The sequence below is a fragment of the Vanessa cardui genome, chromosome Z (genome assembly GCF_905220365.1).
Source record: "Vanessa cardui chromosome Z, ilVanCard2.1, whole genome shotgun sequence".
Taxonomy (NCBI): Eukaryota; Metazoa; Arthropoda; class Insecta; order Lepidoptera; family Nymphalidae; genus Vanessa; species Vanessa cardui.
The window spans coordinates 1,533,555-1,655,378 of record NC_061154.1 but is presented as its reverse complement, the minus strand read 5'-3'; the positions used below and the strand labels follow the sequence as shown (position 1 = coordinate 1,655,378).

At 32.1% G+C, this 121,824-nt stretch overlaps 1 protein-coding gene across 3 annotated transcripts; it reads left to right on the top strand.

Annotated features, from left to right (window-relative positions):
* Window positions 1-6,734: 6,734 nt before the first annotated feature.
* LOC124543246 (forkhead box protein L2-like) lies at window positions 6,735-119,584 on the top strand. Of its 3 annotated transcripts, none has more exons than XM_047121389.1 (11): window positions 6,735-7,150; window positions 17,914-18,056; window positions 53,507-53,615; window positions 88,572-88,722; window positions 88,913-89,241; window positions 89,867-90,083; window positions 104,515-104,662; window positions 113,479-113,551; window positions 114,501-114,617; window positions 116,380-116,493; window positions 117,338-119,584. In XM_047121389.1, coding segments are annotated over exons 1-11 (1,473 nt in total). In that variant the 5' UTR covers window positions 6,735-7,149; the 3' UTR covers window positions 117,409-119,584. The 3 variants fall into 3 exon arrangements, with proteins under 3 accessions (XP_046977345.1, XP_046977344.1, XP_046977346.1); XM_047121388.1 differs by having other exon boundaries at window positions 88,910-89,241; XM_047121390.1 differs by having other exon boundaries at window positions 6,736-7,154; window positions 88,910-89,241.
* Window positions 119,585-121,824: the final 2,240 nt, after the last annotated feature.

Genomic DNA, 121,824 nt, shown 5'->3' with positions numbered 1-121,824 from the left:
TTGTGAACTACTAAGAGTTAATGATTTATTATATTACTTATATCAACTTTAATGTCACTTCAAAAATTTCGATAAAAAAATTGTGGCCTTTTCGCAAATCCATAGTGAATATCATAGATTAACCAAACTCTCGACCAATGGTATGGTGTCAAATTGCTGTCAAATATTATTTTGTTTTTCTCCTCTTATAGTCAGATTACAGATATACTTATTTCTTTGAGATTAATAGACTACGATACCATTAGAGCGGGCACAGTCCAAACTCTTACGTTATATATTTTATTCTTATTATGAGTGTTTTTTAAATAACAAGGATATAGCTTTAATTAATTATTAAACTAAGCACAATATAAATTACGAAAAACATGCCACTCGTACTCACTTGCAGCTGAAACATGTCTAGAATTTCCTCATGGCCGGTAGGGATAGCTACTTAGCTTAATTGGTAAGATCACCTTAGGCAGGATACACGAGGGGTGCGGGGTGTTGAAATATAGGATTAAGTTTCCTTATAATTAACCCTTCAGTCAGAAAAGTCAGTAAGTCGACCCCTTCGTTTTAAAAATGCAAATATATTTTGAATTGAATTGAAAACGTGAAATAGCTTTAGGCGCTTCTAATTATGTGATTATTATTTGACAATATCTTAGACAACACTAAGTCTGTTTATGAATATTTAATTGATGTTTGTATGCAACAACAATATTTAGTAGCGACTAGCGACCTGCCCCGACTTCACACGGGTACAATGCTGATACTAAATATACTACAGAATGTATTCATATACCTACAACGTTCCCAGTTTTGTTTCTGGCAATTCAGAGCCTTGATATCTATGTTAAACGGACAATAGATTTAAATAAAACTAGTTATTACGGATTTTAATCGCGTATATTAATTATTTTGGACATCCCGACGTTTCGAGCACTTTACAGCGTTCGTGGTCACGGGTCCAAAATAATTAAAATCCGTAATAACTAGTTTTATTTAAATGTGTAATAATCGTGAAAATTTAAGACAACATTACGGACAATACACTTAAGGAACTTATATGGGTAAGGATTGATGCTATATTGCTTAATATCGTTTCGTAAATAAGCTATCATACTTCGTCAAAAATAAACGATAACAATTGGTGATTACGGGTTATCCCTAAGGGATAGACACACACGATCACAAACTTATTTGTATACCTTTTTGAGGTGAACAATAATGTGGTACATTATTTCGATATATCTCGTAGGGTTCAGCTAGCGTTTGCAACGAAATCACAAAAAAGTATTGATGACGTCACATTAGAAACCTCTAAAACTATCAGCGTTTCTTAACTACATTATGCATTTATTGTACATAAATATATTCTTTTAAATGCTTAAATATATACAAATATGAAATAATACTAGTTACTGTATAAATCTTGACCGCGTTGAATGGTGGCAAGAATGCTAGCAGCATTTCCCCGTTGAATTGCAATTCCGATCCCCTGGGCAAAAAACGAACCAGCCCTCCTGTCAACAGTGGAGGCAATGAGGCGAGGTGTAATACTTTTGAATCAATCTATTAAAAAAACCCGCATCAAAATCCGTTGCGTAGTTTTAAAGATCTAAGCATATATAGGAAAGATCGCTACTTTGGTTATACTATGTATATAGTTATATCCTTTAGAAGAAATATAAAGTGCTCCGTTGCTTGCTGTATGGCAATTACTAGTAAAATATTTTCTTTTATGGAATATGTTGGCGGACGAGTATATGGGCCACCTGATGGTAAGTGGTCACCATCACCCATAGACAATGACGCTGTGAGAAATGTTAACTATTCCTTACATCGTCAAAGCGCCACCAACCTTGGGAACTAAGATGCTATGTCCCTTGTGCCTGTAGTTACACTGACTCACTTACCCTTCAAACCGGAACACAACAATACTGCGTACTGTTGTTTAGCGGTAGAATATCTGATGAGTGGGTGGTACCTACCCAGGCGGGCTTGCACAAAGCCTTACCATCAAGTGAACGTCGATTCTGCTTACGCAAAGGTAAAACGGCAAAGGCAAAGGATATCAGAGATGGATGAAATAATAATAGTTTTTATCTTTTCACAATGTAAGACATAAGCCTAATCAGTTATTACGATAACACTATAGCGCGTCAAGTGTAAGTTGGCGTGTGGCAAAAACATGTACTAATTTTTTTTTGTTCATTTAATATCTTATTTGCTTATTTACCCTTATTAACAAAACTTACCCAAAATCTATTAAAAATGAGACGTAGAGAATTATTTTCTAGGGAGATATTGGTAAAATAAACAAAAAAGTGACAAAACAAAGGTGTAGCAGGTGCTGCCACAGGAACGCCAACTTATACTTGACAGTCTATAAAAACCTTTTTGTAACGAAATTCATTGACAGTAAACGTCATAAAAGGTAACGACATTACGTTTCAAGACAACCTTTTTATCTCTATCTCTTTCTGTCCGTTCCTCTTACTTATTTTTTGTTATAGTTTTATTTACACGATATTTTCATATAATTTCTTTTATTTTTTTTTTATTTATTTAATTGTGCGTGTTATTAATAACAATAAATTCGTTTTAAGCATGACCTCTTACTTTTTTCAGAATATAAATATATATTGTAAATGGGAAAGTATGTCTGTTCGACTGACGCTTTTTCACGATCAAGCCGCTGAACCGAATTTGATGAAATTTGGTATGAAGCTAACTTGAACTCTAAGAAAGAACATCTATTGGCTCTCCTTTATTATGCGTGTGTGTAGATCAAATAAAAATATATTTTATTCAAGTAGGTTTTTACAAGCACTTTTGAATCGTCATTTTACAACAATTTTATGTGAAGCTACCACCGGTTTTTTTATGACATAGGTGGCATAGGCAGGAGGCTCACCTGATAGAAAGTGACTATCATCGCCCATGGACAGCTGCACCAGGGGGATTGCAGATGCGTTGTTGGCCTTTAAAGAAGGAGTACGCTCTTTTCTTGAAGATTCCCAAGTCGTATCGGTTCGGAAAAACCGTCGGCGAAAGTTGCTCCCACAAAGTGGTTTACGAGGCAGAAGTAAAAAAGGGGAAAATAGGTTCTACAGAGAAGAATCGGCAAGAAATTCAGTAGTTACTCTTTTTTACCATTTAAAAATACATTCACACACAATTCATGCTAGCTGTGTGGCTCGAATACATCGTTGCTTTTCCAAATAAGTATATATAAACTACAACATCAGCTAAGGTGTTATTTATTTTAGTGAGTTATAGTTATGTTTTCATTTATTTCATTTATATTATATAATTTTTATTGAACATCAGTTCCGTTTTTTGTTTTCATTTAGTGTCTCGTGGTTACTACACTTTTGGAGCATAGTTTTTAAACGACTTACATATAGTTAAGTTAAAATGCAGAAAAGTTAGGCTCTTTTTATAATTCTTTTGTCTACGGTTTAAATAATTATATGGTTTAATAAATCTTTTTTGGTTACTGCTTTAATTCAATATTCTTAATCAATATATAGTAATTGTCATTTAATCATTTTCCAACTTTTTAATTTATTTTATTTTATATCACATTTTATTCATAATTTGCGAAAGCAGCTTTGTTTCAACCAAAGACCCCTCATTTTTTAAATAGTATTAGTTATTCTAACAGAGGTTTAACAATAGACCTGAATATATTGCTTACCTTTTCAATAGTAGTGAAACATCAGTATTAACGATGCAAAGGTCAATGACATTACATTAACAATCCGTTTGATAATGCTATGTACTATTGATTATAATACACAGGATAATAATCCTTATTAACTTCCCTTATGCTAATAGACCTAATTTTAGAACTTTATTTTATGATTTTAGTATTTGAAAAGCATGTTCAAAAGAAGAAATTTTTAAATTAATTTTTACCCAAAAAAAATTGATTCATCTGAGATTCAGGTAAGTGCGGTATCGCTTTTTTTTTTGTTTTATAGTTTATTATGCTTTAGGTTGCAAATCGGCAGGTTTACTTTATGAAAGGAGGTTATATGTGCGTTGCCGACTGAAACATTAGATATAAGGTCACATATACCGATGTTCTAAGTTAAAACCGCACATCGGGCTGATAAAAAGTTATTGAGCTAGCTGTCGACAAATTTTCCGTAACTGACCGGAGTCTGGAATCGGAAATATGAACTCCTTTTCAGTGTCGTCATCTCATCGGTTTATTATTTATAAGTTGAAAATAGAGGGCGTGTTTGCTCTTATACATATACTTCTTGATATCATCATCATTACTTAATTTTGCTTCAGCTTTTTACGCAGCAGAAGAAAGATCTAAATATTCGTATCTTATGTCAATTTACATTGTAGTGGTGCAAAAAACTTCATCAAAAGTATAACACCTCGCCTCATTGCCTCCACTGGTGACAGGAGAGCTGGTTCGTTTTTTTCCCAGAGGATCGGAATTGCGATTCAACGGGGAAATGCTGCTAGCATTCTTGCCACCATTCCACGCGGTCAAGATTTGTACAGTAACTTGTTTCAGTTCATATTTGTATATGTTTAAGCATTTAATGTTAATAATTCTTATGTTAAGAAAATTGAAAACTTTACGTCAATGTAAATTGAATAGGCTATTTGTCTGGTTGTTAAAAACCATTTTTTTTATTTAGTAGAGGTTAAGGAACCCAGTAAAAATTGTTTTTTTTTTTAATTTCTTGTACATATTTGGTAAAAAAGTATTGAAAATTCCATATTTAAATAGTGCGCGAAAACACTACTTGGACAATATGGCGCTGCAATGGAGTCGGTGACGTCACTTGCCTGTATTTTAATATGTGGTATATATAGTAGGCAAACAAGGTTAGCAAGTAAATGACTTCTTCATTAGCCAGGCCAATCAGGAGTTTTGTGTCACGTGATAAATCCCTTTTCAAACTCATAACATTTACTGATTACAATAATTGACTCTTTATTTTTTGCATTCTCAAATAGCCTTTTACTTAATACTCGAACATTATAGGGCAATAATAATTTTGCCTAACAGTGCAGACAGACTTAGTCCAATAAGACATATATCGTAACGGGAGCGCTAATTCCAGTCCGTTACTATTTTTATCGGACAAACAAATGAAATTACAGAAACGATATTAATATCATAATAATTGTTAGTTTATTTACAACAATGATGATGTCTGGTCTGAACATAAAGCATTAAAGTAAATTATTCAATAGAATATTTTACTTTAGATTGTTTAAGATTTAAGTCCACCAAAGTATGAGCTTGCTTTCGTCTGTAAGGCTTAGATTTGCCTTTTAATTATAATAGTTTCAAGATGAGAGAGATGCCAGTCAGAGTGGAGATGGCCCAGTGGTTAGAACGCGTGCATCTTGACCAATTACAATTTATTAAAGTTCAGCGTTGCTGACCTGGGTTTGAACCCGCAATCTTCGGATAAGATTCGTCATCGTTCTTACCACTGGGCCATCTCGACTCTTATAATAGTTTAATAGGTACAAATACTGCTATAAAAGGTGCAATAAAAGGTGATGGTACAAATACTTAGTTGGCAATACTTTTTCCAATACTTAATATATATATATATTTTTTTTTTGTGAGGATCGAGGTAAGGTGCTAAACAGCTATCAATCTAGCATTTTATTATTTCCAGCGGTGTTATTCTGTAAAACTTTACAAAATGAGATTCGAAATCTCTTTATTTAAATTTAAATATTCGAAATGGGTTACAGTGATGCACGTGTTCTTAAAATATGTCACATGTTACAATCATATAAGCACAAACAATTACGAAAACTCAATAGATATTCGTATGACAAGAATTACAATATTTTGACTTATTTTCTTTGAGAAAATACAATTTAAAAAAAGGGATAGGTCATCGTATTAATTATGAAATCACATATTTCACACACGCTAACACTTTCACTTACAAACACACTTGTATATACCTATACTCTTTGTTTTTTTTTAGCTGATATAATTATTCTATTCACATTCCATTCCTTTTTCAAACCAAATAATACTATATATATAAGTAATAGTAACGCTGTTGATTAAAAATAAAATCATTTGGCGAAAGTCTATTCTCGTAGAACTTGAACCACCGAGAAATTTAACTATGAGTGCTTTTTAACTATTCTGTGGTGTTTAACAAAATAATTGTAAATTTATTTTAATACTTGAAAATTTTATAATAAAAAAAAATGCCGATGTAAATTATACTCTTAATTATTTCATTTTTTTATTAGATTTTTTTTGCAATTTTCAAAGGTTGATACTATCAATTGCTTAAAGTTGTAGGTTTATATTATAATACGAATATATACAAAGAATACGTCATTTTTGCTATTTCACAGATAAATTTAAAACTCTAAACTGTACCATAACTTAACCACTTTCAAAATTCACATCAATCACTACAAATTTCAATATAAACAGCTACATACAATGTATATAAGATTCGCGTTACCCCATCGTGTGCAAAGACCGACTCCGTTTTTGAGACAAGATTTGAAAGATTAGAATAAGGGAGGCGATTTGTCTTAACGAATTTCGTAGCGATCCACTGCGACTCCACCTTCAAACGCCATTGGCTTCGGCCGCTTCTATCCAACCAATGAGACCACGGCCTTCCCCACTCGACGAAACTTACTAAGATTACATTTTCCTTAAACATGAAAACGCACCATTTCCTACTCATGACTACTAGTCAAGACGTTCAAATAATGTTATGTAGTAACGTAATAGGTTTTATTTTTTTTTTAAGTTTTTGCGATCAGGCAAACGGTTCGGTATTTTGCCGCCTACGCGCCAAACTTACGTTGTTTGCAGAACAGTAGCGCGGGCTACGGCTCAGTCAGTGCACGTTGACAGCGAGGTACGTCAGCGGCACCGTGAACGTCTGGCGTTGCTTTAACGTACTAGCGCCCGTCGCGTTTGCACGTCCGCCCGCCTAAGCGCTCTCACTCCGAACGCGCGTTATAGTTTCAAAGTGTCAAAACTTCTGAACTGGACTATTTCGAATAAATCAAAAGTGAATTATTGTGATTAACAATGAACGTTATAAGTTATTTGAAAATCGTTTCGCCTGGAGTTACTTTTTAAAGTTGAAAGGAGCTGTCTGAACTTCGGAAAATATAATAAAAAGTGGGTAGGTGGTACTGATTTTGTAGCTAGTATTAATTTATATATTATGTAATATATGTTGATTTTGAATATATTTTTATTTAGTTCATAAGTGGATAAATATGGATGAACCGTTTAAAACATTAGAAAACATTACTCTTTCTAAGTCGGTATGTTATTTTATTTAAATGAATCGATTAATTTATTAGATTATAATTATGTTTTTTTTACATACAAATTGTAAGAGGTCTTATACGCCAATCTGAAAGGTTATGAACTCTTAATAAGTTATCTCGAATAATAAAATTAACGAATGATTTTGGTATAATGTTATTTGTACTTTGAGCTATTATAAAAAAAGTATATACATAAATTTTAATAAAATAATAATGCTGTTTATGAATTAGATTTTTTGTTGTTTATTTTTATTACAAATATTTGTTTGGACATAAATATATTTAACAATTGCTATAATATTTGGTGGGTGACATAAAATTATACGTATAGAAAATATATTTAGCTCAATTCCTGGTAGCAAATTACATATATAGCTGAATTTATATATGCTTTTTTTTTGGAAAAGGTTGATAGTTTTATTTCTATTTCTATAATAATGTGGCATACATTTTTTAAAATATATTACTCCTTTTTATATTACATTAAATGCACTCTGTTTAATTTTAATTCCATTAAATAAAACAGTCTCAAGACTTAAACAATCATGTTCTAAAAAACAACAGTTATCAAACTTTTCTAGAAGTCTTTTAACTACTGTCGCTGAAAACCCGTGATTGATTTAAGGGTTTAAAAAATTTAAGATTTTTTTCTTAAATACCAAACTAAGGGTTACGCTTCAAACCTGGACAATTACCATAAATTCTTATGGCTTTAATTATGTTTATAATTCAACTCGTGATCTGCGATAGAAAACAAAATGAGATGATTTGCATTTGTTGGATGATAATCTTCCACATTTATCCTAATCCTCACAGACGTGTGTAGAAGCAGCTTTAATCTGCTTGGCACATTGGTACAATTTCTTGCTTCTTCAAAAAAAAAATCGTACTAATTAAATTTACTTGGTGGTAGGGCTTTGCGCAAGCCCGTCTGGGTAGGTACTATCCACTCATCAGTTATTCTACCGCCAAACAACAGTACTCAGTATTGTTGTATTCCGGTTTGAAGGGTGAGCGAGCCAGTGTAACTACTGGCACAAGGGACATGATATCTTAGTTCCCAAGGTTAGTGGCACTTTGACGATTTAAGGAATAGTTAATATTTCTTACAGCGTCATTGTCTATGGGTAATGGTACTTACCATCAGGTGGCCTATATGCTCGTTCGCCAACCAATACCATAAAAAATAGGTAATATTTTTTGTAACAAACTGCAACCTCTTGGTTAGTTAAGAGTCATGTTGAGATAAGACGATCTATAATACGATGTCGTAAGTTGTACGACAACGTAATGTGATACGATACAAGAAAAGCCGACTTCTCGAAAGCCTGTTATAAAGATGGTGAGATCAATTGCACTCAATAAGCAGAAATCAACCCACTGAAAATTCTCCTAATAGAACTTGCAGAATCATAATATTTCGAAAACTTTTTTTTTTTTTCGTTTGTGAGAAATTAATCTGTTTATAGCGAATCTATTGTATAATACGATTTTCTTGGAATTCGTACCGCGTAATAATCTCATAACTTCAATTTCATATTCGAGTTTAATATTTAAATCTTCTGAGCATTCCTGTTTTAACTGCCTCTATCGTCTTTGTTGTTTATAGTTACGAATTCTAAGGTTCTTGATGCGAATTCCACTTAAAACAATAGGAAGATATTCGTATTCTTCAGTCGATATATTCTCAGTAGCATTCCGGGTTTTGAAGTTTGGAATGCATGTGAGTCTGATAGCACATAATGTCATCGGTGCTGACTAATGTTCTCGAACTCTGGCCGTGTCGGATTGATGCTTCATCAGATTATGCGAGTGTGTTCCTCAGTCGTAGTACTAATAATCGGACACTAATAGCAGGTACCGATGTATTAACACACACACACACACACACACACACACATATTTGAAACAAATAAAAGAAATTAAATAAAAATAAGCACAAATATACAAATCACAAAAGTTGCATGGTATACTTCCACGACACTTGAAGACCATAAACTGATACAAACTTTACAACTATTAATAATATAATATTATAAAATATTTAGCAACTTATTTATATAAGTTTCTGGTTCATTGATACCCCCGGACCTACGACAATATATACTGCATAATATGTATTATTATTATACACTAGCTGCGACCGCAATCTTGTACGCCTTTGAATTTACCAAAAAAATAAAAAATATGTAGCCTAAGTTACTCCTTATTATATCAGTTATCTGCCAGTGAAAGTCCCGTCAAAATCCGTCCAGCCGTTCCAGGGATTTGTTGGAACAAACATACAGACAGACAAAAATTGTAAAAAATGTTCTTTTGGTATATGTACCGTGTATACGTACATATGAATTGAGTAAAAAAGGGCTATTTTAATATTACAAGCAGACACTCCAATTTTATTATATGATATGTATCTATAGATATATAGATTAACATCACATTGAAGTTTAGTTTGCTAAATAATTCGGTCACATCCACCCGAAGATAATCCACTTATTATTAAATCAACTGGAACAGCATCTTTGTCATGTTTAATTATCAGGGCGAGTAAGATAATGTTACTAAGATATAAGGGACATTACTTCTTAATTCTTAAGGTTACTGGCGTATGGATAAATATATACTACAGCTGAGCTGAGATGGCCTAGGGGTTGGAATGCGTGAATCTTAATCGATAATTTCTGGTTCAAACCCAGGCACCACTATATATATCTGCTTAATTTGTGTTTATAATTAATCTCGAGCTCGACTGTGAAGCAAAATATCGTGAGGAAAACTGTCTAATTTCATAGGATTCTGCCACATGTGCATTCCACTAACCCGCATTGGAACAGCGTTGTGGAATATGCTGTTACTTTACTTTACTTACAGCACCAATTTTTATAAAACATTGGGTACCTCTAGGTTGGACACTTGCCAAAACAAATGTTATTGTATTTACTATAATTTTTTGTAAGTAACTTTTTTGAGCGTTCTTGTATTGTGAAGTATTTAATAAAGTAAAAAGTATAATGTATCGCTTAGTGCACTAGCATAACTTCAATTGTTATATCAAAATAATACACATGTATTTATGATAATCTTGGATACGGAAATCTGGAAATACTTTACGTTCCGTTTCAATCATAGCATTCATTTATAAGCGACTAGCGGCGTCCCGTCCCAGCTTCGCACGGGACATAAGTTTTTTTACCACCTTGAGTTACGTTACGTAACTACTGAGTTTCTTGCCGGTTCTTCACAGTAGAATATACTTTCCGAACTGGTAGTAGCTTGCTTCACTTAATTGTAAAATTACGATTCAAAAGTGCTTGTAAAAACCTACTTGAATAAAGTTTATTTTGATTTGATTTGATTTGAACGGTGAAAATATTTTTAAAATTCGTCCAGTAGTTTTTGAGCCCATTGATAACAAACACAATTTCCTCCTTATAATATTAATATAAACATTATTTAATTTTAAGAAATATTAGTTGTAATGGCAATCAAAAAGGTGAACTGTTAATTAAAATCTATTTGGTTACAAATCAATCATCAAGATATAATACGGCAACAATTTTACGCTTAATTAAAAACTGTTTAATCATTTTTGATAATTTTATTAACTTGGTCAATTATTTTATGGAAAACATATTACAAATTAATCACATCGGAATAGATACAATTAATAAGTTTATTATTTAATTATTGAATAATTATCTCCTTTAGTGAGTTACGGGTGTAAAAATATTTGATTTAAAATTTTTGTCACTTGTATTAACATTTTGCTAGACTAAGCTCCACAAAGCGACCGTCTTGACCAATTTCAGCTACAGTGGCCTTTTGTAATTTAAGCTACCCAACTGCGTTGTACACAGAAATTATATTATTTAGTGAATATATGTTTGTGGGAATACAGTTTCTCTGACTGTATCTAGAGTATATCACTTGGTTTCTTGGTATAAAAGGCAGCAATTTGATTCTACTGACAATTAACCAGACACTCTTCACTCCGTTCAGTGACAGATTCTAGAATTTGTTTTTATAGAACCCTGATTTATTACGGCACACCTTTATAAATCAACGGATTATTTCGTTGATTATTAACACCAACAAACACAGACCTGCGCAACTTTTGGTGACAAATTTAACGCTATAAATAAGTATATTTAATTTAAAACATACATCGTTTAATATTTAGGTTTCAAAATAAAATAAAAAGAATTAATTTAGAATTACAAGTAAAAAAATAATTGATGGTACTACTACCTCATAAGATATTGTACCGCTAAGAGCAATACTTGCTTGTATTATGTTCCTGTCCGAAGGGTGAGGGACCCAATGGAAATTTGTGTACTGTATATTAGTTAGTATATTAGGTCGCTGGCGATATAAGGATCAATTAATATTTGTGAATGCGTTAGTGTCTAAGGGTGGGAATCAACAGGTAGCCCAATTGCCAACCTGCCTGCCGAAACAAATATAATGTAGCCGGCTAGTACTGTGAAATATGATATGTATTTCGAGTAGGTAGTATATGTTGTATGGTCGTATATAAGCGATTAAAATTACTATTGAGATGTTTATTTATTTATATCATGAAAAATAAAGGCATGTAATTAATTATAAACATGTATATGTCAATTTGTTTAATTGGCTTTTTAATTAAGGCTGGTTCAGTCGTAGCCCAGTGGTAGTGGCATCTTAACCGATGATTGCGGGTTCAAGCCCAGGCAAGCACCGCTGAATATTCGTGTGCTTGATTTGTATTTATAATTCATATCGTGCTTTACAACAACAACAACAGCCTGCAAATTTCCCACAGCTGGGCTAAGGCCTCCTCTCCCTTTGAGCAGAAGGTTCGGTACATATTCCACCACGCTGTTCCAATGCGGGTTGGTGGCCACCGCCGGGCACGAGATGAATTATAAATACAAATTAAGCACATATATATATATATGCCTGTTTGGGTTTTAACCCGAAATCGTCGGTTAAGATGCACGCGTTCTAACCACTGGGCTATCTCAGCTCCGCTGAGAAAACATGCCTAGATGAAATTTTCAGTCATACAAGTCCACCAAATGAATTATCATGGTGAAATATGTTCTACGCTTTATCTTACCTTTAAGAGAGAGGGGGGGGGGTGTCATTTGATGATGCAGCAGACTTTTCCTCAGAAGTGAGACATTGTTACAATATTTTCAGGAATATCTTATTAACCTTATCGGAAGAATTTAATTATTTCACATTGTAATGTACAAAGAGTTAACTGCAGTTTGCATCAATTTTCAATAAAGAGTTAATTAATTTTTTTGTTATACATACTGAGCCTCGCTATGAAAGGTCGCCTCACGCCGTTTGCTCTTGTAATTTCGTTCAAAGGAACAGATTCGAGCCTTTGCGGCTTTTCGAAAATTAATTAACCTACACTCTTTGAGTCCTGTCGTATTACAGTATTCATTATTTAAAACAATACTAAGTAATAGTTATGCGGCATCCGTGTTGAAAGATGTCATAATTCGAATCCCCTCAGATTATATAACAAAAGGCAGGCGGAACGCGAGAAATGCGCGCCTTATACAGTACATGAAGTAATTAACAATTTGTTTAATACGTCACTAATTAAAGTTTGTATTAACAAAAATCATCGTGTAAACTACCGGGGACTTACAAGATGTAATGTATATACAAGAATTTCTACATTTTAAGAAAGTTAATCAAATTAAATTATTAATAAAATAAAAAAAAAAATTATTTGTCGATTAGACGACGGTTCGATTCACTAAGATATATTTTAATTAAATAAAAATCAATCTTAATCATTCATCAAGTTGGGACGGGCAGCTATCGTCTGTATAATCTTAAATTATTTTTAACATGAAATTAAATTATGATTATATGAAACAATATATAATATTTTGTGATCTCAAAAAAAAAAATCAAAATAAACTTTATTCAAGTAGGTTTTTACAAGCACTTTTGAATCGTCATTTTACAAGTAAGTGAAGCTACCACCGGTTCGTAAAGTAGATTCTACCGAGCAGAACCGGCTAGAAACTCAGTAGTTACTCTTTTTCAAAATTTCAAAACTGCGTTCAACGCTGTAGAGATTCAGCAACGATAAGAATATCTTGAACATTGCCTATGATTAATACTTATTTGAAACGTAACGGTTAGTTTCTTCAGCAGTTTTTGGTACAGATAAAATCACACCATATACAAAATCGTAGCGACATTTATAAGTGAAATTAAACATTGAAAAGTTCGTACATGATTTCCAGTGTACAGTAAGAAATAAATTTCTGATACATTGTAATACAACGGCTAAACGTTTTTTTTTAATATATTTCTTTTTAACGTATGATAATTTCGTATTATGGACCTTTTGAAGGAAAATGTGACAATCATTCTGTGTACACGAGGAGGAAAGGTAAACTAATAATACCTGGTTTCCGACTTCGTAAAGTTAATACATCCTTCCTGGGACACGGTGTTCGTTTCTATAATAAGATTTCACGGCTATTTGTAGCTTGACCCATTAAAAAAAGTTTAATCTCATGTCAAAAATATTGTTAATAGGAAATTTTACAAAATTATGTTAATGAACAAAAACCGTTGACTTCGTATTAACTAATTTTCAGGCAGGATATATGTGTGAAAATTTAATGTATTTTTTTATAGAAGATCGATAGCCCAGTGGTTAGAACGTGTGCAACTTGACCGATGATTGCGGGTTCAAACCCTGCCTGGGCTGTAGCACCACTAATCATTATATGTGTTTAATTTGTGTTTATAATTCATCTCATGGTCGGCGGTGATCGAAATTCTGCCACACGTGTATTCCATCAATCCGCATTTGAATAGCGTTGTGGAATATGTTCCACATCTTCTCCTCAAAGGTAGAGGAGGCCACAGTCTAGAAATTTACAAGATGATAATGTAAAATGTATTTATTATATACTATGTAATTGAAATGGTTACTACTCGCCGGTGCCATGCGGTAGAATCAACTTTCCGTACCGAAGGTAGTTTTACATTTATTCAACAATGTAATATGACGAATCAAAAGTGATTTTATGAGCCCACTTCAATATAAATACATTGATACTATAACAACACACGGATTTACCATTTTAAAAACGTTCCAATGATTTTTTCAATATGGATAATGTCAGCGATGTTGTATTTTATTTTTTAAAATTGAATGAATATTATCGTGATAGTTGTTCGATATTCATCTGGATTTACAATGTAGCACCTATTAAACGTGTTATTAGGTATCATGAAATCTGTGACTGCCATGAAAGTATTAAATATTTCAATACAAATTATCCTTTCCATACGTTATACTTGATTCTAAAATATGATAGCCGATGAATTCGATATCCTACTAATATAATTACATAGTATGAAAGGAAGTCGCGTTTCGTTGTCTGTCCCTATGTATGCTTAGGTCATTAAAATAACGCAACGGATTTTGATGCGGTTTTTTTAATAGATAGTGTGATTCGATAGGAAGCTATTTGTTATAATACATGAAAAAAATAATGATGTCATACCCATGAGAAGTCGGGCGGGTCGCTTGTGGATAGATTTATGTATGTTTGTTACTCTTTTACGAAAAAACCACTGAACAGATTTTGATGAAATTTTACAGTTATATAGCTTATACATCAGAATAACACATAGATCACAGTTTATAATGATTTAATGTAATTAGGTCATATTATAACGTCACATATCAAGTACCCGTGTAAAGGCGGTTAGTAGTAATTATATACATAAATGATATTTATTTTGGTAGAAAGTCTGTATATCAATGTTATTAACGAGCTTGGAATGAAGTTAGGGACAATTATTGATGTGCTGTCTCTTTCTTAGTCATGTGTCATCGCATTTGCGAGACAGTAACAAAACGTGCAGATGGAGTCTCAACGCCTTTAATAACATGATCAATTATATCCGTTAAACTAAAGAAACACACACGAATGCAACTTTTCGTAAAGTCATCAACATCAACACCTTTGCTGAGTTTTCAGTGAACAAAGAGAGAACAGTTTTACTCCCTTTGAATAACATTTTCGTATGAAAATCATAGCGATAGCATTTGATACAGTTTACAACGTAGGTGTGTCAGATGCTTTATAGCTCTCGTTTGTGTGGAGTACATTTGAGTTATTGAAGTTCGTACTTATGTAACAATTGTTTGTTTTATTCCAATATATTTGAATATTGTATTTGTGATTTTATAAATTATGGAAAACTTTTGTTTGTACTTGTATGATACAAATACAGGTGATGATATTAATTTATAAATTTCGATACTTTTCAATTTGTAATGTTTTATATGAAATTGCTAGAGACTTAAATTTAAGTGGACTTTTGGATAGATTACAGTTACAAACATATACGTAGTTCTGTAGTGAACTAACATTGCTCGAAAAAGCAAATTCTGGAGTATTGTGTATTGGCAGTAATATAGGTAAGGAATACATCATACTACCTGCCTTCCAAATACCAAACTCGTTTTACCCCTTTAGGGTTTCGTAAAATTCTTTCTTAGCGGATGTTCAGAAGGAGTCTCAAGTTTATTGGGGTTTATTTTCTGATATTTCGTTAACCAGGGATTATTTCATATATGTGCATAGGAGATTAGTAAAAAATATTAGAAAATATATGTATCATAGGAAATATTATGTATCGAATAACAGACACAATGAAATAAATTAATAAATATTGAGAATATATAAATATCATGTCATAAAATTGCTATTAATAATGCCGATTCAGTTTTTTTATTTTATGTAAAATCGTTTATAACAGAAAGAGACAGATAGAAAGAGAAAGAGAGGGGATGGCCGCCTCTAAAAAAGAAGGACATAACGCCTTTTCCTCATGCAAAGATTCCTGTTTGTTCATTTGCTGTAAGCAGCGTAAATGAACTTCATTTATGATATTTTAAGTGAAATAGTATTGATCTCTGAAACTAAACCTCTGTTCTAAATTCATCATGCGTTAGAAATCCTAATCTTTATAGAGAATGCTGTAGCGTCATCTCGGGTTTACCTTTAATAACATGATATTACAATATTTTTATTCATATAATTTATATAGATGATGCTAAATTTTGTATCCGTTTGTCATATTTAGAGGTCCTCCTAATTCTCCTTCTATATTATTTAAACTTTGCCTTTGTTATATTTTAATTTTAAAGGAATATTTTATAACAATAATTTTTAACACTTTGATGATTTATTTCACTGTCGGTGCACTGTTGTTACTTCGTTCATTTGATCACTGATAAAGAATTTTCAATAATCAAAGATTACTATATAATTCTAATGAATTTACTCTCGTATATATTTTTCGGGTTTTAAAGCCTATTTTCGGTCTATAACCTAACTCGTATCTAAAAAATCAAGGATCGGTCGCTTCGTAGCAGGGCCACTAGTGTTTGTGTGTTTGTCTATGTTATAGAATGTGGAGACCAAGGGATTATTATCGGATATGTTCGATATGGCGTTTCGGTTTGACGAAGTTCATTTGATCTTTATAATAATTTGTTATTCATAAATAATGATTTACTATTTTTTTTTGTATTGGTTGGCGGACGAGCATATGGGCCATCAGATGGTAAGTGGTCCCTATTATCCATAGACAATGACGCTGTAAGAAATATTAACTATTTCTTAAATCGTCAATGCGCTACTAACCTTGGGAACTAAGATATTATGTCCCTTGTGCCTGTAGTTACACTGGCTCGTTCACCCTTCAAACCGGAACGCAATAATACTGAGTACTGTTGTTTGGCGGTAGAATAACTGATGAGTGGGCGGTACATACCCAGACAAAGCCCTACCACCAAGTAAGATCAATCCATACTCATTTATTCATGCGAAAGTAGGTCTCTTTTTCTGGAATTTAGTATGCGAGTTTGTATCCCAAGGAAGATCCCAGGTTACTAAGCAAGACTATGGGATATAACATCTTAAACACCTAAATAACTCGTGTGGTTTTAGCAGTGTAGCATTAGTTATCCCGTGTCAATAAACCTGTGTCAATAAATCTATGTTAATTTTATAAATGTGAAAGTAATTTTGTCTGCCTGTCTGTATATCTGTCGCTCTTTCACGACCAAACCGCTGATGAAATTTGGTGTAATGCAAACATTAACTCCAAGAAATGACATAGCCTACTGTTATTGTCTAATACATGACAATCACTCTGAAATATGAGCGAAGTCGCGGGTAACTACTAGTAACCAATAAGGCGAGGTTTTATCCCGATGAGTCGAGATGGCCCAGTAGTAAGAACGCGTGCATCTCAACCGATGATTACGGGTTTAAACCCAGGCACGCACCGCTGATTCATGTGCTTAATTTGTCTTTGTAATTGATCTCGTGCTCAGCGGTGAAAGAAAACATCGTGAGGAAACCTGCATGTGTCTAATTTCATGGAAATTCTGCCACATGTGCATTCCACCAATCGGTATTAGAGCAGCGTGGTGGAATATGTTCCAAACCTTCTCCTCAAAGGGAGAGGAGGTCTTTAGCCCAGCAGTGGGTATTTACAGTCTGTTGTTGTTGTTGTTATCCCGATATAAGAGTACAACGAGGTTGATTTTCCCAGTGGCCCGCGCCGATGGCGCACGGCAGGGCGGCGACGCACAGCGCTTAACTCCTGAAGCGCTGCCATTCGACATGAACGATATCCCCGCGAACGTGTACGACGCGCGTAGGATGATCTACAACTTGCCACAAGTTCATCACACTGTAAGTACTCCATCTACTTTTACTAAACATTTCACAACGTCCATACAAAGTTATGCCATCCGTTTGTCACCTTTAAAGATCATATTTCCCAAAAATATAAAACATAAGTTCGAAATTTAATTTATCTAGGCTCTTTAGTTTCAGCGTTGCGTTAATCAGAAGTAAAGCTAAATTATTTTATAACTATGAATCGAAGGTGGTCGCACTTCTTAATATAACTGTAAAAATGAAATGACACAATAATATAACGGACTGATATATTGGGTTCATAATTAACTCAATTCATCTTAGAAGATGAGTTCAGTGTAGTGTTGAAAGCCCTTCTGAACTGTCACGAGAATATCTAAATGTAAAGCTGATACAGAATTCGGATAACTGCTAAGATGAAGACATAACCTCACAAACTCATAAGTAACTTAATAATTATTTAATATTCAAAAGTTAATAGAACATATTGTTATGTATTAAAATAGAACCTTGTCGCTTTATATCAATGATATGGCATAACACGCCTTTCTTAATTTGGTTAACCAATATGTACATTAAGTTTTTGTTTTCTTACCCCTTAAATAAATAAGAATGACATTTTATTCTGGAACAAACGAGAACTAAAGCGCTTTAAAGATTCGTTACTGTCCTGTCATTAAAAACAAGATTTCAAATGCCATTGAATATTTAAATACAAAATATCCTTTACTAAACGTTCGTGAGTTGAGTTGATTAATTTGTCAACATTAAATATATAATAAATTAATTATTTGACTTTTTGATCGGTACTTGGCACACTGTCTCCGTTCAAACCTGAACGGTCGTAAATAATACTGACACTCACACGGAAACATCGCAGCCATGTGAATTTATAAATACAAATGACATATATAATTTCTATATCAAAAAAAAAAAAAAACTTTCCAATAAACTTAAATTAACTATTTGAAACTGAGAACGTGCTAATGTGTCAAGGCTATAAAATATTGGAAACAAATGTGCATTAAACAATAAATCTTTTTTGTCACATAACAATAAACACCGAAAAAAAAACTTATGTGAGAAAGAAAATAAATGATTTAATGTTGGCGTTGGGTTACCAATGCAAGTGCCATTCGACTCGGTTGGGTTTGCGAGGGAATTGAATCATTCTGATATTATTTATTACACAGCCAGTAACAGAACCCTCGACTCCGGTCGTAATGTTATTTGAAAGCAGTCTCTTCCAAATTAGATATGAATAAGTAAAAAGTAACAGGCTCTAATTTTCCCACTGCTAGGCTAAGACCTCCTGTACTATTAATGATAGATATTATAAATTATAATTATAAATATTATAATTACGCATGATATATGTCAAAATTTCGCACCATCTCAGGATATTTTTTCTTAACATAGGACATGGGGTGGACGCTGAGATTGTTACAATATGGCGCTGTAAGAAATATTAACTATTCCTTACATCGTCACTGCGCCACCAGCCTTGGGAACTAAGATGTTATGTCCCTTGTGCCTGTAGTTACACTGGCACACTCACCCTCCAAACCGGAACACAACAATACTGAGTACTGTTATTTGGCGGTAGAATAACTGATGAGTGGGTGGTACCTACCCAGACGGGCTTGCACAAAGCCCTACCACCAATAAAGTCATTTCTTACACCACAAATACGCCAGCTTTATAGTATTGAAATAAGTTTCACGCTTCCATTACAGAATGTAAGTTCTACCGAGTTACAAATTTCCACCAATGTTCAATGTACATGCACACATGATATCTTCTCTTGAATAAGTAGATTTAGACCGAATATTTATTTCACCAAAAAGGTCCAATAGGTTCTGAGGAATAATATCTTCTCCAAAAATACAGCAACGGTTATATACGAGTATATGTCGAAAACTGGGATGAATGCGAGCGCTCTCACTGACTCCTGTTCATGCAATAATGAGTGAAGTGCATAATGGACATTCTAAAATAAAGTTACAAACGTAAAAGATGAAAAGTTTTTATTGAAATTAAAATAATTTTAACAAAGTTGCTTGTTTTAATAATAATTAACTATAAAATAAATGTTATTGACAAATAATCTTCACAGTTTTGATTAGTAAAACAAATAAAGGTTGTTGCCGGCTAAGCTGCGGGGCACTGTATTTGTAAATATTACAATGTTTTCCGGTAATTAATTTATCAATACTAATTATAAAGCCGTTAACATACTCGTGATTACATTAGTGTTTCCTAACTTATCTTTGAATAAAAAAAAGTGTATTGAAAGATATTTATTGTTTTTTGACACTATGGTAAAGCTAGCGCCTGTAAGTTGACATGGCGGTTTGACACGGCGCCATGTTTATTTTTAGTGACGTCATTCACTACACGGGACTCTTCGTGACGCTTTTGATTTTCTATTCGCTGCAGTGTGAAAATTGCGGGTATAAGATGTTTTAAATTGAATATAATTATTCAATAATAAGACGGTGACGTTCACTAAGCTAGCGGCTATCAATGTGAACCGTGTTATCTGTTCTCCCGTCATCACCAGTTACATCACCGACCTTGTTTGTTTGACATTTATTCTTGCAAAATACGAAAATGTATTTGTAATCTCAAAGACGTTTCGTTAAATGTTGAGATTATATTATTTATTTATTAAAACTTAGCCGTTGTTTTATTATTTTCAAGTTTTTGTTTTAAGTTCAAGCTGTCTACGTTTCCTGTAAATGAGTATCTTTAACCGTTATACACAAAAAGGATTTTAATTCAATTAATTGAATGATCTTCGTAAATTCGTTCGATATTTAAACTAGTGTAAGTTTAACTATATGTGTTCTTATTTTAAATTTTAATTTAAGAGTTAGTATTCTATTTTTTTTACATTGAAAAATAGAATATGCTCAAGTGTAAATCTTTGCATGCGGTTTTTATATAATATTTGTTTTTATCATTTTTATATGCTATAGAGACGTTTTGTTATCTTAACTCTTTGGTGAAACCTATTAAAATAAAACTACATTACATTATCAACATCGAATATGTTGTGAAAATAATAATACATTTTATTTATGTACATAATGGAACAATAAAATCTGAACCAAATTTTGTTTTCATTAATGATAAAAAGCAATGTTGACATTTATTTTTAGAGTTGATATGCCCCTGTGGTCAGAGCACGTGAATCTCAAACGTTGATTATGAGATCAAAACCGAACAAGCAACTAGATTTTGTACTTAATAGTCAGATTTTACTGGCTTGTGGAATGATAGCTGGCGTACGCTTTCAACTTTTTATTATTATCATCACCATCATCATAGATATAACACTTGAAGAATGTCTTAATCTGGTCAAGCCAATTCTACATAAATCGCTCGTTCTTTCTTTGGCTTTATCGCTTCTAATCTTCATACTGCTTTCTTTCATACTTCGTTCATGCCATCTAAACATTTGAGCTTTTGTATACGAGTATCAAGTTAGCTGATTTCTACTGAAAATAATAAATCATTCATTTACCGTCAATACGCTCTCAATTATGTGAACTAAGATCAATCACCACAAATGCTTGTAATTGGACCTCCAATTTTCATAAAGGAACTTAATATCACAGAGTACCAGAGTATATCCCAGAAGACCAATGAATATATGCAGGCTACTACGCAATTATGGTTTTCTAACCAAGCTACATTGGCTACGGTGGCAAAATTTCGATGGCAACTAATTTCAGCATTAATTGGTTTTCTTCGATAACTTTCACTGGCTTTTATTAAATACATACTTTATTATATTTTATTTGATACTTTTGTAATAAATCCCTGTATCGCATGCCTTTACTTTAGAGCCGAGATGGCCCAGTGGTTAGAACACGTGCATCATCACCGATGATTGCGGGTTCAAAATCAGACAAGCACCGCTAAAAAATCGTGAGCGAATTCTGCCACATGTGTATTCTACCAATCCGCATTGGATCAGTGTGGTGGCAGCCCAGCAGTTGGAAATTTACAGGCTGACTTTGTTGTTGTAAGTCTTTTATTAACGATATACTTCAACGTTTAGTCAGAGATGTTATGTCCGTTCCTCTATTACAATATCAAAATGATATTGTTTTAGTTTCGTCGTGTCTCAAACGATTCGGATGAGTGTATGATTTGGGAACTTGTGTATGGAATTTATAAATAGATCATATTGGACAAATTGAGTCTTGTCGCCTCTGATTCGGATATCTTTTTCGTTTCATAACTTTAATAATATTGTATATTTTAAATTGTAATCAGCGAATGAAGAAAAAATTAACCTTCGTTTGATTTGTAATCAGTCGAAATCCACGCCCTTTTAGATAAATCTCTAGGCATGTAATCTTGGTGATCGATGTAAACATCTCGTGCGTAATAAATGTAAAGTCAGGGTAATAATATTATTGTGTAGGCATTAACCTAGGAACAGGAGATGTCAATCGAGAATATTCTTTAATAATCGTTTATTAATTTCGATTTGAATCTTGAAGCGGTAATGGATAAAATCTCAAGGTCAAATTTTACTGGAACATTTATTTAGTTACACTGTTAACATTTCTAGCAATATAGATTCCTTTTCGACTTATAGTACTTACGTCTATATTATATATTATATACCGTCTGGGTACCACCCACCCATCAGTTATTCTACCGCCAAATAACAGTACTCAGTATTGTTGTGTTCCGGTTTGAAGGGTGAGTGAGCCATTGTAACTACAGGCACAAGGGAAATAACATCTTAGTTCCCAAGGTTGGTGGCACATTGGCAATGTGAGGAAGAGTTAATATTTCTTACAGCTTCATTGTCTATGGGTGATGGTGACCACTTACCATCAGGTGGCCCATATGTTCGTCGGCCAACCTAAAGAAAAAAAAAGATACAAACGTTTTATTCATAGAATTATTTGCTTGACACATAATTAAACTAATTAAAACTATCATTTAATATAGGCGTAGTCTTAACTACCAAAAGTTATATAAAAAATAATTGTCAATAAGTTTGTATTTCAGTTGAACTTGCATTAGAGTAACAAAGTTAGTATGTAAACAAATCTAGGAAGTCGATTTCAAACTACTTCTAATTGTAGTACGATATTTGAAACTTTGCAAATGTATGTTATTCGGATGATACTGTAATAATTTGGTTACTGTGTGGATAGTTAAAAGAGAGAGCGAGAAAGCATCATGTTTTCGACTCATCTATTTTAATGTACCACTGTATGCGTTGGCCTAAGTTACAAGGGGGGTTCACGGTAGCATGCGTAAGCGATCCCGTGGCGCCCGCCGAAAGACGGTGAGGGTACCGCTGGTGTTTTTAGAGGGTAAACATGGTGGGCCGGGGCGCACTCGGCATTCAGGAACCAGGCGTCCCCCCCCCATCTTCCATCACGTGGGGGAAGCGCGTAAAGCGTTATTCCAGCGATAAAAAAATATAGTTACAAGGGGGGTTAAAGGAATAGGTTTGGTTGATAGCTCATACAGGCTCTTATCCGTTAAAGGCAGGTTTCCTTTCGGTTTCAAACCGTCGAACCATAATCGAATTATAAATACAAATTAAATGATAATTTAGTCCAGGGTTTGAACTCAGAATCGTCGGTTATAAATCACGTCTTTTTAATAAAATTATTAATTGTCCTATCAAGGGGTTTATTTACTATGTCTAACTGTATTGATCACTTCTGTTATATATCCGCTGTTACGCTATAAGTGCATGAAGAACCGTCTTGATGAAATATTAAGGAATTTGGTTAAAGTTCTTCGCAAGCAAAATACCTTTAAGCATAATAATACTTTTAACCTAAAAACAAAGAAAAATACATATAATTTCATTAATATAAAAATATGCGTAATGAACTTTTTGTAATCTATAAAAAATATCTACCCAACAGGATATATCTATAGGCCATTATATGTCTATAGGCCATTTTGACAGCAGATAGAAGTGAGAAGAGATCAGTCGGAGCCTCGAAGGCTTTACGTGATTTCCGACACAAGGTTATGTCATTGGAAAATGCCTAAATCCGGCCCTATTGAGAATTTCAGACTTATAAGCTGAACCACCTAAATGGTTACATAAATATTTGACAGTTTGCATTATTTTTCCGTCTTACAATTAACATCGTAATACGTTCACGAATGTACCAGTCTGACAGCGTTTTCTACCGAATTGTACAAGTTTTTTTTAAGCACAATTTAGAGAATATTGTTATTAATACAATTGTTGAAAACGGTATATATACCATGTATTTATACTTATTAGATGGATATTTATTTCGACATGTCTTGTTCACGAGACTGAAGTTTGAGGGTAGCTGTTGAGGCATTAGAAGTGTCCATATCGGACTACCTCCTTTCTCGTACGTTTGCTGCGTGAACACTGGTTACCACTACCATTGTCACTTTTACCCCTACTATTGTGTTTGTTATATTTGTTTTACGTGCACTCGATACTCGAAACAATCCGAAACATGGTAACCCCGTTTTTAATAACTGTAATAATAAAAATAATCTTATATCGATTTAAATTTAACTACAGGCACAAGCGACATAACATCTTAGTTCCCAAAGTTGGTGGCACATTGACGATGTAAGGAATAGTTAATATTTCTTACAGCGTCATTGTCTATAGGCAATGGTGACCACTTACCATCAGGTGGCCCATATGCTCGTCCGCCAAACTATACCATAAAAAAATTTAATAATAATACTATGAACAGTTTTAGATGTTAGTTATTTTTTTGTTACAAAAATATCAATAATAGGTGATGTTAATATGTTAATAATATTTCATCATATAATTTTTAAATCGCACGTATCACCGATCATCGTCACATGAACTCGTGTCAGGGACGATAGATAAACAAAACAAACGCTCTGCATTACTTGCTTTTTAAATAATACGTATTATATTAATTCGGTAAAGATATTAGATATTAAAACAATAAAGATATTTTCCTGAATAGATAATGTGTACTGAAGGACATTTAATATCCATATGTGATACAGCGTAATATTTTTTCGTAGATGTTGATTTTAAATGTAATTGTTTTTCTAACGGTGTTTTATAAGCACGTGATCGTGTCATATTTCCGTCTCATAGAACTATGCGTGAGATGGAAATATCTTCTATCTCACCTTTCTTTTGGGATGACTGTAGTTAAGAAAGGCAGGAATGAAACGTCAAATTTGTGACGGTAAATTATTTTAGTGGATTTTTAATTGAATACAACACAATTACACTGCCAGGCATTAATTTCACTTACCATGGTAAAGTAGCTACACCACAACAAGTAGTAAAATAAAAAAAAAACATTTTTTTTTAAATTTAGTATTAAATATCTTCATTATTATGCTTAGAAAAAAAACTTACATTTAATAAAAGTATATTGAAAAAAATTTAAATAATAGTGCACAGCTTCACAGTTCACTTGGTGGTAGGACTTTGTGCAAGTCCGTCTGGGTGTACTACCCAGACGGACACATCAGTTATTCTACCGCCAAATAACAGTACTCACCCGATGGTAAGTGGTCACCATCACCCATAGACAATGACTCTGTAAGAAATATTAACCATTCCTTACATCGTTAATGCGCCACCAACCTTGGGAACTAAGATGCTATGGCTATATACACTGGCTAACTCACCCTTCAAACCGGAACACAACAATACTACGTACTGTTGTTTAGCGGTAGAATATCTGATGAGTTGGTGTAACCTACCTAGGCGTGCTTGCACAAAGCTCTACCACCAAGTAAATCTATATTATAATCAATCTGTCAATTATAATCAATATTTCGTATATATGTACTAAGCGACAAGTAGATGGAAACTCGTATTTGCTTATTGCATTTATTATATATCTGCATATGAAGCAAATATAATTAAATAGGTCTACATATTGTCGTCTTCGGACAATACATGTTTAACGCTAAGCGGAGCGAAATTAAACTAAATATTATTATAAATAGGCGTTAAAACAGCCTACTAAAATTTAAATATAATTTTTACTATTCTATAAATTCAGACGATTATAACTTCAATTGAAAATAAAAGTTAACTGATCTGATTGTCTAGTTCTCACAAAAATAAATCTTAGATAAAACGTAACCAGGCTAATTCTATAGAAGCCAGGATGGCTCAGTGGTTAGAACGCGTTCATCTTAACCGATGACTACGGTCCAAACCCAGGAAATGATTGGGGGGGGGGGGGTATGTGGGACTCCCCGGTTCCCTGGTGTGTCCAGGTCCACTGGGTTTACCCACTAAAGGACCAGCGGTACCCTCTCCGTCTTTTGGCGGGCGTCACGGAATCGCTTACGCATGCTATCGTGACGCCCTGACGGTCGGCGCGCCTATGCGGGCCTCCAACACCTAGGGGAGATTCTCGGGGTACTGAGACCCCCTTTGGTCCCTGCGGCGCCTATTGAGGCAGGAGGAGAAGGTGCGCGTAGCGCCTAAGTGAGAGGAGGCCTTAGCCCAGCAGTGGGAAATTTACAGATTGCTGTTATGATATGATTATGACTTTAAACTGATTTAAATTCATTCGATTGCTTTGTTAGTAGAATTGACCTCTTCATAAATATAACTTTACTTATTTCATGCTAGTAATGAGTATGTTATATCGCTTGAGTAATCTTTTATCTTACTTACAACTTAAATAATAATTTTACATACTAAAAATATCACTCTGGAGCGGCCTGTATCTTAAGTTTAGACATAAAAATTCGTCTCATAAATTAGTAAAGATTGGCATGTTTCAATTTTTCGTTACGCGTAAAATGATACACGCCCGTTTAGTTTAACATAAAAATAAAATATTCACTCGTAAATGTGTTAGTTTACATTCAAAATATATTTCTACCCCGATAGAAAATAAAATCAAAATAGATTTTATTTCAGTACAAGCGCTTTTCATTCGTTATTTTTCAAGATTAAATAACAACAACAAAATTAATACATTCTGTATAAAAATCGGACAACACAAGCTTGAAGTTTTTAAACATCTCTTTAATACATTTTGTATTGAGAAATACTTTTTAAATCATTTAATTTATCATTCTATATCTAAACTAGCGACCCGCCCCGGCTTTGCACGGGTGAAATGATATGACATCACAATAGAAACTTCTACAATTATAAGTGTTTCTTTACGAATTTTTCCATGTATTATATATAAAAACTTTCTTCTCGAATGACTCTGTCTATTAAAAAAACCGCATCAAAATCAGTTGGCGTAGTTTTATAGATTTAAGCGTACAAAGGGATATAGGGACAGCAAAAGTGACTTTGTTTTATACTATTTAATGATTAACAGTCCAAACTGTCCACCAGTTGTTAATAAATAAATCATATGTTATTATACGACTCTTTCACAAATTCATTCGAAGTATAAATTATTTATAGTTTAAAAGACCTGTCAAATTATTACTGTAAACAATCAAGAGCTTTAGGATGTATGTATGTGTGTGTGTGTCAGTGAAGCTAATCAATAGAATTCCTTGTTCCGACAGCGAGCATCAACTCGGTGTCGATTTGATGAAATACTGCTCGCCAAAGAAACGGAATCTATTTATCGTGTTCTAAAAGTATCGAGGGCTCTGTATAATTTTTCAGTATTCTCTTAAATTTGAAATATGTATTTAATATTATAAATGTAAAAGTAAGTCTGTCTGCAGTCTGTTGCTCTTTCACGACCTCTGCGGTCGAGTGGTGTGTACACCGGTTTTCATGGGTACGCCACTCTGAGGTCCCGGGTTCGATTCCCGGCTGAGTCGATGTAGAAGGTATATTAGTTTTCTATGTCGTCTTGGGTCTGGGTGTTTGTGGTACCTTCATTACATCTGATTTTCCATAACACAAGCGCTTTAGCTACTTACATTGGGATCAGAGTAATGTATGTGATGTTGTCCAATATTTATTTATTTATTAAAAAAAAAAAACACTGAAACATACTTCATGAAATTTGGTGTGAAGCTAAGTTGGACTCAAAGAAAGGACTAAGGCTACTTTTTTGTCTAATTCATGACCACCAACACCCTAAAACATGAACGAAGCCGCGGGTAACTAATAGTTGTTTTATAAAATACAAAATATGATTGAATTAAACGAGGCCGAACCTACGTCGTTCTGTCATAAGTAACCACAACGCCATTCAGTCAAATAATTATGGGCAATGGTATTTCTATCAATTCTACTGTTCATCTACCATTCCACATTCCCCCCTAGGGTAATAGGCACGCATAATTTCAACTTCAGTTATAATATAATGTAAATTATTGTACAACGAATGCGCTGAGTTTAGTATATAAGTTTTGAAATATTTAAGTAATTATTTGCACAGACGACGTATTCTAAATTCTTGGATAACTGTTAATAATGTACAGGCGGGGTAAGAAAAAGTTCGACGACTTAAGATCTATTTTCGTGTGAGATCTGCTTTACCGATCGAGAATGACATATTGCGTTGCAGTGATTTGACGTTTAGATTCAAAGGGCACTAAGGGTTTAAGACTTGATAAAGGAATGAATTTGAAAACGGACAAAGGTTTTCTTACTCTGACTGTACATTGTATAATGTACTTCAGGTCATAGTAATAGAAAGCCGGGAACCGAATATTTCTCAGCACAATAAGCACCTAAGTGTCAGCAGTGGTCAGGCTATCTACGTCAAAGGATTTTTTACAAAAATCCTCATAAAATACTTACTACTCGAAGGTTTAAGATGTTAAGAAACTAATCCTATAATATGACACAACCTTTTTAGGATTAATGTATGTGGTGCTCGGTGCCTATTAATAAGAAAAAAAAAACTTTCATTTTGTGTTTTTTTTTGTGCCAGTAATAAATATATTTTTTTTCTTAATCTTGTATGACGTTACTGTTCAAAATTAAGGTATTTTTTTTTGTTAGTCATACCGCACTGAAATAGTTACTACCCGTTGACGGGATGTCAGGGCTACCGATGTTACCACCTATAAAATAATGATAGCAAATATTAAAAATTCAATTTGTATTTTTATTTCAATAATTAAATAGACTATTTATGTTTTTGTTCTATTAAAAATATTATTTATGAAAATTCAAAAATATTTATAATAAAGTTTAATTAAAATGTTTACATCTGATTTTATTCCTAGTAATACGAAAATAAACTATAAAAATGTCATTTTAAACATAGTCAACAAATGAAATATCATTAAATAAATCATTAGCGACGATCACATCAAATTCCATCAATGAATGCATTTGCCGTATTGCTAAAACATACAATTAGCTTTTCACTCAATAGCGTTCCGATAATCTAGACAGATGCCGTCAAAATAAAGTTTCGCTGAAAGCTCCCGTGTCAAAGCCCAGTGTTAGGCTTAAATTAATTGATTAAATATATATAGTTATATCGACGGCAATTCCACTAATATTATTGTCAAATAAATAAATTTAATCGTTTTGAGTAAAATACAATTTAATTAATTCTCTACACAAGCATATTAATGGAATCAAAAAAAAAAAAAATAATAATCCTGATATCTCCACTGGTAACATTGTAACAAGAATAGGAATTGCCATACCAAGGAGGAACAATATTTAAAAAAAATCAAATTTAGACCTCTAATTATTCGCATTTACGTAGGCATAGACAAAACAGTTCTGTACTTCTATGTCAAGTTTCTTGATTTTCTTAGTCTACATAAATAAAAAAAAAAATGTTCGAAATATGAAATTTCTTATAACATTTCAGCTTTTAAGAAGAACATGACATTTCGAATAGTTTTATACTCTATTTAAAAAAGAATTAGGTCAATTAGATATTCTTAATTTGAAATAAAGAAACCATATAGACAACGGGAGCAGAAGTCTAAACTAAATAAAATGTAGATAAAAAAGTAAATAACAATAATTCCACTGCACAATTTTGAAAGAAGTGTTCGTGTGTTACACACATTATTAAATATCTAGTAACGTTTAGTGAATCAAAAGAGTCAGTTCGGTCAGAAATCAGTTCACAGAATTTTGCTTAGATCACTAGTTCATAGTAAATTACATTCGTATGTTTTGTCCTTTGTTAAAACTAAATATATTATTGAATACAACTGTATTATTTATAACATCGACGCTTTAGAAAATAACATTATTTATTTTAAAAAAGAAAAGTGAAGTTTTGTTTTTTCTTATTTAATAAGAAATAATAATAACATTGCTTAATTTTGACATAGAAATGCCCAAAGTACTTATGTACATTATGTATGTCTTGCCATTTTGAAGAGGTATTTTATGTAAATTGATTATTAAATACATACATTTTTACAATACATTACACGTTAGCCCCAAAAACAGTGACCACGGTATTCGGCAGTAATATTATTAGTGAGTACAACACACATAGTTTAAAGTTTTTGTTTGTGATATAAGCAATTAAAATAATAAATAGTTACAGAAAGTGTTTAATTAGATATGTGTCAAAGTTTAAACAAATGTCAGTATATGGTTTTTAACAGTTTTTTACTATTTACTAAATCTAACAAAATTTTTAATGTAAATTTAGAGTAATATATTTATGAAAGATTATTTGATAAAAAAACATCTATCTCCAGTAAAAGACATGGCGATTTATTTCGTCATTATATATGTCATATATATGTTCTTATATTATTATATATTGTTAGCTGAATATATTTATTTCATTAAAATACTTTCACACTTATGTTACTCAATAATTATTGATTGATTTTCACCAATAATATAATATTTTCATTACCATCAATATTCACGCATTATAAATCATAAAAACTTAAGTATAATGTATAATTATTTTATACAATTGTATAATAAGATTCCACGATGGCAGCCCTCGTTATCGTGTTGGTCAGCTGGCTGGCACGCGGTCGAGTCGAATGACTCTGTAATTTGACCAGCCCTGTGACAAATGTATGAGGCATTGCGTTTTAAAGTATGCCATTTCACGACTCCCGATTGTATTCGGCTATCGTTCTCTCGTTACGAATACGAATACGAATCGCTATTGAAAGATTTCCAATATAATATATACTTATAAAATATTATATGTATATTTGTATGGAACTGTTTACAGATGAAATTCTTTCAAATTTTGTAATATTGATGGTTGTAGTAGACTCTACAATGTAGAGTTGGAATGAATATTCATAGATTATAAAGATACTCTAGTATTCTCTTATCTGCTATTATATAGTATCGCGTACAAGATGACGCTACCTGGAATTTGCAACTTCATGTATAAGACTAAGGTATCATTTTTGATACGTATATTTATTGCTTCTTTTAATTCAATTTTAAAATAGTTTTAATAATTAAAAATTATAATGTTTTCAAAAAGTTTTTATTGAATATTAAAAAAAAAAAACATTTTTAATTATCGAAATAAAAACTATTTTACTCTTATTAACTTTAATACATATTCAACATTAGTACTTATTTATTTGTAAAAGAAAAGTCTTAATTCAAACGTTGCTTTCAAATTCGATATAAAACATTATATATTTAATAGTTTTACAAAATAAAGACTTACAATTAAATTCATTTCAAATAAAACACAGCATAGAATCCCTGTAACGAAACTGACATGTTTCATATTAATGCGATGCTAGGATGCCGATAAATTATATACTAATTGATTGTGGTCGTTGTGGCAAATAATTCAAAATATACATACCTCAATACGCTTATCGTTGCCGTTAGAACAAAAGGTCGTATGTACATTTACGTGTGTATAACAGGGACAACACAAATACAATCTACTTATGCTTTTTTATGTTTTAGTATGTGGTTATAACCGCCTATAAAAATTGCTGCTGTAAAAATATCAACCATTCATTAAATCGCTAATACGTCACCAACATTGGAAGCCAACATGTTACAACGCTGTGCCTGTAGTTACTGGATTACTCACTTCGAATCAAGAAAACAACATTTATAAGTATCTCCGTAGAATATCTGATGAGTTGGTTGTTGGTATGACAATGCCCAACCATCAAGTAAGCGATATATAAGTAATTAATCCGAGTACTCAAAGTAGTTAGGTTAGGTTAGGTCAGTGAACCAGTAAACCAGTGAAAGAATACTGAATTTTCATATGAATAAAACGTAAAGAGATTATCATTCTTTTTTTGTATAGAAAAACGAATGCCACAACATTCGCTCAAAACCTTCTAAAAATAAAGATACTTAGCCAAGCAGTGGCACGTTGAAAATCTGTTGCTTTTATATTTATCATTATAACATTTAATTAATACGTCCTCAACTTCTCAGTTTCGTTTATATACTTAATATATGGCAAAGAAGTTGTATCGAGTACGCGCCGTGCCCAAAAGGCCGTAAAGTCCAGCGGAGTGAGACTAACCCACAAAATGCGCCAAAAGAAGTTGTATATTTAAAAAAAAGTGCGACATAATACTTTTTTAAACTACAGTATATTGTGAAACTTAATATTTATTATTATACAACGGCTACGTGAAACATTTGTGTACTTAGCAACCGATATTGCTGTTTTTTATTTATTTGTTCAATACGAAAGATACATATGAGAGTCAGTTTATTTGAAATGTCGGTTTAAAATTGTGAATTCATTTTATGAAGGAAGGAATAATCCAGAATTCGTAGAGGACGGTAGATTAAATGACCGGAGATATCGAACGGAGTAATATCAGATATATTCGTCTGTTCTCTTCAAAATTACTAAATAAATAAAATTCGAAACAAAAAAGGTTGGTTGCAAGTCTTTAGCGGTCGTTTAAAACGTTACATTTTAAAGTGGATTAAATTTAAGCTTAAAAAATACTGGCAACAACATTCATAATAATCCTAATATAATTTAAGTAGGATCTCATTCGTCATTTTACAAGATTAGATTACGATACTGCAGCCACAGTTTCAGAGAATGGATTGTACCGCGAACTGGCAAGAAATTCAGTAGTTAATCTTCTAAGAAAATCTGTATTTTATTTGTACATTACAGAATACTGAAGTTTTTATTTATTCCGCATGACAAAAGACCCCACAATTTTAGCATTTAAGTTTTCTCTGCATGTGATTCAAATTTGTGAACTGGCAAAGCTTCTTGTAGATACCGATGTATGAATTTATTGGCGACAGAAATCGAGAGTCAATTTCAATGTACGTTATTCAATTATTTTCGTTTCTAAATATGAAAATAAATTCTCAGCTTTATGTGTTAAAGTTAGATGGGTCCAGGTCAGAAGGCCTTAGTGGGATGATCGATAATCTTTTTTATGAAAGTATTATTTATGCCTAGTTATTGACAAGAGTAGAAGGAAGAGATCAAGAATTAATAAATATAATTTCAATGATATGTAAGATGAATGCCAGGCCAGGGAAGCAAGTCCGATAGCCTGTGTTTACCTAGTTATTTTTATTTATTAATTCTTACTTTGCCAAAACACGAGTAATCCCAGACCTAAGTAGAAAAACATATCCTGCCTGCCGTTTAATCCTAAAATTAAAACTTGCCGTTTAAACTTATTGACCGGAATACAACAGTGCACGCATTGCTTTATAAGCGGTGTTTAGTAAGATATATGAATTTATGGGGAATGATTCATATGTCTGATACAAGTGGTCCATTTCCCAGACCTTTTTTTTCTTCTAAAATGACAAGAAAGACTATTTTGGAGTAAGTTGTAGATATGGTTAACCCACATAGGTTAGATGCAAGAGGCAGATTGACATAATATGGCTTCTGCAGGTATCCTTACGATGGTTTTCTTAACCGCTGACCACGAGTTGAATCATTAACAAATTTAGCAAATGAAAATTGGACGCTGCTGGTAGATTTTAACCAGTTATCATCTATTAGAATTGACGTGTTCTCGGAAAAAATTCAGAAAATGACTTAAAAACATTATTAACCATTATTAATATATACAAGCGAAATACTATTCACGGATTATTCACGATTTATTAGAAATTATAACATCTAAAAAGTTGAATTTGGCAGATTCAGAGGGTGTAGATCAGTTAAGGATTTTACGAGACTCCATCCCTAAGGGGGTATAACGAGAATCGAAAGTGTTTTATAAATTCGCGCGAGTAAAGCCGCGAATAAATCTAGTTATTAATATAATTCGTAGCTTCAAATCCGTGCCCTTGAATACAGAACGAACAGTGACCCACAAACATAAATTCAAATTTTATTAAAACGCGTACATATAATTATGAGTGTCGCAATTCCTGACCCCGTTTGAAAGTGTAGTGTTGATTAAATTGTGCTAACGTAAAGTTTTATGTGACCGTAGTTTTCTAGCTACGTAAGCGACCAAGCGCTTGCGCAGCGAATTGCAAAAATGTATTAAAACGTCATCATGCGATATGTATGAATAAATTAAATAATAATATTTGATTTTAATTAATATTTATATTATGTGCTATTGTATATTGGTGGTGTGGAATTTAATTTTTATTATAGTTTTTATGCTATCAATACAGCTTTCAATAATTGAATTTGTATCACTATAAGCACTCTATAGGCTTTGGTGTAACTTATCATGGTAAGCATACCCTGTTCAGTTATAATGTTAAATTTATTTTAGAAAATTAAAATTTTTAATGTTGTTAAGCCAGAGTTCTTTCTACCAGAAAAAAGGTTTTGTTCTATTTTCTAACCGCGAACGAAGTTGGGAGTCTCGTTGGTACAAATAAATAAAAAAAAAATGTCACAATTAAACTGAATATCCCATGAAAGCGTTGTTAGCTGATCCATGCACGTGAAGGGGATATTGCATGTTTGTGCATTTGTTCATTACGTTCACTGTTCGTGGGTGGCCCTCTGGTACATTTTTACATACGTATAACTCCGGTACTCTCGGGTCCTCAGAGCGCGTTCACACGATATTCGACCTTATAGGGTTGAGTGTAAGGTCAATAGGGCGTGAAATCTCCTTATCGGTGGCATTGGTGCCAATGCTAATTCGGTCTCAAGTGCGTAACAATGGACCTATTTCACGAGCGGGTGACTTTGTTGCGTTTTTTTTTAATTGTTACTTACGAACATGGTACATAGATATTTTCTAGTACGTTACAAGAGAAACAACGTAATGTTATATTTTTTTTACTGTCGCTTTTAAAACTGATTCCTCTGAGATATTATTTCTAAACTCATATATTTTTATTAATGGTAATATTCTCTTATTTAGTAGTAAGTGTTATGCGTTCCATTTTTAATTATACATATATTTAAATTTAAGTTCTCTGAGGAACGGTTATTTTCAAGATATATTGATCATAGAATTATATACGAGGCGTAATAAAGAAACATTGATTACTAGAAAGCTACGAATAAGAGGGGTGAAATAAAATAAAATGTATGTAGACAGTTATGGCGTATTAATTAAAAAAAAAAACGTCAATTAGACAGTTTCTATATTCTTGCTCAAATCGAAAACTATATGTCGAATAGAATGATATAGTCGACATCTGAGATTGATTAGTCGCGTTTTATTTTGCTGAGGCAATAATTTCGGCCACGATCGTGTCGTTATATACTCGATGTGTTATCCAAAGTCTCCATAAGGGTACTGTTAGGTGGGCCGCGTTTCCTAGTATTTTAGTCAAGATATTTTATTCTTGAAAGGGATTTTTTTACACAATACTAATAATTTTATTTTTATCTCTATCGAGGATTCTACGTGGAATCGGAAAGTCGAAATATTCTTTTTTCTCGTGGGTTTTTATAAGCACTCGAATCATGTTACCAAATTGAATTGTAGGTGAAAATAAAATAATAATCAAAACGCTTGGTGTAAACTCATCTGGGTAGGTTTTGACTCGTCATTTATATTCTACCTAGCTATTCTACCGTCAAAGCAATGCTTAGTATTGTTTGAAGATATATTTAAATAATACGATATATTTTTAAGGCATATATTTTTCGTTCCCAGGGTTAGAGGCTCATTGACAAATATTTAATGTTTCTTACAGTTCCAACGTCTGTATGTAGGTAGTGATGACCACTTACCATTAGGCGTTGTAGTTGTCCATCCCCTACACAACTTTTATTTTTTTTAATAATATACCTGTGATAGTTATGAAAGGTGAATGAACTATTGGTAACGCAGCTGTATCATAGGCCCCAGGTTGTCAACAGGGGGTCAATTCCACCAATATGTAACGATTATGTTACCTCATATATTCTATTCTGATACAGCTTGAACTGTATTTCTCATAAAATAAAACTGAGCTTAATCGTAACACAGGACTAATTTTATATATTTATATCGATTATGATACGATTTCGATTGCTTTTCGATCCAACTTCGATTGAATGGCAAAAAATAATAATATAAATTTAAATGTATATGAAATTAGTTTTGTTATTATTATTGTTCAGATTTTCGTTTCATATTTTTCCTAGATAAACGATAAAATTATATGAATAATTACTATGTAAAAGAAACAAAACCAGCGCACAATAATCATGATATACTTACATACAAAAATATTTCTGATTAGATTTATAAAAGATCATAATCATACTTAGTATTTTATAATATCCCCATTGATAGGTTCGAAAGTTGTATAGCTTTATAAAAAATAAGGAGTATTACTGAGTTTTACAGCTGTGATACAGAATGATTTAACCTAGAAACGCGAAATAATTAAGAACTTAAGATTGTTCCTTCATTTCCGGTAAATAATTAAAGAGCTCTTTTGAAGCGTTAGTACCTTAATAGCCTGACGGTTACCTACATATATATATATATATATATATATATATATATATATATACTTAATTGGCGACAACATAAAAAATAACTGTTTCATTGAAAGGCACGTGTTAAGATCTTGAGATATTAACCAACTGAGAATTAAGATTTATAGCCTAACGAAACAAAAACGGTTATTATTCTATTTTGGACAATACAGCATCCTTTAACTTGGACACTTGAATTGTACTGTCCACAATCATGGTCTGTGATTTGAGAGGATTAATTAACAGGCCATATGATATAGCCCAATTGCTAATAACAGCTAAGTCACTATTAATCTACTCAACTGCGTCACTCAAATTAGAAAATGATGCAGCAATGTAAATCCATCAGCATATAGGTGACAAGGAGATATTATAACAGCAAGCCCTTTGATGGATTTATGGTTGATTCATTTCTAGCAAAATCGCTTAGAGAAACTCTTGGTCATATTTTACAACTTACTACATGTATTGGAACTAAATCGATCTGATGTATTCATATAAAATACGTTCGTATAAGAACTGTAATTAAAACATAAAAATTTACTGTTTAAATCTCATAAATAATAAGTTGTACACAATAACTTTGTATAATAAATTAATTTCGTAACACAGTAATATTGAAAAATTGTAAATGACATAATAATAATTTAACAAAAATAAATAACCTAAGTTACTCCTTATTATATCAGTTATCTGCCAGTGAAAGTCCCGTCAAAATCGGTCCAGCCGTTCCAGAGATTAGCCGGAACAAACAGACAGACAGACAGACAAAATTGTAAAATAAAGGTTATTTAATTTTAAAAAATATGTATAGATTCCAATGCTGAACTAAAGAAGCTCTTTATCAAGGTTTAGAGTATATTTCAAGCCGCTCCAATGCGGGTTGATGGATAAACACGTGACAAACTTTAATTTCAAGTTTGCAAGTTTTCTCAGACAGAAACTGATAGGCAAATTGTAAAAAAAACATCAGTGAAACTAGTCCGGGTTTGAACCCGCAATCTTCAGCTTAAAATTCGTATTCTGACCACTGGACCATGTCGTCTGTCATTTGACTGTTTATTTTATGATACGGTTATAAAAACAAAATATCCAATACGTGCCTAATTAAAGGACCCGTGTAAATAATACGATTATTTTGGTAGTTAGAGCTAATATCACATCAATAGCATAATTATTTCTTTTGAATATTATATTACATACAGAAAATTATATAATTCAACTAAACACAGTACAACTATATTTCATTTAATTTGGTATTGATTTACTTTCATTTGATCGCAATGATTCTTAACTAATTTTAATTAGGTAAGTCCTCAATAAATCCTATGGGAATTTCCTTGAAATAAAACTGATCAATAACCCTTAACAGTGGGTACCAAGGATTTTAAAAAACCGTGAAACAAAAAGTTTTCGTGAAAAGGAATTTGCAGATGATATGTAAAGTGTACTTTTAATTAATATTTAGGATTTTCATGTATTTGAAATATAATATATAGGTATCATTTAAAATCAAAATCAAAAAAATTTAATTCAAGTAGGCTTTTACAAATACTATTGAATCGTGAATAAGTGAAGCTACCACCGGTTCTCAAAGCAGATTCTACCGAGAAGAACCGGCAAGAAAGTCAGTAGTTACTCTTTTTCAATATTTAAAAAAATACAAGTCATGTTAGTTAAATACAATTATTTATATTAATATATCCTGCTTGGAAGTCAACAGGTATATGTACTTATATACAAAACTATGCGTAAATATTCCTCACAAAATTTCATGCTGCAATATCATATAAGGTTTACGAATAATTTGTTTCAATGAAATGAGTTTATTTTTCATTGCGTAGTGGATTTTGGATCTTTAAGATAGGTTTTTTAACGATAAAAAATAATTAACGTCACGATAACAAATTAACGTAACGTTCCTGTTGTATATAAACAAATAATGCAGTACAACCGGAATATCTTTACCCTTATTTCAGTTATATACTCTTGGGAGTTTACAGAATTAAGATACTATAGGTATTTCCCCATTCAAGTCAGCTTTACATACCTTTGTAAAGCTGACTTGAATGGGGATCAATTCTATACTTTCGCAAATGATTTATTGTAGTAGGAACCTAAGGCATCAAAACAGAAGAATAGTTAATTTCGTAGGACATCTTATTCTTTTAGTTTTTAATAATTGTAATAAAAACTAAAATAATTATATATTTTCAAATATTTTGTAAGCAATGAGCGTAGATGTTCTAAATGTTTGCTAATTACCAACGCCTTTGGAACTATTATAATTTCTTAGAAACCGCTATTAAGCAACAAGAAAAATCCCTTATGTAACGAATATAAAGTATTAAAATATCGGAGCTAGACTGGCAAGTGGGAGGTAACATATCCAGACGTACTTATACAGAGCCCAAATAATAAAAAATATACAACATTTAATAATTAGTAACAAAAAAAAAAAACAATAATTTATCAAGCGCTAAACGGTCTCGTAATGTTTCCATGAAGATCGTAAAACAAAATAAAAGAAAGTTTAACCTTCACACATATTTTAATGAAAAAAATTGCATCAATACGATATGAAGTTGTTTTTATTATAATCGTTTAAATGAAAATCTCGAATACTCGCTATAAGATTGTGGGCTCAAACGGCCATTAATTACAAATCTATTTTTGTTTAATCCTACCCCGCAGTCGAGTGTCTCCTCGTCACTATGTACACGTTGTTGATATTTTTTGTACAGAAATATTTATTTATAACACTTTTCATATTAATTGTAAGAAACTCGTTGAACTTGTTCGATACAAGCGATCCGCCCCGGCTTCGCACGGGTGCAATATTGATACTAAACATAATAGAGAATTTGTTCATTTACATCGTATTAGAAACTACTAAAATTATTAATGTTTCATTACTATATTGTCAATGTCTATTGTTCAAAAACCTTTCCCTCGAATCACTCTATCTATTAAAAAGACCGCATCAAAATCAGTTGCGTAATTTTAAAGATCTAAGCATACGGGACAGACAGCAGTAAGCGACTTTATTCTATACTATGTAGTGATGTCACAAGAATAGTGAAATACAGTTGTCTTCAAAATGACTAACAGTTTATATATGTTTAAAAAATTATAGTAAAACAATAAAAAAATTACATCAGTATCAAGACTGGTTTGATTAATAATTAAAACAAAATATCGCATATCAGATTCCACAACGATCTGTTTCAATACTAAATTATATATTTCGTTGAATTGTTCGAATGCGTAATTATTCGTTTAATGTAAGTAATAAACTTTAATCAAAGTTTATTAAATATGTACGCAGTAATACGGTATGGGTCTATTCAGCCACGAAGACTTTACTTCGACATACTTGGTGGTAGGGTTTTGTGCAAGCCCGTCTGGGTAGGTACCACTCACTCATTATTATCAATTATTTTACCGCCAAATAACAGTACTGACAATAACTATACTAATGTTAATTAATAAACAATACTGACTACTATTGTTGTGTTCCGGTTTGAAGGGAGTGTGAGTCAGTATAACTACAGGCACAAGGACATAATATCTTAGTTATCAAGGTTGGTGGCATGTTGACGATATAAGGAATAGTTAATCTTTCTTACAGCTTCATTGTCTACGGGTGATGGTGACCACTTACCATCAGATGGCCCATATGATCGTCGACCAATCTATACCACAAAAAAGATACGAACTATGTACTTTATAAAACATTAATTGTAGTTTTGTATAATTAAAAATATATTTTTCTCTTTCCATTATTATCATTGGTTTGATATTCAAAAGAAGAAGACAATACACTGTTTAACAAGTCACCACTAAATAACGTTTTCATTAAAACCAAACGACTTCAAATAGTACTAAGACAAAATATAAAAAATATGTGATATTTTTTTCATTCATTTCAAAGAATTACATTCCAAATCGATTCATAAATAACGGATTTCTATAGTAATAAGTATTTATAATCACATATATTGTATACGACTATATAAAATTAAATATAATAATATACCAAGAATTTAAGATAGACAATATTTTTTAACTAACTTCATTAAAACGAAAAGGTTCTAATTTTAGATGCTTAAACATACATTTCATCATAATCATAAAGTTATGTCTATGTAATATTCAGAAGAGTTTAAGTTATGTCTATATATATATATATATCTATATATCTATATAGTTATTTTTGAACCAGTAGATGAGATAGATAGAGGCGTTAGTAGGTTAATTTTCGTATTGTCGAACTTATGGCTAATATTATTGGACAGAGATTTTTGACGTCAATTATTAATAATATAATGAAGCTACGATGGGCAGTGTTCTACAATCAAGTATTATCCAGCCATTGATGACATCCTTGATATGATATCTTCGGCGTAAAATGGCTGCTCTAATCATTCGAAAAAATAATCTTTTCATAATCGTATTTATCTTTGTGATATCGTGTCACCAATTTTGTATTTTGATTGGACGATTGGTCCATGACAAAAGACAAGATAGATCTAGTATCCACTAGAGCTGACGGTTAGTTCATCTCCGCCCATAGATACATTCTGTGAGATACACTGGATGCGTCAGTAGAAAGGCACGACTTAGATAACTTGGTTAACACAGTATCTGTATGCTTTATTCGAACGTGAGGCAGAGTTTGCTAAGATGCTAAGGTTATTGCTAATTGGATAACGTACACGTCAATTGTCGTCAGGGGACGCAGCAGCAAAACTTTTCATGATATAATTCATTTATATTCAAATAAAACCAATTAATAAATGCGTGTTTGAATAAATAAAAAATGAACCTCCAATGCCCATTTTTTTATGGTATATGTTGGCGGACGATCATATGGGCCACCTCATGGTAAGTGGTCACCATCGCCCATAGACAATGACGCTGGAAGAAATATTAACTATTCCTTACATCGTCAATGTGCCACCAACCTTGGGAACTAAGATGTTATGTCCCTTATGCCTGTAGTTACACTGGCTCACTCACTCTTCAGACTGGAACACAACAATACTGAGTACTAATTATTTGGCGGTAGAATAACTGATTAGTGGGTGGTACCAACCCAGACGGGCTTGCACAAAGCCCTACCACCAAGTATAATAATTTACTCCCTTAGGTAGAGTTTCGTGAATTCTTGGCGGATAGATATCCGCTAAGGATAAGGAACACACAGCACAATATAAGGAACCTGCCAAATCTCACGTTTATATTAGATATTAGCTGTGCCCGCGACCTATAACAAAAAAAAATATTATTGTTGCCTAAGTTACCTGTTATATCAGTATCTGCCAGTGATATTCCCGTCAAAATCGGTCCAGCCGTTACAGAGATTAGCCGGAACAAACAAACAAAAATTGTAAAAAATGTTATTTTAGTATATGTACCGTGTATAAATACATACGCATTGAGTAAAAGGCTATTTTAATATTACAAACAGACATTCCAAATTCATTATATGTATAGTTTCTAAGATTTCGTGTTTTATCAGTAAGTGGTTTTTCGATTCTAAATGTGCAAATTACACATATTTGTAAGTTAATTAACTTGTTAAGAGTAAGAAGTAAATTTAACGTGTAAAAGTTGTTCATATTCAATGTTCTTGTAACAGAGTATTTCAAAAATCATGGACAGCATTCTCATTTACTATGAATGTATATATTTTTTCCATGGGTTCAGCTCATATGTATAATAACATTCAGAACCGGTGGTAACCTTAGACGATACAAAATAACTTTTTCAATAAAAATATATTGAATTTGCTGAAACAAAATGCAATTTTACTTTGAAATATTACAATTTGTTAAAACTGGCGATATATACTCTTCTTTTTCAACCGACTTCAAAAGGCAGGTTATCAATTCGTCTATTTTTTTTCATATACAGTTAACAGTTACCGAACTACCTTAAGTGAACCAACCTTAATTAAGACCTATTTTTCATTAAATATGAAACGAGTTCTTATCTATTTTATCAAAATACAAATTTCTTAAATTGGGCTCGCAAAAAAAACCAAAAATATTTACTGTAACATTTTCAAATGTAGCGATTTAGTAAACCATTTCAGAGGCATCGTTTCCTGATTATCATTTTAGTATTACAACAAAAATTTAGTACAAATTATGGACAGATTATATTAAGCCCAGTGGCGACACAAATGCTCGTTAGAGCTTTAATTAATTTGTCAATATTTTAGTTGCTATTTTTATAATTAAATTAACGATAAAATCTCTTTAATGAATGAACGGATATATTATTATATCAGTAATGCAATTATAAATATATTCATTTTAAATAACATTCGCGGTATCGTTTTGAATTAATTATATCTATATTTATATGATATTAGTTTGATTGCGTTAATCTCAGGAATCATCATGTCATTTGAATATTTCTATTGAGCTTAAATGAAATCTCATTGAGGACGGTTATGGATTTCATAACTCTTAAGTAATGAGATAAGACCGGTGTATAAATATAAGAAATATCACCGATATAATTAGTCACTTCTATCACTATCAATTAGTCATAATAGAAACAAATTACAGATATATCTGTAAAATAAAATGAAACGTTCGAAATTCGAAATGATATCGAACGTTCCTTGACCAATATATCTTTATATAGAAAAGAGAAATGGTCTGTCAACGTCGTTTATATAAACCAGTTTGAAATTTTTCACAGGGATATTTTCTGGAGTGTCATGCTTCAGCAAATAAATATGGTCGAATCGGAGAAGTGAATCGATCTCGCTCACATATAAATGATTCTTAAATTTTATCTCTTTCTCCCTAATAGCCGCCTGACAAACATGTATCAGCGGTTAATAGGTGCGCACGCGCAGCTGTTGCGTACAAATCAGCTCCGATATAGCTGACTCTGTCAAAAAGCTAAAACTTCGGCGTAAGAGGGAAGCGGCGGGCGATGTCCTCTTTTCGATTATATTCATGTGTTCGGCTTTATCTCGAAAACCTCTTATTTTGCGTTATAATTAGTTATTTCATTAGTTAAATGTATTCAAATTAAAATATTTTAAAAGTGATATTAACAAAGATTTTGTCCACTTTATTTTGATAAATATACGAAGTTTATTTATTAGAAAGTAACATGTGTGCCTTTCTTACAAAATTGTCTTGTTATTTTAATAACTGTAAAGTAATAATAAAAGTTCGAAATTTAAAATTGAAATTATATAAATAAACTATGGCATTATTTATTATTATTTATTTTTATCATTGATTAATATTAACATTAGATAATCATACATTGTGGTGTGCTGTCATTTTTCTAAAGTTTTATCAAAGTAAAGGTTGATTTTATGAACCCAGTGTTCGTTTCTGATATCTAATGCAATTTCTTCAAGATATTTGAGTGTTGAGATTTTGAATGGATACATAAATTAATAAAAAAAATCACTTTATAATTTTTTTTATTTTTTCTAATACGTTGTGTGTGAATTTGATTACATTTCTTTCTCTTCTCAGGTGTTTCTTTTTCCGAACCGGTGGTAGTGCTTAATTTGACCATCAATAATAAAGTGTAATGCTTCTACACTGATTAAAGTTTGTTTGAGTTTAAATTATTAAATACAAATTTATCTTCAGACACTTTTGGTTTGTGACAGTAAAGTTGTAAGTGACTCACAATGTTTTGATCGATGAATAATTATGAAATATAATAAAACATTATTTGACTGTAAAATTACTAAAAAACATTTGAATTTATTGATTTGACTTCCAGGCAGGATAAACATACGTACATAATTGTATTTAACTAACATGACTGTATTTATTAAATGTTGAAAAAGATAAACTACTGAATTTCTTGCCGGTTCTTCTCGGTAGAATATACTTTCCGAACCGGAAAGCTTCACTTAATTGTAAAATGACGATTCAAAAGTGCTTGTGAAAGCCTACTTGAATAAAGTTTATTTTGATTTTGATTTTTGATTATCATACTGCGTTATAGAATAAAACAATCCATTTGTACCGGCACTGTGTATGAAATATAAAATAATTTATATGTTATGTAAACACGAACTGTTTTTTTTTCCGTACACAAAACATTTCCTCGTAAAACACTCTATGTTATAATTAAAATTTTGGAAAAATAGTTCTTTAGTTCATAATATAATTCCGATGTATGGAATCGCTCGCTATATAGTAGGCTATGCCTTATAAATGTAACGTACTCATGTGGCGTTGACATCCGATCTATCGTCAGCGGAGGGCCTGAGTCATATCTGCCTTAAAGAATTGGTCTTGCATTTTCAAACTGATAACATAAAGTATAAATATTCGAATTTTTATAATAAAAATATTTGACTTTGTTATTTATTTTAGAACGCTTAAATGCTTTTATCTTCTAATTTACTCCGTATTCCACCAAAAAGAGTACTAAGCAATAAAGATTTTTTTGTATTTATATATTTAAAAAAAAACAAAATAGTAAATTATTTGCTAATGCGTAGCAAATAATTTACTATTTAATAAATATACTACTAACTTTCTCCTGAAAGGGAGAGGAGTCATGTAAAGAATTATACATTTACATAACATTCAATGTAAATTAAAAATGCATACGTTCATAAATTAACATACAAACTAATTTGAATAAACTATTGAATATTTTATAATTACAGAGCAAATGAGATATATTATAGTAAAGTTTGCTTGGAACTGGTTTAAGTAAGTTATAATATATTGAATTTATTCAACCAGGAATTCTGAAATGAAGTGATTTGAGACGCTGAAATTAAATGATGAACTTTTGGTAATTATTTATTAATTCATACACAAACAGAATACAATCAGAAGAAAGAATCATAGAATTTTTTTAACACTGTCGGGTGCCCTTTTATAGAATAATTAAAATTAATAAACTACAGAAAGTAAAGTAATGTAACAGCCTGTAAATTTCCCACTACTGGGATAAGGCCTCCTTTTCCATTAAGGAGAGGGTTTGGAACATATTCTACTATGCTGTTTCAATGCGGGTTGGTGGAATGCACATGTTGCAGAATTTCGATGAAATTAGACACATGCAGGTTTCCTCACGATGTTTTGCTTCAACGCCGAGCACGAGATGAATTATAAATCCAAATTAAGCACATATATATAGCGGTACTTGCCTGGGGTTGAACCCGCGATCATCGGTTAAGATGAACGCTTTCCCATCTCAGCTCATATAAAATACAGTTAATGTATAACTTCAATTGTGACATACCAGGAGCGGTCGTAACTCAAGACTTGCCATACTTTTTCTTAATATTTGAATTCGATTATTCACAACAATAATAATTGTAATTATTATAAGGAATGAAAATACCTATAAAATAAATCGAAGTCTTCTAGTATTATTGGCAAACCATTTGATTATATGTACTACTATTATCTCTGAAAAACAAGCTTGCTCTCAATCATGTTTTTGACGCCTTTTTATTTATATTTTCGGTAAACGTAGAGCATAGTAAATACATACAAATATAAAGATTTGATACCAAAATAAGTGTTACATAAGCCAACAAAGTTAGATGGAAATGATAGTAATAAAAAAAGTTTTATGTATTATGTTGGTGTTCTATTATTAAAATGATTACATGTGTTATAACTAAGTTTTATATTATGATAGTATAAGCAACTAATGAATTAAAATAATTAATTTTATTTATATACAAAACTAAGCTGTACTAATCCTCTGTATTATATATTAAAATAGTTTTATATACACTTACCTTGGTTGTAGGGCTTTGTGCAAGCCCGCCCGATATTCTATCGCTAAACAACAGTACGCAGTATTGTTGTGTTCCGGTCTGAAGGGTGAGTGAGCCAGTGTAACTTCAGGCACAAGGGACATAGCATCTTAGTGCCCAAGGCGGCGCATTAACGATGTAAGGAATAGTTAATATTTCTTACAGCGTCATTGTCTATGGGTGATGGTGACCACTTACCATCAGGTGGCCCATACGCTCGTCCGCCTAACTATTCATTAAAAATAAAAAATAACTCCTTATACGCGTTACCAATAGTAAATTCGTCGATATTCGAAATGAGATTTCATCATAAACCCATAAAGAATACTATAGATTATTGAAGATTTGGGCCAATGACGTCAAGTAAAATTGATGTCCAAGTTGTTAAATTCTTCTGTAGTTGGAATAAGCTGTTACTCTTCAGTCTACCGCCTAGCTAACAGAATCGTAATCGGACATGTGGTCTTTTCTTCGATCCCGGGTACAGCAAATAAAAAGTCATTGAGTTACTTTCACAAAATTAGCAATGGTGATAATTCCACTCAAAAATCACGTTTAGATATTGATCCCGAGTCGAAATTGTTTTCAGATTTTGCGTCTTATGCAATTATGATATTAAGGCACATATTATAGTGCACACCAATTACCACAAGCGTCCCGCGCAGTTAACTAACTTTCTTTATTAAAGCCGTCGTTGTCGGGCAAGCGGATAACACAAATAGCGATATTAGACTGAATCTGTACTATAAGATATTGAGGCCTGAAGTTAGGAAGGATCTTTTGTTTCTTAATATACTGTCACATTTAGAAAGGATTTGTGACATGTTTTTAAATAGTATCTGGATCCCCTCAGTCTTAAACCATGCAATCGTCCAACGCACTCGAAGCGTTTCTCTCTTAAGTTATTAAGACTCTATCAAATTAGACTAACACGTCGCGTTTAAAGTGCATTAATTTTTTTTGCCTTTCGTAAATGATGTCGTGTTGTATTGTATAATATTAGGCTGTGAACTTTTAATTCGAACTTTACTCATACAAAACAAGAAATTTTTGTACATAAATGTTTACAAAACAATTTTGACATCAAAATATTTATCATTATTAATAATCGTAATATTCATTATCATGTTTAATAATGATTCTTTTTTCAAATTTAATGCTAATTGATTTCAGCCACAAATATACTAATGGTATTATCAATTAGTAGTACTATATTATTATATTTAAAAGCTTTACGTACATATATATTCGTTCGTAATATTTACGCTTTGCTATTTAGAGAAACAAACAAGCTGAGCAATATATGTATAGACAGTTTCGATTTTGTGTCTTACTTATTTTCTTCAGTATATTCTATTAAAAATATATAATGTGTACAGAATAATATTAGTCCGTTTTCATTTACACTTAACCGAGCTATTTATTGAGCGATAATTTTGTAATACAAAACCTGAGTTATGTTTTTAAACAGCAAATTTACAATAGGTACGAGCTTGTCCGTAACGCACACACAGATTACACAGAGCCGAATGAAGTGTTTTAGATTCTTAGAACTGTTCTCAATGTCATCGGATATTTATGACGTCACCAGAAATTGATTACAGATAACGATACTCGCCATTTTGTAAAGTCCGTTAAATGTTTTATTTATGACGCAATACAATTTTGTATGTTATATAGTATGAAATAAGAATTAAAAATATCTATTCATTATTATTCGAAAGTCAAAAACGAATTAATAATAACAGCATAATATACCGGTTACCCAATTTAATTGTCTAATCATTTGTTTATTTATTTTAAAGATACGATTTACGATTACGATGAAGATTATTTTAAAGATTTGTGAATATACGTACATATCTTGTGTGTATGTGTTTGTATCAGAATACAAACACGCATTGAGAAGTCATTCTGAAAACCATAAAATCGAATTCCATAGCCCACTAAATGCATCAACTAAATAATTTAAATTCGATTTTCAAAAATCGAACTCATTATTATAACAAATAATTTATTTCTAGTTTTTATATATTTGATTTAATATATACGTAGACCCGCTACTCTTTCCCCAATTGGACGGTGTTACAAGCACATTACGCAGAGGGTCGACCGTCGTTCATTCAAGATTGGAGAAAGCATCCCACGTATTCAAAAATAGATATTGCTGTTTATTTATTAGCTATTCAAAATTCGATTCGATATTAACATGAGAAAAATATAGACGGAATTTGTATTTTTGACGCCTATGGATCTAGTCTGAGTTAAATAAGAAGCGTCTTAGTCAGTACAAGTGTTGATTATTTGTATTCAATGCTGGTTGCTGGTTTAATATCGGAAGAATAGCGGAGATCGAAAGAGATATGAGACAAAATAACAAGCATTACTCTGATCCCAATGTAAATAGCTAAAGCACTTGTGTTATGGATTATGAGAAGTATCGTTACCACAAACACCCAGACCCAAAACAAGACAGAAAACTAATGATACTGTACATCTCGGCCGGGACTTGAACCCGGGACCTCGGAGTGGGATACCCATGAAAACCGCTGTACACACCGCTCGACCAAGAATGAAATCGCCTGAAATTATAAGAATACGTGTAGCGTAAATTTAAGACTCGTTCTTTGTGAGTTATCATGTTAAATCGTAAAGTAGCGTTTTCGTTTTTTATCTGTATTAGTAAATGTAGTTTTTAAAAATGACGTTTTAAATTTGACGACCAGCGTTGTCGAGTAGTGTGTACACAGGTTTTCAGGGGTATGCCACTCCGAGATCACGGGTTCGCTTTCCGGCGGAGTTGATGTTAAAAAAAGTTAATTACTTTTCTATGTTGTCTTGAGTATGGGTGTATGCGGTACCGTCATGTCTTCTGATTTTCCATAACACAAGTGCTAGAACATTAATTTAAAATTGTCGTTCCATGCCCGACACTCTTTTGTTTTTTTTTTTAATAATCCGTTTGCGCGGGAAAAAATCTCGTATTATTTTATACAGCCATACCAATGACGTTCTAAAACCGATTACACTTTTATCTAAAAAATTGAAAAAAAAAAGATATACACAGCCAGCCAGTAATCAGGTTTAAATGTATTTTATTAACACGCCGTCGATATTTGTAGAAAGATTAGAATTGTAATGATCATGCAATACGCGGATGAATTTGTGGTTTTTAGTATCAATAAACAAATAGCCGTGACGTTACGCTCAGTAGAACATCGAAATTGATTATTATTGAATGGATTAATAGATAAGTAAACAAAAAAAAAGTTAAAAGAAGTTTTGTAAAATAAGATAAATTTATAGTACCTACGACACAACTTAGATGTCGCATCAGCAAATTCAATGAAACCGACTACTGCCGATGTATGAATCCAATAGAAATAGCTCCGTATCGCACCATTCGACGCAATTCGTCACTATAGATTTTCGAATTGACAAATATATTAGGTCACATGATATTACAAGTTATTTCGTTTGTGTAAAGATCATATTCACATGAGAAATGAATATTGAAAATTTGGGATAGCTTACTTAATTCAGATGTGATAGGTTTCACGAATTTTGCCGATGCTACATCTAAGTTGTGTCGTACTATGTATATCTTATATTATAATCAAAAAATCATAAACTCTTCGATGACGCTTTCCAGTCATACTCATAGCATGAAGGCGTAGTATCGTTAACCGTGACGGTACTTATAAACATAAATTATAATTTGTGTTTATGAAAATATTATGAGAATTAGCCAAGTCAAACCTTAGGCTACAATATATACTCCTAAGTCATAAGAAGAAATGATATTTTGTATAGTTATAAGTCAGGACCATTGAACTTGGCACCCATTTAGATATCACTTCTTTTGTTATTGAAATCAATAACCAAGGCCATATCATAATATTAAACTTGGCTCCTATTTTAAAATGTTTTGTACATTAAACGTCACGTGGTACATTGTTCTTATTAAATTGACCCTGTAATTTCTGGTGTGATCTTTCATTGAATCTATCTCTGTAGAAGCTTCTATCTAGAAGCAATTTATGGGAAGTGGGCTACCACCTCACACAACCACTTAAAGGATATGGGTATAGCAAGCCATTTAACAATACTATTTCGTTCTTTCAAGGGGTAGTCTTAGTGTTACTGTTTGGTGGTAGAATAGCTGAGTAGTGCCCTGATTACAGAAATAAGATCCATTACTATATATATAACAACAACAACAACAACAACAACTGAGTTTCTTGCCCGTTCTACTCCGTGAAATCTGCCTTCTGAACTGAACTTCACTTAATATAGTTTGGTAAATGACGATTCAAAGTCGTTTTAGGTTTCTGCAACTTAAAATATTGAAAATATTTTCGGTTTGGAGGGTGAGTGAGCCAGTGTAACTACAGGCACAAGGGACGTAGCATCTTAGTTCCCAAGGTTGGTGGTGCATTGACGATGTAAGATTAAATGAAATAGTTAATATTTCTTATAACCTTATTGTCTATGGGTGATGGTGGCCACTTACCATCAGGTGGCCCATATGCTGGTTCGCCAACCTATTCTATAAAAAAACAAAAAGGGAATAATAAAGTAAATATTTTGATTTTAAATATTTTTATGTTTTAAGTATATGTATATAATACGATTATAGAGAAGGCCTTTTGTTTTTGTCAAAAAATAATCATATCAATTTCTGGTCTTTCTAAATTACATTCAAATAAACCGCTAGTACATAATGTGACAATGTTCAAGTTATTTAGTTAGATCGCAATTACCATGTTTATTTCAAATTTATGAGTTAGTGGAATACATTTAATTGCTTTCATTAAATCATCAATCAATATAGTTAATGAGGCAAAACGAATTAATGGTAATTGATACTAAAAATAATCATATCAATACATTTGTAATAATCTATGTTAACAGAGTCAATTGGGACCGTTAGTAAAAAAGAATGGTTTCTTTGAAACAATGGGTTTGATGATCTAATAGATCAATTATACTTAAGCTAGTTTTAAAACTGTGACCATTTTCTATAATTAAATGTAAGTCACCAGATCACAATAATAAAAGTCTGTAATATTTCAACTATTGGGCTAAGATCTCCTTTTCCTTTGAGAAGAAGGTTTGGAACATATTCCATCGTGTTCTTTGAATGTGGATTGGTTACACATGTGACAGAATTGCACTGAAATTCGATACATGCATTTTCTCATGATGTTTCCCTTCATCGCGAAGCTAGTATATCGCAAGTAATTATAAAACAAATGAAGTTCTAATCACTGTGTCATCTCGGCTGTAATGCTAATGTAATGGAATATTATTAATATTCGACTTATAATAATATATTTTAAACTGCATGAACTTCGGTGTATGTAATATGTTTTGCGCCACGTAACATTCCGAAATGGGTAGGAATTATGTGGTAATTGATCTTTTTGTCCGTTTGTTACAAATCGGTTTCAATACAATACATTACATCATTCTCTACTAATTTCACCAAACATCGAGAATCGCAGACAAATCAAATCAACATAAACATTATTAAAGTAGGCTTTTACAAGAACTTTTGAATCGTCATTTTACAATTAAGTGATGCTACCACCAGTTCGGAAAGAAGATTCTACCGAGAAGAACTGGCAAGAAACTCAGTAGTTACTCTTTTTTAAAATTAAAAAAATACAAAGTCATGTAAGTTAAATACAATTATTTAAATTAATATATCCTGCTTGCAAGTCAACGGGTATTAACTCCACGCTTTTTTATAATCTGTAAAATGACAAACAGAATAATTATGTTAAATGTTCATGTACTAACTCGCAGAAGAATAGCCTATTGGAAAAAAAAAAACTACTAACATCCTTTATTCCCAGCAGTGAAATATTAATGAAAGTTTTAATACCAAAAGAATATCATGATACAATATATTTATAAAGTATTATTACATACCTGTCATCAATGGTATATTTATTATGATGACTGTATGAAAAGCTGCATTTTTTTTAAATGTTTTTAATTCCATTTGGGATATTTTTGTTCTATTTACTAGCGTTTTTTCAAAAGTTTCCTAGAAATAACAAATTGATATAATATATACTATTACGTACGTGTAGGCATATACATAAAGGCTTCTGTGTTTTTGGGTACATCTGACCTTTTATTGGACTATTTCTGAATTAACGATACATGAAAAATCATTTTCATTGATTGAAGCTCAAAGGATACCCAAGTTTATTTGGTGGGTACAGCTTACAATTGACTAAAATTAAATTCTTTGTTTTTTAATGAATTCATGCATTCGTGGTTGAAGTCTATAAATATTTATCGGTGAAGGTCAGCCGTCACCTCAGCCCTATAGGGCTTTAACCAAAATATTTAGATAATTTCGGAACAATTCGCACTTTTTGGAATTCTCGGCTAAAAGATATAAATTGCAGAGATATATTGTATAGTATTATAATATTCATAGATCATTCTAGATCCTTTCAGTTCATGTGTTTTTTAAAGTTTGTGATAACGTATTGAAATATTAATGTGTGAAAAATTTATCACCAACTTACCGACTTCGTGAAGACGACGCTTTGGTGATAGAAATATCAAAATACTAATTTGTTTATAATTTATGCTTTATAACAATTTTATTTTGTTGGCAAATTGGCTGACAGATGGCAAGTGGTTACCACCACGCATAGACATTGACGTAAGAAATAATGAACATTTCCTTATTTTACACCAAAGCGCCACCGACCTTGGGGGATAAGATGTTATGTCCCTTGTGCCTGTAGTTACACTCACCTTTCAACCCGGAACCCAACCATACTGAGTAATGCTGTTTGCCAGGAGAATATCTAATGAGAGTTTGGTACCTACCCAGACGGACCTACACAAAGTCCTACAAATTCAACATTATCACTTGATGATCATATTTAATTTTCTTCAAACAGGAGCTGTCAATTCACGCTGTGTCAACCCACGAGCTATTGAAACCCAAGGATGAGCCATCGTACAGCTTAGCGAATAACAATATGTGCACAATCACCTTACCCCATACAGGTATGACCTAGCAATATTACTAACCAATAGTTTTAGCGATTGTCGACCTTGTAATTGAATAACAACCAATAGTTGTAGCGTTAACCGTTTGTCGATCTTGTGATTGGATGTTTTAACTAACTCTTTCTGGTATCGTACAGCTAAAATTCATAAGAATCTACTTGTCCCAAATTTTCTCTTCATGTTAAAATTTTCGAAAGTCTGTTTTTATTGGGCGAATGCAAAAATAAACTATTGTTTACTACACTGATTATTGTCATATTAGATATTTTTTAATATTTTGTAAAGTCTTAGTCCAACTGTCTATTAAAAAGAAGGACTTTAGTACCTGATATATCAGTAGGAATCAGTAGTATTAGTATGCGAGTACCACATGTTGTTTTGTTGGAGGCAAAGAGGCAGAACTAAGATGGTACTTACTTGAACCTTAAGGGTTAAGATGGAGCGAGCACCACTGACATTTAATATGCTAAAACCTTCATAATTTATATTGTAACGCGCTTGTCACCCATTTAATCAGCGATTGGTTAACGTGTACCAAAGTACCAAGTCTTCTTAAAAGAGGGGATTGCTTACCAAATGTGGGTAACTCTTTTTATATAGGCCTACGTGATCAATTATTAAACGTACTTAAACGTTGAACCTTAATTTTATATTCATTTATTAATAAGTGAATATTCATGTATATAAATATATTTATTAGGTATGTATAATTTTGCTTTATAAAATTGAATTGTTTGATAAAGAGAGTAGGTTGTACTGTATTTCATAGGTTTTGTTTGCTTGGCAAATTGAATTGGAATACAGTAGTTCCCATTCAATTTGTCAAAATATTCTCAATTTTTAAACAATTCATTTCGTACTCACAATAAAAACCACAAAACTGCTGTTAATATCGAGGAAGTTTCTCTTTGTTGCTTAATGGCAAATATTCAATAATACTACCTATGTATGTATATATTATTCTTTTTGTTAAAATATCTATAGAATTGTTTGAAATAATCATAATAAAATAAGTTTTATTTGAATGTACGTTAGGTAAGTTAGTGTTACTATAAATATTCTTGGTAGGTCCATATTTTATTAAATAGTAAAGTTAAAAATCCTTTTTAATTATAATGAGCGTTATACTTGCTTATCGATAAAAACTATGACCGCTTCGGAAATAAACGCCGAGGACCTTTTGGTGTATATGAAAATGTATCTGTACTAAGTTGTCCACAAGATCCGATTTTAAACATAACATATCTATTGGAATAATGTATTAGTATTACAATATAGATAAGCCTTGTCCAAACGTGGATTAAGAAAATTGGTATTAGTGTTAATTATCTAATCGAATTATAAAACCCAAAAACTTCAAACTCGAAATTAGCTTTCATATACACAATACACACACACACACACATAGATACACTCATACAAAGAAAACTGGTAAAAATTAAGATTCTTAATATTTCACAATATAAATGTTACAGAATATCTTTGAATACACTGTAAGGTAACCTGTGTGTATATACATACGACGTCGTTCTATCTTTGAGTACGAGATAAATTGTAAACAAATACTTCGCGTTAGACAAATTGTTGCACCGATATTAATTTACGCCTTAATACGTCATATACCATTGCTTTGGCTATTTAAACCTTAGTTTCTAAGTGGTATTTTTGGTTAATTATTTGGCTAAATTTAATGGATTAACGTTTAAAACAATTCATAACCGTTTTATATGCCAAGTGTAAACATAATAGGGTCGGAAATCTCGTGTAGCCGACAGCCGTAAGTAACTAACGCCTATAACGTATCGCGTTACAATAAAGCAAGCGTCTAATTATGTTACACTAGCTTTAGCCCGCGGTTATAATTTACGATCGATATATTACCGTCGAATTTAAGAACTCTTAACAGATGTTAAAGCAGAACATTACGTCTGTTTGTATCAGAATTTCTTATAACCTGGAATTCGATTTTTAATTTCCAAGCAGATTTATTTTTATTTGACAAAAAACGACGTAAACGCCATTTTAAAGGATATTAGTTTTCGTAAGCCAGAGAGCAAGAAACAATGAAACAAGTCATGATTGTTACGGCAATCAATTTATAAAGCGAATAAAACCACAAAACACGCCGTGTAGTGAAGTTTTACAATTAAAGGTTTGGTAGTTTTTTTGCAACAATGCATTATAAAAGGGCGTTACCTCATTCAATAGAAAATAGAAGATTTAATTCCTTACGTAATTCATTGAGGTAACGCGATGTAAATACTCGCTTCTGAAATGACTATTGAAAGACAAAGTTCAAGTGCTGTATCGAAATACATACAATTAACTCCTGCTAATCCGGGCCCTAGCTAATGCGGCAGCTCTTGTTATCCATTATATTTCTTCTTCTTCTTAAATATTTTTGATCAATCAGACGTTTTTCTTCTTATTTTCAGTGTTGTGTGTGTTCATACATGGAGTCTGTAACTGTTATGTCCCTTATGCCTTGAATCTTTATATAAGTATATATATTGAAATTATATTTTAATCAAACAGCGCTATATGTGTACGGGGAATGTATCGTGCATCGTTTGTTAATCGCGTAAAAATGCAGACGGCATTCATCGTTTGTTTGAAATGAGCATTCCATAACATCAGTTTTATTATATAGAATTGAAATTGTTCTGCTTCTAAATTAACTGCCAGAATTGTAGAAATTTTAAATTATATCAATAATCATGTTGTTTTATGAAGATATTGTGTCTTTAAATTTGTTCAAAAATTCGAAGATTTAAAATAGAGAGAATTAGTATCTCTGTGAATGAATTTCTATCGATGCGATAATAGACTGTAAACACAAATAATACTTTCTTGGATTTTAACTCTTAACTATTGGAAGATTAAGTAGTTTTAACTCAGTAGTTAATAAAGGGAGTAAGTAGTGCCACGGTATCGCAGTGACGCTGTTGCACGAATTATTTTATAATCATTAATTATATTTTATAGTTTATATCTTATAATTTCTTTTCTATTTAGTTATTTAAGGGTTGCTATGCTATTATGTGAGAAGTCAATTTCACCTGTGAGACGTTGACAGTCAAGACGCATATCACAATTTCACATTACACTTTTCACGCTGGTGTACTGTGGTAAGTGAGTGAGTTTCGAATTTTTACTTACTGAATAGTTCTACTGTAAATTTGTCCTTATAGGAGTAGCTTTTCATCTCTGATGCATAGTTACTTTTATTGTCAACAGTTAATTTTTCAAATTGGTAACAAATAAATCAGCACAATTTTTCATCTATAATATTAGTAGCTGATTAATATTAACAATAAAGGTTACAGATAAAAAAGTAAATAATAAAATAAATTCAATCAAATGATTTGATTTCTTCTCGTATTGTTCTATTTAAACTTTCAGGCAGATTGTTGATTTGTTATAATTGAACGACGACATGCGTTTTCTTGTTCGTACTCGACTGATAGCCATATAGAATCGGCTTAAAATAGACGCACGGACAAAACATATCGCCTTGCATGCCGTTATAAAATAATAATAATGTCAGCTGAATTTCGACAACTACGTCTAATCCCATATATGTTCCTACTTGACGCCAATTCTATTATCAAAATCAAAATAAATTTTTATTCAAGCGGGCTTTTACAAGCACTTTTGAATCGTCACTTAACAATTAAGTGAAGCTACGACCGGTTCGGCAAGAAGACTCTACTGAGAAGTACCGGCAAGAAACTCAGTAGTTACTCTTTTTCAACATTTAAAAAATACAAAGTCATGATAGTCAATACAATTTTTTAAATTGATATATCCTGCCTGGAAGTCAACAGGTATTGATTCCACGCTTTTTTATCAGCTATAATTTGTACACCACAAATGAAAAGGTGTAGTAAGGCAGACTACCAATTATGCCACTGTTTTGAGTCTACCACGGCATATTGTAATCATCCCTAGTTCGATATAAAATGCAAAGGCAGCAAAATCAACTAATCGAATGGCATTTAAAGTAATTTTGATATTTGCACATAAGACGGAAACGAGAAAAATGTAGGGCTATTCTGTTATCAGAAACTCGAATCTCACCCCAGAACACGAATGTGACAGAAGCTTTAGTAATTACTAAATTTTATAGTATACATCTGTCAAAATCACGTGAGTAAACTCAGCTGTCAAAATTTCACGAGTGACGTGCAAAGTGACGTTTTACGCTCTTCGATACTCTCAATATTCTTGGAATTAAGTTCTTTTAAGCAAACGTCATATTACTTTCTCACTGTATACTGTTTTAAATAAAATTCTTACTAACATTATTTTATGTCATTGCTATTATTCATTCGGAACATTAAAAAAAATATTTTTATTTCTTGTCATTGAACTATTTGCGTTAATTTATTTACATTTAAAATATATCGATATAGTAGGACATGAACCAACTATTGCTTTACTTTAGAAGTCATTATTGAAATAAAATGAAGTGATGCTTTTATAGTACTTTAACTAACTTAACCGAACCTAACGAACTATAAGCCTGAGCTACTGCTGCGACAGGATACTGTAATTGCACTCCACTACTTGTAACGTTTAGGTCCGCAAAAAATAACCAGTAGGATAATCCTCAGAATTTACAGAGACAGAAGTTCAGAGACACGGTCTAAAGCTTTGCGTATAACCGAAGCTCTGAAGCATTGTCAATCGCTAAACTACGAGGTTTTACTAAGTATATCAGAAAATCCCATCAAATTCTCATAGACCTCAATCAAATTTAAATTTTGGGAATTTAAAATTGTTAGCGGCATGAACCACCTACAAAACCCACAGGCAGCTCTTTTTGGACCCATCGAACACCATTTGTATAAAATATTAAAACTGGCGAAGCTAGGGCACCAAGTCTTGAAAAAAATCAATCCACAAATCCAGTCTTTCGTACTCCGAAAATAGTAATTAAGTGCAAGCCAGACCGGACGGCATTAATGACCGCACAATTTACTCCGGGTATCAAACCCACTATTTCTGACGTTAAACCTATCAATGAGTTTCCGGCAGTTGACACATATCGGCAATCAAATTCGAACTCAATGAACAATACACAGTCGTAAATAATGTTTCAAGTTCGCTTTACGCAGCGCTTTATTGCTTGAGATTAACACTAGCTTTTAGCGCGGTTTCGTTTATAACTTATGTTTTAACATTAAAAAAGGTACAATATGCATCGATTTAATACTGTTAAATTCCTTTTCGTCCATATTTATTATTTTTAATGTTAAGGATTATATAAGCGAATGTAAAGATTTACTATTTTTAATGTTCAGGAATAAAGTAACGAATATAAAATATGATAGATCGTGCTCGAGCAGTGGAGGAAACCTACATATATCCTACCTGCCTAATACTAACGACATGTATATCCCACTACCCGCATTGGAGCAGCACTCTTTAATAAAATCCAAACCTTAAGAGTCATTCTTTTACTTACTTACTTGCTTACCTGTGTATAAAAAGTAACGCTATGTGCCACTGGGCTAAGGCCTTCTCCTTTGAATCACAATTGTCAATATATGTACATAATATGTACATTGAAACCTTAAGAAATATTAATCATTTTATACATCACAGCACTGTGCATTGGGAATTATAATCAAAATATACTTTATTTAAGTAGGCCTTTACAAGCACTTTTAAATCATCATTTAACAAACTATATTAAGGGAAGCTACCACCGGTTTGAAGTACCTAAGGCGTCATACTTGAGGCGTGATACTAAATCGGAAGACAAAAAGACAAGTTATATTTGGCGGTAGAATATTTCTTACTAAGCCAATTAGATTTCTTATTTTAAAATGGATTACAAAAATCAATTTAAGAGTTATTTCAAAACTAAGCCGATCTTGTCCTTTTAATTGAACTAGTGATCAGACAATATCTCTAAAAAACAGTCTATTTGTACCTCTACAAAGAAGTACAAGTAAAGTAAAGTAAAGTAATAGCCTGTACATTTTCCACTGCTGAGATAAGACCTCCTCTTCCACTAATAACAGGGTTTGGAACATATTCCACCACGCTGTTCCAATGCGGTTTGGTGAAAAGCACATCTGGCAGAAATTCGATGAAATTAGATACATGCAGGTTTCCTCACGATGTTTTCCTTCACCACCGAGCACGAGATGAATTATAAACACAAATTAAGCACATATATAGGTGGTGCTTGCCTAGGTTTGAACCCGCTATCATCGGTTAAGATGCACGCATTTTAATCACTGGGCCATCTCAGCTCCCAATAAGAAGTACAAGGCCAAGTTGTATTTATATATTTATATTGATCGAATCTAATTTGATTTAGGTCAAGTAATATCTAAGAATAATAAGTTGGTGAGAGCGCTCCACGTGATACATTTTTTCAGTAATTCTTATACTGAATTATTCTGTGTTTTATATATATTTTTGTTAAATTCATTCATTTCTTTCCAAGGCTTTCGTTCAGACGAATTAAATTTTATTTACTGTATCCAATTATTGTATGTTTGTTGTAAATTCAATGAAATTCCCTTCATGTTTATTTATATAGGTATTATAATGGATCAAAAATTTTCCATCAGCATATTTGAAATTATATTACTTAATATTGGTTTACCTGCATTCTATATTATAGTATATTATAGAAATAAACATGTTTAAATAACATATTATTTCTATAATTTTTTGACACATTATATTTTATTCTCATTACGAAGATCTAAGATAATCCAAGCTTAACCGATTTATAAGAAACTAATTTCTATATCTAAGGAAATAAAGTTCAATTTTGTTTTCAATTAACTCGATATATAAGGATATATTTTTTTCAAAGGATTTCCACCAACCCGCATTGGAACAGCGTGGTGGAATATGTTCCAAGCCTTCTCCTCGAAGGGAGAGGAGGCCTTTAGCCCAGCAGTGGGAATTTACAGGCTGTTGTTATATATTATTTTTTATTATATAAGGATATAAGCCTTTTTCAACCGACTTCAAAAAGGAGGAGGATTTTTAAACTAAATAAAAGATTACTAAAATTATTGAAGAGTTGAAAGAACAAAATAATAGTCTTAAAATACAAAATACTGAGATTTTGAAAACCAATGATAAAATTGAAAAGACTTTATCACACACAACAGCACTGTATAGCGATTTAAAAAAATCGATGGAGATTATGTCGGAAAATTACAACAAAGCAGTGACTAGGATTGTATTCTTGGAGGACCAATTGGAAGAGATCCAGCGCACCCAACGCGCAACCTTCATTGAAATTAACACTCCTATGAAAGAAAAAGAAGACGTTTTGCAAATGATCACACAACTTCACAGTTTCATTGGTTTGAAGTTACCAGTTGATGACATCCGCCAGTGCTATAGAGTTAAAACTGGTAATAAAAATCCAATCATAGTCGAATATCAGGATGGTCACACTAGAAATAAAGTGTTACAAATGGTGAGGAAATTCAATAAAGTAAGTGTAGACAAGATTAATACTAGTATATTTGGGGAACAAGACATAAAAGAGCGAATTTATGTCAATGAATCTCTTACCCCGAAAGCAAGAAAATTACACTTTTTGGCACGTCAACTTAAAAAATCTCACGGTTATAGATATAACTGGATTTCAAGAGGAAAAATTTATGTTAAGAAAACTGATGGTGACCCGGCTATACAAATAAAGTCATTGAATCAAGTCGAAGATTTGAAGTTACAAAGAAACATGTGACTAGTATCAATTACTGTCTGGTATTTATCACTTCTAACTACTAGCCTGGTTTTTCCTTTCCATATTTCGATTAAGATTTTGTTTAGCATAGCTCTAGTTCTTATTATTCTATATCTTTTTGTTTTAAACGTTGATATAAGCCTTTTTTTATTTATATATTATTTTTTGCAATTTGTTTCTTTATCACACGCTTACATGCAACTTAAACAGATCACACTTCACTTTACATATTATACACTACATCGCATACGTTTAACACTAAATCATACGTTTATCTCTAAAATAAATACTTCAAAAGCAATATCCTTTAACCTTTTCCAAATCCAATATCAGTACTGCAAGAATAAATTTAAAATTTCTTATGAAAATGGTTAATATTGAGGATTTTCAAGCTGATATTGATAAAAATCTCAATATCGGCAAAGCGGTGATAGTAGAGGATGTGGAACAATGTGAAAGGATATTGCTAAATTCTGATAGTAACTTACGTATTTTTACTCAAAATATTCGAAGTATTAACAAGAATTTTGATGAGCTAACAGTTCTTCTTCAGAGGCTAAAAGTTGAACAAGATATTATTATACTTACTGAATGTTGGCTATCTAAAGTTAATGTTTTACCAACGTTGCCCAATTACCATCATTTTTACACAAAGAACAATCAGAACCAAAATGATGGAGTTGTGATGTACATAAAAAAAACTCTTGATGTTAAGGTTTTAGAACCAAAACATACACAAGAACTCTCTTGTCTGGTAGCATGTTTGAAAGATACAAATATTATAGGTATTTATAGACCATGTGAGTTCAGATGTTTAGATAAATTTCTAAAATCGCTTCAATTAATCCTAAAAGAGTACGAACAGAATAATGTTCTAATTCTAGGAGATATCAATATTGATATTAAGGATGGCCACAATAACCCTACTGCTGAGCATTATTTAGAATTACTTTCATTTTACGGCTTAAGACCAACACATAATTTCATTACTAGTAATAAAAGTTGTATTGACCACTGTTTAGCCAAAACAAAACATGATACTATAACTGTAGTATGTCATTCAACTTTAACAGATCATGCATGTGTTATGGTGGCCCTTTCTACTGGGATTGTAACAAATAAAAATATAAATAAACATATTACTAAAAAGACAGATTACCATCTAGTAATAAAATTCCTACAAAGCCTTAATTGGGATGAAATATTCCAAAATAAAGATCTTGAAGAAGTCACTAATATTTTTCTTGAAACTGTTGCAAAAGCATTAGACCGCCATACTATAAACATTAAGTTGTCAAATAGGAAGAAAAATCTTAAGCCTTGGATAACACCAGGTTTGATTAGATGTATAAAACATAGAGATAGACTGCATTGTAAACTACGTAAAGACCCAGACAATGTAATTCTTAAAATCAGTTATATTAGATATCGTAATACATGTAGAAAAGTATTAAATAACAATAAACAACTATATTACAGAGATAAATTAAACAAAAATAAATTTAATGCGAAAAATCAATGGAAATATATTAAGCAAATTTGTTATTTAGATAAGATTAATGACACATCATCAGATATACTGTCAATAAAAACAAGTCCCAAAATGTCAATCGATTATGCAAATAATTATTTTGGTAGCATTGGAAAACAATTGGCAAATGATATAATAAATAGAATTAACACCACTGAAGCCGAACTTATAAATATACAACCCAAATTATCAGATCAAGTAAACTCGTTTTATTTGAATCCAACAGATGAGTATGAAGTTAGCCAAATAATTAAATCACTCAAAAATACTAATGCATGTGGCTGGGATGGTATCACTTCAACATTTTATAAAATGGCGGCAAATATATTAGTAAAACCCATTACATTCATCTGCAATCTCTGTTTTGAGACAGGTTCATTCCCAAAGGCATTAAAGAAATCAATCATTATTCCGGTATTTAAATCGGGTCATAGAGACAATATTTCTAATTACAGACCAATTTCGCTGTTACCAACGTTATCTAAAATAATTGAAAAAATAATTAATGCCAGATTAAAACAATACTTGAAAAAAAACAATATTTTAGCATCAAATCAATATGGGTTCAGGAATATGAGATCAACTTCGGATGCTTTGAAAACCTTAACATCACAGGTTGTTAATAATCTAGATACTCAGAAAAAATGTCTTGGTATCTTTCTTGATTTAAAAAAAGCATTCGATACAGTGTCTCATCTGATTTTGACTGAAAAACTCGAAAGTATAGGAATACGTGGATTACCGCTAAAATTATTTATAAGTTACTTGTCCGATCGCTATCAAAGTATTAAAATTGGGAACACGACTAGCAGTAAGATGATTATAGAATACGGCGTCCCTCAGGGAAGTATTCTGGGTCCGACGCTATTTCTAATTTATATTAATGACTTATGTAAACTACCTCTTAAACATTCTAAATTAATATCTTTTGCTGACGACACTGTTTTAATCTCTAATGGAAAATCATGGGATCAATTATGCAAACATGCTAATGATGATTTGCGGGCCGTAACTCTATGGCTTGACTATAACCTCCTGACGCTTAATATAGCAAAAACGAAATTTATTAACTTTAGTATACGCATAAATCACCAACCAAAATTAGACTCCATTGTTATAAAAGCCCATCATTGTAGTAATTATACAACGGACAGAGCATGTCACTGTGAAAAACTGGATCAAACGGAGTCTATAAAATACCTTGGAATAACAATAGACCACCATTTACGGTGGAAAGACCATATATCAGGGTTAAGTGGACGTATAAGAAAATTAATATTCATTTTTAAATATCTCAGGTATGTTTGTGATATAAAACTGCTGACCTCAATTTATTACGCCTTTTGTTATTCCCTATTAAGTTATGGAATTTCTGTATGGGGTGGAGCAAGTAAAAATTTAATGCTTACACTAGAACGAGCTCAAAGGGCTATATTGAAGGTCATGACCTTTAAAGAGTATATGCATCCTACCGACTCACTATATAAAAACTTGCCTTTTTTAACCGTTCGACAAATATATATAAAAGATATATTGATGATGCAACATAGTGAGCTATGTACTGCATCCCAAAATAAGAGGCGACATGATAGATTGTATGATCAACCAAAGTACAAACTAGCTTTCTCTAAATCATTCTATCTCTATTTGGCACCTTACCTATATAATAAAATATCTAGAAAAATTGTTATAAAAGACCTTTCTAAATATAATCTCAAGATATCACTTCATAAATTTCTTAAAATGTTATCGTATGATGATACTGAAAAATTGTTAAAACCTGACTTCATTTAAGAACTTATTTCATCTAAATACAGAAAATTCTTGTTAAAAACTTGTCTTCAAAAACACACACACACACGCACACACACACACACACACACACACACACACACACACACACACACACACACACACACACAGACAAACACACAACCACTCAAGAACTCAGGCACTTACGTAAATGCTTACACATATACAAAATTGCATTATCGATATCCTATTTTATCTTTATTTTATTTTTATTTTATACTTATCTTTATTTTTAATTTTATTGGGACAACCGACAGTAGATACAATATAACAAACAATAAATAAATTACATTTCAAAATTATCAAGGTTAAATTTCTACTATTTACAGGTAGTCTCATCTTGCTTTGTATATATATATCATGTGATACTAAAATTAATATAAAATTAAAATAAGTGCTCTGTATAATTAGAACAATTATGGAAGCAGCATGTAACTTTTGCCTATACTATGCAGCTATTGACTCGCGATCGAGAAATGTGCTCCTACCGTCATACAGTTCACCTAGTACGGAGGGTATGTCCATCGAACTTGAGTTGCTTAGCATTGCTTCATTTAATGTACAGTATATTTTAATAACTTAAGTGTTACTTTTCTATATAAAATAAATGTTATATGTATTTATTGCAAATATTAGCGCTAAGCAAGTTGTAATGGGTTAAATAAATAAATAAATAAATAAAAAAAAAAAAAAAAAATTACTCGTTGATTTGATAAATAATTATTATCACTAATATTAGTTTTCTTTGCTATTTGTTTCTCTATGCTTATTAGAAAATCAAGAAGTATGTTTGTATTTGGGTTTGCAATCTTCTATAACTTGAAATGAAACCGTAAGAAAAACGATGGTCAGGAAACCATTTTGAAACTATTCGGGTTTGAAACCTGTTAAGATACACGAACGAAACGTCGTTCAGTGGGCATTGTTGCTCTTATAAAATAATTATGAATGTATGAATTTAGCAATAAAATTATTGTTGCAGCCTAATTCACTTCTTATTAAATCACTAGTTCTAGAGATTAGCAGTAACATATGTTCTATTATGTACCGTGAATAAATACATATGCATTGAATGAAAAGCGGTTATTTTAACATTACAAACAGACACTCCAGTTTTATTATAATTACATAGATATTAAAACGTTGTAATTTATTAAATATTACATGACAAAAGCGCATATAAGTACAAAGTACTTCATTGTTTATGTTAACTAGAACCATCTAAGGTGTAGTGACATCACCGTACAAGTCATACTGTTGCGTTGACGTGCTTAATGCGATACACTTTTTTTTATATAACACCAGCTAACGACCGATATGCATTGCAATACTTATTTTAGAAACAATAAAACCTCCTTGAATTAACATTTAAAAAAAAAAGAAAACATTTTGTAATTGTATTTAATAGATCACAATATTATGTTAAGAAAACAATCTTAACTTTGTATTACTTACCTCCGTTTGTATTTGTTTATGGATATTTATGGTATTTTTAAGTTTTTACATAGAAAATGTTATAAGTTATAAATACAAATCATTTTTTTTATGGTATAAGTTGGCGGACGAGCATATGGGCCACCTGATGATATGTAAGAAATATTAACTATTCCTTACATCGTCAATGTGCCACCAACCTTGGGAACTAAGATGTTATGTCCTTAGTGCCTGTTGTTACACTGGCTCACTCACCCTTCAAACCGGAACACAACAGTACTGAGTACTGTTACTTGGCGGTAGAATAACTAACGAATAATATACTGCATTCAATCGTATAAGAGTTAAAAATGTTAATTTTACAAGATTACTTTAAATTTTCGCACAATCACACTGTGGATACAGAATTTGCCGGCGGTTTTTCGGAACCGATACGATAGAAAAGATATTCCAATGACTTCAAGACTATGAAAGCAACGGTAACTCTTTCTAATCCACCAAATATTATTTTCTTTTTCTCATATGAATGTTAATGTTAAACGTATATTTACATACTTATAATATAAAATAAAATTATTCGCCAACTAAAAACTGAAAGACGGCTTGATTGAAAAGTTAGTGGACAGATTAAGAAAAGAGCGTACTCCTTCCTTAAAGGCCGGCGACGCACCTGCTAGCCCCCTGGTGTTGCAGATGTCCATGGGCGGTGTTAGTCACTTTCCATCAGGTGAGCCTCCTGCTCGTTTGCTACCTATAACATAAGAAAAAACAGATCGGCATTCGCACGACCATCGTCGATAACATTACCTTGCTTCTCTCTTAGCAAATCAGATGCTTTAGATGGCACTTTCCTGTGAAATAACATACCACATATACACAATAATACACATGGAACGAGAAAAAGAAACGCAACCCTTATTAATATATTTGCTTCAGATTCTTTGGATCGAATCTATGCTGTGTAAAAATGAATCCCATCAAAAACAATACTTGTCAAAAAAAACCAAGTCTCGCAATATAGTACCAAGTCTTATCTGTGTAATACTTAAGCGACTTCCTGTCTTAATACGTCCACTCCCTAAGACCACGATCGTGATCCATAACAATTGAAAATCAATTGTGTCTGGAATCTCAGTACTCGAAGCATTAAGTTGTTACGTAATAATTGACAGCATCTTATAGTGACGCATCTCAATCTTAATTTTTTTTAATGTTTTATATAAATATATTGACTCGATGAAAACACGTGTTAATTAAATTATTTAGTGCAGACTTGGCAGATATAGTATTCAATAAATACATGTGAAGTTTATTACATGAAATAAATATACATTATAAATAAAATAAACGAATTTTCTTTTATTTAAACACATAATTTTTTAAGCTAATTGCCGTAAGTCATAAGTGTTATAATGAGTGATTAACTGAGAGAGCTCATTGATAAATTTTAATATGTGTAATTAATAATACCGCAGAGTTTTCACTGTTTTATATAACGGGTTGAACAAGCCACTGGTTTACTGCGATGGCTCGTCTGCGTAACTGATTTCAAGTCAATTATAGATTATATTCATTACGATATTTTTCAGTTTGAAGTACAAACAAGTTGAACCGATATCGCATAATTTTAATGATATTATGAACTATTAATTAGCTTTCACTTAAATTAATATGCTCTTTGTAATAACATAAAATATTAATCTTCATTTCATGACGTAATTCAATCGTCTAACAACGTATCCATCTAATTATCTCATTTATAAAATATATATAAACTAGCTACGCGCTCAGGCTTCATCCAGGTACAATTTGTTGTTAATAAAAAATTAAAAAAAAAATGTTTTAAAAGAAAATATTAAATTGGTATATTCAAAATCAAAATCAATCAAAATCAAAATAAACTTTATTCAAGTAGGATTTTACAAGCACTTTTGAATCGTCATTTTACTATTAAGTGAAGCTACCGCCGGTTCGGAAAGTAGATTCTACCGATAAGAACCGGCTAGAAACACAGTAGTTTATTTATATACTCTTTATTGCACACCAATATAGACAAAAATAATAGGAGTAAAACAAAAACAAAGAAAAGAAAACTGTTCAATAGGCAGCCTTATCGCTAAAACAGCGATCTCTTCCAGGCAACCTTTGGTAGAGGAGAGAGATAGAATGGTAGGGGTGTACATATTATTTAATAGTAGTAGTTACTCTTGTTCAACATTAAAAAATACAACTTCATATTAATTGAATAATATCAAAATCGGTTGAGTCGTAGTTTGATTTTGAATTGTAGATGAAAATTTGCTTACATCCTATAGATTCTTTGAGTAATTTGAACTGCCAATATTAATATTTTATTGTTACAGCTTGTTATCCGAGCGCTTGCTGTACACCAAACACTTTTGATAGTTGCACGTAATTTGACACTGATATCTTCTAAAGTAATTTATATTTCAATCTATTATCATTATAATTTTCTTAAAAATTCGTGTGAAGGGCAATTATAGTATGTATTAAATGCCCAAGGTCTTTGACATATTTATTTCAATAAGAATTATATTAATTGGAGAATCAGTCAGCCAGGACATATTATTTTATTTATATATATATAGAAGATTTGTACTCTGTAGATGCATTTTATTTTGAAACATTTTGTAAGGATTTTTAAGACCTACCATTATCTTTAAAATTGCTTGTCGCCAAAGATTTAGCCAGCGTTTGTAAGCGTAAAACACAGTCATAGTTCCTCGTTCATCATTATTTTTATTAATTACTAGTATATGAAAATCTGTTGGGTAGTTCAGTAGATTAGTACAAGTTAGCAGAGGTATAATTTGGAATATAAATAAGAAAAATAGGTCAAACGGTATCGCAGTCTATTAATCTCAAATAGATAGTCAAATTTTATATATATATTGACAGATATTTGAACAAATCTAGTCTTTGTAGATTTTTTTACTATATCCGTGACGATTCAATGGTATTTTCAAGGAATTAGCGCTTGTGTCAGGGACTTTTGTCATAGACGGTTATACGGATAATCCTTAACCTGCATCGAGTTTTTAGCACAGAGGTTTTACTATCGCTGATTTTAATTAAAGTTGACAATTTCTGACTACGCATATTAACAATTGAAAAAGTAATTGGCATACTATTATTTTTACATATGTTGTTGGACACCCGGGTTTTATTAATTGTTTAGAGTAGATTTAAATGACAGAAATCGTCATATAAGGCATATAACGGTATATAAAGCAAAAGTGACATGCCCCCTCTATGCGATACTCACTTTTTCTTTTGTAACGATGCTTTATTTACATGCGATTTTATTAAAAAAAAACTTTTCACTTAATTATTCTCAAACGTCGTGTACTATTATATTTATTAACAAGTATTAATAAATAGCGAAAGCAAATTCTTACATTATGATTTTATACATTTTTTGTATGAAAAACTAACATTTTTTATTTTACGACTGCTACCAAGTTATTTCATGATTTAAGGTTTTTATATCTATTTCATTGAAATGAAATCGAGGTAGAATTATAAAAACAAATGCAAATTAAAATACAATGGTGTTCAGTCGCGTTTAAACCTGCGATCTTCGTTCACGATTCAATTGCTTAGCTACTGGGATCTTCGCTCCAATCAATATGTATTATACATATGTATTACTTTAAGTTATATTTTGATAATTGCTTCAAATACATATATTGTATCGAAAATATGATTTACTGAAGTGGGCCCATAATAGCACATTTGTATCGTCGCGTTAGATCATTGAATTGAATATAAAGCTACCGCCATTTTGGAAAGAATAAATTATTTCCAAGAAACAACATATATATGTTAATTAGTTGACATAATTATTCAATCAATATGAAACTATAATTATTGAAATTGTTCTATAAAATTTAATGTTAAATTATTGTTTATACAAATATAAAACCTCTTTAAGTTTACCTATACAGAAAAAAGTTTTTTTTTTTTATGATTCAAGTTAAAGATTTCGATTTTTAATTATCCATATTCGAATGGAGTACAATATTCGTAAGGCAAATGTAAGCACGCTCGGGTCACAATCAACAATATCAATTGAACCTACAGGATCATAAAGCAGCCCGTGCCTAATCAGATACAAATGAGAATTGTGAAACGTACACTGTTTAATGTGAAGGGATTTTTATACTTCTTTTTCCAACACGACCGTGTCTTTGCCAAACATTATTGATTTTTTTAACGCTTTGATGCAAATTCACTTAATCGGTTCATTCTATTGTGCAGATTTGTTATTAGACGGTCCTATGCACGATGCGTTGTTGTGTCCAAAACCGTTACCGACCCACAGATCTTTTCAAAGATATAAAGAAATTTGGCAACTCTTTTCTTTGTTCGACCGACAAAAAATGGATCTACCATTTCTCTACCAGCACACGTGTTCCCCTCCTCTTATAATCTGGGTGCCTTCAAACGAGGCGTGAAGAGGCATCTTGCGAGCCGGCATGGCCCTCGCCATGACTAGTGCAGCTCATTCTTGCTGTGCGTACTATAGTCGTCCTCGTGTTTGGACTCCACTTCTACTTACCATCCGGTTGAGTGGAGTCATATACCAAGCCCGGATAATATATAAATATATATCAACATCACTATCATATAGATGAATAGCGATAGAACAGTCCCAGTGATTATAGGACGATCGATGCACATAAGAATCGTTTAAGGTCTCATTTTAAACACACACTTCAATATGGAAGAATTACTTACTTATTGATAGTCAAATTAAATTTGGAAGCGTTTCAGCCGTAAATGTGCAGAAAATTAAAGAGGATTCTTGATTGCAATTTATGAAATAATTATTTAACAAACAATTATTTTAAAAAAAAGGTTTTTTTATGGTGTAGGTTGGTGGACGAGCAGATGGGCCACCTGATGGTAAGTGGTCACCATCACCCATAGACAATGACGCTATAAGAAACGTTACAATTCATTACATCGTCAATGTGCCATCAACCTTGGGAACTAAGTTGTTATGTTCCTTGTGCCTGACGTTACACTGGCTCACTCACCCTTCAAACCGGAACACAACAATACTGAGTACTGTTATTTGGCGGTAGAATAACTGATGAATGGGTGGTACCTACCTAGACGGGCTTACACAAAGCCCTACCACCAAGTACCACCGTTTAGGGGCCGGTTAGAGAGCGCTACAGCTGTATAAAAAAACAAATTTAAAACGTGCGAACAGACGTCGTCAGTGTAGAAAGAAAGTAAATCAAAACAAGACCTGTCATACATAGGCTTCGATATTCCTAAAACTCTGATGAATAAATGCGAACTTGTCACGGGCGACCGACTAGCTAAGATTTAAAAGAGGAAAACATTTCAAAGCGACACGAGTGTTGCTGCTTATATTTTTATATGAATATAATATTGTGTAAATATATTTTTTTTTTATTTTAAGTCCTTGTAACTTATATTAGTGTCTATGAGTGTAGTCAAGAATTAATTATTTTAAGTCCTTGTAACTTATATTAGTGTCTATGAGTGTAGTCAAGAATAAATTATTTTAAGTCCTTGTAACTTATATAGTGTCTATGAGTTTATTCAAGAATTAATAATGTTAAAGGCTTGTATAAATCCTGACCGCGTGGAATGGTGGCAAGAATACTAGCAGCATTTCCCGGTTGCGTCGTAATTTCGATCCTGTGGGAAAAAAACGAACCAGCTCTCCTGTCACCAGAGGCGGCAATAAGGCGAGGTGTTATACTTTTGATGAGACTTGGCTCTTGGAGTAGTGGTGCACCACTACTCCAAGAGCCAAGTGTTCCGACAGCAAATGGGAAATAATATTCCGGTGCCTCTGCGGAAAAAGCTGAAACAAATAAAAAGATCTAAATATTCGTGTCTTATGTTAAATTAATTTTTAGTTAATGTTGTTGGAATACTTCTGTACTATTCAATTGCAAGCTTTTTTGTGAGGTTATTTGCATAACGGAGATATATGGTTATAGTTATTACTATTTTTCGTCCATCGTTTTTCGCGGCGGATTCGGTTCCGCGGTTTGGTAGTGAAAGATAGACTGAAATATTAATATATCAATATAGATTTACGAGTGTGTACGAGGGCCAGTATATTTACCTATACATATATTAATTAAAAAACAAACATATTACATATCGAACGTGTATCGTCAAACTTCATAATTGTTACCCATAGTCAAATTCATGTATCTCTTTCTGGCAAATCACGGCGGTGTACAGCGAGTTTCGAGTTTGTACTTACAAATAGTTCTACAGTTACCGTAAACGCTGTCGGCGAGTCGTATTTTCAGCGAGTATTTTGCATGATGCGTGGATTTCACTTTAACGTAGCGCTCTGAAGCTGAATTCATATTTCTACAGACAAATAAGGCTTCCTATCCACCCGACTACAGTAAAACTAAAAAACGGTTATGTTTTTGACCTGTATGTGAGTATAGGATCTTTTGTTCCCTCATAACTTCTTAAATGGTAAGCGATCATAAGCTAAAGCAGAGATGGCCCAGTGGTTAGAACGCGTGCATCTTAACCGATGATTGCGGGTACAAACCCAGGCAAGCACCGCTGATTCATGTGCTTAATTTGTCTTTATAATTCATCTCGTGCTCAGCGGTGAAGGAAAACATCGCGAGGAAACCTGCATGTGACAAATTTCATAGAAATTCTGCCACATGTGTATTCCACCAACCCGCATTGGAACAGCGTGGTGGAATATGTTCCAAACCTTCTTCTTAAAGGGAGAGGAGGCCTTTAGCCCAATAGTGGGAATTTACAGGCTGTTGTTGTTGTTGTTGAACATAAGCTAAGTTTGAACATTACTGTTTATGTACTTATTGTACCACCTTCTTATATTCTACAAACAGAAATACTTGCTATTGTCGTGTTCCAGTTTGTAGGGTGAAGGGTGAGTGAGTCATTGTTGGTCCATCACAAGGATATACCAAACATTGGTGGTGGTGGCGCATTGATGGTCTGTCATGGTCACCACTTATGTTTATCCATTTGCAACTTCATCAACCAATATTATAAAATTAAAAATTGTTTAATTACAATATGAACTGTTTAGTCGAACCCAAAAATTTTCGAAAATGATATGCTGCTGTTTCATAGTTTTAGACATTGTTTTTACCGTAGTCAGGTATTCGAACTTCGTTTTATTCAGATTTAATTCTATAGGATGCCCAGTTAGAAATAGTGAATGTATATTTCAATGGAATGAAATGCGTTTTGTAGACCCAGCTTCAGATAAACAGGAACATAGAATAATTAAAAATATTTTATATGGTTTACAATATTTATATTTACAGTTTTCTTTATAATCATCCATTATCTTCCGTTTTTAAAGGCCGATTAATTCCCATGTAAAATTTAATAATATTCTATTTCTACTTTTATTTATAAAAATGTCAAACCAAAAACTATTCATTACATTCATATAATTCTGTGACTGAAAAAAAAAAAAAAAAAAAAAAAAAAATCACTTTATAGGCTTACAGTATTTACATAATCCTCATAGGTTACTTTAATTTTATCTTTTTTCGTTTTTTAACAATATATAGACAATACTATTATTTTTTTTATTAGGTTTTAAGAATTATTAATGATAGACCTGTTTGATACCACTACAAGTGATGCCTAGTAATATAGTAATGAAATTGAAGGAAAGTCACTACAAAAAATAACATCTCTGTGGATATACATTTGATTATAAAAAAAAAATTACTAAGGTGAGTTAGGAAGTGTCGTATGCTCTCTGTGTAGCTATTATAGTATAAGAACTATTTTGTATTAATATGTAACAATAACAGATAAATGTAAATAATTCTAAATTCAAATTTTACATGAAAAAATATATTTAGATATCTAGAATAATTATAGTATATAGTAGTAGCTCAGTGTGAAACGATTTATTCGGATCGAAGTTTCCACTGAGTGTAACAGAAATCAAAATAAGCAATTATTAACACTTATTTTTTTTATATCTTCCGTGAAAATCAACGAATATTAACACCACGCTTATTATCGTCAATACAGTCTTGTATTAAGTTATGTGTACACGATGATTGTTTTGTACGATCGTGTAATACCTCTGAATATGCTTGTAGGACGCATGTACGTACATACGAGTTGATATTCCGTGCAATATAGGGCAGAGCTTACCACAGTTTACACATTAATTGATTTGACATCGAATGTAATCGATTAAACGCGTAGCGATAATTCATTTACGATTGCTTTTTCATCATTTGTTTAGTATTATACGAATAAATTTACATACTACGACATATAATATTTAATATTCGTCGGACGTGTACATCGTAATTTACTCAGTAAAAAGCTGAAATTAAACTTTAAAATTTGTAGTTTTTGATAAATTTATTTCGTGGAACCTTCAATTATATTACTTCTGTAAATTGGTTTATTTATTTTGAACATCAAAGGGATTTATGATGTCGCTAATTAATGTAGGAAAAAATGTATATTTCGTACTGTGTCGTATATAAATTGACAAATCATAGTCTCTTTACATAAGTATATTTACAATTAAACTGACAACTAAAGTGTAAAAGCGTGCAGTTCTCATTTTAAATTCCAAATTTAAACTGAATTAAATTGTCAAAAAACGCAATTCCAAATTGTTAACGCTCGGATTTAACAAATAAATAGGCGAATTAAATAGTGTGCTTTACTTCGAAGATGACTCGTATCGTAATAATCGTTACAAATTTATATTATTAGAATAGCGTAGAAGGACCAATCGCAGTCGTCGACGTAAGTTTGCGTTTTGTAAACGCTTGAAGTTGAGTTTACTCTTGAACAAAAATGCTCCAATTAAAGAATAAACCTTCGTCAGGTTTCAAATTTATTCCTTTATCAAGTTTTAAACTCTTAGTACCTTTTGAACCTAAAAATCAAATCATTGCGACGTAATATGTCATTCTCAATCGATAAAGCAGATTTTAGCGATACTGAGCACACGAAAATAGATCTTAAGGTGACAAACCTTTTCTTACCCCAACTGTACATTATTTATTGAGAGTCGTTTAAAACGGTTATACTATACAGTATAGCCGTACATTCGCCTTGTTTGGCTATAATATTTCATGCCAAACATTGGTGTCAAATAAAACATCCAACAAATTTATCAAATACCTACATAAGAGAATTTTTAAACGTTTTCGTAGTCCAATTAAAGCAACAAAATCTGTTCCAAAGATGCCGTTCAAATCGAGGGGCAAAATCTACAAATCCGTAATCAGACCTGTCATCATGTATATCGGAATCATTTAGCTTTATGGTTCTGAAGGATGACATTATTTTTTACAAAATATTCTTAGGTATATCTGCATAGTTATACTTTTCTAGGCGATAACTTGTCTCAAAGTTAAAAGCGAGTATGCTTGTTTGACTTAATTAAAAAAATAAATGGATAAGTATAGAACTGGACAGTAAAATATTTTTAGCTTCTTATTTGAACAGAAAGAGGTCGTGACTGTTCAAGTGACAAACTGTCAGACACCTAAAACTCTATATACACGTTATATTGAAATTTTCCTCTCACTATCCAAAGAAATTGACCTTAAAAATCTCTTTCATCCTATTTTTCTTTCATATCGTAAACATACATATAAAATGTCATTTACGTATAACAGTATTGTATCTGGGGTTATCAAATGTATCTGCTGGCTTTGTGTCCAATTTAAAACGTACTCTTTCGTTTAACAACAAGTATGCACGTGTAAATTACACTTCATAATAATGTGGAAATATTTCATGGAAAATGATGCAACATTAACGAAATTTTTTAAAAACTTTCCTCCGTTGTATCGAACTATTAATTAAATTCTTTTCATTGAATAACTCTATTAGCCCTTACTTTGATTTAAACTGTAATTAATTTTTAGTAAAGATACCGTCGGAGAGTTCTTTTGACGAAACAAAAAACATTCGCATTTAAATCGTCGTATTGACCAATGAGAAATCATACAAATATTGGACTTATTCCTTTGATGTCATATAAGCGTATTAGAGATGAATTTCCGCAATTTTAAACTAAGTAAACTGCTATTAGCTGCCGAATAAACACTACGGACTGATAAAGGGAATTTATCTTTATTATTGGAAAATCGTACATTAATAATGGTCCCGTGCTGGTGTATTATGTCAACATGACTGTTTCGTCAATAGCGCAATTGTGTGAAGTACACCTGTACATTATACTGCTTTAAACCATATTAAATGTCTAACACTGCTTTCCCGTAAATAGTCCGTACACAAATACAGTCCGAAATTACAAGATATTTTATGACGTGTGTATTTGGTATTACTGTTTGTCGAATAAATCGAATTAATCAAGCAATAATATATTTATTATTAGTTAGAAATATATTGTATTGTAAGCATAGACGAAATAGTTTAGTACTTCTTACTTTGGAATTATTATTGAAAAACAAAAATTAAGTTTTGTTAATCGATACAAAATATTATCTTTTTTTAGTTTCGAATCGATTCGATTATATCTTAATTTTTAATCGAATTCCAACTGTTGCAGTAAGAAAGGAATAAAATTATTAAAATAAAAAACAACAAGCGATTATTACGGAACAATCTTTTTGATCAATTTCAACCAACCTTCTATATAATAAATAAAAAAAATCACGCTCTCGGCTTTCCAGCCAATATTACCGTACCTCGTGCTCTGTAAATAAAGTTGTAGTGTTTCATTTACGCTAGGCTTAAAATTACTTTGAAACTTTAAATGTGTACATTTTTTAAATGTTTTTATAAATTTCATAATACATAGTTGGTTAGCTTAAATTAATCTTAGATAGATGAGTTGTTTCGTTTTTTATAAGCCAGTTTTAAAGCGATACTCTTCATCATTCAAACATTTAAAAGTTGTATTTTTGATAAGATTAATTAAAACCAAAATTAGTTAAGCCTTATACAGCTAGTATAAGTGTATTTTTTATCTATATGAAAAAAGAGAGAAAGAAATATCCTATACAAAGAAAATTGAAGCTTGAACCATAACCCGTATTTCTCGTGTGGATTGGTGTGAGCCACACGTACTTCTCAGAATTTAAATGGTATAACTTGAAAATATATGAATGTAAAAGGTATTTTTATTACTAACAAAGTGTATCAAAAATTAATTAAAGTTTAATTAGAAGCAAATCCATATTTCTTACTACTTTAATCCTGTTCACGCCTTTAGTCCACAAATGTAATAAGGAACATGCATTAGTATACACGTTGAAATAATTCCCAAGTGTACCTTACACATTATACATACCAGTGTAGAATTGTAACATACATAATACGTCAGATTATTACTTCAATTTTTATATCCAGATACAAGTATAACATATAAGCTTCTTGTTATTTATTTTTGAAAACAAAGGTTATATTTATTTTAACAAGTTTAAATCTTTTTTGAAGTATCGATTGTATTAACATTTGCCTCTCGAATAGGGCGTAAAGGTATTCGAATCATATCCGACTCTTTCCCTTCAACTATTGTCTGAGATAACTCCTCGTTCTTTAACGCCTATTCTAATTAAAAACAATATATTTATTCGCGTGTGAGTGTATTCCACAAATAAAAAAATCTAGTCTTCGACATAAGATGACTATTCGGGATCGATATGAAAAATCGTCGTTGCAATAAATAAAAACGTGCAAAGGGGATGGTTTTTTGATTTGTAACCAGCGAAGCGGCGATACCAATATTTTGTCTGTCACGATTCTGAAACTTAAACTAAAAATAACCGTCTTTCTAGTTCCACGATCGTTTCAATGTAAATATATTTCTTGAGTATTTTACTTAACATGCATTTTTTTTTTATTACATACGCACACATATACAGTAAGTACTCACACTTACATACACAGAATTATTCAATTCAAAATATTTGTGAATTATGCAAAGTTCATTTTGTTGATATCAAATTTATATTAAAATTATTACTCTATGTTTCCAATTAAATATAATAGACATATAACATGCCCTATGCTCGCAGTCTAACACCTGAGGCAGTTTATTAACATACGATGACATTCTTTATTCTAAATTTAAAATTATATCAATCGGAAAGTCAAATCCAACTTAAATCTAGAGTTAACAGGTATATTTTAGGCCAGCGTGTTACATCGTACACCAAGTCAATGATATGAAAAAAAAAATAATATTTTCAGTACATTTTAATTAATATCAATATAAATGACGAAACATTTATAATATAATAGCTGAATCTGTGACTCTAATCGCTTAAATTTATAAAACTGTTTTCCACTCTTTTATAACCTCGACGTGGCTGCCCTGCTGATAAAATCTAAGATATAACAGACAGGGTTACTTTCGCATTGATTATATTACAATAGATTATTTCATAAAATTAATCAACGTTTTTTAATAAGGATAAAACCATAACTATTAGCTTCGGCCCTAATGCTCCTATAGCCTATCAATGACATATCTGCATTTATATATCATTTCCAATCGTATAACAACATTCCTGGAAAATGTTTGAGCTTTTCCACGAAACCAAATACGATTTTATCAGATATAGCTCGCCAAATATTACAGGATTACTATCCGGGTTCCCACTAGTACAATCCAAGTTGAACTTTGAAAGATTTTCAAAAACAACAACATTTTATTAGAATTCAGGGTAAAGAATAAATTCGAATTTAAAATGTTTTTTTTTGTATAAAATATTGTTAGCTGTAAATGTATTTCTTAATATTTTAACTCGACTCGAATGACCCGCCATACGCAAATACGGTGCAATACGGATACTAATACATAACATAATTTGTTTATTTACGACATCAAATTACGAATTTATAAAATTATCAGTGTTTATCTACTATATTGTCCATGTATTATATACAATAACCTTCTCTCGAATCACTATATCTATTAAAAAAAGGTAAATCAAAATCCGTTGCATAGTTTTAATCATTTAAGCATACAAGGGGACATACGGACAGAGAAAGCGGCTTTATTTTATACGATGTATTGATACTTAATTTACCATTAAAAAATCTTAGTAGTATTTTAAAATATTGTATATGAACCGAATATTCCTTGCACTGCTTATTTCGAATCGATAAAAAAAATCAAATCGACTGAATATTCGGAAAAGACTAATTTTGTTCGTAATTTTTACCGCTTATTATCTAACGCCTATAGTAACCTTACCTAGAACTTTGCATTATAAAGCTTTATTGTTTAAAAGAACAATCGCCCTTTGTATTGCTATCGGCATTAAACCCGGGTAACACATACGTAATCGTAAAAATGTGTCAAAGTCTGATTTAATTGCCCGACAATTAGTTTGTTCTAGAGATTACCTCTTTTTAATATTTATTTATTATGAAAGGAGTTTTTAATAGACTTCTTTTTTCTTTTTTAATTTATTGAATTCTTTGTCTACGAAATTTTTGTCATGATGAAATTTATTTTTATGTATAAAATACTAATAGTGATTGTATTACAGCTAATTAAATGACGTTTGCGTCTTTAATAGTAACTGAATAAATTTCATTTGTGCTTGTATCTTGACTATTTTCTGAAGTAAAAACCTGTTTAGAAAATGCATCAAGAAAAAGATATAATTTATTTTTGTCATTAACAATTTTTTTACGTAGTTTGTCAAACAGTCTTTTATGGAACTGCCAGTAATGAATAGAAATAATGTTTACTTTTATGAAGCATAAAATAAATGCAAAAAAAAAAACAAAAAAATATACGTATATATTATTTGTTATTTGCTACCTAATTATAGTAACATTGTATATCACAGTTTTTCATAATACAGAATGATATCACATGTCTAAACAAGTATATATATTCGCTATTTATATTAATTCACTGATAATTGTTAATACAATTTTCTAGGTGAATAATTATGCCCTTAGGTAACCTCACCCCCTCGAATGTCGCTAATTGGAGATTGTATATCTTACCCAGGGGCTGTTAGGTATGCGTTTATAGATGTTTAATGCGATCTTTTAACATATTTCTATTTTAATTTAATTGAATCAAACAACTTACTTAAATTTGCCTCGTATTTTTATCTTACTGTAATCATCGTCAGGTGAATATTATACAAATGAATTTTAATTGTCTTAAGTGACAAGTGGTACCTCTAGATGTTGATGGTATATATATATGAAACGTCCTTTATAATTATAACTTGTGATCCCTGTTGGTTAAATAAGATCAGTTATCTTTCACCAGAACACAATGATACTAGGTTTAACTGATTCGATGTATTATATGTGACCAGTGTATCTCTCGGGAAATATTGCGTTTATTCAAAACATTTTTTAGAAATTTCGGAACTTATGACAGGTTTTGTTACTATTTCATTATAAACTACAATCATTTGGCACCGAAATTATAAAATCTCTTTTATAACATTTTTATTTAATATCAAATAATATTAGCTCAGATAGAATTGGAATTTGTCGAAAACAATTTACTCTAATTATGTATTACGTTTTTCATTTGTTTAGTAGTACCCCTCTCTACCGTGCCAGTATATTTTTCCGCTCTCTAAAATTAATTATTCGTTAAATTGTAACAATTTAGTAAATTGCAATCTAGAATCCTCTTTATCAATTCTCTGCACATCTAAGGCTGCTCTTCAAAATGAGACCATATTTGTGTGCGGCTATCGTCCTTTTCAAAATGAGATCATAACCGATATTATATGCGGAGCTATCGTCCCATAATCACTAGAACAAAATTCGGCTGACGCTATTAATATATAAATTAAATGGGTGGTTCTTATGTATTGTTATTTAAATTATATTAAATTACAAATCTATACATACATATAATAAAATTAGAGTGTAATATTAAAATAGCCCTTTTACCAAAATAACATTTTTTTACCATTTTTGTCGGTCTGTCTGTCTGTTTGTTCCGGTTAATCTTTGGAAAGGCTGGAGCGATTTTGGCGGGAATTTCACTGGCAGATAACTGATATAATAGGGAGCGATAAGGCAACTACAATAACATTTCTTTTTTGTTAAATTCAAACGCGTCTACGAGCACAGCTAGTGGATAATATTATTTTATATTTAAATTTTCATTCATAAGTCACGATGACGTCTCTTGACTGACTATGGCTGGGCTGGTGTGAAGACCTGGCTGTATTAAGGTTCTCATGAATGTATGCGCATGCAAGTTCACACTGATCCGTGAGTCTCATCATTGGGTCGGCTAATATAAACACAATTGAAACGAGTTCAGGCGCAGGATCGACGGTTTTATTTAGGGCACAAGATTGTCAACTGCCATGTAACTCCAGAGTGTTTCTAAGCAGTCTATATTATGGTGAATATTAATTAGCAACTATCATTTATTTTCAACTATACTTAGCCATCGATAAATAAATAATTGCCGAGATATACAAATCAAATCTATCAGAGCTGAATGGCCCTGTGGTTAGAACGCGTGCATCTTAATCGATGACTTCATCTGATGAACGAAAACATCGTGAGGAAAGGTGCATGTGTCTAATTTTATCGAAATTGTGCCACATGTGCATTCCACCAGTGCATTGGAACTGCATGGTGGAATACGTTCCAAACCCTCTCCTGAATGGGAGAGGTTTTAGCCCAGCAGTGGGAAACTTACAGGCTGTTACTTTACTCTCCTTTTTTTACATATCAAATCTTCTATACAGTTTTGTATTGAGTAATGTCTTTCTTCCTTGTAAACAATAAGTATATTTATTATACGGCAAAGTAAAAAATGTCTGTAGAAATCGATATTTTCCCCAGGGATGAATCTGAGCAGAGTCGGATATTCTCTCAAAATGATCAACGCTGTTATGAAGTTACATACGACAAGATTAACACTTAATGTACTGTAATTATTTCTACTTCATTATAAATATATTAAAAAGGCGTTAAGGTTATGATGGATCTAATATTATATTTAGATCAACGCGATCGGATATATTTATCCGAAATGTATTTGTAAACTGTTAAATGGGAGAAATTTACAGAACAGATATCAGAATCATACATCTGCTGTGTGCATCACGCACGAAATCATTGGATAATTCAAATTGAATCACGACATAGACAATCGCTCGTTATAACGTAGTTCAATATATAACATACAGACTTAAAGACAGCGTAGAAAAAATCTTTTTTTTATTTAGTACTTTATGATTGTTGTCAATGACGTTATATGGTGGAAATCTTCGTCGAATTTTACTTAATGCCAAACAACAGTATAATACAGTGAATGACTCGGTGTAACTACAGGCAATCACCCAAGATTGGTAGAGCAGTGACGATGTAAGTGTCGGTTAATATTTCTTACAGCGTCATTGTCTATGGGCCGTGGTGACCATTTACCATCAAAATGCTCGCCTATCAACCTATAGCATAAAAAACTTTTTTGACACAGTGAAATGAATTATCAAAGTAAATAAAATACACTAAGGAAATTCTTTTTTTTGAATTCAGAGTAAATAAAAATAGGTTTATATAACATTATGTAAAAAGGTATACAATAAAAAGAGACAGCGAAAGAGGTAGAGGTTGTACTTGGTTGAATAATACTTGACTGTATTTGCCTATCTACTGAAACCCGCGTTGTTCTTCAGGAAAAAAAAAACATTAGCTGTTGACTCTTGAAAAAATGTATAAGGAATACTCTTGAACATACATTAGAACTTAACAAGACTTAACAAATAAACAAGCCTTTGGAATATATTTCAACATTTACTATTTAGCAGAAAAATTATTCATATTATGTACTTAACACAATGGATGGATATTAAAAATAGTTACTGTCCGGGACTGCGTGGAATGCTGGCCAAACTGCTAGCAGCATTCCGTTATATCGCAATTTCGATTCCCAGGGCAAAAATATATTAGCCCTCATCGGTTGTGGCAACTAGATGAGGTGTTATTTGTTTTAGTAAAGTTAAGTCGTACAAAATACCTCCAATGGTAAATGGAACATTGAGAACAAGAATCTTATGTCATTAACGCTTTAAATAGACCACAACGATAGTAAGAATTGCTGCAAGGAAATTTGCAATAAGTCGTTAGTACTACCAAATAATGAAAGAAGAATGCATTGGATATTTTGCCGTATTCTCTTATTTGCCTTTAAATTTATAAATATGGCCTTAAATTAAATAAGATCATATAGGTATCGAACTATCGACCACAAAAGATTGGTGTTGTAAGACATTTCGATTTGGGAGCGACTATATACGAGGCGATCCCTGTATGCCTCAGACTTGGCTGCCTATATAAAACTGCCACAGGATAGTGTTTCATCGAATCTATTCCTAGTAACATCAAGAGAAGTCTGATAATTTTCACATCATACCCGTAACATACTTCAACAAAACTGAAAGTCCATATTACAAAAGCCTGGGTAATTCTCGCCGAACTAACGTTTCACAATTGTTATTTGTTATTAATTTCGCGAACGATACGGCTGTAATGTTTTATAAATACGCATTGTTCATAGCATACAATGCCCTGGCGGCGTTCGAACATGATACGGACCCTATACTGTCTGACGCATTCTTTGAGTGGAAAGTGTTCGCATTTTTACATAGAACATATATATGTTACCGGTATATTGTAAATACCGTTATATTATAACAAATCAATCCACGTTCGACAATGTTGTGTCGATCAATTACAGTTGTACTATAATTATACAAACCTATCCAGTGAACATTCAATGCTCTGTTTACAAATTTACAGCGCTAGTGACGTAGCCACTACATTACATCAAAATAAACGATTTAAAAACAGCTATATTTTGCGTTACGCCAAAATATTATAAATATTAGAATGTTATTTATTTTTAAAATTAATCTAAGATTTTCGTCAAATCGTAATTAATATGTAGTTATGATTTATTAGGAGACGTCCTTTTAAAGTTATAAATTAATTACAAAGTTTATACATCCTTTTAAAACAGGTTTTTTATTATACTTCAGAATTATTATAAAACTCTCTCTAATAAATCAGACCTATGAACACACTCATTACGATTATAACGTTTGTTCCACAATGTACAAAATATACTACACTATTTCGCTAAGTACAAAAAAATAAGTAAAATATTTATTATAATTATCAGAAAACAATTATTAACATAGTTACTGATTCTCCGTTCCGAATTAGTAAATTGAAATGTTTGCTCTCACAAAAACACTGAAACTTACTTTTAGATATGGCTGAAACTACAGCAATAAATTCAATTACAAATATTATTAGGCATTATTATGTAAGAACTTCATCTCATTTCACGATAAAAAAAAAGTTAACGAAAATACACACTAAGATATTGTACATCGAACGCACACAAATGCAACATGTATCGATGTATTTATGAAAAATTGGTAATTCAGTTAACTGGGTTCGAATTTCAAATGTCTGCCTTCAACTGAACTTGTAACAGGGCAATATTAGCCGGTCAATCAGCTGTATCCGGATTACCTTATATGTTACTAACAAAGCTTGGAGGATACATTGAAAATTTCTTATATGGATATTATGTTGCAGTCTGGACGTTTTGTATGTTGGTCCAGCTCGTTAGGACGTATCTGAGATTCGTCGGATTTTGTGTGTAGACTAAGTCTATCTATATCGGTGGTGTAACTTTGAATGCAAATATGACTGTTATATTTTTGTGTAGTTAATTTATTAGTCTGAATATCACGAGAGTCGAAATCCAGGACACTGAAAGGAAGGGAAATATTCCTTGTATAAATTCAGCAGGAGTAGATTTTTTTAGTTGGGATTAATAATTGCATGGTTCGGAATCACTTTAAAACGTTATTCCTGCGCTCGATATGTTGAATGATGAATGGTTTAATTAGAAATTCTTAATTTAGAAGCCTTTTTATATGCCTATAAACTATCGTTAGTCGTACGTCAAAATCCTGGTGCCTTATCTTGAAATGCTCGATCGGCCGATGAGAAATATCGAGTTTCTCTGCAGAGAAATTCTTCGAAATGGCTGTTTGGAAATAGGTAAATACTCTCACATACCGGATAGTAGTTTAATCATGGTTTTCGATTGGCAGAATGTCTTAAATGAAAGAAATTAAGAAATATCGATGAAAAATAATAATGTTTTTTCTTTCAAAAATATACAGAATAATCTACTAGAACTATTTCTACGAATATAAAGAAGAAAAACCAAAACAGTTCTGTAATATTTTCTCATAAGTTAATCTGTGTTAGTTTCAAAAACAAACTTCTAACTGACACGTCAAAATGTAAAATACGACATTGACTGTAATTATTATAACATTTAAGGGATAAAAGCGTCATTATAGCGTATCACCGTAAATGTATTTGCAACATTTTACAAGTGAGATACGAAATGAGATCTTATAGTGAAGTAAAGATCTTCTCTTTCCGCTATTAACGAGGTTTAGTTTAGTGTTATCAATAAACATAAAGTAAGTAAAAGTAAAGTAACAGCCTGTACAATTACCACTACTGAGATAAGGCCTCCTCTTCTATTAAGGAGAGGGTTTGGAACATATTCCACCACGCTGTTCCAATGTGGGTTGATGGAATACTCATGTGACAGAGTTTCGATGTAATTAGAAACATGCAGGTTTCCTCACGATGTTTTCCTTCTCCGCCGAGCACGAGATGAATTATAAACACAATTTAAGCACTTATAGTGGTGCTTGCCTAGGTTTGAACCCGAAATCATCGGTTAAGATGCACGCGTTCTACCCACTGGGCTATCTCAGTTCATAAACATAAACTGAACTTGAATATAATTCTTCAATATTTTAATTGTCAAATGTAGACCACTACACGTATACTAGAATTTTATAGATATGTCATCGTAAACAATTTAGTTAAGTAATTCACGACGACGCCCCCCCCTCCATTTCACGAGGGGTTGCGGGGGTGGGGATTACTCAAGTCATGCGTTTGCGTTAGTCTTGAGTCAACCACAGCTCGGTACACATGGGTAGTCATTAACTTTGCCGTGGATACCAACTCATTGGTAAAGTTTCTCTATTACGTTTTCTCGTAGTTTTTCTTCTCACATAAGTTTTTAAAGATGAACTAATATATAATATGACTTGATAATAGTCTTGGATGCTTACCAAAAATCGTTTTCCACAATAAACGTTTTATTTGGAAAAATAAAGATAACTCAGAAAGTACAAAATCGATGAATTTTTAAATAGATTTACTGCATTACGCAAGCTTTCTCACGTGGCCCTGAATCATAAACAGTACACTCATATGAGACATTATTATACGTACTACATATATACTTGTATATGTTGGTACGTAGATATTAATTTTTTAAGCTTATTCGATCTCATTTTGGACATCAGACTTATGAATATATTGTGTGATGAAAATATAAATGCGATTTAAAATTTAAATATTTTATTTTATTAAATTGTGTTTTTGCTATCGTTTACGTTGATTTAATCTCTTATACCATCCAATATTATTGTTCTACGTTTTATAATGTGAATCAATTATCATAATAAATATAATTTGTGATAGGTTCAATTGTTTAAATTATCAAAAAATATAGGAAGGATAATAAAGATAATTTCACATGGAATAAATAATATCGTTACTAGAGATCAGGGTTATGAAGTAGAGCATATTTCGAGTTGGCTATGAATCTTAGAACTGTCATTTAAGTTAGTGTGCGTGTACCACACAGCTACGATTGTAGCAATATAACACACACATGCAGCCTTGTCGCACACTTGCGTTGTAGCGATTGGATAAAAGAGTGAGCGTCATCGCGAATTGAACTATCTATAAACAAAATTTTACGACAACATTAGCATAGTTCATTTGTTACACGTTATTAATGGTTATTATCAAAGTTAATTGCTATTTAATGAATTCAACGTTACTGAAAATTGTTTTTAATTGTCAGTGAAATGTAAAATTAATTGCATATATTTCTTTTATTACTGATTTACAAATAAGTGTCGGCTGTTTTTAATTCATTGAAATATTTCAACGTGAATTCGAAGAAGCTTACAGAGATCGGTACATTGTATACGTTTTTGAAATGAATAATATTCATTCAAAAGAATTATTTATTTAAGCGTTTCTACATGGAAATAAAATCTTTCGGATCAGTTCAGTCTTTTGCATTTCAAGCTACCTAATATATTAAATATATATTTTTTATAAATAATAGCTGAATATTATTTTTTTGTAACAATTTTATTCTAAGACGATAAATGCCAGAAAGTAATATAGTTAGGTTAGGTTAGTTCAAGTACAAGTTAAATTCACAATATAAATTCAAGATTCATAGTTCACTTAACTCATTAAACGTACGAATATTATAATTTCAAAAACTGGCGGTAATGCAGTGACAGATTAACTAATTCGCCTAAACACTGAACGTTCATTGGCTGCCTATCACGTCATCGTCTGTGACCGAGCAATCAACATTCAGATTAATGTATAATATATTATCAGATATCAGTTGTTCCAACAATTGAAGGTTAGGTTATAATAGTGCTCAAAAGAGATGGACAAAGCAAGCTAATTATAAAGGGTCCGTTATATGCATAGGTTGTGTATTTACAATGATAAGTATTATAGTTACAAGGGGCAAAAATGTTTAGGTTTATGCCGCTACCGATACTAAACCACGATTCCAAGAAAACCGTATTCGGAGGCACGTGCGCGCAGGATCGGCTAAATCTTGCGTATACATTAACATTGCAATAACACAATGTTCTATAGCCTAGAATGTATTGCTAGATTTGAATTTCTGGTTAATAATGATGAAATTTCAATTAGCGATAAAATGATAAAATAGACAATATTTTAGAGTTTGCTTTTACGTACAAAATCTTTTAAGTTTCCCTTTTTATTCGTGTTATTTAGGAGCCGTTTGTAGCTGCTTTTATATATAGTATCTATTAGTGATGATAACAGCAGGCTTTAAACAATTTTATTTGGTTAATTTGAATGTTATATTTGGTAATAAAATTTAATGTTTGTTGAACTTAAAATAGGCGTTATAAAAAATAGAAAAACGTGATATTAAACAGAAAAAATATTTGATAAGTAAACAATTTATAATTAAAACTTATATAGGCGAGACATTAGCGAGCTGTAATTAATGTAGATTTTTTATAAATAGATCATACTTATTATAGATCTGTTGTTTAGATAGTTACTCTTATATATTTTCTCTCTTAAATAGTAAAACAAGTTTAACAGATAAAGTAATAAATTATTGAAATACATCATGTGGTTCACGAACGTCTAAATAAGTATTCTTAATTTTGATTGATCTTTTGATATTTGTCTCAAAATGACTTTGAAAACTGACGAAATCTCAATTTTGGCCTGATCGTGAGCAATTATTCACCAGGAACTTCGACGTACGACGGTCGCCTCTGTCTCCAAGACGGTCCTGATACCTCCGAAAACCCCATACTCAAAGGCGATGAGGAGCTATCAAGAGTCTATCAGACTCTAACCCTACCACCTCTATCACGAGAGGACGGAGCCAACTCCAACAGGTAATGTAAATTCACTGTTTCGAATATAAAAAAAAAAATACTGCGAATGTTGTATTATGTGATAAAACATCCCAATTATATTAATGCAATCGCGAAGTCATAGCACATATCTAAAGAAGTATTAACTGCTTTGAACGTGGATACTATGAGTTAACGAAGTGATTAAATAGTCGGGTATTATTTGCAGCAGCGATACAAAGAATAAACCAAATACACCGGCTCCAGCTAGTCCAGGAAGCGCGGAAATGAAGCCCCAGTCGACGACCCCAACTTCCCAAGTCCTTACCAAGCCACCATATTCCTACGTGGCTTTGATAACAATGGCTATACAGAACAGCCAGACTAAACGCGCAACCTTGAGCGAGATATATTCTTATATCACCAAGGAGTTTCCATTCTTTGAGAAAAATAAGAAGGGATGGCAGAACTCCATCAGGCACAACTTAAGCCTAAACGAGTGCTTCATAAAAGTACCGAGAGAAGGAGGCGGTGAAAGAAAGGGGAACTATTGGACTCTTGGTAAGTTGATATGTGTTCTCAATGCGTGGAAGTGCATTAGAGCTTGGAGTATTTATGTGCAAGGTGATGCGTTAATGTGATTGGTTGCGAGTATTCTACGTATTATGTATCAAAGAGTCGTTATGTGGATATCGAGAATCCTATGATGTAACTTCTTTTCAATTTTCAATTTTCGAACACGAATTTGCAATATTACAACACTCCTCTAATTTGCTTCCGCGCTTTATAGATCAGTCTTTGTTGTTGTTTTTTTTTGTTTATTGTTCATTATGTGAAATTTAGTCATAACATTGGTTGCGAGTGTGTACATGCCCTTTTTCTATATGCTATGCGAATAACGTAGCCAGCGAAACTTTGCCACGCAAAAATGCTCGCGAACACAGATGGAATTTACAAGCTCAACAAATTTTTGTACCAGCGTTATTGATTTAATTTATTTAAAGTTTATTGTTATATATGTTTTTTTATTAACTAAACGTACTATAAGGACTGTGTCCTACTTGAACTATTCGTGCTGCAGCTGCTAAATAACTATGTGTTCGTTTTGCTGTGCCTTTGTTATCATTACATTTATTTTATGACCATTTTACTGGGGACAGTTTTTGTGAATATAGACTTATTTTAGATCCCCAATGCGTCGATATGTTCGAGAATGGAAACTATAAGAGGAGGCGTAGGATGAAGAGGCCCTTCCGAGCGACGCCCTACCCTAAGACCCTATTCGGAGAGGGCTACGTGACGCATGTGGGACAGCACCCGCACATGCAGTCGATCTCGCTGGGCCACAGGAACTACTTCGGGTCCACTTCTCCTTATCCGCCGTCGTATCCGCGCTACGATACGTAAGTTTGAATTTACAATCTGATTAATTATTTTAGAAACGATGGATGGATTGTGTGAAAGACGATATGTTTAAGAATAACTTTACTTGTGAGATGACGTCTGACAGAGAAGTATGGAAAGACAAGACATGCTGCCCCGGCCCCAAGTAGAATTGGGTTAAGGGCAGGAGGATGATATTATGGCTTTATTTAATTTTATTTCATTCGGTTAAATACATCTCTAATTGTAAATAATTAACTCATGAAATATTCAATAAGCCCCTATTATATAACAAAAGTGTAATTTCGTAAGAATTCGACTCGTATCTCACTTTTAAAATTTTGCCAACATAAAATGCTCTCTAAAGCAAAAATATGAAGAAAATTTAATGAATTAAAAATATTGACTGGAGCCTCTCGATCAATTTAAGATAATGTTTGATTTTCGTATATAAAATTGAATTTTGTAGAAATTGCGATGTGTACGAAATTAATACATTCGAATTCGACTTATGGGGATATGCAATGTCGCTTATCACATTGTGTCATTTAACGCGCGTACTCATCGTTGTTTCGAGTTACTTCATATGGAGTATACAATATAATACAAGTATATATACAATTACATACAATACAAGTTTTTGTACATCTATGTATCAGTAATTTTATGTAAAATAAATCTCAATTATAAACCGAATAAAAATCATACAATCTTAATTTATTTATTTTAAAAAAAAGAATATAATATATAAATATTAAAATAGATTAAAAAAGAAGTCGTTTAAAATAAACTTTAACATTATGTAATTATAAAATACGGCCTAAACTAGGTATCAGTGCGTTGACATGTTACGCGAGGATTACCAGTGAACAATTTTGAATAGCCTTTAATAGTTTGTTGTTTAATAGTTTGTCGTTGAATACCCTACCGAGAACGATTCAGGAATTGAGATTACGGCCTTAGTCTGTACACCCTTAGACGACCTCCATGGTCGAGTGGTGTGTACACCGGTTTTCATGGGTACGCCACTCTGAGGTCCCGGGTTCGATTCCCGGCCGAGTCGATGTAGATTACCATTGGTTTTCTATGTTGTCTTGGGTCTGGGTGTTTGTGGTACCGTCGTTACTTCTGATTTCCATAACACAAGTGCTTCAGCTACTTACATTGGGATCAGAGTGATGTATGTGATGTTGTCTCATTGTCTCATTGTCTCAATGGTCAAATCGTTTTACGGTTATTCGCCACCTCTATATAGCAATAGTAAATAACTAATATTGTGGTCGAAGCTTGGGGCATATTTAAATAAAATACGTGTAAAGTCAGCTCTCTCTATTGTGGTATTCATATTGAGCATTTTTTGGTTATATACTTGAGAAGTTATTGAAACTTACAAATATTTATAAAACGCACTCTTTCAAAACTTTCTTTGATGTTTCTGAACTGTCATTTCACTGGAATGCACTATGAATATAATTGTCCAAAGATAAACTCACTAGAACTTGCAAATGTATTAAACAATATTCATAATCATAATAGGTAATTAATTGATTTGGAGCCCAATGGCTCTGCCGGCGGGACGGGTTTCCACTACGACACCAATTTCTTTAAATACTACAGTTCTTTATATTCTTCTCTTACTTTTTAAAAAGCTAATACATTAATATTTAACCTTTTTAACCCATCAAACATCAAGGTAAATACCTCATGCAAAAGGAAAAATTACTTATTTAAATTGACATGACATTTATAGCACTAATTATAAAAGTATGTTACAGTTAGTATGATTGCTAACACGAAGGTTTGCAATTGTTAGAGTTACTAACTGTATAAGAAGAGATAAATAGTTTAATCGCCATCAATCAGATTTTTCTTAAATTTTCTCATGTTATAGCTGATGTTAATTCTCGGATTTTATCGCTATGACAGGCAACAAGAGACAAACATAAAGAGACACTTCACCATATATATTAGACAAACATAAGGATGTTACTATTTTATAAGATAAATATAAAAACTCAAAGCTATGTAAATAATGAGCAAACATATACTCTATTTATTCATACGCTCAGTAAACGGTGAAAGCGTAAACGCCTCGACTCGGATTTTCAGCCGTCTCTAAAATTTGAATTAACCATGTCTGTTTCGAAAATATGATGAATATGTGTGTTTATTTACTGTATATCGTGTGTTATGTGTGTGGGTATGTACTGATGCTCATAGTTTCTGAGATTACAAATTATCAACCTTTAATATAACGTCTAGATTATATTAAAATAATTTTACTAATTAATAAACACTAGCGATATATATCTACATTTAGATCTTATAGTTTCTAATATGTTTGACTTTTACTGTATTATCGTACTGAAAGCATCCATAACCAGTATTGGGGCATCTCAAGACCTGATGATATGATTATTTATATATTCTGTGATGAACATATTAAATAATGCATCTTCATTTATTATTTGTTAAAATAAGCAATATTCATTTCGAATTTTATTTGAACTTTATTGTTCAATTATTAAATATATTAATAGCTTATTTGGCCAAATTATTAATTATTATTCCTCATTACAGCTATTATTATATTACGCATGGAATTACTATAAACCTATTTTTAAAATTTCGAAACCTTACCTTAATGGTTTAAGGGTTCAATCTTACTCCGTATTGAATGTCAACGAAATAAATTTCATGAATTAACTTTAAAAGCGTACAACAGTTTATTTCTCAGAAATAATAATGTTAGAATGGACCACTCATGATGTTTTTTATGATATAAGTATGCCAGCAAACCAATGGGCCACATGATGGTAAGTGGTCAATATAAATCGCTTGGAACTAAGATGTTATGTCCATTATGCCTGTACTTTCTATGATGTTAGAATATCTAATGATGGATGGTACAGAATTAAAGTAAAATTATATATGATATTATTTTAAAAAGTATATACTAAAACACAAATATTCATTCAAAAAATAATTACACACAATTTGTACGTAGAGCAATAAAATCATAATTAAATGTTAACGTGTCAAGATAAATTAATTAATTACGAAAATATTTACATATGTGCGTTATTATATTTAATAAACAAACGCACATTGTGACCGTTTATATGTATCCAAGAACAAAATAAAGATAAAATCAAATAAATGTAATCGGTTGAATAAAAACTTAATCACTAAATAGTCTATAAAATAATACATCCTGTATTTTTTTGGCAATCATCAGATTAGTTACTTTATTTATATTTCATGTAAATTATTTATTATTTTGGTACACAGTCAATTTCCCATACGAGAGTGAAACCATTTATTTTTAAAACTCAGCCTAATTTGAGAATAGCTTATTTAGATATTATTAACACTTTTTTTCCGTTTAAAATATATGTAACGTATTTTGTACCAAATATTTGTTTAATATTTTATCTACCTATTTGAACTCGACACAACAACATACAATTTATATGAGTCAATCTATATGTAATAAATATTTAGACATAGTAAAATATATGTATTATCTCCGTGTTTATAAAATTCTATTTTAAATTACAATAAAGGTCAACTAAAAATAAAAAATTGAAAAAAATTAACTTACAGAAATTAAATTGTTCAAATTAATTAGCGGCCTTATCCTCTGTTGCCTCCAGGCCTTTACTCCTTTGTTGCCCCAGGGCCTCGAATCATCAAAATTCGACCCGGTCGATTGGTTTTGGAAAAGGGGGAGGTTCCAGGTGATAGGTACTCTATGCCCTTTTCAGTATCTCTGACAACATTGAACTTTAATTGACGGTCTTTGTAGTACCTAAAACACGTATAATTACAAACCAGATTCCAGATTTAAATATTTTTTTTCTTTTAGAAATAGTTAAGACAAAAACTGTTACGTTTTAAATTTTACCTGAACAGTACATTTGGTGAATTTATTTATTTACGAGCTCCCTGTAACTTTTTTGTATTATATTTTAATTAAAATATAAACCTAATTGGTTAAATTAAATCAATCGATAAATTTTCCCTTAAAAAAAAAATAAGGCTTCGTGTCTTCGTGAAGTAACACAGCGAATGCCTTGCCGCTTATATCGTCTTGATTAACTAAGATATATTCGTAACTATCTTTGTATTATGATAAAATTATGAGTTGTTATTGCGAATATAAATTATTTACCAAGTATAATTTTTTGTTCTTTTGTCATGAGGGATAAAACATTTATATGCATGGTGTGCATATGGCAAAATGTGATTCGAACTCGCGAATTCGGTTTTTCCATAGTTGTTCTACAAGATTCTGCCTTTTGCTATTTCATGATTCTAGGTTAATATAGAATAATGATTCCCTTTGTGTTTGTATAGGCGACATAGGCAATGCCTTATGACTGCGTAGACTTAGAGACTTCATTTCAACGAACAATCAGACAAAAATACCAACAATTAAGTGACCATGTTAGAGTTTCTTTAGAGCTACGGAATCCTAAAAGATGACATTCGAGAGAAGAAGGTAATTAATAACACTCATATCGAAAGAGTAAGAAAACAAAATGACATGGAGAGGAATAGAAGAGGGAAATGCAATAGCAGGGATACAGTTGAGTGATGATGAAATCGATCGAAAAGATTGTTATCGCTCTTTTAAATAGCGTAAGTAACTGTGCGTTTGAACGCCAGCGACAAAAATTGTACTGCACACAAAGATATGTTTGTTTATATAGATTACTGACATGTTTATAGAATGTCTAACATTAGAGTATCAAGTTTTCCTTATGGTTATTATAAAGTAACAGCCTTTAAATTTCCCACTGCTGGGATAAGGCCTCCTCTTCCATTAAAGCGAGGGTTTCGAACATATTAAATCACGCTGTTCCAATGCGGGTTGGTGGAATGCACATGTGGCAGAATTTCGATAAAATTAGACACATGCAGGTTTCCTCATGATGTTTTCCTTCACCACCGAGCACGAGATGAGTTATAAACACAAATTAAGAACGTATATATTGTGGTGCTTGCCTGGGTTTGAATCCGCAATCATCGGTTAAGATGCACGCGTTCTAACCACCGCGCATTCTCAGATACGATTATTATATTTGTAGTAATAGTCCGTAAATGTATTGTTTCAAACTTTATCCTTTATGGAAGGAGCTTAATTTACCGCATCATATTAGCAGATGAATTATAGACTTTTATAGGAATTACCACCAGTTTTTTCATCTTGTTGTCATTACATTAGATTAGATTAATTAATAAACTTCAATTTAGTTTACGTAAGCTCAATAGTGCTCGAATTTGAGCCAGCTTCACAGCTCATCGTGGAAACGATGATACATTTTTAAATTTTAATTGTGTAACTGGATTTATTTTGACGTGTAATTTGTTTGCTAACGAATGACGAATACAAAGCATTTTACTATAACATAAAATATATGATTAAGTTTAAAGTATAAGTAGTCGCTTGTGAATCAAAAACATTTTATATCAGCGATTGTTCGATCGCTTGTATCACAAAAAAATGACACAAGGGTCACTCAACACCGATAAAAAAACCCCCGAATATTATCGTTTTTTTTTTTTTATAAGTCAATACGTGTTTTTATTATTATCGTAGGAATTATATCGATTGTTTTTTTGGTTAACGCTTAAATTGCGTTTGATAAATAATCAAACTAGTTATGAACTATAGTTCCCGGGGACAGTTTTGATTCCGAGTCCGACTATTAAAATTTTATTGGGTTTCAGAAAATCTCAATAGGTCCGAACTTGAAGCATTGCCAGATGCATTGAACCTGACATCTCAACGGATTGTAAAAGTGCATATATATAATGCTTACTGTAACAAAATCAGCGTTCTCTCGAAGTGGTCATAAATAGGTAGCAACTTTTAGGTCATAACAAAATGCGTTAATTGCTATTTTCTCAATAATATTTCAACTATTTTCATGCACACGATGAGTGATCGTTGTAAATTATCAAATTGAAACATAACAATTGCCATGAGAAATTATGTAACATAGAATTTTCAGATTAGCTATCCGTAATTTGTTTCAATTATAATACTGAAATGTCTGTTATTTGGAAAGCATTTGAATTAAATTGAGAGGAACAAAATAGGCTCACAAACGTACTTGTGATCATTGATGGTACCCCAACCATTTGTACTATGGGCATTACACGAGTGCGAAATTGATACTTACGAGTATTTGGTTATTAATTATCTGTGCTCATATTTCATACATTTTTTTTATATAATACAGATTGCATACGAAATTAAAATTGGCTCATTTTTATCTCTGTATGTGTAATCACAATTCAATTTGGAAACGTTTCTTACGTTCTTACCATCATTCCACGCGTTATATAATTACTATTTTCATTATTTATTTTCATATAAATAAAGCATTAATTAATTTTCATGTAAATAAATGTATCAAATAAGTATTATAGAGATGTTATCCATATAAGGAATGGTTATAAGAATATATGCAGCAGTTCCCCGATGATTACAGTTTAACAGTTAGTACCAGCCCAGTCAATTATATTATAACTATTATTGAAATATATTTCAATAATATGTAAACTATTTAACAGTTACGATATGGAATTATTGTTTTTGCCGATATACCGTTAAACCGGTGGAACTTTTCAATGTGATTATTTAAAATATTTAAATTATTATTATTTACCAAAACATGTTTTTAACTTTATTATATAATTATAAAAGATACTATAATCGATCAGGTATATGACCTTATTTTTTATAAGGTCGTTTGAACGGTTGGCAACAGATTGCATACACGTGACTGATATTCCCTGATAACCGATGCAAGGAGGTCAAATAGCGCTGCAAAACTATGATTCAGATATCAGCTTATGCTTTTTTTTTAAAACGATATACTTTATTTCGTTATCAATTTTTTTTTATATTCGATTTTGAAACGAAATAATCTATACATACATAACAAATAGGCAAAACGAAATAGTTCACAGTTCTATTTTGAAACCGATCTTTTTTTTGTTTGGCTGTTGCTGACGAACTTCAGAACCATGACTAAAAATAATGGAAACAGGAGTGGAAAAAAAAAGGAAATATCCAAACATGTATGGATTTTAATCAATTTTAAAATAATTATTTCTGAAGGTAAACCTCTTGGTTGTAGGCTTGTCTGGTTATCACCTACTCATCAGATATTCTATCTCTAAGTAGTAATAGTATTGATGTGTTTCAATTTGAAGGGAAAGTTGATTAGGGTAAATACAGGGCCAAGTAATATAACTTTATCAAGGAATGTAGCACATTGGCCATAAAATGAATCGTTAATAAATTTTTTTTATGGTGTAGGTTGGCGGACGAGCATATGGGCCACCGTATGGTAAGTGGTCACCATCGCCCATAGACAATGACGCTGTAAGAAATATTAACTATTCCTTCCATCGTCAGTGTGCCACCAACCTTGAGAACTAAGATGTAATGTCCCTTGTGCCTGTAGTTACACTGGCTCACTCACCCTTCAAACCGGAACACAACAATACTGAGTACTGTTATTTGGCGGTATAATAACTGATGAGTGGGTGGTACCTACCCAGACGGGCTTGCACAAAACCCTACCACCAAGTCATACCAATCGACCAATATCTACAGAAGGTGAACATTTAGAATCAGATTGTCCATTTGCCAGTCCTATGTAATAAAAGAATATTTTCTAAAATCTATATTAATATTATAAATGTGAAAGTAACTTTGTCTGTCTATCTGTCTTTTCACGACCAAACCGCTGACCCTGATGAAATTTGAACTCCAAAAAAGGACATACACTACTTTTGCCTATCACATGAATTCTAACACTACTAGTTTTTATTAATAATTGTTAAATGCACTTCTTTATAGTTGTCTTGTTGGCAATCCTTACATATCATCAATTCACCCGATAATTTAGATTTAATTATAATTTGTTCTTATGTGTAGGCTTGTGTGGTATAAAGGAAATAATGTGTGAGACAAGCTTTGGGGTATTGACTTTGTGACTTATATATCCTGTAATGCAAGAGCCGGTGGGCGCTGGTTCAAACCCACGTGGCACATTTACTTGTCTGACGCCGTTGAAATAAAAAAGAAGATTCTGCGTATTTTTTTTTTTTGCATAAATATTTTTTTATAAGTTTCCTTAGAAATTTTGATGAAATATTTGTTATGGTTTTTTAAACACTGACATTTTGACAGAAAGTGGAGAATATGACCCGCCCGGCAAAGATATTGGATTTGTTAAATAATTAATTTATTTCCTGACAATAATATGAAAGGTAGATCTTGAAGGCAGTTCATTATAAACCAGATACAAGACCCGGCACGCATAGAGTAAAGGACTACGCAAAAAGTATGCATATATAACATCTCATCAAACTTCAACAATGACATTTAATCCAATGTAAACCTTTCTTGTGTGTTTCTGGTGAAAACCGTATATCTCAAAATCCGCTAAATTATTTCCTTAACATAAAACCATTTCCTTCAATTAATAATCAAATACTTTAACAATTTTTCCAGCTGAGTTATAAGACCAATACATACTACTCATATATCCCATTTCTGTCAGACTATATGATCATATAAATAAACGTAATAAAATAAAATAATTTACATAGTACTTATTACTTTCTTATTCAACGTTTCCACAATAAATTGCACCTGCGTTAAACTGAGTGGGTAGCTAATTAAGAATAAAAAAAAAAATTAAAAAAATAACTTTGCAAGAGATGGAGTCTCTTCAATTAGGGTTACCATTTATAAAATTTACCTTAAATATAAAATATTAGACTCATTATGTATATAACTATTTACTGTAATCAAAAATAAAGATTGTAAATAAGAATTTGAATTTTTTATGATCCCATTTCTTATCTGTTTTAATTATTTTATAGTTTTTATATGTGTAAAAAAGTTCTTATAGGGTATGCATCTTTTAATATTGAGTACTCTTTGATATCTGCTTCGTATAATAAATTGTTCGAATTGTTTTACCTCGAGCCATAATCGACAATGTTTTTATTTGTTTTAGTTATAATTTTATTTATGGAAATGATAATCCATGTTTGATATTTATGTATTAATTAATTAATAATTATATTAAAATAGGTAAAACAGTTCTTTATAAATAAATATTTTTGTATTTAAAAAGTATTATTTATATTGTTTTAAAACATTTTGATTAAATTTGTCGCTGTAACTTTGAATTCTTGGAAAGGCTTTGTCCAATTGGAGGTTTGTGTACACGTTCTATAATTTTAAAGCTGAGGTATATTTATATGTCAATAGGGGTTGCAGGCTTTTGATAAAAAAATCTATATTTATAAAAAAATATGAGCTGAGATGGCCCAGTGGTTAGGACGCGTGCATCGAGGCAGGTTTCCTCACGATGTTCTCCTTCACCGTCGAGAACGAGATTAATTATAAACTCAAATAAAGCACACATATATAGCGGTGCGTAAGTGGGTTTGAACCCGCAATCATCGTTTCAGATGCACGCGTTCTAACCACTGGGCCATCTCGGCTCTGGTAATACATACAATAGCTTAATATCAGAGTTTTTATTATATTATGAAATAGATCAACTTTATGATAGACCAATTGCATTAAATAATAGATCAAACAAAAGCGTTATTAATAATGTTTTATCAAACTGCATACATACTACGCCAAGATTTTGTCGGCCCGAACATATTCGCGGCACAGCCGGCACGGCGCGCCGCATAGATGTCAGATTAAATTCCGCCCTTCATTTGGAACTAGTAGGTAGCACGCGACACTTCACGTTTGTTTAACAGATTTTCGCAAATTTCGAAACCGATGACCGGTTTCGTTCGGATTTAATTTCATCGTAAAATGACAATGACTATTTGCACGTTGTACATTTGCTTTTTTTTTCTATATATACAGCCACAGCGCAGCTCTCTACCCAGCCAGTTACTTTAATCCGCTCTCTAAAATTAATTCCTTGTTAAATCGTGACAATTTAGTAAATTGCAATTAAGAATCCTTTTCAATTTTCTGCGTATCTACGACTGGGAAATTAATCGGCTTATGATATTCATTTGTGTGTAAGATGACTTTATCATTACATAGTCTAAAACAAAGTAGCTTATCTGTTCCTATGTGTGTTTAGATCTTTAAAATTACACAACGGATACTAATGCGGTTTTTTTAAAAGATTGATTGATTCGAGGGGAAGGTTTATGTATTCTGTACTATTCTGTAGACAGTATATTTAGTATCAGTATTGCAACCGTGTGAAGCCGGGGTAGATCGCTAGTTTTTCATATTTGTTACATTTTTATCTACAAATGGAAAACTTTATGCCAAATTGGTGAAGAGGTAAGATGTTTATGATTATTGGGTTGACCCACAAATCGTGCCAAATAAAGTCATTGGTTATTTCGTCGACAAATTCTCAGTATAAGCGAGACTGGTCATGCGTCTGAACTCTTTCCGGTGGTATCGGATTCGTCGTCCGTGCCATTTGTCGGATTTTGAGAGAGGGAATAAAGAGTGCCTCTCTGTGTACCCACACAATTGTATACCATAATATGTCGTAGCCACTTCATATTGGTCCTTCTAGCCGTTTTCGCACGCGAGGGCATCATCAGGAACATTAAAACTAAAACTTATGGCATCCAAAGAAGATCTGAAATCTTTTTAAAAATGGAACCATTTTTGAACATCTGTATTTCAAGAAATTAAAATAAGATTCCATATTTTATAGTACACATTAATGGGATAATGGAATGTTAAAGATTAAGCAGGGAAATTGAATGAAAAATGGGAAATGGGATATTGTTCCCACAGATATTTAAAAAAAAAGGCCGATGGTATGCACTGAATATTGTAATGAAGCAACAAAAGCAAATACAAATTCAAAAGCTACTTTATATAGAAGAAGCCTCGTTTTCTTTCTAATTGTAATGTTCTGCGCACTCCATCTACTTTATGTTTTATAATCTGGGCCTCGATTTTATATGCCGCGAAAATCACAAATAAGCCTATAACGCTGCGTCAAGTTATTGGTTAAAAACTATACCAATCTTTTTATCTTCTTATAAAATGACAAACATCCACGCATTTTGAAAACGTGGATGTCATTTGACATAAAAAAATAAAAACGTTTTTTACAGTTGTTTTAATGTGTTTTAAAAGTTTTTGAATTTATTTAAGACTTATTTAATTTCAATTTTGACGTATGCGTTGACAACATGTTTATACCATTAACGCATACATCGAACTTGAAATTAAATACGCGTTATTGGAAATAATATATTCTTTATTCCAAATTTAAAAGTCACTATTCCAAATTCAAAAGTCTCTAGGCCGTAGCATATTATAACATCCAAATTTTGCACCTTATATAAAAATTAATGAGCAAATTAGAATAGGTTTGAAATTCGCTCAGCACATAAACAATTGTTTCACTCATCGGTACACGTTATACAAAATTTACATTGTATATCTTCTTATAATAATGATACTATATTATTGGATAATAGTCGGTTAGTGTGACGTGTTCTTATTGGTCGAGAATTGTAGGAGGCGGAGTTACGTCACCATTTCTTACGTTAATCTAGAGTAAACCCACATTTTACGTTGCGGTATTCAGCCGTAACGAGACGTTGCTTCTGGCTTTGGTATAAATGCGCTATTTACTTGGATACATTTACGTACGACTGTATTTTTAAGTGATGAAACAGAGTAACTACTGAGTTTCTTGCCGGTTTCAACTTTCAGAACCGATGGTAGACTTGTAAAACCTACTTGAATAAAGTAGATATATTTTGATTTTGATACTGATACATTTGGCTGTGTCATACTTTACTGTGACGGAATAAGCCTTCAGTTACTTTTAGGTTTTGTTTATGTGCTCACGTCATTTTGATGATCTATGAATAAATCAAAATAATATAATTACAAGGATGATCGAGCTTTCGGTTATCTTTCGTTTCCGTTTGTTATCGAAAGGTTCCCTTGTATCTCAATGATCTTCATGCCATCCTAAAATTATACACTAAAATCTACCCTGGAAAACAAATTATCGTTCAAATTAAATAAGCAGTTTTTTTAGAAAATAGACACGGATGTACGAACAGATAGAGTTCAAATGGAGAACCTTCCTTTATTTGAGTCTTCTTAAATGTGCTAACTAATGTCTGCTCTCCTTTTGTGGAGTTTGTCACATTATGGTTCTAGAATCGTATCGACTGAAAGACAATATGTTGTGTAATAGAGTTGCACCTTTTTGCAATCCTAAATCTAACAAAATATTTTCGAATCGGGTTTGTAAAACAAATTTCATGAAAGATTATTTTCATTTTATTGGTAGAAAATATTTTATCATTTTATTGAAAAGTTTTTACATAGTTATCAATATAGCTTTTTTTTCCTTTTTTTTTGTATTTGTTTCGGACTATGGTCCATTTATGTTTTGCTATCGAGCAAAGTTTTATCTTCTGTATTTGATACTAAACGCGATATTTCTTAAAGGGTTGATTTGTAGTATGAAAATGATTAAAACCTTTTTCGTTTTTTTTTGCTTTTGATCACAACATTGTTGACTACAATATTGAGGCTAATCGAATATTGTTCTTTATTTAAAAAATATTCCTATTTCAAAATCTATAACTTTAGAAAAAATCAACAAATTATTGAAATTATATCGTTGAGCGAGATTTTCGCTTCCATAGTAAAATTTAGTTATACGAGTATGCGAAAAAAATTCAAAATATTTTTTTCAAAGTTGTTGAGATGCAAGAATGGTGTAGAAATAAGACTACATAAGCAGATTAGTTTCACGTTACGGTTTTTGTCGTCACATACAGGAGACATTTTGTAAATCGATAAGTTAAGGATGCATAAGTTATCTATTCAGTGTGCATACATTTTTCGACTGACTATATTATGTATTAATATCGTTAGCTGATTTTTGTCCCATTGTTTATGGGACGATAGCTGCCCATACGGTTACGGTGTAATTTCGAAGATCTCCAGCCGTACAACAAACAAAACATTTATAAAATAATTAATTTTAGACAAAGGGAAAGTCCAAACGACAAATAATTCTTTTGAATAAGCGGGAGTCCTACTAGTCCTCGTCCTGATAAGTCCTGTCCTGATTTTACCATCTAAGGGCTCATTTACCTGACCGTCTTCCTATCTTAAAAAAGCTATACTACACAATAGATATGATACATAACTCCTCTATTTGCTTTCCTTTTTTATGAAGTCGGAAGAAAACCGAGGGGCCACCCTCGGTAAATTGTCACCACCATTGACGTGGTAAGGAATATTACCATTTTTCATCCCATCCTGCTCATTCTTTAATTTCGAAGTTCGATCTTAGAAACGTGGTAATCAATCAACGGATATTTAAAAGCAAATTCATTATTACATTTTATGGACATTAGTACAATATGTCCTTTCTTTTTGTTTTTCTCGCTATAAAAACGCTTTAAGCGCTTCCCCCACGTGAGTGAGTGGGTGTGTGTGTGGGATTCCAAGAGCCCTAGACGTCGGGTGCGCTCGAGTACGCCGGCTTTACCCACTAAAAATCCAGAGGTGCCCTCCTCCGTCTTTCGGCGGACGCCACTGGATCGCTTACGCATGCTACCCCGACGCCCTGACGGTCGGCTCGTCATTGTTATATGTCTTGCTCATTCTTCAAATTTTGCAATTCGATGTTAGAGTATTGGATATCAATCATGGAATTTTTAATAGTAGAACAATGTTACCGTGTTTCCATATGGGATATCCCCATCACGTACACGCCTATTATAAATGTAATGAGCAATGAAATATTCCAATGCACGTATAATTTTTGGTTATTAAAAATACTTTCACTATTATTTGCCAAATAACCATTATTTATAAAGGCAAAACTCAGATGTGAATAATACAACATGATTATTTTTGTCATTACGAAATTGATTTTTGTGATTTTTATAAAATTTTGTACTGATAACAGCTAAAACTATTGATACTTAAAATCTGAAATTTTGGACGATTTGTCATTTAAACTGATAAGATGCAATTTTTTACAGTTATAATTTACTAGTATCGATCTTTCTGTCTTTGTATAAATGGTCATTGTGGCTTTTTAAATTAATGGGTCGTTTTCATGATGAAGGGGTCGTTTCTTTGTTTATTGTCATCTCAATTTGTAGAAGTGAAATGTGAAACAAATATTCTTACCCCCAACAGCGCGATGGGGGTAAGAAACTGGTATGCCTTGTCAGCCGTCGCATTCTTCGTAGTCGCATTACATATTTATGTCATTAATGCAAAGGTATATTTTATATATGTACAATTAATTATTGCAAAAGATCCATGATCATGTATAAAATATCCACAATATATCCTCACTTTTCTTTTGTGTCATGATATAATTGAAATAATTAGTTACCATATCATACACACAGATCCTGGCTCGCTCAGCCCACTGGCGGCCTGGGGTACAGCAGTGGATGCGCGATGGGCCGAAGCCCCCCTGGTTGCTCTCCTCACAGCGCCCTATCTCACCAGTCGCCCTCAGTCAACCCCTTTGCTACACATCAGATACAGGGACAGGTAAGGATTCATAATATATATTAAGTTTTATGCAGCGTCAATATCGCGATGCTTTACGTGCGATGTCAATTCAGACCTGATGGGTTATTGTCGTACTCAATGCTAACACAAGTGCTAAGTTTAATAATAGGAATATTAGTAATTTTTTACCTAATGTGGGGAATAGATATTAATATATTTCTTTAAGAAATAAATAACTTTAATTACATTTGGGTGTTTTAGAATGGGTACGTTTAGTACTAAGCATACACTAAAATTGTAGTGTGGATTGAAATATTGTTTTTATTATTTATTTAAAAATTAAATTAATTACGATTTGTCACCACAAGGCTTGGATACTACTTTCTGAAATCATCGGTAATAATTAATACAGATTTCTTATAATTAAAGAATCGCTATTTTATAATAAATAACAAATCATTTTACGATATGATAATTGAATCGTTAAAGTCGTTATGACGTCACTATTAGTAATGACGTCACAGGCCTATTTCGAAACATACGAAACGTATTTTGTAGAGCATTTGAATAACGCCACGTAGGTTACACGATGCCTAAGCAAAATGTATCGTTTCTCAATATAATAACCGGACATTAGTTAGAATTATACTGTGTAGTCAATGTTGACTGTATAATAATTTATGACGCAATTACAACTACGATTTATTTAAATTACTCACAAACATTTACAAAGACGCTTAGCCCTGTGAAAATATATTACAGAATGCTTTGCAAAACCGATTTATTTTAAGGATATTTCATTCGTTCGATTCAAATAATAGTTACTAGCCAGCATGCATTATGAAGTCGTTATTTGGTTAACAGCTGTTGCTGTAGAATCGTTAACTAGACATTAACCATAGGGACCTCGATACTCGAATAATTAATCCTTTCACGCCACTAACCTTCAAGACTTCATTGAAATTACACACGTGCAGGTTTTCTTACGATGTTTTTCTTTACCAACGCCCACGTGGTGTTATGACCACGAATTAAGCACATGAAAATTTAGTGGCGCTTCCCTGGGTTTGAACACAAATTGATCGGTTAGATGTACGCGTTCTAACCACTGGGCCATCTCGGTTTATATTCACGTAAGAAAAACCCTGATTGAGAAGTTATTTCTCTATTTAGTTATTTTTTAATATTATAATTAGTGTAATATAGTTGAAGCATACAGCTGTACTGTAGTTGACCATATTATATACATACACCTATTCGATTATGGACGTTTGAAGTTTTATGAGCATTTATTTTTACTATTTTCTTGTACTTAAAAATGTCCACAAATGTTTTATAATTTTAATCTTCCATAATCCAACCGTCAGCTTTAATTCTCAAAGATGTAGCTGTGATTGTAGATTACTGATTGGAAATGAAGTGGCATTTTGGAACGTAGGTAGACTATGTATTTGTACCGCTGGTAATACTGGCTTTGCAATGTATATACTATATTAGTGTAGTCTATATGTCTATATAGATTAGACCGTTATATTGAAAAAGCATTTTTGGCATTACTTGCTTAATGAATGTGAAATTTTGATTGTTTAATTTGATGAATGCAATTTCGAATATGGAATTTGTTATGTGATACATTTAAATAGTTTCTAAATTGGTGATCTGATGGTACAGAAATCAAAATGATTTTTTGTTACGGACTCTCATCAGAAGTATTCGTCCAAAGGAAATATTATGGAGCAATTAAAAATCCAACGAGAGGGTTTGGAACATATTCTACCACGCTGTTCCAATGCGCGTTGGTGGAATCCACATGTGGCAGAATTTCGATGAAATTAGACGCAGGTTTCCTCATAATGTTTTCCTTAACCGCCGAGCACGAGATGAATTATAAACACAAATTAAGCACATATATATAGTGGTGCTTGACTGGGTTTTAACCCGGAATCATCGGTTAAGATGCACGTGTTCTAACCACTTAGCCATCTCAGTTCTGTACTTAAATATTCTATATCAATGACGAATCAATTACATTCGTCGACATGTAAAAATAATAAAAAGATTTTCGTTAAATTTTACTGAGAATATTTTTCGGTAATAAAAGTGCACTCCAAAAGATGAACAATGTCCACGGGGCGTTAAATGGAAAGTTGATAGTGTGGCCCGTCGAATGGATGCCAGATCACTTTTTGCTCTATCTGTCGTGTAGCCATTACGGCTGTCTCGAGTTCCCTCTGGTATGGCGATTTAAACAGGATATTGGTGGTAAATTGACGAATTACTTATTCAATGACAATCTACAAAGATCAACTGAGCAATGTACTGAAACGATGTGGCCCATTCAAATAGTTTTTAAATTTTGGTAAAATGATCTCCCACGATTCTAAATAACCCGGTAGATCCCCAGCGATAAAAACTATTTAGTTATGCCCTTATTTGTTTCCACAGTACAATGTCTAAATAGTTGAGGCTTTTTTCCGAACCTATAGTAGATACGAAACCTTACAAAAAGGAAATTGAAAATTAAGATTTATGATTATTATTATAGTTCTACACTGGAAAACTCTTAACTTATAAAATTAACTAATTAAGTTTGAAATTAGAATGCAAAATTCATCATTTCTTTATCTTGTTTTATTATGCGATAACTTTATATACAGTAAAGAGTGGAAATGCAGTATTTTTCATATAAACAGAAGCCTTAATGATGACAAAGTTCCCTACTTTTACCATTACTTACATCTCCAATTTTACCTCCTCAATGGATGTTTTTTTTATAAGAACTTACATATATGTATATATAAGTTCAGTTCCATAGATATTATGAACACCTTAGGTGATGAATTAAAAAAACAGATAAAATTCATATGTTCCATAAGGAATTCATGTGCAAAATTTTTGCATGTCAGTCAAGTATTTTAATTATTTTGTGGTCAGACATTAAAAAATTATGTTCATTTTGTATGTTTACGTATTCATATTTAGACTAAACTGAATAGTATTATTTCGACATGTATAACCTAAACGCATTTATTATATAATTTGATATCAATTGTATGAATTTCATTCAAAATGTTCTAAATAATATTACATTAATTATTTCAGAATACAATTATTATTTTCATAGTGTTTGATTTCATTTTATTTCAAACTATTTGAGCGTTATAATTTTAGGGTCGGTTGTTAGATTGCTTATATTTGAGTGTCTGTGGTTCCGTAGCTAACGAACTCTTTTCATTCTTTTTGCAAAGCGTAGTTTCAAAGGCAATTTTTGTCGTCAACGAGTTCAAGGTGCACTCGTGTGACTTAAATATTTATTAAGAGTACCAACAAACTTCTTAAAAATAGATTTAAATAAAAACAATTTTATGAAACCAAAATAAATATATCTAGAAATAACTAGACTATATGTTATAGTATATACTAAACACAAGATAGGTATGTATATATAAAAATAAACATTGATGGAATTTTATTAATTTATTTCGCTTACGTAATTAAATTTTATCATCGAGCCTATTCAAATAATTATGCGGTCTCAATTAAGGTATTTATGTATTTCAAATAAATTTTGCATATCATTAACGGAACTGCTTTGAACATCCCGATCAGGAAAATCGGAAAATTTCCCTAATGATGCATGTGCTAATTTTTAATGTATACCGGTTTAGTTCTATTAATGATTCGTTCTTTTGATTATTTCATATATAATTTAAAATAAATATCAATTAAATATAATTAACCGGGAAGGCTACTCGAAAATTCAGAATTTAAACGGTCACTGTGAGAGGTTTGCCTACCCTAATAATCTTTGTCCAAACTGTTGCTTATCTTTTCTATAGTCTGTGCTGCGTTCAGCGTGAAATGTGGGTTGTAGTTGTACCTAAATCCGGTTATTTGCAGTTTATTTACGATCACAAAAAATTATCCTTAATTCTTAGAAATTTTGGAAATAGGAAAAGTTAATCTACCCCTGGTGGTTGATATTTATTGGTTCATCAAAATTACACTTGCAATGAAAATGAAATGTCATAATAGACATAAATTAAAAGGGCACCAACGTCAATAAGTAACAGATGTCTTAAGCCATTTTGTTCCTGATGTTAAACAGTTTCTCTAATCCCAGACAAAATGTAAACCTAAATGCAGTGCGATATCAGGTATCAAACGCATATTATTTTTATGGCTGTAATCAAAATGAGATTAAAATTTTATTTGCGTATCAACACGCTATAAAATCGAAGTGCTCGCAAATGGCACAATGACTGTTTCGACAAATTCTTAATACTTCATCGATTGCCGTTAGTTACAGCTTCGAATGAAATTTATTAGAAACTAGTAGTAGCCCGCGGCTTCGTTAGCCTTTTAGAGTGTTGGCTGTCATGTGTCAGGCAAAAAAGTAGCCATGTCCTTTCTTGTATTTCAAGTTTGCTTTACACAAAATTTCGTCAAATTTGGTTCAGCCGTTCCAGAGATTAGCCGGAACAAACAGACAGACTGACAGACAGACAAAAATTGTAAAATATGTTATTTTGGTATATATACATTGTATAAATACGTATATGTAGGATTGAGTAAAAAAGGGCTATTTTAATATTACAAACAGACACTCCAATTTTATTATATGTATAGATCATATCGATCAAATCCCCTATACGTAATAGTAATTTTATTATTTTGTCTTCAATTCGGAAAATTATAAATATTTCTTAGGCATTATTACGTCCTTGAAAGTGTGATCTATTTAAAATAGTAGGTCTGTTATGCTATAGAGGAGAGATACCCTCGCTTAAATAATAATTGGACTTATATCATGAACGTTTTACTCTGAAAAAGTTATGTCTATATAAAATTATGTGAAAGTTATCATAATAAAAATTAATTGGAGTTCATATTGATTGTTAAGTATTTGTTATTAATTAGCCGTATCTATGTGAGAGTTGAAAAATCACTGAGTCTTCTGGACCCTGGATACGACACGTATAACCGAAAGATATAGAAGTTATATAAGCATTCAAATATTTTAGTTTTGTATTAGATATAGTAAGTATTAGTAAAGTATATAAAAAGAATAATGTAAGAGACCGTTATTAATAATTGTTATGTATATTATGTAGACTACGAAGAGAACGAGCTGAAACCTCAGTGGTTTTTGTTGCTATTATTGTTTTGGTATGTGTAATTTTCTAAATTGTTTAAACGATAAATAAAAAACGAAGTTGATGATATACTTATATTGTATGCATATAATGAAATTGGAGTGTCCGTTTGTGAGTTTAAAAAGCTCGTTTTTAACTCAATGCATATGTATGTGTGCATGGTACATATACCAAAATATCATTGTTTACAATGTTTGTCTATTTATTTGTCTGTCTGTTTGTTCCGGCTAACATCTGGAATGGCTGTACCGATTTCGATGGGACTTTTACTGGCTGATATCTAATGTCATAAGGAGTAACTTAAGCTACAAAAAAATATATATTTTGTTAAATTCAAATGCGCACGAAATCGCGGGCCCACTAGTATCCCAGGTAAGGAGTATAATATCTCAAATGACCAAATATTCTGGCGTTATTAAAATACATTTCAGATTGATTAGTGATAAGTAATGTGTATACTGCCATGTACTGTTTGTACATGTATTTCGAGCTTCTTTGTAAAATATATGCTATATTTAATTAAATTCTATTTTATTAATAATTCACAGGAAATTCAAAATTAAATTTGTATTTCAATATTTATTTTCGTACAAAAATAAAAAAAGTTAAATACGAACGAAATTCCTATTTGATTACGAGTTCAAATATTTCCAGGAAAATATTATTGAAAATGTCAATCTTTGCATAACCTGTGTATTCAGTATATTAGTTTATTAAATGTAAATAAAGAACAACAGATCCTCGATTTCATTCGAGTTAAATTTTGGTTTATACTTCGCTATACACGAGGTCATATTAACCCAGCGCGCCCCCATAAGGCAGATATGTCGTACGGTGGGTTTGGATTGGATCTACCAAATCGACATCTACGTAACCATCCCAAAACGTCGTGTCACTATAACAGCCTGTAAATCTCCCACTAAGTAAGGCTAAGACCTACCCTCAATGCGGGTTGGTAGATACAAATGTTGAATACAACAACAACAGCCTGTAAATTCCCACTGCTGGGCTAAAGGCCTCCTCTCCCTTTTTGAGGAGAAGGCATGGAACATATTCCACCGCTCTGTTCCAATGCGGGTTGGTGGAACACACATGTGGCAGAATTTCTATGAAATTTGTCACATGCAGGTTTCCTCAAGATGTTTTCCTTCACCGCTGAGCACGAGATGAATTATAAAGACAAATTAAGCACATGAATCAACGGTGCTTGCCTGGGTTTGAACCCGCAATCATCGGTTAAGATGCACGCGTTCTAACCTCTGGGTCATCTCGACTCTTGAAGAATTTCGTTGAAATTAGAGACATGCGTCCCCACAAAGTTTTCCTTCACCACCAAACACAAGACGAGTAAACATAAATCAAGCACATGAAAATTCAGTGCTCCTTGCCTGGCTTTGAATCCGCGATTTTTTTTTTAATTAGTAAAGAAGCTGTATCCTAGTTATACAATTCCAAAATGTTTTCAATAAACAATCTATTTCATGCAAAGGGTTGTTAAAAATCGGTGTGGCGATAAAATGCCAATTGCGTTAAAAATATTAAACATAAGAATCCATTTTTTATGGTATAGGTTGGCGAGCATATGGGCCACCTGATGGAAAGTGGTCACCATCACCCATAGACAATGACGCTGTAAAAAATATTAACTATTCCTTACATAGTCAATGTGCCACCAACCTTGGAAACTAAGATGTTATGTCCCCTGTGCCTGTAGGTACACACTCACTCACCTTTCAAATCGAAACACAGCTGAGTACTGTTATTTGGCGGTAGAATAACTGATGAGTGGGTGGTACCTACCCAGACGGGCTTGCACAAAGCCCTACCACCAAGTGATATTGTATTCAGTGTGTTCGTATCTCGACTAGAGATAGGTCGCTAAGCATCTGGTGTTTCCCCTGTTACACCAGAGTTTAAGTGTATCAAATGCAACCTTAACAAGGATATAATACGCGATAATTAAACAATTGGTTATTATGAAACGTGCTAGAACTGAAATTCGCGGTGTATTGTAGTGTTGACAGTACGTTTTTGACGTAATAAACAATGCGTTTCCAAATGTTTATCTCTATGGTAAATATTTGGACTATCGACTATCTGTTACATAGTTTACATAGTTGTTCAATAATGTGGTTTGTTCGTCATTGCCAAACTAACAAGCGTTCTAGTCCGGCCATTGGAATCATAAAGTACATGTATTATTTACTCCGTGGTAAAGCTTTGTGTCAGTCAGTTTGGATAGGTGACGCCTTCATCAGATATTTTTACATACCAGCAACATTTCATTAAAACTACAGGCATACGGAATAACATTTCAGCTCTGAAGGTTGGTAGCGAATAAAAAAGCATGGAATTAAAACTTGTTGTTTTTCAAGGAGGATATATTACATGCATATAAAATTGTAATTAACTATCATAACTGTTTTTTTAAATGTTGAAAATACTATTCAGTTTCTTACCGTTTTTCTCGGTAGAATCTACTTTCGGAACCGGTTGTAGCTTCACTTAATTGTTAAGTGACGATTCAAAAGTGCTCGTAAAAGCCTACTTGAATAAAACATATTTTGATTTTGATGTGAAAAATGGTTAAGATTGCTTGAAGTAGTATCTTTTAAACTGCAAGTCTACCTGTGAAAAAAAAATATTGATTTAAATATTTTATGATTACCAATTACTCAAAAATATTGATAATGCATTGAAATATGTACAAATTTTTAGATACACAAGCATACAAGCATACAAGATACATAAAGCCGATCATTATAGACCGGGGGACAGTGTCAAAAAAATTAAAGTATTAAAATAAATTACTTTTAAAAATGATATCATTATTCATTTTAACATTAAAATTAACTAAACTAAACTGTAAATTTTCCGATATATTTAAATATTATTTTTAAATACAGAAACTGTGGTTCGAAGATAGAAAACAGCTTTAAAACCAATAAAAAAAAAAATAGAAGAAATATGTGATGCATTTTGCAATATTGAATATACACGCAAATAAAATATTTCGGATTTTCTATCACCAGCTCTCGGCCTATTAATACTGAGCGGATCATATTGAATAGTAACGCGATAACTTAAATACAAATGCCAAATACATGAAAAGTACATAGTAAAAAACAAAGTCGCTTTCTCTGTCCCTATGTCCCTTTGTAAGCTTAAATCTTTAAAACTACGCAACGGATTTTGATGCAGTGTGTATAAAACATGGACAATATAGTAACGAAACACTGATGATTTTAGAAGTTTGTAATGTGATGTCGTAAATGAACAAATTCTTTAGTATATTTAGTATCAGTATTGAACCTGTGCGAATCGGGTGTGGGCTAGTTTTATAAATATACTGTGTTGTATATTTGTAAAAGTAACAGCCTTTAAATTACTCACTGCTGGGATTTGGCCTCCTCTTCCATTAAGGAGAGGGTTTGGAACATATTCCACCACGCTGTTCCAATGCGGGTTGGTGGAATGCACGTGTGGCAGAATTTTGATGAAATTAGACACATGCAGGTTTCCTCACGATGTTTTCCTTCAACGCCGAGCACGAGATGAATTATAAACACAAATTATGCATATATATATAAAGTAATGCTTGCCTGGTTTTGAACCGGCAATCATCGGTTAAGATGCACGCGTTCTAACCACTGGGCCATCTCATATTCATAATCGTAATGTGACCGTGTTTTGTTTCAGCTCCAGAACCAGCTGCAGTCGATGCAGCCGATGGCCATGAATAGTTACAACGCTATCAACGTTCCACCTCTTGGTAAGATTAGAAGTATATCTTGGCATAAAGTAGACGAGATAAGGATGAGAATGATGATTGAGATGACTTTTTTCATGAAATAGCTCGGCGGATGAGCATATGGTAAGTGGTCACCATCACCCATAGACAATGACGCTGTAAGAAATATTAACTATTGCTTACATCGTCAATTCGCCACCAACCTTGGGAACTAAGATGCTACGAGTTACACTGGCTCACTCACCCTTCAAACTGAAACGCAACAATACTGTGTACTGTTGTTTAGCGGTAGAATATCTGATGAGTGTGTGGTACCTACCCAGGCGGGCTTGCACAAAGCTCTACCACCAAGTATTTTTCAAGTTTGTAAAAAATACTCTCAAAATAGGGTAAGCCGGTAAAGCCCAATCATTTTTGCGTTAATAATATTAACCGTAAATAAACACAGAATGAATTCTAAAATGTAAAAAAAAAACTAGACCACTATTTTTATTTCGAAAAAATTCAACTAACCCATAAATATTTGTTCAGTAAATATAGAAACGAAAAGTGTTTTTGGGAATTTAAGCGCAAATAAATGCACAAACAAATATACCTCTTTAAGTCTCTTAGAGTATCCGAGTTACTAATGTATTTTAATTATAAGGACACATTAAGGGTCGAAGTAAAGACATAATCACGGACTGGACATAAGTTTTTTATTTCTATTTTTACCTTACATTTACATAGTTTTGTATATTGTTATATATTTCAACTTATTTCAACAAAACCTTAATAAATTGTAAACCTAAGCCTTCCTTATTAATCCCTCTGTATTTGTGAAAACCGCATGAAAATCCGTTCAGTAATTTTGGAGTTTATCGTAAGCAAACAGAGCGCCAGTCGAGAGGGCAGATTTTATTTTAATGTAAAGATTGACATTAGGCTGGAGTCAGTTGTATGTTCTCAATTGAGGATTTTTTCATTACAGATGGATCATCTAGTCCAGGGTCTGGGTATGCAGCCACCGGTGGCTTTTCACCGAACCGTCATCACGACATCGTGACCTCTTCAGATGCTGTCTCACGCTTCTCTTTCTGGCCTGAAGGTAACTTTCATATCAACCGATAGACACTATTGGAATAAAAAAATAACGATTTTAGTATAGTAAAGTAAAGTAACAGACCGTAAATTCTCCACTAGTTGGCTAAGGCCTCCTCTCCTATTAAGGAGAGGGTTTGGAACATATTCCAACACGATGTTCCAATGCGGGTTGGTGGGATGCACATGTGGCAGAATTTCGATGAAATTAGACACGTGCAGTTTTCTTCATGTTTTCCATCACCGCCGAGCACGAATTGAATTATAAACACAAATTAAGCACGTATATATAGTGGTGCTTGCCTGGGCTTGAACCCGAAATCATCGGTTAAGATATACGTGTTCTAACCACTGGGCCATCTCAGCTCATATTTTATTATATCAACACTAATATTTTGAAGTAAAAATAGAAGTGTTTGTTTTAAAATTAAACGCTCTAAGCTTTTTTTAGATATATCGCATTCATGTCAGATATTCAATTCGATATTTGTGTACTGTGTAATAAAAATATCCGAGTGCGTTTTCATAAAGTTATATTTTATTTATTGGAAAAAAAAATCAGACAACAGGATTGTATAATTATAACAAGAAAATAGAATCATTTTAACAACTAGTCAATTTAGTCATAAGTACCTAACAATTCACAATAATAAAATATATACATGTCACACTAATAAAATATATAGAAACAATACCCAGAACGCATGCATCTTAACCGATGATTGCGGATTCATACCCAGGCAAGCACCACTGAATATTCATGTGCTTAATTTGTGTTTATAATTTAACTCGTGCTCGGCGGTGAAGGCAAACATCGTGAGGTACCTGCATGTGTCTTATTTCATAGAAATTCTGCAATGTGTATTCCACGAGCCCGCATTGGATCAACTTGGTGGAATATGTTCCAAACTTTATTCTCAAAGGGAGAGCCTTAGCCCAGCTGTGGAAAATACACAACACAAATAACAGGCTGTTGTTGTTGTTCCAAATTTAAATTTATATATACTTTATAAAACAAGTACCTACTTTAAAATCGTCATTTTAAGCTCTCTCGTGTTACGTAAAGTTAGGTCGTTGACAACGCACTTCAATACCATAGTTCCTCTAAGAGTAAGAGAACAAGGATGGAATCGACTTATGATCAATGAAAACCCGCTGTAAATGAACTTATTCAAAATAATAATTATCATATGAGCATGTACCTAAATATGTTAATATTATATGAACATTTAAAGTTTCTGTGCTTTTTTATTCTTCAGTAAAAACTTTATATGATATTTGTAAATGTACAAAATATTATAATATAATTTGGGCAGACGATACTAACTAGCTTCTTAAAATATAGAACACTAGTTCGTGCTCTCGGCTTGGCCCACGTAGAAGTTTCGGTTAAAAAAGTAGCCTCTCCCCTTTGTCTTGTTCAGGCTTACTTTATATGAAATTTCGTAAAAACAAACTTATATTGGTGTAAATTGTCATCATAAGTTACTACTAGCGCCATCTTTTAAGAACAAACACCATTACCAACCCTTCGATACAAACCATACTGTTATTTGTTGCTGAAAACTCCAATAGATGGCGTTGACTTTCGAGGTTGCAATGAAATGTTAAATGTTATCACTAATGTTGTATTATTATTTAAAACAATAGTAATATTACGTTACAACTATTGTTAACAACCTCATATTATGTATGTGTGTTTATCTATAAAATTGAAAAACACTTTTATGTGAGTTCGATAGTAAAGTTTTATGAAACGTTTTTTTCAGGAGGCTCTCCAAGCCCCAATGCTGGTTATGTGTCTACAAGCAGCTTTTCTCCTCGGCGCCATGACGCAGTCACATCATCAGACACAGCTGGACGATTTACTTTCTGGCCAGAAGGTAACATCACATTTATGACCATTAGGCACTAAATGTACGTAATTAATGTGCAGTCACAGTAAGAAGAGGTTCGTCACCTTATGATCTATTTTCGTGTGCTCAGTATGAGCGATATTCTTCTTTACCGATTGAGAATGATATATTGCATCGCAATGATTTGATATTTAGATTCAAGAGGTACTATGAGTTTAAGGCTTGACAAGGGAATAAATTTGAAAACTGACGAAGGAATCCTTACTCTGACTGTACTTTATTACTTTTAATCAAACTCGGTTAAACAATCCCACATGTATGTACCACAAATATTCTAATCAAATTTAAATGAAAGATTTTTGCAAACTTGTGTTGGTTTACGCGGTGGTACTCATTCATTCGTCCGATATCCTATCGCCAAATGGCACTGGATAGGTTAGTCGGTTATTCTTGTGATCAGTTTGAAAAGTGATTATGCTATAATCACAAGGGACATAACTATTTTGCACCCACGGTTTATCAACTGGATGTTTAATCCATCCATCTGACTTAATGCCAAGGAACTTATACAAAAAAAGTACTAATGTCATCATTGTCTAATTTGTGCAAAATTCATTAAGTGGTCGAAATAGTAGAATTGATAAAAAAACTTATTTAAAATTTGATCGTCAAAGTAAAATGACAGTACCAAAATTGACATTATTTTTGGTGAAGACATATCTGTAAGAGGACTCAACTTATCTCACTGAATAAATAATTTTATTCATGGTGTGGAGTGACAGGATTTCTGACACACACTCCACAAATTAGCCCTTACCTACAAAAGTAAAGTAATCGACCAGATTATAGCCATAATGTTTTCACTTTTCAGTTGGAGTCAAGGAAGAATCTTCATCCAGCATACTCTCCAACGCGACCTCCTACTCCAAATGCTTCATGTAAATTCTACGGATGTACCCAAAACCGAGGCTATTTAACTTAATCAATCTATTGCATTAATATTGTTAGTAGACAGCTTATAATATTATACTATGTGGTCGGTGTATAGCTATAAGTTAGTTTTAAAGTTGATGACGAGAGCTAGCTTTAAAAAAACCTGGTTGATACTTTAGGTACATTTTGAATGATTTATTATTACGAAAAATTAAACGATTGTAATATATATTTAAGAATGTTACAAATTATAACGGTCCCATAAATTTTGTTTTGGCGTTCTTCGACAGATGCCTATGATCACGGTTGTAAATACTATACAATCATATATCGATAAATAAATGTGGACGATTAATTTCCAATGAAGGCGTGGATATACGTAACTACAATGATTCCTGTTTTTCACATTTTACAGGGAAATTTAAAATAACATATATTTACTAACAAAATCTACAGAAGTAGAAATGTGTAAAGTACCCTCTTTTTTATTATTTGTTAATATTAGCTTTTTGATCCGAAGATATCTAGCATATGATTTTGTTATATACATTAGAGTAAAAAGTAACACGATCATATGGGTACCTTCGACTTACTTTTGCAGAATATTTTTTTAAATATTTTTAATGATTCGTTTTACGAAATTGATTTGCGCTCATCGCGTGTTTAGCCTTGTGATGCCTAATAGCTCAATTTGGGACGACTTTTAACTCCATAATTAGCAAAGTCGAAGACGTATATCCACGTCTAAAGGGACTTATTTGTATAAATTATAAAAACTCCTATGAATAAAACCAAATATATGTATGTATTTAAAAATATTAACTTCCAAGTCATTGTTAAAGCTGGCTCTAAAACAGAGTTGACCCTATGAAATGTAAAAGTTTAAAATTATAAGCAAAACGTTAAAAACATCCCACCGATAAAAATAATATCGAGGGGCATTTAAAACAAGTTAAGGATACGTCATGGCGTTTAAAATTATTTTCTTAGAAAGGCGGATACAGGGTCGCTCGTAAGAGAGTTCTAGTAGTTTAAAAAAAAATTTTGAATCTCTTTGTGTAATAGTGCAAATACATATTCAATCCGTAAGCATATTTATTATTAACTTATTTATTTTCAGCACCTTTCATCTAGTTCGTACAAATGTAAGCGAATGCCAAAAATGTAGCCATTGTGGGTCCATTAGGTTAAATTGGAAACAAAGTAAAATTTTCTAAAAGTATACAAATGTTAAGGAAAATTTTATAAATCATAAAATTAAAAAATAAGATAATTTGGACGAATTTCAAAAAGTAATTTACACAGATATGACGTGATATAGTTACTCTATGGGACCCCCTTCCGTCTTATATACCTTTGTATATGTCATAACTATTTATTGATAATGTAATTTTATCGTATATTTTGAATCTGTATACATTTACCTCTGACGCTGTTTCGGACGATCTCTCGTAAACAAAATGATCAAGCATTCCTCAATTCTTTGCTGAATATCGTTTCTGTACTGTAATGTTAAGAGTGGTAATATTAGTTAATTTCGTCAATTATTATGCTTTCGTAGTGAACGTAAATTTCTAGATGTCGGCGTTATAAATGTATGTAGATGTTTGTAATTTATAAATAGTTAAATTAATACTTCGATAGTAAGTGGTTATTTCTTTTTTTAATTATATACTTTGTATAGATATGTTTGTCTTATCCAGTTTCTAGTGTTTTTTTGTTTTCTTTTTTTTTATTTGAGAATACAGACGTATTGTTTTTTTTTATTTGTATCCATATTATAGTAGGTTAAAGAGTGAGTCCTCAAAACGTGGTTACACTTTTTAACAGTGACAAATTCGATTTGATTTCTTGTTTTTTTTTTTATCATAATATGACTATTATGTTATTTTTTGGACTTAGTCCATAAATTTACTTAATCCTGTTCAAATTGCTGTTAGTAATAGTTCAGTCAATGTGTAAGATTTTTGAATTCTTGATGTTACTACCGTTTAGTCGTATCTTGACAATAATTCTTGATGTATCCGCGTCCTCGGTGCAATAGATGTAATAGTTACTATAAGTCAATGTGATTTTTGTTGTTCTGTCAAGATTTTTTTATGGTAAGTCTGTTGATCAGCTTAATTATAAAAATTATTGTGCGCTAATATTATTCAAGATCTTAATAAAGTGAATTGAAAAATTATGTTCTGTACTTTTGTTTATGAGTTTGAGTTTTAATGATCGTAAAGTATATCATGCTTGAACAACTTAGATCACTCGATCCTAAGGATGCCCTTAGCATCCTTAGGATCGAGTGATCTAAGTTCACGATCAGAGTTGCCAATGTGTGGGGAATTCCTCAAAATGCGGGGTGCAATTCCCCGCATCGATCGAGGCGATCGGGGATTGGTGTGGGGATTGTCACTGTGTGGGGTAAACGAGGGAATTTTATATTATACTAAAACGATCGGTAATTGATTCTTTAGCCGATGTTTTGTTAGAACAAAAATTGAAATTGTAGTCGATTATTAGTTAGCAAATACTTTTTCATTATAGTACACCCTTACTTTGTGTATAGAAAGGACTACACAAAGACGAGATAGTTTCCTCAGCAATAAAGTTTAAAAAATCAACACGAAAAAGACGATGTTTTTCCCTTTATATCTGTGTGGGGAATTGGGTCATTTTTCCCCGACTATGGGGAATATCGCTACATCGCTACATTTTTGGGAAGAGCGGTTAATAGGCAATGGCAGCACTGATCACGACACTATTGTTTAAAGTTAAATTAATAGGTATTAACTAATAACCACGTATAATTAAGAAAATTGATAATATCATATACAATCGTTTGCGAATCTTGACATAATTTGATATAACGCCATCTGGTTATTGCAAGCTACATTAATTACGTGTACAATACTTCTTAATAAAATAGGACTACGTAGCCTTCCGAAGACTTTATAGCGAACCGTTGTACTCGGAGTACCATTTCACGGATAACATTAATAATTGTAGATTCTTGTAGGCATAGTACTTAAAATTTTTGAATAACTCTATAAATTTTCTTTCATCATCGATTATTTTACTTTAATAGTAATTCTTAGTTTGTTATTGATATATTGTAATATATGCTAATACAAAAGTAAAGTAAAGTAAATAAAAGTAACAATCTGTAAATTGCCCACTGCTGGGGTAAGGCCTCCTTTTCCAGTAAGGAGGGGGTTTGGAACATATTCCACCACGCTGTTCCAATGCGGGTTGGTGGAATGCACATGTGGCAGAATTTCGATGAAATTAGACACATGCAGATTTCCTCACGATGTTTTCCTTCACCGCCGAGCACGAGATGAATTATAAACACAAATTAAGCACATATACATATATAGTGGTGCTTGCCTGGGTTTGAATCCGCAATCATCGATTAAGATGCACACGGTCTAACCACTGGGCCATCTCAGCTCGCTAATACAAATAATATGTAAATATCTGTGTCTGTTTGTCTGTAAGACTTTTATAGCCAAATTTCTGAATCGAATTTGAAGAATTTTTTTTTTTTTTTTATGAATCCACTTGGAGCCCAAGTAAGGAATTAGGCTACTTTTTGACACTAAAACCAGACAACCCAGCGAAACGATGACTACTCAAAACTAAAGTGATTACTTAATACATTATAATAAAATGGTTATATGAACCAATTAATATGCGATACAAAAATTTGTTACTAGAAAAATGCAGCTTAAAGCCATTTTAAAACCGTTACTTCAAATTTGAAACAAAATTCATTTGACAGTGATATCCATATTGTGTTCCTACTTATATTTATGTTTCAATAACATCTTAAACAATTTCGAAACTCTATAAGTATTCGTTCACGTACTCCGAACAAATAATTTTATGAAGAATAACTACAGCATGGAAAAATTATCAGAAACAACTTCTATGAACTCTGCGAGTAACAAAGATCGGACAACAAGTACGTAAGTCGTTTTATTTCTGAACGAGTGACTTTAATCTGTATTTTCTCATGTTTATTAGGTTTTATTGTGGCACGTGACCTGTCTTCGATGTAGTTTATTCGACACTTTATTTTATGATAATTTATAATTTATTATTTGTGTAGCTTATTGCCCAAAGATATTGCACCGCAGCGAAGGTGGTTATTACGTTACTGCATTAATACGATATACCAACTAAAGTTGAAAAAATAAGATCCATAAAACTGGTGCTCCGCTGCGTCCTATTGTAAGCCAAATTGATACACCAACATATAGATTGGCTCAACACATAGCAAGGATATTATCACCCCTCCGAGGACACACTGCGGCGTATGTCAAGGATTCTTACCAGTTTGTTGGTGAAATCAAAGACCTTTAATTAACCAACAACGAGATTTTGGTTAGTTTTGATGTCCAGTCATTGTTTACGTGCTTACCCATACAA

What these genes read in the sequence shown, in the direction of transcription:
- LOC124543246 (XM_047121388.1), top strand. An exon ending in GGGGAACTATTGGACTCTTG is followed by an intron (nt 89,242 to 89,866) that starts GTAAGTTGATAT and finishes GACTTATTTTAG; the next exon opens with ATCCCCAATGCGTCGATATG. An exon ending in ATTTACTTTCTGGCCAGAAG is followed by an intron (nt 116,494 to 117,337) that starts GTAACATCACAT and finishes TTCACTTTTCAG; the next exon opens with TTGGAGTCAAGGAAGAATCT.